This window comes from Acomys minous (genome assembly GCF_964271855.1).
Source record: "Acomys minous genome assembly, chromosome: 12".
Classification (NCBI taxonomy): Eukaryota; Metazoa; Chordata; class Mammalia; order Rodentia; family Muridae; genus Acomys; species Acomys minous.
This window is the reverse complement of record NC_140493.1, coordinates 19,178,316-19,301,342: the sequence shown is the minus strand read 5'-3', so window position 1 is coordinate 19,301,342 and position 123,027 is coordinate 19,178,316. Positions and strand designations below refer to the sequence as shown.

Here is a 123,027-nt window from a genome sequence, read left to right as displayed (position 1 = left end):
ATATACAAATGAGATACACAAAACTGCAATCTTCACTGAAAAAATTATTTATATGCCAAGAAAAACAAACTCAAATGGAATCCAAATAACACTGTCATTGTGACTTCCTCCATTTTTTAAAAAAAGATTTATTTAATGTATATGAATGTTCTATCAGTACGCCTATCTACTTGTCAGAAGAGGGCATCAGATCTCATTATAGATGGTTGTGAGCCATGTGGTTGCTGGGAATTGAACTCAGGACCTCTGGAAGAGCAGCCAGTGTTCTTAACTTCTCCAGCCCCCGACTTCCTCCATTTTTTAATGAAGTGGTTAACTCTGCTCCCTAGCTCAGTCTAGAAGGGTGCTGGTTTCTGGTTCCATCTCTCCGGTCCACCATTTGCTTGGCTCACAGAGTAGCCTGCCTGCTGCCACAGAGCTGCCCTTGGGAGAAGTTGCAGCTAGCGTGCCCTCAGGCTCTGGTGGAAGAGACCACAGTACAGCCTCTGTTGCTACCCTCTGCTGGCTTTGCTAAAAGCTTCTGAAACGCACCTGGCCTCAGTTCCCTGCTCTCTGGCTAGGGAACCACCTTTTATCCAGGGCTTCTCAGGCTGTAAGCCCAGATTCAAGCTCCATGTGCAACGCAGCCATATCTGCTCCCATGGAGCTGAAGGACCGCAGCGAACGGGTCAGATCTAGATGCAGTTGTTTTGGAAATAAGCAACAGTGGGTGAAGAGCTGATAGCGCTGTCTCCTCCAAAGTTGGCAACAAAGCAGTGATGACAGGCCTACCTGATGCTGAGATCATGGCCCAAAAACTCTTGGAGGTGGATTCTCACTACCTGTCTGTTTTCTAGCAGTGTTTTCACGGCATTACACAACCACACTGTAAGTTTTGACTCCTTTATATATAAGAACAGTACTGGTATTCTTTTGTTTGTTTGTTTTGGTTTTTTGAGACAGGGTTTCTCTATATACCCTTGGATGCCCTAGACTCACTTTGTTGACCAGGCTGTCCCTGAAACTCACAGGCTCCTGAGTGCTGGGATTAAAGGGGTGTACCACCACTCCTGGTAGGGTCAATTGTGATATAAAAGATACCTCAGAACTGAGAAACAGTTTTCCAAAGCAGCTCTGGGGCTCATGTATTACACCTTCAGAAAACCCCCAGCAAGCTGTGGCCACTCAAATAGCAAGGTTCCACACAACGTTCAAGACCTTACACCAAAGAGTGACACCTCTGGCTATAGACCTCGATCCTGCCACAGATTTACAAAGAACAGAAACATGGCTCTTATCCCATGATCTTCATACTTTGTTTCTAGAGTCTTTGTTTAAAATGAAGCCCAGGCTAGTACACAGAGCCAAAGCCTCTGTTGATCAACTGCGGCTCATGCCAGCCTAAACTGAAATGATAGCATACCATATGGAGCTTTACAGATGAAGGGCTGTCTCATGGTACACTCCTGTCTGGTGTTGGTGCTGAGATTAAAGTGGTCAAGAAACTTAGGGAACACTTCATGGCAATGCAATGTTTCCTTATTTCGAAGCGCTTAAACTGCAGAGGCATGAGTGGCTAGGACCAGTGCACTACCCAAATCTGCACAAAGTTTAAAATTCTCAAAAGTGATGGGCCATTTAAAGACTACAAGTCCACCAGGCATGGTTGCGCACAACTTTAATCCCAGCAGTCGGGAGGCAGAGGCAGGCAGATCGCTGTGAGTTCAAGGCCAGCCTGGTCTACAAAGTGAGTCCAGGACAGCCAAGGCTGTGCAGAGAAACCCTGTCTTGAAAACCCAAAAAACCAAAAACCAAAAACAAAAGAAGAAGAATGAAAGAAAAAGAGGCATGAGTGGAGGTGCTGGAGAAGGAGTTAGATCTGTGTTTGGAGCAACTGAAGAAGACATTAGAGAAACGGGGACCGAGGCCTCATCCACATCTGAAGCAAACAGTATTAGTGCACATTGCTAGAGCTAAGAGCGTATTTAAAAACACAAACAAACAAAATTCAACAGTCTCCATCTGAGGAGAGAAGCAGAGACCACAGCTTAGGGTTAAGGTAGTGCGAAGCCTTAACATAACTCTGAGAAAAGTCTGAAAGCATACAGAAAGCAAGGCATCCACCAGGCTCCATGTTATAAAGGGCCATACAGGAAGATGGACATGCCAGGACCAGAAGGGCAAGGAGCCAAAAACAGACACCTGACCACACCAAACCTGGAAGAACTGGGTCAGGAGCTAAATGAGCCAGAACCATTGGTGAAAGTGCTAAGAACAAATACATTCTTTTGTGTCCAAAACCCACAGCAAACGGAAGGAGATATGTCCAATGTCTATAGGAAGTAGGGGATTTCACAAGAAACATGGAGAGGATGGAGAACTGCTAAATATGGCTGTCTTCTCTGTTGAGAAAGACATTAAAAACATGTCTGTTACACTCTTCTCTTCCACCCAAGAAAGAAAATGGGGTATTTGAAGCATCTCTGGCCTTTAGCTAGAAACTCACTAGTATTCCTTTGCAGATGAGTGAATTGGCACCTAGGCCCTAGCTCTGACTAAAGACCAGACACTAGAAACCAGGACAGCTAAGAAAAATTAAATAAAATCAGAGAAGGGTTACAAAGCTTTGAGCGACTGCTGACTTTCACAGGCTTCAGGTACTTATCTTTATGGGCTCAGGAAAGAGACTAAGACCAATTGGTTGGCTAATTTACAAGCTACTGAACAACTGCTTTATAGGGGTCAGAACTATGGCAGGGGAAATGGCAGAAGAGAGCTCCTGCCCCTGCTCATAAGGCTTGCAAACTGCTTTCTTCCTTGAGCTCAGAAACTCAAAGACCTGCTCTGAGGGAGGCAAAAGTCTATGAGAGGCTGTTAGGCCCTTGGACGAAACAGAGGAGGTACCAACACTATTCTGAGAGGGGAGGGGCTAGAACCTCTAGGTTCTTTAAGTCAGTGTTCTGGCACAGAAGCATGCAAGTTTAACATCTCTCTAAGGAACAAATGTTCTTCATTTATGTGAGCTAAGAGCTTATTCTGAAATATAGGGGGCATCGGCTACCTTTCAACTACCACAGAGACTTGCATCTCTCTGTACAGGTATCCCAAGCAGTCCACACAGGGCGTCTTCCCTACTCCTCCTCCACCCTGTAGGAGCTACCTAACCACACATAGGCAACTCTAGGCCCGCCAGCCTGCACAGGCAGCAGTGGCATGCCAGGACTCAGCGGCTCTTCCCTTTACTGACCCTCTCCCAGCGTGAGCTTTGATTTCCTATTTTCCCATGAGCTTTTCCTTCATGCTGGCCCTCACACTGCACCCTCCTCCCCTCAGAACACATCCCTGCAGTCTCTGGACAAAGCCCCTAATAGCACACTGTCCTGCCATCAGTCCCAGCCCCGACCACACGCCATCCAGACTCCATGGGGCTCAGCAAGCCAGTCCAGTCTCATTATTCTGAATGCACTATTATAATAATGCATCATTTATAATCTGGAAATAACGGACCTCATGATAAAACACCATGCAAGGCTATGTCCCATTCTTAATAGACACAGCACTCTTCCATAATTCATACTATGCAAGGTCTAATGGCTGATGGGTAATTTGGAAGCAGTAAAGGCAATCTGTGGCACCGACTTGCTGGCTCTCAGAGTGTGTTCACGTCACCTCTGGTGCCAAAGAGCCTAAGTCATCGTGGACATCAAATGAGCTAGAAGGTGTTTCTGTCCTCGACAACCAGGTCACCATCCACATGACACCAAAATCTCTCTGCTCTAAATGAAATCCCATTTGCCGCAGGTTTCAGAGTGAAATTGGTCCCTGGCACAGTGGCCTTTGGGAATGGCCCTTCCGATGGAGCCAAGAAGAGAGAGGTTCCTGAGGGCTCCAAGGCATAAATAAAGGTTGATCCTGAACATACACAGCACCATGTATGAGGCCCTGCACAGACGGTCAACCCAGTGCCCAATCCCTTTATCTCCACTCTGTGAGAAGGGTTGAAAAGCTTCTACCACATTCTCCTTGCCACTATAATAGTCTGCCCAAGCATATAGACCAAGTGATTACTACTCAAACCCACTGAAACTGTGAGCCAAAACAAATGTTTCTCCTTAAGTGTCTTTGTTAGATATTTGGTCCACAGCAAGGACAAAAATGAGCACAAGTATCCATCTAGCAACCCACTCTTACATAACTACCTAAAACAGGTATTTGTATACCAATTTTCAAAGCAGTATTACTAAATCATGAAAATACCAAAGCACCAATTTCTGGATGAAATGGTAAGAAAAGAAGATGATAAATGCAGTGAGATTTGACTCAGCTGTAAGACACAAAGGAATTTTGATCTATGACACACAAGCATGTGATAAGACAACAAATACTTGAAAAAGACAGTTAAGACGGTAAGCCATTTTATGAGCATTTACCACAGGAAGGAAAACTGGGACAAACAAACCTGCCCCATCAGGCATGGTGGCGCATGCCTTTAATCCCAGCACTTGGGAGGCAGAGGCAGGTGGATCGCTGAGTTTGAGGTCAGCCTGGTCTACAATGTGAGTCCAGGACAACCAAAACGACACAGAGAAACCCTGTCTCAGGGAAAAAAATAAAAAACTTGACTGTGGAGGAATGCTAAGTGAATGTATCAACTGTCAATAAAGCGCTGTTTAGCTGGGCAGAAGGACAGGAAGTGGAAGGCATGACTTCCTGGAGGAGAGGAGAAAAGTTGGACAGTTGGAGAGAGAAGAGGTTTTTTGACGGTCGGAGGAGGACGGCCCAGGGGTCATAGTGGCCAAGTGTTTGGAATATATGTATGTTATAAGGTTTAGAGTAGTTTGTTTAGTTTACAAGTAGATAAGAATCAGTCAGACTCTGCCCAGCAAAGTGCTGGCAGCTTTAAAGTATGTTTCAGTCTCCCTGTGTCAGTTATTTGCTTTGTAGGCCAAACGGATACAAAATACTGTAACACTTGCCCCAGAAAACAATTCTGTCACTATTTAAAAAAAGAGACAAGGACATGCAGCACATTCCAAATATTCTGGGATTCAGTCTCCATAAAATAGAATGACTCATATTCTTTTTCTTTTAGTTTTTGAGACAGGGCTTCTCTGTGTAGCATTCGCTGTCCTAGAATCACTGTAGACCAGGCTGGCCTCAAACTCAGAGACCCACTTGCCTCTGCCTCCTGAAATGCTGGGATTAAAGGTGTGCGCCACCACCACCTGGTATGACTCATATTCTTAAACAAGGACGAATATAAAAAATTGCTCCCCTTTCTTCATCATTACCAGTTGAGGTATATGACTATTTAGCCTACCATGCTTTTACAGACTTCTGAAAACAAAACAAGAAAAAAGCCACGTGTGGTAGCACACATCTGTAATCCCAGCACCAGGAAGGCAAAGGTAGATCTCTAAGTTCAAAGCCAGCCTGGTCTACAGAGTGAGTTTCAGGACAGGCAGGGCTATGTAGAAGAGTACCTGCCTCAAAAACACAAAAAACCAGAAAAACAAAAAACCCTCTGAAAAGTGTGTAACAAAAGTTTAGTTATCAAAAAGAAAGTTATGTTATTAACTATTGTGAGTTTTCACGCTGTCATGTAAAAGGTCTCTTCAGTTTTTATCCTACCGGGACAAATGCTCCTTTATGGTATCACATTGTAACAATATTCCTTAAGCTAAAAACAACAAGAGCCTGGCCTGGTGGGCCACTCTTTTAATCTCAGCACTTGGGAGACAGATCCAGATGGATCTCTGTGAGTTGAAGGCCAGCCTGGTCTGCAAAGCGAGTCCAGGACAGCCAAGGCTACACAGAGAAACTTTGTCTCGAAAAACAAAAAAACCCAACAACAGAAAGAAATCGCTCCCACAGTCCATTCCAGAAAAAGAACAGGGAAACAAGCGAGCTGCTGAAGGAAGTGGCACCAACAGAAGCCTGCACCTACAGGACGACCTGCAGAAGGTGCCCTGACCAGGGCTCAGGCAGCTGACACAGACCTGGCTCAGCCTCTAGTCCGACTACGGTCCTTTTACTATGTATTATTTCACTTCCCTCCCACCATGGGGCTGCACCTTTCTCTGGTGCCCACAAAGGCCCACAGTGTCAGAAGTGGTAGGACATTTACTCACGGGAGTGGCCAGGGTAGCCCAAGCCTTGGTAAAGAGGGAAGAAAGGCTTTCATATTATAAACACGTGACATCACCAGCACAGAGCCAAGCAAATGCGTCCCACTCTGGCTCTGTCTTGCTAGTGTCAGTGGGGATGGGAGCTGGAGGATTACGCTGGATGCCACGCTGATGTGAGGACTCCCACCCTTCGTGTGAACTCTCAACCTTGTATGGCGTGCACAGGGAACCTCCTTCTTTCTTGTGTACTCTGTGTTTTTAGTTTCTTAGAAGGCAGTGGAGGGAACGGAATTGTTGCTTTGAGACCTCGCATCTGACTTTTGTCTTCAACATCAGAGCTTTATTTCTCCCATAGGATCTCCACAGAGGCCGACTAGAAAATGGCTCAGGTTAAGTAATGAAAGATCACTTTTTAAGATTTTTTTTAAAAAATTATGTATATGTGTGTGCATATGGTATGTGCACATGAATTCAGGTGCTCACAGAGGACAAAACCCAGAGGCACTGGATGCCAGTGGAGACCATGGTACAAGTGGTCATGTATTGCCTCACGTGAGTACTGGCAACTTATCTTGGGTTTTCATGAAGAGCAGTATGCACTGTTAACCAAGGCCATCTTTCCAGCCCCAATGATACAAGATTTAAACCCTCCTTAACTGGCAATTGATCTGTCACTTTACTTGCCAACAAATCAACATAAAACATAAATCAAGGAAAGACTTACAGATAAAATTCTACTTAACACCAAGTGCCCCCATACAATTGATGAAAAGAAACATCCTGTAGGTTATGCTTGCCCAGCTGTGATTTTTGGCACTGTAGTCAAAACATACCTGAAAGAAAAAGGTTAAATATTGCTAATAGAGCCGGGCGTGGTGGTGCACGCCTTTAATCCCAGCACTCGGGAGGCAGAGGCAGACCGGATCGCTGTGAGTTCAAGGCCAGCCTGGTCTACAAAGTAAGTCCAGGACAGCCAAGGCTACACAGAGAAACTGTCTCGAAAAACCAAAATAAATAAATATTACTAATAGTTAAATAATATTAGCAGGTTGTGTTATCTTATACAACACAATACACAACTAGCTTAATAGCTAGCATTCACACTTTAAATTCTAATAATTAGGCACTGAATCTATTTATTTGGTACTGTGGCAACAGGCCAGGCTAGGTGTAGCCTTCCTCCCATTCTTTGCCTGTTGCTTTCCCATGCCACCATGCTGAAACAGGCCATTATCTTTCACCAGTGACTTCCTGACTCCAGCCATCACTGCTGCCATCTCCAGATGGCTATGTCCCTGATCGGGCAAGTCAAGCTGTCACTGCAGGTACGACATACTAACAAGCAAGACTACGGCTGATAAACAGCACAAAGGTATCATGGGCTATACTACCTACATCTCCAAAGAGCAGGATGTTTTTCTGGCCTAGCAACTTCAAGGTTACCAGATAATTCCCTGAAACAAGCCCTCAACTTCATGGTCAAAGATAAATACAGGCAGACCTTCCTGAGAGTGCTGACAAGTGAATTCGTATCTGGAGCTATTTTGACAGCAAGTGGCCTCTCTGAAGGAGTAGCCCATTTCATCTTTTAGTTAGATTTTGCCAGAACCTATGAGACTTTGATGAAGATCACAAATTGAATGGAATCTGCTATCTTTAATGAATCTTTGACATCTCTGTTCAGGGTACCACAATGTACTGTTGGGGCTTTTTAGTATATACAGCACAGCTGAGGGCCTTCTGCCTGACACCAAGAACACAAGATCACATAGATGGTCATAGCCAGTGTCACTTCCCCTCTTCCTCACAATGGGGTGGATCCTGACATAGACTAAGGAGCTCAGATCTTATATAGGCAGAGTCTGAGAGTACACAGGCACTGTCAACTGTTAAAGTTTTTTTGTTTTAAAATAATGTCTCACTCTGTAACTCAGACCAATCTAAAACTTTCTATTTAGCTCAAACTATCCTAACTTGTGGCAGTCCCCTTGCCTCAGCTTCCCAGGTGCTAGATGATAAGACATAATTCACCATCCATTCTTAGAGAAAGACTTTCAAAAATGAGGTTTGTAAAGCCTTCTTCAAAGGCATGTGGTCCAACTTACTCTGTGGCATGGGGCAGGGCTTTTGTCCTGCTTTCAACCTTCAGGGAGCGGAAGAAAGTCCTATGAGTAGGTCCCTTCAACAGAACCAGGATCAGGAGAATAAGAGAATGTTCTACTGTTAAGGAGCACAGGTGAGAAATCCCAGTCTTGGTCCTGGTTAGGTGTTTGGGAAGGAGTCATGAAAGGGAGCCAATTGTAACCATGTTTCATCATTGGCACCCCTTTCTGGTATTAATTACTGGGGGAATAATGGTGTCATGGCCAGTCTTATATCAGGCAGACCTAGAATCCAGACATTTTCAGGATGTGTTATATTTACTTAAATCCAATGAATTATGTCTTTCTTTTGTATTTAAGTGCCATTTCTTCATGTACAGCTAAATAATATTTAGTCATATCCTATGCCAGGCATTCTGCTGCAAAACAATAGAACATGAAAAGAAGTGTCATCTAAGATTTTAGAACTTAAAAATTTTTATTTTTTATGTATTGAGTGTATTGCTCCAGCCCAATCTTTTCAGAACTTTAAACATTTGTGATAATGGAGAGATGGCTCAGCTGTTAACACCGCTGGGGTCAGAACACCCAGGTTTAGTTTGGTTCTCAGCAGACACAATCATCAAACTCCAGTTCCAGGGACTCTGACGCCCTCTTCTGGCCTCTATGGGCACCAGGCACACAGACATACATGCAGGCAAAACACCCATATGTAATGGAAGTTTTGGTTTCTTTGTAAACTCAGTTGTGATATGTAAACGTTTTTATTTTTATTTTTTGTTTTAATCCCAAGTGTGGGATTTCAGTTGGAGTTTCAGTTTGTCCATAGCTGTTAATTGTCCATGCAGGGCGTGGCTTTTGACAGCTGGTAAGGTCTTCCGCGCGTGGCATGGAGAGGGGCTTGGTCTAGGGCTCTGAGGATAGGACAGCTCAGAGAAAGCACGGCATGTAGCAGTTTGAAGAGACCAGAGACGGACGGTGTGGCAATTTGGAGCGGACATACGGAGAAACCCTGTCTCGGGGAAAAACAAAACAAAAACTAATAAAAGTCACTGTGGTAAACAACATGGTGTCACACACCAAAGAATCCCAGCACTCAGGAGGCAACGGCAGGAAGGTTTGGTAGTTCAAGGCCAGGTTGGTCTACTTAATGAGACAATAACTTAAAACAAAAACAAGCCGGTCGCGGTGGCGCACGCCTTTCATCCCAGCACTCGGGAGGCAGAGGAAGGTGGGTCGCTGTGAGTTCAAGGCCAGCCTGGTCTACAAAGTGAGTCCAGGACAGCCAAGGCTACACAGAGAAACCCTGTCTCGAAAAACAAAAACAAACAAACAATAACAACAACAACAAAAACAAACACCAAAAGCTGACCTCTTTCTACAGTTGGTCACTACTAAATAATCATGTATTAAGGACACTCGGACAGCCCTGCGGAGAAACTCAAGTGACAAAGAACTGGGCGCGGCGCTAGTCAGAGGCACCATTCAAGTGAAGTGCTGTTAACTTATCCCGGGGCCACAGAATGCCGAACGAATCGCCTCAGGTGGACCGACACCAACTACAGCCGAAAGGACGGTCTCGCCCAACTCGGCGAGGCCAGGGAGCGCAGTGGACGTCTACGGAGCGAGGGGTTACTCACGGGCGTGGGCGAGCAGTCAGCGAGGTCACTCAGAACCCGCGTGGACGAATCCGACGGTTGGCGAAGCGGGACGCTCCTCCTTCCAAGTTCGCCATGGGATTCCGGGCTCGCCAGGCGGCCGCTATATGGTTGCTAAGGACGTAGCGCAGGCGGTAGAAGAGGTTCATGATGTCCTGGTTGCTTACGTTCCCCCTGCCCACCCGAGGTTGAAGAGGCATCGCGCCGCGACCAGGCAGGACGTCCTGAGAGACACCGAGAGAATCCGCCACCGCCTCCGACTAACTGCCGACGGCGCGCCCCGGCAGCGCGTGGAAATAGGCTTCCCCCGACGCCCCGCCCACCACGCCCCGCCCACACCAAGAGCACCAGCCACTCTCCTTCCGCCTCCCCACACAGGACGCTCTGGCCCCGCCCCTAGGCCCCGCCCCCGACGTTGCCCGCGGGCTCCGGGTTCTGTAAGGCGCCTCACAGCCTCGGGCTGTGCGCCTGCGTGTGGCGCCTCAGCTTCCGGGGGACAGGAGCCTCAGCAGAAAGCAGGGTAGGGGTGGATGACCCTGAACTCCGCCCTCCACCCTGGATTGTGTTAGGCTAAAGCCTAACCCTGGATCTGTGGTATAAATTTGTTTGCTTTTTTGTTGCTGCTTTTGTAGAAAAAGTTGTTTTCAGCCGGGTAGTGGTGGCGCACGCCTTTAATCCCAGCACTCGGGAGGCAGAGGCAGGCGGATCTCTGGGAGTTCAAGGCCAGCCTAGTCTTACAGAGTGAGTCCAGGACAGCCAGGACTACAAGAGAAACTCTGTCTCGAAAAAAAAAAAAAAAAGAAAGAAAGAAAGAAAAGAAAAAGAGAAACCGTGTCTCCAAAAACAAACAAAAAAAAAAAAAAAAGAAAGAAAAGAAAAATTTGTTTACGGTTACTGGAGAGACCACTCAGTAATTAAGAGCGCTGGGTGCTTTTCCAGAGGTTCCCAGCAACCACAGAATGGCTCACAACTTCAGTTCCAGCGGACTTCACACCCTCTTCTGGCCTTTACAGGCACTGTACACTCGTGGGTACACGGCAAAGCACCTTCTTATAGAAAGTAAAAGTCCAGGGAGGGGGGAGGAGAGACGGGTGGGGGTCTTATGTGACCCAGTTTAGCATTGACCGCGTTTATGAAGCTGAAGATGAACTTGGCTTTCTGATCCTCCTGCCTCCACAACTCAAGTGCTGGCATGACAGGCATGTATCACTAGCCTTGATTTTTATTTTATTTTATTTTTTATTTTTTATTTTTTATTTTTTAGCTAGAAAAGTCTTTTAAGTGTTTAGATTAAAATTCCACCCTGGTAAGATGTGCTTTTAATTTGGAGACTCAATCCAAAGGCAGGCTCCCCCTGAGTTGCCCTCCTCTGACCCTGGACACACACAAAGAGAGGCTGGGGACCTGTGGCACACTCACTAGAGACCAGCCAACACTTCAACCACCTCTGATTTTTTTTTCTTTTTCTTTTCTTTCTTTTTTTGTTTTTTTGTTTTTGTTTGTTTTTTTGTTTTTGTGTCCCCCCCCCCTGTCCCCGTCCCCCCCCCCACACACACACAGGGTTTCTCTGTGTGGCCTTGCCTGTCCTGAATTCCCTTTGTAAGCCAGGCTGGCCTCAAACTCACAGCGATCCACCTGCCTCTGCCTCCTGGGTGCTGGAATTAAAGACGTGTGCCACCACGCCTGGCCACCCCTGATTTTTTTAAGTAAAAAATTGCATACATTTTGATCATGCTTGGCCCTCTCCCACCTCCTCCCAGATTCTCTTCAGTTCTTCAGCTTTATGTTTCTTCTCTTTCAAACAACCAACCAAAAGGCCTTTGCTTGGCGGCGCACGCCTTTAATCCCAGCACTTGGGAGGTGGAGGCAGGCGGATCGCTGTGAGTTCGAGGCCAGCCTGGTCTACAAATCAAGTCCAGGACAGCCAGGGCTACACAGAAACCCTGCCTCGAAAAAAAAAAAAATCAAAACTAACCCCCCCACAAAAAAACAAAACCCAAAACAGATAAGACAAAAAACCCCAAACCAACCAACCAACCAACCAAAAAAGAACTAAAGCAAAATGAAACAAAAAGTCCACAGAATACCATTGAGTTTTGTTTTCATATACCTAATAAGACACTAATCATGGGAGTCCGTGCATACGTAAGCGGTACTCTGCGAGTCCCGGTGAAAGAAAACTCAGGTCCTCTGGAAGAGCCGTGTGTGCATATGCTCTTACATGGTGAGCCATCTTTCCGGCACCTAGGGCTCCACCCTAACCTTACAGGACATCAGGAAAGGTAGAACTCCAGAGCACGTGCCTCTTTAACTAGGGTAAGTGTGGGACAGCTGGGGGATGGGTGTGGTGGAGAAACATGGCCTGAGGTGCTGTGGTAGAAGGAAAACAGGTATGAGAGGCGAGGTCAGCCGCCTGCTTCCCAGCTCTTCGGCTTGCAGCGCTTCCTTCTCTAGAGGCGCCGTTTGTCCCTAGAGACGCATTTTATTATCTCTTCACCATAGGTAGGGTTCCAACAATGACAAGGACAAAGGCAGGCTAGACATGACAGACAAGACAACATGACAACGACAGACCAAAGCTCCTCTGAAATCTAGCAGCCCAAACCAGTGACTTTAATTAGGGTGGTTTCCAGGGCCGCTGGTGATGGCGTCGGGGTGGACCGAACAATTCTGAGCAGCAATGAAGAAAAGCTCCCACCTCCGGCAATCTTTGACCGTTACTCTAGCCACGCGACCCACACAGGGCTTAATGGGCCTTGAGAAGTCGAGAGGTCTGGTAGGCCCACCCATGGGGTTGCAGAGTCCTCTGTCCCCTTCTCAAGTTACTGGGGAGCTAGCAGTGGCCAATGTCATGCCCGTGGGCAGAGTTTGACAGCACATGTAAAGGTTGAGTTTGGAGCCCATTTCCAGTGAAGTCCTCCAAAAGCCTATGGCACCACTTCAGAAACCAAAGACGCACTCAGCCTGTCCAGTGAGCCAGCCCTGAGGGGAAGTGGGGCAGCTGCAGGGGATGTGTAGGTGGAAGCCAGGGCTAGACTTTGTCCAACTGTCACTACAAGGCAAGCGGGAGTTTACCCAGACAGTCACAGGCTGATTCCCAGCCTCTGCCCCTTGCCTCTGGAAGGCACTGCTGGTGACTAGTGTTGAAAGTGAACATATGGTAGTGCATGCCTTTAATCTCAGCACTCAGGGAGGCAGGGGCAGGAGTATTGCAGTGAGTTCGAGGCCAGCCTGGTGGAGAGAGAGAGTCCAGGACAGCCAGGGCTATCCATAGAAACCCTGTCCAGAAAAACGAGAGAGAGAGAGAGAGAGAGAGAGAGAGAGAGAGAGAGAGAGAGAGAGAATATGTGAATTTGTGTACAGATCAGACATAACTGGGAATTTTGTGACTAGGCCAGAGTTTCTGTCTTTCAGAGTTTTGCAAATTCCCGGAAAAGCCATAGCTCTCGGGCAGCCAGTCAGGGTCAGCCTGGACACTTGGCCTGAGGAAGATAAGGTTGCTTAGCTACCAGTTTGAAGAGCCCTTTAACTCCTGACTAAAGTCATGTAGCCTCAAGAACACCTACCAGTTTGAACCAGTTTGAACCAGTTCAGAGAGTCCCTAGGCCTGGACCAGAGGCCAAACCAATTCCAGATGTACCTTTGCCTCTGATCTATGCCAATAGACAGAAGTAAAGATTGCCTAACCCACCTTGGAACGTCCCTTGATTACCTATAAAAAAATGCTCAACTTGGGGTCTTTTCCCATCTTGCTTTGTTTGCATGGGCGAGGACCCCAGTGCACTGGATCTCTGCAGAATAAAGGCTCTTTGCTTTTGCATATGACTTTGGACTCCTGGTGGTCTTTGGGGGATCTCTTGATCTGGGCATAACATTTGGGGGCTCATCCGGTACCCCCAAAACCCCAGATTCCCGACTCGTGGAGCCCTCAAATTGGCCAGTAAATGTCTCTATGTGTCTTAAATCCATGAAGTTGTCTGTGTAAAATTGTGGGGCCCATTTTATGAGCAGATTGACCGCTGACTGGGGACCTAGGAAGCCTTTTAGGAGGGGACAGAGTTCCCTGAGACCTGTAGGGATTAGGGGGATCCCCTCCTTTTCCCACCCCCCACACCCCCCAAGCTAGAGAGTCGTAGGTCTAGCAGGTCACTCCTGAAGCAACTTTCAGTTTTGCCTCGGTTGGACAGGAGTGTGTGTGTTGGTTGTATTTACTGTGTTTGTTGTTTACTTGGCTGACGAAATGGACACAGATGACTCCCCTAACCCATTCATACACAGATCTCCCCGATGATGAGGAACTAGAATGTATCCACTCTTAGCTGGGACTGGAGGGAGGCACGTAGGGCTTCCGCTCCCCGTCCCCCTCTTGGCTCTCCTTTCACCTTTCACAGGGGTGAGAGCAGGCCGCAGAGCTGTAGCTGGTTTCCGCCCTCCTGGCCTCAGCTCAGCCATCTCCTCAGGCATTGTCTGAGGCCGACAGCTGGAGGACATCTGCGGGAGCACCTGAGGGCTGAGCAGGCGCTCCAGCGGGCAGCCAGCAGCAAGAGGAGAAATGGTGCGAGGCACCTCCTCAAGACTGCACCGCTGACCACTACTGTCCCCCAGGCCCCCCCCCCCCAGGCCTGCCTCTTGCTGCATCACCTATGCAGTAGCTGCCCTGGAACCTCCGCCTTGCACCCAGTCTGGCTGAATCCGCTGGGCTTGCTGCAGCCTAGCTAGCTCGCTGCAGCTGCCCCTACTTTCTGTCGGAGTCTTACCTGTTATTGTCCCATTGTTGTGACACCTGGGGTAGGCTATGAGGTGGAGTGAGTGCCCCATGCACTTCCTGCTCCAGGTTCAGGTCCAATGCCTTTGCGCACTCAGGTGTCAGGCACCAGCTGGGCAGGGGCACATGGGCAGGGCCAGGTGTGGGGTCAGCTGGGGTGCAGCTGGCACACTTTCCACCTTGGGTAAAGGCAGGCTGGGAGAGGGTCCGCAGGGAATGGTGCTCACCCACAGTCGACAAGGCACTCCACCCCTAGTGCCTGCTGCCACACAGCATCCAGCTGCAGGCTCTTGAGTGCCACTTGTTTGTAACATCTATAAAACACAAACGTTTTTCAATTATCTCGTGGAGCACATGGTCTGCAGCTTGGCGTGTCAGACACCAGCCCATTATATAAACCAGGTTTATAAAAAGGTAAGATTTAAAACTATGCTTGAATAATGATGTATCAGAGCTCCAACTTCATTTGTTTGTAAACAAGAACTTTTCTTGCTGGCAGCCAAAATCTATGACATCAAAATAATGCACTTAAGCTGGCCACGGTAGCGCACACCTTTAATCCCAGCACTCGGGAGGCAGAGGCAGGTGGATCTCTGTGAGTTCAAGGCCAGCCTGGTCTACAAAGCGAGTCCAGGACAGCCAAGGCTACACAGGGAAACCCTGTCTTGAAAAACCAAAAGAGGGGCTGGAGAGATGGCTCAGAGGTTAAGAGCACTGCCTGTTCTTCCAAAGGTCCTGAGTTCAATCCCCAGCAACCACATGGTGGCTCACAATCATCTATAGTGAAATCTGGTGCCCTCTTCTGGCCTGCAGGTATATATGAAGGTGAAACACTGTATACTTAAATAAATATTTTAAAAATGCACTTGATATTTATTTTAGAAACACAGAATTGTTTACACTGATAAAATTTGGTTTTGACTTCTAAAAATTATGGTTATGATCTGTGACTTCACTCTTAAAAAAGGGACATACTTTATTTTGATATTACAAAAACAGGTTTTCCGGGCGGTGGTGGCGCACGCCTTTAATCCCAGCACTTGGGAGGCAGAGGCAGGCGGATGGCTGTGAGTTTGAGGCCAGCCTGGTCTACAAAGTGAGTCTAGGACAGCCAAGGCCACACAGAGAGACCTTGTCTCGAAAAACCAAAAAAAAAAAAACAAAAACAAAAACCAACAACAACAACAACAACAACAAAAAATAGGTTTAAAAAAAATGTTTAAATAGCCTGGCAGTGGTGGTGCATGTCTTTAATCCCAGCACTCCAGAGACAGAGGCAGGCAGATTGCTGTGAGTTCAAGGCCAGCCTGGTCTACAAAGCAAGTCTAGGACAGTCAAAGCTACACAGAGAGATCCTGTCTCAAGAAAAAAAAAAATCCTGTAACATTTTTTGCACGGGTGGTGAGTGCACGTGTATGTGTGTGTGTGTGTGGGTATACATGCATATAGTGGTTTACCTAGCCGGCTTGTTCCAAGGTTCTGCCATCTTTACAACCTGAGCACTGAGGCTATAGGCAGGCTCCTGTGCCGATCCAACCTTTATGTAGGTACTGGGAATCTGAACTCAGCTCTTTATGCTTGCAGAACAAACGCTTTATCCTCTGAGCCATCCTCTGAGGCCTCCAAATTCTGTACTTCAGTGCTTATACCATGCATTATCCTCAAACGCTAGAAATGAACCAGATATCCTTCAACTGGAAGACTGAATCCCAGTATTCAATTGGCAAACTTTCCATAAGGAACAAAACACTAGCAAACAAAACTACACGGATGACTCTCAAAAGAATAATGAGGAGGGCTGGAGAGATGGCTCAGAGGTTAGGAGCACTGGCTGCTCTTCCAGAGGTCCTGAGTTCAATTCCCAGCCACCACATGGTGGCTCACAACCATCTGTAATGTGATCTGATGCCTTTTCTGGCCTGCAGGAGTACATGCAGGCAGAACACTGTATGTAATTTTAAAAAAAAAAAAAAAAAAGGAAAAAGAAAATGTGGAAAGACGACCAATTTTCCTTTTCATGTGTATGTGGTATGCATGTGTATGCATGCTCACAGGAGCATGTATGCACACATGCAGATGGCTGTGTATATGTATACACAGTGCATGTGGAGACCCAAGGTTAACATTGGGAATCTTCAGCCAGGTGCTGGGAATCTTTAATCCCAGCGCTCAGGAGCTCCAGTGCTCACAATCACTCAGCCACGTCTCTAGCCCCAAAGGCTCCCTTTTGTATGGCCCCATTCCTATGACAGCCCAGTTGTATTCTGGAAACAGTAAGAATTACAAACCAGCACAAGCCAGGCGTGAAAGCTCCTGCGTGTGATCCCAGCACTCAGGAGGCTGAGGCAGGAGGACTGTTTGTGAGGTTGAGGCTAGCCTCGGCTACACAGATTGTATAAAAACAGTAGTGCTTTCCAGGAATGGAAGGTATAAAGAAGTTGCTAGTTAGTTCGAGGCCAGCCTGGTTTACAAAGTGAGTCCAGGACAGCCAAGGAGAAACCCTGTCTCGAAAAACTAAAAAAAAAAAAAAGTTGCTAGGAAGATAAACTTCTGTCTTGACTAGTGGAGGTAGTATCAAGGGGAGAGTTGTTCTCTGACTGGCTTCAGGGAGGAGGAGGAGGGGCCTTTGCTCTGAAACTGAGTACTCCTGCCTATGAGAAGTGACTTTTTTTTTTCTTTTTCAGACAGGGTCGCACTATGTATCTAGAATTCACCATGTAGATCAGGCTGGCCTCAAACTCAGACAAATGGCCTTGTCTCTGTGTAACCCGAGTTTGCTACTTTGTGGATTCCTTTTTCTTTTACCCTTCTCCATCTTCCGTCTTCCCTTTCAACCCCCTAATACTAGACAGGAGAAAAGCTGAAATACAGGAAAATATTAGACAGGAGGTGGCAAAGAAAGGTGGGGGGCGTTGTTATTGTTAAACTTACTACTGATTAGGAGTATTGAGTTCCTTGGGGTGAGTTTGATCTCCACAGGCAGACAGGGTATCTGTGGGGATCAGGGACTGGGGAAGGGGAAAGAGTGACAAGGGAACTCACACAGAATCTCAGGAATCAGACCCCGGAGACCAGGCTCAATGTGCAGATCTAACTTTATTGTGCAGTGTATAAGCCCTTTATATGACTGAAGGGCCAATCAGACCATACCATGCTAGTCTCAAGCACCAATAGCAGTCAGGCTTGGTGTAGCTATGAGGAAATGGGGGGAGGTGCAAGGTCATCTCAGGAGACTTCCGTAATCAAGGGGGTAGTCACTGCCCTAGCCTTGGATCCATTTTGAGACATCTCTAGTGTGCTAGGAGTCCCTAGTAGACTAACACTGTGTGCGGTGGATCAGGAGCCATTTTCTATGGGCCTCCAAAAGGCTATCTCAACACTCCCCACAGATACTAATTTCTTCTCCATTCTTTCCACATGACTACTACAACCAACTGCCTGCCACCGACAGCATCCAGCCACTAACCAGCCACACCTAGCAGGGCTCTAGCATTTATATACCCTCTGAAAAATTCCTAGGATTCCAAATGTACGCAATCGCAGAAACTATCTGTAGCTGACAAAACCACACCCACCCCTGCTAGAGCATGAAGCAAATCATAGTCACTTGCTGCAAGGCTGCCCATATCCCCACACCTGGGATTAAAAGGAAAACATTCCCATATTTGTGTTTTTTGTTTTGTTTTTCGAGACAGGGTTTCTTTGTGTAACCTTGGCTGTCCTGGACTCACTTTGTAGACCAGGCTGTCCTTGAACTCACAGCGATCCACCTGCCTCTGCCTTCCGAGTGCTGGAATTAAAGGCCTGCACCACCATGCCCAGCCTGTTTTTGTTTGTTTGTTTGTTTTGTTTTTGTTTTTAAAGACAGAGTTTCTGTGTAGTCTTGACTGTCCTAGACTCACTTTGTAGACCAGGCTGGCCTCGAACTCACAGCGATATGCCTGCCTTTGCCTCCTTAGTGCTGGGATTAAAGGTATGTGCCATCACATCCAGCAATATTTGTGTTTTTTAAATAAACCAAAATAGTCACTAAATCGTTGTCCTCCTGAGTTAAAATTGTGAACCACTAGGCCTGGCACTAAGTGTTATGGGCACCAGTGGCCACAGGCAAGGTGGCTCAGGATGCATTCTCTAAGGCAGCTGTTCCCAGGCCAACACCACAGTCTACCTCAAAGGAACCTTGGCTGTCACACCTGGGTCTGAAACCTTACTCTGTTGCATGGTAGCTTTTCTACTTTGGTCAAGCTGCCTCTCTGCCTCAGTTTCCTTGTCTGTAAAGGGTAACACTATCCAGTGCGTCAAGTTTCCATGAAAATTGAAGAAGTCAGATGTTAGAACAGTTTAGAACAGGACCTCACACAGAGTGAGAGAGATGGCTTCTCCGAGTGCTCCATTTTAGAGATGAGCAAAGCAAGGCTCAGGGAACTCAAGAGCTTTCTGCAGGGGTTCAGGTGACTGGGCTCACACAGCAGGTTCCATGCTTGGGTGCTGGGTTCAGTTACACTTGCCAGCAGACAGATTCCAGCTGCCTCCTAGAGGGTGCTCTCTAGGTGTCCTTCCTCACAGAGAGGGTGGGGGATGGGGTGGGGTAAGGAACAGACAGGATCCCCAGGACGGACTTCACCTCTGCCAATACCCTCTTTGGAAACACTCTCACGCACAAGTATCAGAGACTGCAGTGGCGCTGTTCTGACCTGAGTCTGGCACTTCACCCACATGCTTGAGGCTTGGGCCACATTGAGGATGGCCTGGTCTGGCCTACTCAGTGTTTTGCAGCTATCTCTCCCTGGCTCTGGTTTCATACTCATGCCAGGGCCCTTTGGCCTTTTCCTGCTAGAGGGAGGTGCGTGCAGGTGAAACTGAGATGTCACCGCCCACCCATTTATATGGGTACCCAGGGCCCAGACAGGTATCTGGGAAGGGTATCGAATTACCCTGTCTTGGAGACAGCTCAGGGTAAGGTCCTGTGCACGGGAGAGTGCTTGGCCTACGAAGAGATAGCGGTGGTACAGCAAGTAGCTCCAAGACCAGATACAACCCAGGAGCCTGCCTGGTGGGACTCTTAGCTTTTAGACACCCCAGTCACCCTGACTGATCTCCTCTCTCTGTAGTAATGAGGCTTGGGTATTTGCTAGGGTTAGGGTGCAGTCCAGCTTGACTGGAGGGTCGGGGAGGGAGCGCTTGGGATGCTTTGTAATTGGGGACAACAGTGCTGGACTGGGAACATCTACCAACATATTATCTGGAGACTTCCAAAAGCAACACACAGATGAGCAGAGACATTCTGTCCCCATGTGGGGATGATTTGGCACGTTCCCAAGAGTTCTATTTTGTTTGGGCTCTAGCACACAGTAGGTACTTGACAAATGCTTGGGAGTGGAGCAACCAGAACCCAGAGCCTCAGCTGGAAGCCCAAAGCCTTGAAGCCTTCCCTGGAGCAGTTCTCTCTAGGAGTGTCTCAAAGTGGAGCGATGAGCAGCCAAACAATACCAAGACCCCCCAAAAAACCCCAGCCTCTTGTTTTGGGCTCATATATATATATTTCTTCTCTCAGAGTCGGTCCCAGGATGTTTTTCAGCTGGCAAAAACCAAGCTCCACCCCCTGCACCCCCCCCCCCATGAAGTGGTTCATCCTCTAGTGGATAAACATCACCTGCTATCTCACAAGTTTGCTCCCCATCCCACACTTGGGATCAAAACAAAAACATATCTCTACACAATGGTGTCCACAGGCTCCTTTATAAATCTTCCTCATCCTCTACAGGCCTGCCCTAACTGCCTGAGACATGCATGGCCTGGCTCCACAGGCTCCTAGGGGCAGGTTAGGCCAAGTCAAGCAGAGATGGGTCTGCTTGGTAGCTAGCTCTATGGTCCATCTACAGAGACCTCTGAGGACTAGTGTTTGAGCTTGGCTGTAGCAGAGCCAGGCCCCAGCCCAGTCACTGGACCATGCTTACGTTACAGTGAAGAACAGGGCTTAGAAGGATGAGATGCCTCCTTGTTAGCTCCCATGGAGCTCCTGCCCAAGTGTGTTCTGGGGCTCGCTACATTCCACCTAGAGTCAGCTGAGGGACCGACCCTCAGGAGGGCCAATAGCTCTGGTCCTATGCAGGGCCTATGGAAGGGGACCTGGCATCCCAATCTGGGTGGTATGGAAAGGGCAGCCAAGGGTAGCAGAGGGTCCTGGACCCCAGCCTAGGTGGTCATAACCATGACAAGAACTTGTGGCGTTCCCTGGCACCGCCCCAAACCCAATCCTTCTGTGAAAACTGGAGCTACTGCGCTCCATGAGCTGCCTGTGTTAACCCTGACAGTAGAGTAGGAGGAGGCAGGAGGGTTGTAAGGAGTCCTTAAGCTTCCTTAGTTGAACAGGGGGTACTGAGAAAGGGCCTCGCAGGGTGGCGGGTCCTTACATTCCACTTCTAGGCCCCATGGAGGACAGCAAGAAATTGTTCCAGATCCAGGAAGAGGGATTTGACTAAGGTCTGCGCATGGAGCCTTGGGTGCACTGCTGAGACTAAGGTTCTAAAAGCTGACTACTTTTCTAGTAACTCAAGCCTGTTCTACAGCGGCAGGCCAGAGGAGTTCAAGATATGCCCCAACCTCCAGCTGGCCAACTGTTCAGAGATCTGCCTCTGCCTTCCCCCACTTTGTCTCTGCTGTTTGGAACAAGTGGCGGCAGAAGCTGGTGTCTACCTGGGCCAACAGGTGGCCTCAACTACTGCTCAGAAGCCAGGAGAACAGAAGGCACCCATCACACACAGAGGCTGAGAAGACAAGATGCAGCCTCCGCTTCTGCTGAGCTCAACAGAGTGACCCCCTAGGGGGCCAGAGAGCAGCTTTCTAGTGCTTGGAGAGTACAGCACCAACAGCCCTCCCACCTACACTGGTCAGGGCTAGCAGGCCTGGCTTCATGCCCTCACTGATCCAAACAGGAGGCAAGAAGGTCCTTGGAGGTCTTCTGTGCACCTGGCCCAGCTGGGACCTGCACTGCCCATGTTACTCCCAGAGATCAGCTCCTTGCGGAAACACAGCACTGGCACCCGAGGGTCAATGCACAGTAGGTGCAAACAGGTATAGGGAAAACTATGCGGAAGAATGGCTGCTGGTCTTGCTCTGTTAGGTTAGAGGAGAGAGGGTGGCACCAGGGACACCCTCCACAGGGACGTAGAAAGACCCTCAAGTCCCAAGCCTTTGGTGGCAGGAGCACTGAGACATGGCTCTGAGAAGGGAACCGGATCTTGCCTGGTTCCAAAGCTGGAGCACCCCAGGAGACTGGTCTATTGGCCGTGTGAACAGAAGGGTGGACGCAAAGGCAAAGGGGCTGTCAAATGCACAAGATCAACTGTTTATTGATTTTTGTTCTTGTTCTAAAATACTATACATTTAAAGGATCTCTAAACATTAAGGACTTGACAGCTTTTTGTTAATCTGTAGCTTAGGAACAAGGATTTCCGCTGGTAAGTTGACACACAGCCACAGGGAAACGGCACTCATGGCAAACACTGAAGAAAAACAAATTGCTGATGTGCACCATTGCACGCTGTCCAAGCTAACAAATAAAGCCCTCTCTTGCCCATCCCTGGGACTCAGACAGTCTCACCGCACCTGAGGACAAGGGTACTTGGAGGGACTTGTGGGAGGGGTGTGTGGAACCCCTCTGACTCTCCAGTGAGTGACAGGGACTTTGAGGCCTGTGACTACTGCAAGGACGTAGGAGCTTTTCCAGTGCTCTGCCATGGAACTGGAGTCCTGGCCAGTGAGACTCAGCCTTCTCAGCAGCTCCACTCAGAGGCCAGAGCCACAGCTTAGCCGGGAGGAGGATGTTAGCCAGCCATGCCTGTGCCTCAGTGCCATGGGCTTCGAGCAGTTGACAAGACCTGCTGTCAGAAGCCCTCAGCTCTCATTCAACAGTGGGTGAACTCTATAGAATCTCTGAATATCAAATAGTATATACAGATATACATCAAGACATGGTGGCCTAATGTAAAGCATCTTCATCTACAGATGCAGCTGCTTTGAAAAGTTAACCTTCTTACTTTTAACTTTCCAAATCACTAATAAAATTGTTAATCTGCAAAAACTGAAGCATCAGAGTGAAAATAACTTCTAAACAAGGTGATGCTGGGTGATGCTGCCCGGGGTTACCTGCAGCTGGCACTGCCATGGGACTCCTGCTGCAACAGCCCACATCTGGACACAGCACAGAGAAATGGAGACAGCTTACACGGAGAACACCTCAGATCAATCTACACCATAATTTAACTGACTGGAAGAGCATATAAAAAGTATAACTGTACATTGCCTTTAAATTAAAACCTCAAACGCTTTACTCAGAAGATGGCGTTTAAGTCTGTTCATTGAACTTGCAGGTAGGGACCCATCAGAGAAAATAATCAGTGGAACAAGACCCAGTGTGATCCGTCATTGATGTGGGAGAGGCGAGGGCAAGAGGGTGCAGATCCATGATAGAGAGCTGGTGGGTGGGGAGGGACCTGGCTCTCACTGTCGGACCATGTCTTCCTGTGCCTAGATCTGCCCAGATGTGCTTGGAAAGGGGTCAAGCCCCTAATGGAATCACCAGCTCATCTGCCTTCAAAGCACACCAGGAAGCCAAGCACAACAGAACCATTATCTTTTGCAGGTGGAGTGGATGCCTACACAGCTGCTGGGGGCGCTGGAGGTGTCACTGCCCAGGCCAAGGCTAACGGAGCTCCTGAACTGCCCACTTCTGTCTCTCCGCCAGCCTGCCCATGGCCTGTCACTGGATAGCCTCGACATAGTTGGCTGGGTATAGGCCAACCTGGCCGTTGTCCAAGCGTCCCTTGCACCAACCCTGTTCATCTTCGTCCTCTATCTTGGTCAGCTCATCCCCTGCAAGACAAAAACGGGGTGGTCTTAGTGACAGGGTGGGCAACACTGACCACAGAAAGTCATCTGTGTATCCAAATCCTATGTGGATGTGAAGCATGCTTCTAGAAGGATCCACAGAAGGTCTCCAGGGCAGAGGGATAGGCCTCCTCCTGATGGTGAGGCAAGACCCTGGATATTTTACTTTGTGTTCAAAGTTTCTGTCACAAAGGCCACTCTCGGAATGACCCTGGGGCAAGCAGCAGTCCAGGTCATAACAGCACTAGGCTCAGCCTGCCTTGCTTAGCAATATGGCCCCCATGTTTTCATCTCAGTATTGGCTCCAGGTGTCTTTGAGGCTCACTCCTGCTGCTGTTCGAGGTTTTGTTTCCTGTACTACTGCTGGCCTGGCAGAGACCTGAGCAAACAGGGTCTGCTTCCAGGACACTTCCCTCTGCAGACAAAGAGACCCCAAGTGCTAACACATGAGGTGCCCAGGATGTAGAGAGCCTGAGTGTGCTGCGCTATGGTGACACAGGAGCTCCCTTTGTAGGCAGTAAGGTAAAGGGCTCACATGGAGACACAGGGTGGGGCTAGAAAGATTAGCACAGCAAAGTCTGCAGCACCGAAGAGGACAAACAAGACTAGTAGGCGACATGAGAGAGCCAAGCTACAAAGCTAAGAGGAGGCACGGAGTTCTGGACCGCTGAAGGCATTCTGCCTAGCCCCCAATTCCTTTGAAGGACACACAGTCACTAGTGTTCTTCCTTAAAATCTTGCTTCAAGTGACAGGTAAATTGTAAGCACGGTTTCTTGCAAGAAGCTTCTGCCTAGGAGAGCAGAGACAAGGAGCAAACAATGAGGTGACCCAGAAAGACTGCAGCTATCCTTCGGTGGCTGTGACAGTTAACCCTCTGTCTCTCTCTGCAGTGACAAATTGAGTAAACTTGAGATCACAGAGATCTTATATGCTACATAGATAACAGCACACGAATGCCTGTAAAGTCCGAGGGAATACCATCAGCTAACAGCTAGCAGGCAGCAAGGGTCACTGGCCAACAAAGCCCAGGTCAGAGGTGGACAGACACAGCTTTCAACTGGTCCTCACACGAACAGCACACTACCATCTCCCTGGCTGGGACAACAGGACACGCAAAGATCAGGTAGGGGAAAGGTACTGTAGTGAAAACCCACACATGAAACTAGCAGAAACTTTATAAGACTTTGAGAACAAGAGATAAGTCCGCTCAGCAGGCTGCACGCCTCCGTTCCCAGTGGGGTATTTGGGGAGGTAACCTACCAGCCTTGAAGCTTAGCTCATCATGTTCCTGGCCCTCGTAGTCATAGAGGGCCCGAACTCGCACTTCCGTTCCTGAGGTAGTGTCCTCGTCAAATGGGTTAGAGTCCCCGTTGGCATCCGTGCAGGAGAAAGGGTTGTTACACTCATCATCAGACCAGTCAGTAGGGTAATTCTGAGTCTTCTCATAGCTGCTGACACTGCAACAGAGGACAACATGAGGCTCTTAGCATGGGACTGATAAAGAATGCGACAGCCCCACCCTGAGTTCCTGCCCCAACAGGCAGGTGCAGCCAGGCCCCTCAGCGCCTTCAAGCCATCCACACTCATCGTGAGCCCTCAAGGGAAGCTGGGGGGCTGCAAACACCCCCGGATAATGCCTGCATGTAGACCTTGACCCTCTTCAGCATGTTCCCCAGCTTAGACTGCCTGCCTGTTTTCCTGTAGTGCTGTTGCTCAGGCCTTAAAGGGTTAACAAAGGACAGGAAAAGCAAGCAAAGAGTGTTAGCTGTGCCCTCCCAGAGAGGTATAAAGGCCTGACAGTGTCCCAGCAGGCCTGGAATGCAGAGGGCAGGTGCCCAGGTCCTGCAGGACCCATGCCCTGCTGAAGTGCTGTGGGCTGAGACCCCAAGAGATCCCTGGAGAGAGAGAGAGGAGACCAAGAGAGCGAGGTGGAAGCCAGAGGGAAGTGTGTGTTCACCAACTTTTTGGCCTTAATGTCCTCCTTCTCACTGACGGTGCTGCCCGTGTCGTCCTCGTCCTCGAAGGGGTTGTAGCTGGACTGTAACTGCGTGGGCTGGGCGGGGTTGCTCGGGACACTAAGGTTGCTAAGGGGAGAAAGAGAGCTTTCAGGGATCACAGCTTGGGGCCCACTGAGGGCCTGGTGATTGACTCCAGCTGCAGAAGACAGTGACCGTATCTCTAGAGCTACAGCAGCTCCTCATCTGACAGGAGGAGGAGGGGGAGGAGGAAGAGGAGGAGGAGGCTTGAGGATCATTTTAGTCGGAAATGTGGCTATATATCATGTGTCAATACACCTGATCATCTCCACGTTAATTGTCCACCACGGGTGCACATTACTTCCTGGCTCAGGGTTTCCCCAGTCTCCAAGCTCCTCGTTCCCACATAAGGCTTAGCCAGTAGGAAGGACTGGCAGTGCAGCTCCTCTGGGAAGCAGCAGCAAAGAAAGGACTGGATCCATGGAGCAGGGGCCTCCCAGCTCTCCAGTCCCCTGCTAACTATCAAATAGGCCAACGGCCAGCTCCCTGGTCCTGGAGCTTTCACAATCAGAACTAAAGCTTGCTGCACAGAAAAGTCTTCTTAGCTGGGTGTGGTGGCGCATGTCTTTAATCCCAGCACTCGGGAGGCAGAGGTAACCGGATGGCGTGAGTTCGAGGACAGCCCGGTCTACAAAGCGAGTTCAGGACAGCCAAGGGTACACAGAGAAACTCTGTCTTGAAAAAGGAAAAGTCCTCTGGTGCTCTGGATCAAATCATTTTTCTAAGTTGCCAATGCCTCTTAGCCCAGTGTTAACCAGAGAGACGCTGGGCACTAGGAGCGGAGGAAAGACTACAGGGTGTAGACACCATCAGAGCCACCACAAGAAGAACGTATACAAAGGCCAGCAGTTCTCAACCTGTGGACTGCCAACCCCTTTGGAGAGTGTAGAACGATCCTTTCTAAGACCATTGGAAAGCATAGATATTTACATTATAAATCATAAAAATAGCAAAATTACAGTTATGAAGTAGAAACAGAAATTATTTTATGGGGGGGCTGGAGAGATGGCTTAGAGGTTAAGAGCACTGACTGCTCTTCCAAAGGTCCCGAGTTCAATTCCCAGTAACCACATGGTGGCTCACAACCATCTATAATGAGATATCATGTCCTCCTCTGGCATGCAGGTGTACACGCAGGCAGAACACTGTATATATATACAAATAAATCTTTTTAAAAATACAGTAACTTTATGGTTGGAGGTCACTCAGCATGAGGAAATGTATTAAAGGGTGGCAGCATTAGGAAGGCTGAACCACTGCCCTAGGCTGATGCTCTGTGCTCCCGCAGCTACAAGTGCCACCCACATCAGTGGCCAGGGCTTTGGGCAGCAGCACTCTTAAAACTGAGGAGCTACTACCTCAAAGCCAAGCAGGTGAGGGTGGGAAACGCATCAGATGCCAGAGTGACCCTGCCTGGTTGTTGGTGTGCAGAGGTGTGTTTGACACCAGCTAGAGCCTCTGCCCTCCTGCGCTCCCTGCTCCAGCTGGCTTCTGAGGGACTTGGTGCTGGACACTAAACTGGTACAGCCTCTGGCCAGCCTCTAGTCCACAGGATCTCCTGAGTCCCAGCTCTTCCCGTCCACCCACAGGCCTGAGCACCCCGGGAGGACAGCTTGGTTCTGAGGTTGGGCACTCAAGACAGAGCTCTCTGTAGAGCCTCCAAGCACAGTAGCTGAGCAGGATCAGCCATATGTGACTGGGGAGCCCGGGAGGGTAGAGGGCTTAGTGCCTAGGTCATTAAGCATGTCACTGGAACCTAAGCTAAGGTGACCATTACTTAAGCGTGGCACAGAAGCCTCTTAGCCAAGGCCTACAGCACATTCTTTCCAGAAGGTTCTAATGAGCATAGTTGGTACTCCTATCTGCAAGCCTTTTTATAGACAATAAAGTCAAGAGATTTCTTTCTTTTTTTTCATTTTTGGTTTTTTAAGACAGGGTTTCTTGTTATCTTGCTCGTCCTGGACTCACTTTGTAGACCAGGTTGGCCTTGAACTCACAGCAATCCACCTGCCTCTGCCTCCCAAATGCCGGGAAGGTCAAGAGATTTCTGTCTAGAGGTCAAGGGGGTGCTCTGTGCAGAGTGCTAGGGCTGAACTGGGGCCTTTATTTGCCCAGCAAATGAGCTGTTTGCTTAGTTACACCCCAAGCCTAGTGAGAAATAACTAACATTAAGAAAGGTGGGAGGTATCTGACCATCACCCACTGTCCTGTACTTGCTGGCACCTGCACAAGAAAACCATCATGTCTCTATATGCTGTGCCTACCTAGGGCTGAGCCATGAGGATGAAAGCAAGCAGCTAACACCGGCACCTCCCGTACAGGACAGCACCATGTGCAAAAGGCTCTTTTCTCTGGATCTTTCAGAACTACAGCACAAGCAGAAAAAGAATCCAGAGATGGGCTCCACCCAGAACTCAGAGAGTCCATAACATTTGGGACTCATCCGAGTGCCAAGCTAGTGGCATCCGAGGACCAGCAGACATCTTCATTCCTGACAAAATAAGTCAGTTCTGAACTGAAGCTACAACAGGAGCTCACCTGCCAGGCTTGTTCTGTCCAGACTGGTCACCTGTCTGGTTGATTCCTGTTAGGGTGACACCATCAGCAGCCTTCTTCTTCTCTCTCCGGCTGAGAGTTCGATTCAGATCTGCAGACCACTCCTGAGCAATGGGCCACGGGAAGGAAATGAAAGGTTCATTTCTGGGGAACCACAGTGGTCCAAAATACCTGCTCAGCTACCCACCCCATGCAAATCCCAGCAAACCTCAAGCTGCCTTTTGGGCCTAAAGGATATGGCCCAGCATAAAACAGCAGACTTTCTAGGACATGATGGCGACAGCAGAACCAGGTTTGAGGACTGGGGATGGAGTTCAGTGGAAGAGTGTCTGCCTAGTATACATAAGGTCATGGGTTCTATCCCCAGCAACACACACAGCACACACCCATCCCAGAAACACTGAACCACAGCTCATGAGAACCTTCTAAGCCCATTCCCTGTTCACCATGGCTTTTCAGCTCTATCTCCTATGCCAACTCTGGTGGTCTTGGGCCCCTCAAGTAGACAGAAGCCAGCCCTGGAGGGAGCCTGGGTGAGGCATTTAGTCCCTGAGACTAAGGAGCCTTTCCACTTATGATCGAAACCCTAGGTCGCACCATTAACAACTATCTGAAGGGACCTAGCACGTCTGCCACATAGGAAACTGAACCCAGCACTGAAAATAAAAACAGAACCTAGGTAGTAGCAAAGGAGGCTGTCGTGCAGACACTGAAGGCGGAGGTCTCCAAAGGGCGCTCTCTCCCTGATACATCTTGCCACTCCCCCTCACCCCCTGACACACACACCCAGGGTTTCTCTTGTAGACCAGGCTGCCCTTGAACTCACAGAGATCTGTCTGCCTCTGCCTCCTGAGTGTTGGGATTAAAGGTGAGCGCCACCACGCCCGGCTCATCATGCTACTTTTAATCAGTGACATGCTGGCAGCTAACAGAGGAGAGCAGAGCATTTCACCGACTGTTGAAGCATACGGTTGGAAAGGGGCTAGGCCTTCATTCTCCAGAAAAATCCCGTGTATTCCTGAACTTAATCAGTTCTCCTTGGCTCCCAGCTCCATTATCAAACAAATGCAGTTAGGACTGTGAGGTGACTGATCAGGTAAAGGCACTCGCCCTGAAAGGGAGACACCGAGTTCAAGCCCCAGAAGCTACAAGATGGGAGGAGAGCACCAGCTCCACCAAGCTGGCTTAGGGCTTACACTCTCTCCACACCCCCCACACCCCAATTAAATGTAAATGCAATGTGCCTTGGTGCACAGCTTTGTTTTCTCCTTACAAAACATCAGGCTCATGAAGTCATCTTAGATACAGTAAACCTAGCTTTCAATTTATCAGAAGAGGAAATACAGTGGCCAAGAGAAACAGGTCCATACGGAGTGGATCACAGTCTTGGGCCACAGACCTCAACCAAGTCACCTTGTCTATTACTGACTGTCCCAATGGAAGTAAGTGGGCTAAGTACTCAGTTGGACCCTCAGGCTCCCCACGTGGCCTCTAACAAGGCAGCTCTTGGGGACTGATGGGAGTAGCACCAGGAATGCTGGAAGGAAAGGCTATGTCTGTCTGCCATAGGACTGGGCCTCTACAGACAGGGGACGCAGTGGACTGACTACACGCAGTAGGAAGCTTGGCAATCCATGAGTTAATCATAAAACAGAAACTTACTTCATCCTTGTGGCATGAAAAATGAAAACAACGTCATTAGAGAAAGTCAGACACAACCCAGCAACAACTATCAGTGTGAACACAAGGAATACGGGATAGCTGGTTCCCAGCCAGTGTCCTATAGAGAGGGGAGCCCACAGACTCTGGTCAGGGTCTCCCCGAGGAAGACTCTAATCAGCCCAATCTTTTCCACTGTTGCCCTCTTTGGTATAGCAGGCACTCTGAGGGAAGCAGGAGTGTCGTGCACACGGTGTCCTGTGCCACTCTAGAGCAACAAGCAGACTGGAAGCTGAGTATGAGCTATCTAAGATACCTCTCAGCATCCTTCTTCCCAGTGTGCTGGCCAGTGGAAGGGGGACTGCTTAGGGCCACTCCCATTAGCAAATGTTTCCTAGGTCCTCCCACTGCTCTGCAGCCTCCTGGTGGGTGGATGCAGGGGATGCTCAGCTCATTTGGAGAAATCATCAATTTCCAGAAAGAGAAGTATGGGGTGAGGACTGGTGGGCTAGCCAGGGCTGAGGAACTTGTGGGGAGCCCAGGGGAACGTGATAACCCAGCACAGATCAGGTTATACGCTGCAATAACCCTGGCTTCCTATTCGTATTTGAACATGGAAAAACTAAGCCACATAAGGGACTTGTTTGCTCAAATCTCAAAGCTGCTAAGGGGTGAAAACAGATGCAGCCCAAGCTCTGGCTACTATCAGCCAGAGAAGCTGAGGACGCATGCTGGAGGCACCTGCAGGGTTGGGGCTCATACCACACCCAGTGAATGAGGAAGAGAGAATGCCTTCCTTCCGGGAACACTACCTCCTGCACTGCTGTCAGGGAGCTTTGGCGGGCCTGGTGATCAAACTCTAGCCTAAGATCCAGAGGCCCTTGAATTTATAATATAAAGGCACTTTACAGCTCAGGCCCACAAAATGGGAGAAAAGGAAAACTAGGCAAACTCATTTTGAGCCAAGATTTACTAGATTTACAGCCTAAGGCAGGAAAAAGCCCTGGGGGGGGGGGGGGAAACAGCTTATTGATGCTGGCTGGCCCCACCTGTGGCCCAACATAAGGCCTGGGGACAGAATGGGCACTTTACTTCCTGAGCACTCTGTATGGTGGGATAGACACATTTTTGGTCTGGGATAAGAAGGGAGCATCAATGATAAAGTGATGGTATCTGAAGGGCTTTAGATACAGTGCCTGGGACACGAGAGACACCACTCCTGTCAGACTACTGCACACAAAGCAGAGTGAGAGCAACATTCAAAGCTCAACTAGAGGGTCCCAGGCCTCTTCCCAGGTGAGTAGTTATAGGCACACAACCTCCTTACCTCAAACTGTGGCCAGTTCATGGCCATGCCTGGCCCATGGTTGGCTCGGAACCACCTCAGGTCCTCTACCGCATCAGCTGCTTTGATGCTCTGCTCCAGCTCTCGATAAATGGTTTTGTAGCTAAATCGGAGACAGAAAGACAGCTCTACCAAAGGCAGTGGCCAGCCGCCATTCCTCGCAAGCACAACAGAACCTGTAGCTTATATGAATCTGTTTCCCAGACGTAGATGAGGAACACCATTCCCTGACCATCACATGTTCAGATGCAGACACCATCCTTGAGAACCTGGCACCCATCAAACCAAGCGGCTCCCTGAGACTCGCCCTGTATCAGATGATGGTTTGCTGTGGGTGCAGCTTCATGTTGAGGAAGAAGCCACTTGAGGGGAGTGTCAGAGTGCCCATCCTCCATTTCTTTCAGGAGAGCTGGAGGACTCCCTGCCCATGTGAAAGGTACTGTGGGAGAAGGGCAGAACTACAAGACCCAGCCCAGCCTCCTGGGGCCAACAGCACGGGCCTCGGCTTTGCTTATTATCTATAGAGGCGGTTCTTTACTTTTTCTGAGCCTGAGCTTCCTTCTCTGCTGAGAGCAGACAATACCTAATCTGTCTAAGAATTGAATTGTGTTATACAAATACAATCACTGAGGGCCTAACCTGGGGATATGACCTTTGAAGCAAACGATCTTTCAGAGGTGAACAACTTAAAACAAGTTCAATAAAGTGGTCCCAGTGAATGTGGGCTGCTGTCCTTAGAGAGGAGGAGAAATCTGCACTAGATACCTAGGGAAAGATGGCCAGAGGACTGGAGAGAAGTGCTCAGATGTCCAGGAGGCTGAGGACTCTGGCAGGTGCTGCAAGCTGGGAGAGGCAGGAAAGACCTGCCTGGAGCCTCCAGGAGGAGTGTGGCCACACCTTGGTTTGTGACTTCCATCTTCTAGAACTGAGTGATGCACTTCCCCCGTTGTCTGACACCCAGTTTCACTTACAGCAGCCTTAGGAGCAACTGTGCCATGTACCCCCATCACCACCCCAGGTGCTTGGAACATAGAGACAAGCTGTGTTGATTCTGGCCTTTACCACACGCCAAGTACAAACAGTGGATGGTGCCTCACACAGAGGAGCAGGACACTGTCCTCCCAACCCTGCCCCTGCCCCCCAACAGCTGTGCAGCAGCTCAATCATCAGCAGGATGGGGACAGTGCTGCTTACTTTCCAGGCCATCATAGAGATGGGATGAATGACAGCAGAGCAGCTGTGCAAGAAAAATCTTTCCATCTTTTCAGAAGGGACAAAGGGGACGCCATTTCTACTGACAACAAGCTTTGACCTGACCTTCATCTCTGAACAGTTCTGCCAGACCAGGGAAGGAAGTGGATTTCTCTCTGTCCCCAGACATCTGGGTCCCTCCTGATACAGACACACTGGGTCACAAGTCTAACTGTTGCTTCTCACCATTTCCTAGAACCTATAGCCACCATAATGTCAATGGTCAAGCTGGCAGCAGAGATGAGAAGGCCTCATAAAGGCTTCTACAAGGGACAGCCCTGGGGGCAGAGGACATGAGGCCTGGGCAGTGCTGCTTCATCTGGATGGATTTCCAGAATGCTGGGTCTGGCAGGTCCTGGCTGTGGCAGCAGAACAGACAGTGTCAGGCCCATAAGAGCTGGCAGCAGCAAGGTCAAGATGGCTACCTGCTCCAGCCCACATGGCTGTGCTGTATGCTGGCTCTGCAAACAGGCCTGTGGGCATCGGGACTGTGGTGTGAAAAGTACTCTTGGTGGCTGTTCTCCCCTCTCCCAGCAAGGTGGCTGTGCATCATCTGAGTCTATTACTACCAGCCCCCTGTGGCTCACACTGATGGGTTCTGCTCAGGGGAACTTACCTAGCCACATTGGACAGGTCCAGGTGCTTCTGAACCTCTAGCAGAACCTCCCGGAAGAAGCGCAGGCGCTTTTCTTCAAACTGCTGGCACTGCTCAAACACCTGCTCCATGTTCTCCATGTACTGGGGTGTGGTCTGGTCAAGCTCCTTCAGGGCTTTCTCATACTTGTCCTTGGTCTATGTTAAAGTTGACACAGACGGAGGTTTGTTTCTGTTCCACCTCTGCTTATCCCACATGCCCTGCTGCTTCTCCCTCCCCCAGGTGTATGTAGGTGAGAGGTGGTCACCTCAGTACTCAGGTGGCTCTAACTTCATTACAAAGCTCACGTCTGATTGGATTGTTAGAAGGCAGGGTCTAATTTGAGGGAGCAAGTCTCAGAGATCATGTCTCTGATACATGTGCCTTGCCTGTGGGTCTTTCCTGCCTGTGCTGTCTGCGCTGCTATTAGCTAAGTAGCCCTCACTACCTCATGCTCCCACTGTCACGGCACTCTAACTTGAAGGTCCAGGCAGCCCTGCCTCAAGTCTCTGAAACTGAACCAAGACAAAATGCGCCTCTTTCACATTGTTTCTCTATTTTTCACAGTAACAAGAACCAACTACTTGAGTAGCCAGGTGCTGCTGACTGACGCTTTCCAGGGTGAAGCAAAAGACATCAGAAGACCTGACCACCTATTTTTTTTTAAACAAAGTTCTATATTACGAGGCTCTGAGAGCTGAAGACAGACCTATGGGCCTGCATGAAAGCACAATTACTCTACACACTCATGTAGGGATTCCTTCACTGCCGCTGTTGCCTTGGTGGCCTGCTGCTACCCACTGCCTCCCAACCCTGGGATGGGATACCTTCCCCAAGCTTTGGGGACCCCTCTGCATCCCCCCTCTCTTCCCGCTCCTCCCCAGTCCTTTGGCCCAGAGTGCCTAACACTATTACCACTCCTAAGAGCTACTTGGCTTGCTGTCAGACCTTCTTCCCACCTCAGGGCATTCAGCCCCTCCTTCCCACCCTGGGGCTGTGGGGATGGGAAGGGAAAATGGCACGATTCCAGTCAGCGGCTCAGCAGGCGCTGTCCATGGTTACTATTGCTATGGTGACTGTACCTGCTGAAGCAGAGAGCTGTCCATGATGAGGACAACCTTTCCTACTTTAGCCTACTGCTTTCACAATGGACACACTGTAAACTTTATTACCCCTCAAGGCAGAAAGCTGGCCTGACCTCTGCCTGAGACAGTTTCAGCAGCTCCCCAGCCCCCCCATAACTGCCATCTCCAGCCCTCTTAGTAGGATTCATCCCAGATTATGCTAATTTGGGATGAGAAGTCTGGACAAAACCCCACCAATCCCTGAGCTTCCCTCAACTCAGGCTTGAAATCCCACCAATCCATACTCTGAAATCCCTGCCCCCTAAAAATCCTACATAAAGGCCCAGTTCTCGGTTGTCTCCTCTGGGAGCAGAGGCAGCCACTCCTGCATTCATTCCTCTCTCCTGAATTTACTGCCTGGTGTGACTCTTTCATTGGAACAAGAGGAAGAGGAGGAGGAGGAAGAAGAGGAGTAGGGGAGAAGAAAAAGAAACAAGAAGGAACAGAGCTCAGGCTCCAAGCCTCCTCAGTTCCTCAGGATTTAGAGGTAACTGCTCCCTGGGAGCTGCATCACCTCTGTTGAGGAGGCCTCTCCTCCCAGAGCTGTGAGGTTCCTGGGCTCCTGTGCCTCAGGGTTCTCTTGGGACACTGTTCCACCTCAGGGCTGGGATAACTTTGCAGCTCGCAGAGTTGTTGACACTCTTCCACCTGAGTACTGGAAGGCAAGCCACACCACCCGCACAGCACACACAGTACTCAAAGCACTGGAACAATTTCTCTGTCTTCTCACACTGGGGCACCAAATCTATTCCATCTACCCAGGACTGAGGCTTAGAGACCCCTTTCTGTATATTCTAAGGAGACACCTTCTGGAAGCCTTTCCAGACCTACTAGGACAGTTTCCATCTACATTCTAGGCCCCAGTCCTGTTTTTAACCTCTCTCTTGGCATCTGGTTCCTTGCTCTCTTCTGAACACAGAGATGGCCAAGCTGGGTCCTCTTTGAGGAAAGTAAAGGTCACTTAAGAAACAATAGTTCAACAGACACTCTGCCTACATCCCACCATCTTTAGCACTATCCTGTGCCCCAACATAGAAGCACTGTGTGGGAGCCCTGGATCACAGTCTCCCAGCTCTGAGAAGCAGGAGTCTCAATTACAAAGCCTCCCAGGAGCCTTTGAGTATCACAGATGCTCTTCTTACTGGCCTCTCCAACTTTCAGCTTGATTATACTGAAGCCATGTCCTGCCCCCAGCAACCAAGGACCAAGCAGGGTCAACACTATTCAGAAAACCCATGGAAAAGATGTAGAAAGCCCCAAGGGCCCCTCAGAAGGATTCTGTAAATCTCCTCTGACGGACACTGCAAGACACATTTTCTGTCCAGCCAGGAAGAAACAGTCTGTGAGCAACAGCTGGTTGCTCCTCTCTAGCATTCTAGGGCTAAGCAGGCTCTAAGATCACTAGCAGGCCACCCAGGGAGGATAAGTTCCAAAAGGGAAGCCACCACTACAAGTGTCTGCCTCCCTGACACATATTTCAGGTCAGACCTCATCCTCTGGGTCTCTTCTGTAGAAGCACCGGACGGACCGATGGACGGACAGACAGACAGACACACACACATACACACCCATGGATGTTCTTTATCTTCCTTCTAAGCACCTTCCTGGCAGCAGATTCCTGTGGTCCTAGCAGTGGCTTTAAGCATTTTCCAGGCATGTTTCTTGAGCTCAAGTGCCCACTCCTATCTAGCATGGAGGCCGGGATCCCTCATCTGAGGAGTTCCAAAGCTTCCCAGTTCTGACCTCGGCTGGGTCAAGGGCTACTTGAGGCACACCCTATGAAGATGGTCGTCCCCTTGCTAGGTGTGGAGGTGAAAAATGGCAGTGCAGAGTGCAGGCTCTGGCTCAGAATCCCTGCCCTCACATTACAGAGCAGCGTGTTACTTATCCTCACGGGCCCTGGCTCCTTATTCACACAGCAGGAACGCCACTACAGAGTTCTAAGGGATTTCACTGCCTTATCTGAGGCCTGACAACGGTGTCAAATAGGTGCCAATCAGCTCAGCACTTGCACCTGCCAGTCTCAAATCCTGTTGGCAGCTGGCACACTGTGACCTCACTCCATCTGCTCTAGCAGACTCAGGCTGCCCAGACCAGAGGAAGGGAGGGGGCCCTGGCATCATTCACAGAGCAGTGGCGAAGGGGAGCTAAGAAGCCCAGCCCCCAGGAACTAGGATTTAATCTGTGTGACTCTGGGACTGCCCTGTTCCAGTGGAGCATTCCAGACCCACTGAGGTAGGCCACCTCTCAGCAGAAGCACAAGGGCTCCCAGGACACTAGCCTCGTGCTACACAGGTGAACTAGTACTAGTGACACTGACACTCAACACGGCAAAGCAATTGCGTGTTTACCTTGAGAACATCCTGCTTGCATTTTTCTATCTTGTCTTGCAGTTTCTTCAGCTGCTCAGGGTTGAGAGATGGATCTGCTTTGCTGTTGGCTTCCCGAGAGATGGCCAGCTTCTCCTCTTTGCAGGCTGTATGGTGTGCTTTCTTTGCTGCTTCCACCTATAGCAGAGTAAATTGTGAGTGTGGCATTGCTATAAGCTCAGACCCTCAGAGACTATACTGGCTGGGGAGCTGCATGTGCTGCCAGAGGAGAGGGGAAGGCTGGAACAAATACCTCATCTCTATAGTGAATGGTAGGAAAAAAAAACAAAAACAAAAACAAACCCTGAGACTGCTTGGAGTGAAAGGAAGAGGTGTGGATATCCAAGAGTGTCAGAACAGGCCACACATGGAAGCTCCAACAGCCCTTGCCTGGCGTGGTGGTCACGCCTGTAATGCCAGCAGTCCGGGAGGCAGAGGCAGGTGGATCTCTGTGAGTTCCAGGCTGGTCTGATCTACAAAGTGAGTCTAGGCCAGCCAGTTGGATCCTGTCAAAAGTAAGACCTAGGGGTTGCGAGGAAGAGTCCTCATAACACGAGTAAAAGGCTTAAGGTGGACTGGCAGAGATTAGGTCACAATTTCCAAGGACTTCTTTTGTTTTGTTTTTTTTTTTTGTTTTTTGTTTTTTGAGACAGAGTTTTTCTGTGCAGCCTTGGGTGTCCTGGACTAACTTTGTAGACCAGGCTGATTCTGCCTCCTGAGTGCTGGGATTAAAGGTGTGCGCCACCACACCCGGCTCCAAGGACTTCTTTTAACAAAGAGTCATGACACATTGTTCATACTGGTCTCAAAGTCATGAGCTTACATTAGGGGTTCTCAACTTTCCTTAGTCACAGAGATGGCCTACTCTCTACCAACTATGTTCTATTGTGGCTCAGGCCACAATACAGGAAATACAGGAAGGGAGCCTTGTCAATGGAGCGGCCACCAGGAACGAAGCAAAGCAGGGTCAGCAAAAAAGCTGAGGGAGGGAGGCACCTCTTTCAGCTTCTTGGCCCAGGGCTTCTGGGCCTTTCTGAAGCCATCTTCTGCTTCTTTGGTCTCCTTAAAGCCTCCCATCATCTGCTTGTGAAAGGCTTCCTTCTGCCAGTTCTTGATCTTCTCAAAGTCCTCATTCATCAGCGACGCCTTCACTTCCAGGTGCAGCTCGCTCACTCTCTCTGCTTCAGTCATGACAGCCATCCAGGCCTTTTCCACAGTTCCATACTGTGGTCCTGGCACAGGAGAAGCAGCATGTTAACTTAGCCTCTGCCAGCAGCAGGATTTCCTGTCACTCCCAACAGCTGCCCACCAGGGAGCAGCCAGGGCTACAGACAATTCCTTTTCTAAAGCCTTTGAGCTTCTGTGTGTGTACATGCAGACCTGTGCATGTGGGTGCATGTACCTGTGTGCATGTGAGTAATGTATGTATGTGAGAGCATGTACACCTGATGGGCATGCTTTATATACACGTGTGTGAGTGAATATACATGTGATGTGCATACACATTTTATGTGGAGGCTGAGGCTCATGTTAACCCTCCATAATCACCTCTCCTTGTGTTTTTGAGAAGGGTCACATGGAACATGGAGCTCATGGATTCAGCTGAACTGGCTGGCCAGCAGCTGTCCAGGGGCCTCTAGTCTGTTTCACAGATTACAGGTTTATAGTGCTGTGCTTGGCTTTTTGAGCTACCATGTGCTGGTAACAAATCCAGGTCCTCTGATCTTTCAGAGCTACCAATGCTTTTAACCACTGAGCCGTCTCTCTAGTCTTGGGCCTGACTTTTAGGAAGTAAGGGATTGGGGATCAGGCCCTCTGTTTGCATGGCAAGTGCTTACCCACCCAGGCCTGCTCCCTCTGAGGTCTTTAAAACAACCCTTCCTGCATTCTGGAGATCTCAACTTGTTTAAATGTGGCCAGACAAGGGAGACTCCCTCAAGTGAGCTGCCTGCCTCTCAAGCAAGAACTCTCTTGCTCTAATGACAGTCCATGACTGGGAGTGGCCTCCCCCAAGATGCACTCACCTTTATTCACTTCCATGAGCAATGGGCCCAGAGGATAACAGTGTCAATGGAGACAGGACAGGGAACATTGTGGAGTCCCAGGGGATTAGGGAAGATTCAAAAAGTCAACTTTCCACCGACCCCAGGCCCCACTCATGAATCGGACTGGAGACTGTCGGTTGCTGGGCACCTCAGTGGTACAGCTGGGTTTAACCTGGTTCACCTTTGGCTTTGTTCTTGCCCTTCCTACCCAGACCCCTCATCCAAAGTGACAGTCCTGATTCAAAGAGTCTCCCTCCTGAGCCTTGGGGAACAAGAGCCAGAAGGGAATGAGATGACAATAGTGTCCCTAACCATCCAGAGATTTCTGTGTGGGCCTGTGCAGTCTCTCTCATCTCCTCCCTCTTCCAGCACACACTTGTTTTCTGTTGAGGAAACGGTCCTCTATCCTAAAAGTATTCTCAGGCCCTCAGCAGCTGTCAGTCTCCTGTGGATGACAAGGGGGAGCTGCAACAGGAGATCAAGGATCTTTCCAACTGGCAGTTTGGTATCACCACAGCCTGTGCTAAATAGGTGACAGGCACCACGCAGCCCTCCCCCATAAAGACCCACAGCCCCAGGAACTGCAGGGTGCACTCCTAGCCCACTTGTGGGTAGTACATCAGTGAGTAACTGGCAGCCATGCCTAGGGTAACTTACCCTTCTCGACAAGCTGCCTCCAGCGGCGGGCCCACTCCGTGAGCTGCTGTGCATATGCCTTCTCGATGCGTGCCCGCTCGTGCAAACAGTTCATGAGGTCACCACACAGGCGGTGGCCATCATCGATCCGCTTCACTGTCCGTTTGTAGTTGCCAACCTGTGAGATAGGTTGTGCTGTGCGGTGAGGTGGGCACTCAGGGTGGCTATCCATCGGCTAGAGCCTCCAGCATGGCTAGCCTATTTGTTGCTGCTATATAAGCCAGTGGGGTCTCTCATATTCACCCTAGGCGTCATCCCATCTCCCCAGACTGATGGTTACCACATGTCACCAGACAAGACCCCTGTTTTATTACCATCAGGAATAAGTCAGCAAACTGGCACTTCTGTGCATACAACTCCAGGTCAGGTCCTGTGGCAGACACCAACTGGTAGGTCAGGGAAGGCGGAAGGGGAGGGGAGGGAGGGAGGGGGCCTGGCAGGTCTTCAGACAGATGAAGGAGCAGGGTAGGTTTCCCCGAGAGAGTGACATGTAACTAAATCCTCAAATGTTGGATTATTACTACTTCCCAATGATGCAGGACATGTATTTCCCACCAACTGAGTGCCTACTATGTGCAAGGCACCATGATAGGTGTTTTACACACTGCCTAATCCCTAAATGGCAGCAACTGTCTCCCACTTTACAGATGAGGAAACTGAGGCTTAGAGTAGCTGAGAACTGGCTGGGACTGCACAGTCACACTGGCTAGGCTAGAGCTTAATTAAGGCAGTTGTAAAATACTTGTGGCCTTGAACTTGCAGCGATCCACCTGCCTCTGCCTCCCTGAGTGCTGGGATTAAAGGCGTGCAGAAGGTCTTGATGAACTTGGAGCTCACGCACAGATTTAGCTATCTTAGCTGGCCACCAAACCCAGACATCCTTCTGTCTCCACCTCCAAGCACACAATTCCAGGCATGCGCCATCACACTCTGCTTTTTATGTGGGTGCTGCCGATCTGAACCTAGGTCACCATGCTTATACACTAGTACTTTACTGACTGAACTACCTCTTGAGCCTGTTTCACCCTTCAAGCTATGGCCTTGAAAGGGTACCAGTGCTAACAGGGAGGGCCCACAGAAAAAGACTGGTATGGACTCGCACTAGTTTCCTCCTACTGTCTTCACGCTCTTAAGCACTCTCTTAGGTTTTCTAACTGTCTTTATCCACTGACTCTCCAGCACACTGTTCAGCCTGGAAGCCCCTGAGGAAGGGGGGCCTGGGCCTGCTCTGTACAAGGGAACGGTGACCTGGCACTTCCGAGTCTCTCTTCTGCAGTGCTGAGCTGAGAGAGAAGGAGGGGCGCTGGAGATGACAGCATGCAGCTGCTGCGTGCAGACGCAAGAGGATCGAGAGATGGTGACTACAGCACTTAGAGGGAAAGGCTATCCCTAGGGCCAGAGCTCTAGGTAGGCTAAAGTCCTCCTCTGCAGGATCCAGAATCCTGCTGAAGAGCAAAGACCCCTAGCAGGCAGACAGCTTGGGAAGCCAGAGGCCCAGCATGACTTTGGCCTACTTACTAAAGGATAGAACTCTTGAACCCCACTGTTAATAGATACCTTCCACAGAGCCCCTGCAGCCCAGGCAAAGCCTGACTTTTGCCCTCAGCAAGGTTAGCAGTTCAGCAGCTGAGCTGGGACTTGGTACCTCAGCTTTTCCTCTTCCTTACCGCAAAAAGAAAATAACAAACAGTCTCTACAACACATACTTGTCCCTCTTCAAATAGGGCTTTGTGGTATCATTGACATTTACAAAAGGAGAAGAAAATAATAATAAAACACAACTCAGTATCACTGGGCTGTTGGCAAGAGGAACAGAGTCAACCTCACTGAATCTCAGTGGACACATGGAAACACACACATGCATGCATGCACGCATGTACACAGTGTTCATCTGTCCCAGTAGTGCTCAACCGGAGACCTGCTCACCTCTTCAATGGTCAAAGCCCAGAAGGAAAAATTTCGTAAAGGAAAGTGGGTCTGCTAGCAAGCCATAACAGTGCAGCCTGATGGCACACCGCAGCCGTGGCCACACAAGCAAGAACTCCTGAAACATGAAGGGCAACGTCCCAGGCTCCAAGTGCAGGAAGGCTGCCTCAGCAAGCAGACTTTTCAGGCTGTTAGTGGGCCTGGTGGTGGCAGAGAGATCTGAACTGGTACTGGGATTGCTCCTAGGGACAGGTAGCCATATAGTCAGGCACAGAGCAAAGGGGAGAAGGGAGATGACAGGTAACACGTTCCACCTCACATAAGCTACTCAAATGTAGCTGCAGACTCGGGGAGAGCCTGTGGCCTAGTGAGCATAGAGCTCACGTTCCCACCTGAGCGGCCTTGGTCCTGAGGTACTAGGGAAACTCCTACCCTGCCCTCCGCAGGGAGGGCCTTGGTTTCCCAAGGAACCCAAACAGACAGTACATCCTGAGATCCCAGAGAGGCTCAGCTGTCACAGGCTGATCCCCAAAGGAGAGAAGGAGTGGATGTTCTCTGGCATGCAGTGGTCGGGATCTGTGCCACAGACCACCCTGTTGTCCTCTGGTGAGGCAATGGCCACCACCGTCTCTGCTACAGACAGGTTCACTTCTTGCACGCTAGGTCTGGGTAGACCAGGCAACAAAAGCTCCATAATGCACAAAGCATCAATGGCTTCCAGCATGTAGCCCAGTGTCTCTGTCTAGTCTTTGTCCTCTAGGCCTCCCACAGCACGCTTGCAGTGAAAACATGAGCAGTGAAAGCAGAGCAACCAGAAGAGCATGCAGGCCAGTGCACCTGCACGAGTTAAGGCGGCATTCTTTAAAGAGCATTCACAGGCTAACGCTACACCTGCTATCCCCCCAAACCTGAAGACATCTGCTCAGAAACGGACATCCTGAACAATGCAGACCATAAACACTGTCTCCTAACTGTTGTGTTGAAACCAACAGGGGGTGCTGGAGAGATAGCTCAGCTGTCAGGAGCTCTTTCCAGAAGACCAAGTTCCTCTCCAGCTCCCATATCAGGTGGCTCACAACTGACTGTAACTCCAGCTCCCGGAGCCCTTTAGCTTCAGTGGGTACCTTCACTAAAGTACATACAACTACCTAGCTACCCACCAACACACACACACACACACACACACACACACACACACACACACACACACACACACTTTTTTAAACTGCAAGGGACTTAAATTTAAAATCTTCTACTAAGTCCTAAGCGCCACAATGCGAAAGACTGCTGTAAGGGTAGATGGGAAAAGGAACACAACACCACAATGGAGCTCTCAGGGAACTCTTTACACCCAGAGAGCAGCAAACCCCAGAGTGAGGGGGAAATCTCAAGCACAGGGTAGAGCAGGGCAAAGGCTCTTACTGGATAAAGTAGTAGAAAACAGACTTCTGTCAACAACCAGCAGAGACTGAAGTTACCAGGCGCCAGTAGGCCTGCTCCTCTGGCCCACCCGCAGTCTGGGTACAGGCCATACCTTCACACCCCAAGCAGATAGGAAGCATGAGATGTGCAGCACAGTAACGAACAGAAGGCAGACGTGTGGGGCACAAGAGACTCGTCACAACTAGAAACTTTAAATAAATCACAAATGCCTGTGCATGAAGCAAGAATAAAAAGCTTCAGAAACATGACAACAAAATCTGTACCACTGGGGGGCTGGAGAGATGGCTCCGAGGTTAAGAGCACTGTCTGTTCTTCCAAATGTCCTGAGTTCAATTCCCAGCAACTACATGGTGGCTCACAACCATCTGTAATGAGATCTGGTGCCCTCTTCTGGCCTGTGGGCAGAATACTGTATAAATAATAAACAATTTTTAAAAATCTGCACCACTGGGAGGGAGAGGCAAACAGGCACGAACGGGAAGTAGAGAGGTGCAGAATGGGCCCTGCACTGCCCAGACCATAGTACCTTGCCTGAGGAATGGCTCAGCCAGTCTTCCCCAGGGATGCCTCCCTGACTGCATGCACCCTGTCGAGACCACCGGCCAGTACTCGCATCACCTGCACCCCTTGGCTGCTGGAACTGATTTTGCCAACATGGTTCCAGACAAATGGTCCAGCTGGGGGTCACACTTGCCCTTGTAAACATGGTGCCCATAGCCACAGTTTCTATGCGTCACCTTGGGCACATTGGCCTTGGCCCTTAACTGTACTGGACTCTCTTAGCAGTAAGTGCCACACATCCTGTCACTGTGCATTACATCACAATAATGTTTATGTTTTGTCAGGCAGGAAGTGACTGCCCCACTGTGACACCCCATCTCATGCACTCTTAGCAAGTGGGATATTAGTGTTTCCGTCTCACTCAAGAAGTCACTCAAGACCATACAGACAGAACGAGACAAAGCCCACATGCCATGGCTCCCTTGGGTCAATCGAGGGTGAAGAGATGCAGAGCAGGGCCAGGCTCCACTTCTGTTCCCACTGTATCCCAATGGCGCTTCATCCCAGGAACTGCAAACCTGCATGTTCCTAAGGCAACTTGCCAAGGGTAACCTTGATTTTACCTCATATCTGCCCCCTCTCATGCCTAGAAGAGGAAGGCATCTGTGCCAAGTTGCTCAGCAGAAGGCTGGCAATGTCCCTCCAGGCAATTACCTGCTGTGGAACTCAAATGTCTGACTCAACACTGATAATGCCTAGAAGCTGCAGCACCTTCTCTGCTGGCTTAGAAGACACAAGGAGTGACTGTGGGAAAGCCAACAGAGTGACAGGTCTTTGTGGGCGGTGCTTAATCATAGCTCTGCAGGTGGTGACAAGATGGACTAAAAGGCCTTTGGATATTGTGCTCAAGCCCCTAGGCTCTCTTGGCCCTCTTCCTTTCACTATGTCCCACTAGAAGAGCAGCCCAGCTCTGGCTCCGCCCCAAAGCATGTGATGTGGACAGGCCTCCTCTCTGCATTTCTGACTCTCAAGGTGAGGACAGAGCACCTATGTGCCAGGCCAGGCTGCCTCCTGCCAGCTATACTCTCATAAGTTGCATGACAGGATCTAAGTTCTTTTCTGGCTGTTTCTTCATCTTGTCCATCCCGGGAAGGAGGGAGAAGCAGCTTGGGTGACTCCTTTCATGGCTCTGGAATCTTGAAATGAGCTGTGTCTGCCTCCACTACTTGCCAGCCAGCTCCAAATAGCCAGTCAGGCATTCCTAATTCTCAGTATCTCATGTGCTGGCAACTCCTTCTTGCCACCTACAAATATCTAGTGAACATCTGCTGGGTGCCAGGACTATGTAAGGCGGAGTGGTGTCATGGTGAATAAGTCATCACTATTTTAGCCTGATAGGACTTTATGATGAATAACATACTCTGGAAAAGAATGTATCTCAGATGGTCAGAGCTGGCCTGGAGACATGAGGTAAGAGTGAAGGACCACAGGCTTCTGGAAGGCATGGCACAGGAGGTCACGGCCCACACAGCATAAGCAATACATAGCACCACTCTGATATCTGTCCTGCAGCTCAAGCCACCCTTGTTACCGTATGTGGACATCTGCTGTATACAAAACAGTGTCAGTACTCTCTACTCTCCATGCTCACAGACTGGGCACCCCATAATGTCATCTCAGAGCCCACACTGGCTGGTAGTTAGATCTGGATTCTCACTCCACATGGAAACAAGAGGTCCGAGGAGTTACTAGGATACTTCCTATTATGGATACTAAAGCGGTCTGGAGTCCTTTATTCTCAAAGTTCTCAACCCACAATGGGATGGGCCCTCCCCCATGAATCATCAATTAAGAAAATGCTATCCTAAAGGGAGAAATGGGGTACAAACACTACATCCTAAACAATTTGTTTTGTTTAGAGATGAGTTAAAGCAGGAAAAAGGGTACTTCAGGACCATGCAAACTGAAGGAAGCAATTGCGCACAGTCACTGCACCCTGTCAGAGGGAGGCCACTAGAGGCCGTGATGTCTCATCAGCAAGAGCATTCCCTTTATTTAGCATCCTCAGAAGAGAATTATGGGCTCTGGTGTGTGATATAAAGATAGGGCGGTGTTCCTGTTGTAATACAGCTTGCAAAGCTAAAACACGGAAGTCAAGGGAAGTCGTAATTTTTGTCTTTATGAAAGCAGCAGGTGATCTAGGAATAAGCTGAGTGTAGTGAACACTGTCAGTATACAGGTTAATAGGCTAGGCTGTGGGGAGCTCTCCCCGGAGTGGCCTTCCAAATGTTAGCCTCTTGGGTAGCCGTACAGTATCACATAAGCCACTGCGCATGGGGACTGGGAGCAGCGAATGTTAGAGCCAGTCTAGGTACAGGCTTTTATTGAATAACAGGAGAAAATCTCTTTATAGTGATTTATCTTAAAAGCTGAATGGGCTTCCACGGAGGATAATTATCCAGCCTTCCCGGAAAACCAAAGATATCAGCTTGAAACAAAAAATGACTACTGTAAATTTACAGCTCTTAAGTCATATATTATCCAATTTCTTTTAGCTTTTTTCTGAATGAAAAAACAGGAGCGTTCCAGGGACTGAGGCCTGGCTCGGTATGTCTCAGATGTGCTTGTTCTTCTCATTCCAGAGCGTGTTGCAGTTTCTCTTCACATAAAGGCCACTGCCCCATGCAAACAGGTTCCCCTGTTTTCCACTGAATTTTTATGGGCCGGGGAAGTGAAACAAAGGCCCCTCTAATTAGACGTCAGGGCTAGTTCAAAAGCCCCTGCGAAGACAATGGCAGTACATGTCGAGTCCCTATTTTCTGGATCCAGGCACCCAGAGGCCATTCTTTTGTTGTCCAATGGTCACTTATTGAAATATTTTCTCGTTGCTTAACTAGCTGGGCAGTCCACTGCACCACTGTTGATATCATCTATGATGTCATGAGGGCGGTGGCCATCCACATTGCAGCCCACAGACTGTGCAATACCCAGGATCTCCTTAATAGTTCCAGAAAGCTCTCTGGCTAAAGATTGGTGCCACATCTGCCTGGCAATGTTGACAATCTCATCAAAAGTGATGTTTCCACTATGCTTAATGTTGTTCTGCTTTTTTCTGTCTCTTGGTGGCTCCTTGAGGGCTTTGATGATCAAGGCAGAGGCAGAGGGCACTGCCTCAATCTGGGCCTGTCTGTTCTGGATGCGCAGTTTCACTAATCCTCAGACCTTTTCCAGTCACCAGGGGCCTTGGCAATGTCCTCACCTACCTTTTTTGAAGACAGGCCTAAAGGACCAAGCTTGGGGGCCAAGGCGGATGTGGCACTAATCTCGCCTCCAGTGCACCTCAGGTACATGACTTTGATCTCGTTGGGTCAAACTTGGGCAGCATGGTGGAGGCAGCTGGTGCCAGATGACTGGATGACTGGGATGACTGAAGAAAGTTACACTGTAGCCTCCTCCAAGCCGAAAGCCAAAAAGCCAGAGGCCACTCTTTATCGGACCTAGCACCACTCTGCAGCTCTGCTATCACAGGAGCAAGTTGCTGTAGTATGTTAGATGCCTCAGCAGGCTGCACTTTGCATTCCAAGGAACTTTGTACTTGAGCCAGAAATTTAGTAAAAGGCTACATTGGTCCTCGTCTTAAATCTTTTGAAATTTGCTGTGTCCCCTCAAGAGGGCAAAACCTTCCAAGTTCTTAGGGCACACAGACTAACTTGGTCAAAACACTGAGGGGTCCAGGAGCCTGCTGAGCAGGTAATGAGAACGCTCCTTCCCCTGTGACATTCACACTCAACACTACACCTGATTTCGACTTCTCTCAGCCTCAAGTCCACATTGAGCATAATAATGTGCTGTCCAAATAAACTCCTGAGGGCTCATGTACTCATGCCAGCTGTTTATAACCCTCTATGTGTTTAAATTCATGTGTATGGATTTTAATAACTGCATTGCATATGGAGAATGACACCTGTCATCTTGACAAGCAATCTGTAACTGCTGGATGGCTCAAGGTCCTGCGGACACCATGTGTAAGGTCTCTGTGGGGTACAGTTTAATTTCACTGGAAAAGCAGAGACTATGAGTTGCTCATTTGGCCAGCAATCACCATGACTAGGATGAAGACATGAAATAGGATCTAAATGTAGCGGCAGCTGAGATTCTTCACTTTAAAAAAAGATTTATTATTTATTACATATACAGTGCTCTGCCTGCTTGTACCCCTGCAGGCCAGAAGAGGGCAACAGATTACACTATAGATGATTGTGAGCCACCATGTGGTTGCTGGGAATTGAACTCAGGACTTCTGGAATAAGAGACAGTTCTCTTAACCTCTGAGCCACCTCTCCAGCCCAATTCTTCACTTTCTAAGGCACAGTGCTCAAGCAATGGATCCAAGGAAGCATATAAGGGAGACAGTACCAAGAGGCCTATTTTTGTGACAAGAATGTCTATCAGCGCCATCTTAACTTTCTCCCTGTTCTTTTTTCTTTTTCACTGACCTTATCTTTATCTGCTACTAGGAAAGTCTGCAGGTTTTAACTATTTTCTACTCCCGTCCCTAATGTAGGGACCTGATTTACAGCAATCATAATATGATAAAAATAGATTCAGACAAGAAAGCAAAGTCCTAACTTTCCCTCTATGCATTATTCAAAGCTCTTGGCCTTAGTGCAAGATCAAAAACCCCTCTACAGAAAACAAAGGATTTACCTGTAGGAACTCGTACCAAAACTTCTCTACCTCAAGCATTTGTACTTCTTCTATTTAGCAGGCACTCTACCACCTGCATTTAAGTCACTCTTTGACCAGACAAAGAGTGCACCCAGTTTTTTTTTAAACCAAGAGGTCCCTTTACCCTATGTTCTTACGTCTCCCACATTTGGGTGTCAAATTGCCATTGTACCAGGGCATCCCCCAACAAGACAGCAATAACCATGAGTCAGTAAAAGGTTTGGAGAAAACAGTTTCTGGGAAAGCCTAGTGACTGTGACTGGTTAACACATTATCTCAGACTGGATAATGAGTTCATAGCACCAGGTCTCTATTTGGAAGAAGCACATTAAAGAAGAAGTGAAAAGTGCAGACTCATCTGCAGGCCAGCTACTGGCTACTCATGCTACTTCCAAATTCAATGTTCTGACTTTCTGGGGCATGGTATGCCGTGCTTATTTAGCAGTACGGTATGCCAAGTAGGCCGGCCGCCAGACATGCCTATAGCCCAATCTTAGGGAGGCGTTTCTTAATTGAGGTCCCCTCACTGCAGATGATTTTAGCTTATATATAGTTGATATAAAAGTAGCCAGCATGGGCTGGAGAAATGGCTCAGCAGTTAAGGGCACTGACTGCTCTTCCAGAGGACCCAGGTTCAAATCCCAACACCCCCATGGCAGCTCATCATTGTCTATAACTTCAAGATCTAACATTCTCACATAGACATGCATACAGCCCTACTCCAATGCACATAAAATAAAGGTAAATTAAAAAAAACATTTTAAAAAAATAGCTAGCCCATCTGTGAAGAGGAGCAGGCCATTCCTCAACTCCCACAGTGCTAGAAGAGGCGTGAGGAGGGCACAAGCCAGCAGGAGGGGTCGGCTGATCCCTCGCTGCAGTCCACACAACTTTGGTGACATTAATAACTGACTATTTTACCCCAAGCCCACAGTATCTTAGCGAGGCCGGGAGGGGTACAGAACAGTCTTTCTTCCCAAGACTCCTTGTCACAAATACAATATTATACACACGCTTTCAGGGGGGCCTCTGATAAGGCATGGGGACTCCATCTCAGCAACTCCGGGTGACACACGACACTGTTATTCTGATCCTTCAACAGGGATGAGTCCTCTGCCTCCTCTGTTCCTATCATCTTCTACTCCTCTTTGGGTTTTAACTCTGTGACACTTGTGCTGGAAGAACACAACAGGAAACAGACCGTGGACACTTCCATGTCCGCGTCTAGCTTCTCCCTGAACTTCTTGTATTCCAGTGTGCCTCCACCTTGGAGCAGAGATCTAGGGGCACCTTGGCGCGTGTTCCCCTGAACCACTGGCTTGCATCACACCTCACTGGGCTCCCCATCTGCATGGGATGATGCCCCCTCCTTACCCACAGGGCCCTTACAAGGCTGGAGCTCATGCCCGGGTCAACTGTGCTGCTCCTGCTTTGCACACAGGCTGCCTGTCCAACATGACTCCCTGCAGCACCAGGGACCTCCTCACTCCTGCCCCAGCCCACCCCACAATGGCTGCTGCCATCTTGTTTCTGGAACTGGTCTTCAAAGGAAAAGAAAGAAAAAATGGAGTTCACTGCTCAGCAAAGGAAATGACACAGAATTCACTGTCCAGTACAGAGAAGGAAATGAAGTTCATTGCTCAGTAAAGGTATCCTTTGCTCTTCAATTGTTTAAAAGTGAAAACACCCAAGAACTTTAGATCCTCTTAAAGAGCAGCCAGTGCTCTTAATTGCTGAGCCATCTCTCCAGCCCACTCCTAAACTCTTAAATCGTAGGATCCTAATTCCAAAAGCAGAGTACATGAAGTAATAGAGAAGAGGGATGTGTTTTGTTTTTGTTTTGTTTTGTTTTTGGAGACAGGGTCTCTCTGTGTAGCCTCGGCTGTCCTGGACTCTCTTTGTAGACCAGGCTGGCCTCGAACTCACAGCAATCCGCCTACCTCTGCCTCCCGAGTGCTGGGATTAAAGGCGCGCGCCACCTCGCCCGGCTTGTTTTGGTTTTTTTAAGGGATGTGTTTTTAAAAACCTACTTAAATTTTTTTACATTTATTATTTATTTAGTGGGGAGATTGTGTGCATGTATGCGTGCGTGCATGTATGTCTACACTTATGCCCACAGAAGTGTGTGTGTGTGTGTGTGTGTGTGTGTGTGTGTGTGTGTGTGTGTGTCTACACTTGTGCCCACAGGAGCATTAGATTCCTGGAGCTAGAATTACAGATGGTTCTGGGTTACCCAACATGGGCGCTGGTAACTGAATCTGAGTCCTTTAGAAGGGCAGCCTGGGCTCTGAACTACTGAGCTTCAGTCCCAATACACCTACACTTAGCTGAGCTTCTCCACAGGCTGCTGGCAGAGTTTGCTGCACGCCATGTCCTCAGTGCATGCGGTGTGCAGTGTACAATGGAGTAAGGCAGGACCCTCAGGGCCCCATAGCCATCTGTACCCATAACATGGACCAACTCTGCAAGCCTGCTCCCACGGCCCCTCCTCAAACTCCAGGCTCCCACACAGAGGTGTGAGCCCTTCATCTTCTGCAAACAGCCTAGAAAATGGCGAGGCCCTGAGCCACAGCTGCTGCTACCAGTTGGGATGGTGGGACCCTTTTCCTGGTATTACATACTCACTGAAGACCAGCAGCTCTTAGGAGAACCCACAAGCACTCCAGTGTAGGAGGGACCTGTGACCCTAGGGATCCAAGTCAAGAGCTATGTGGAAACAAGTCAGCCTGGCACAAATAGGCCAGTGTCCTGGGATGAAATCACTGGACTGGAGAGTGGGTTTAGGGTTGGGGACTAGTCCCTCCAGGGACTCAATCTCCCAGACCCTTTACTCTAGCCCTGGTGGTAATTCACTCTCACCCTGGTATCCATGTCCAAGCCTGGTTTACAGTTCTTACTACCTGCTCTCTTCAGGCTGTGTCTGGCCACCCAGGTCCCTTCCTGCCCTGCCAGCCCAAACCAATACTTGTCCTCAAAGTCCCATGGAGCCAAGCTGCTATGAGGAGTCCATACCAAAGACCACTCCTGCTCTCACATTCTGCAGTTCCTTGTGAGTGTGCCCCCAACAGCTTAGTCAAGTGACTGAAATCTAAAGAGGATGAGCTTCATGACCAAGGCACCAAAGGCTGCCCCGGCCCCCAGGGGACTAGCTGGTATTCAGAACCATGTCTTGACAGCAACACAATGGAATCTATGTACTTCATCTGCCTTCCCCATCTGTGTGTGCGCAATGAGGACTAGCTATAATGCAGAGACACTAAGGAGGCCCTGGCCCTACCCTTGAAGAGCTCTGTGTCCCTAGAGATCCAGGTATTGCTGGCACCAACATTGAGTTCCAGAAGGCCACAAATAGGGCGGGCACACAGGCCCTGTATCCCAGTGGCCACACCCTAGCCCTGCCAAATTCTACTCTCAAGGTTGGCAATTTAAGCCACTTGGAGCTTGTTTTCCCATCCATTTAAGTAGAGAGCACACCAGGGAGGCAGCTGTAAGCTCTAAAAGTAGGTTTGAGCAGTCACTCATGATTTCTAAATGTTCTGTGAGAGTCTCACATGGCTGCAGGAAAGTACAGAGATCATAAACATAGTTTGTGTACATGACTGATGGGTTGTCGGAGTACACACAACCAGATGCAGGACACAAAAGGCATAGACACAGCTTCAATGGGTGCTTTTGTGACACTAGTGTGGCCATAGCTTCTCTGGGGTTTGGCAAGAGGCCCGCCTGCCCGCACTCCTGTTCCTGCAAGGACAGAGGGCAAGTGCCTTGCTCCAGATGATGTCTCAGTCACAGCTCTAAGGCAGATTCCTACAGTTCTGCTCTAACCCTTCCAACATACCCTGCTGCTGAGCAGCAGGCAACATGTCTGTCCCTGTCCCTGTGACCCTTGCTGCCTTAACTGTTTCCAGGGCAGAGGTGTCTTTCGTCATCCAGACTCCTGTTCGAGCCTCCAGCTTCACAAGAACACTGCTGCCAGCCAGTCTGGGAAGAACGTACCAGCTCTTTCCCTTCCACTCACTCTGCACTTTTGGAGCAGCTCCTTAAGCTCCCAGACTTGTTCTCTACATGCCCCGCCATATCCGCACAGGACTCCACACACAGTGTCTGCTTGGTAATACAGATCCCAGTCTACTTTGTTCTGGGGCCAGGATCTTGCTGCACTGTTCAGCCTGGTCTCCCACTCCTGGGCTGAGGCAACCCTCTGGCCTCAGCCTTCCCAGTGCTAGGAACATGGGCATGCTGCATCTGGCTAAGTAGGTACCTTTAATAGAGTAAGGTATTTAGCTAAAATTCAATCAGAGCCTTCTCACTTGGAGTACAGGAGAGAACGTGCTAGTAGTCTGAACTCTCTGCTACCTTTTAAAACTGGGGCATTGGTGATCACTGGTTTCCATTAGCCTACTGTTTTCAGACATGCTAGCCCCAGCAAACAGCAGCACTGCACACTCCCCTTTTCCTTCCCTGGAGCCTCCTGTGTCAGGAAGGGGCCCACACAGTGCTGAAGACCACACCCCACCTCATCTGGCAGCCTCTCTTGGGGCCAAGATGTATCAGCCCCCTTTTACAGATAAACACTCTGAAGCTCAGGTCTAGTGGGCAACATGCCCACGGTCAGACAGCTAGTGACAGCACAGCTGCAGTCAGAGCTGACACGCCACCCAGCTACAAGCCCAGTCCTCCTCACCCTGTCCCATGCAGCCCAGAGTGGAAAGTTAGTTCCAGGGGTTTTTTCATGGAGATAAAATATGGTCTCGAGGTTACTTTTGCAGCTGGAGTTGAAACTCACCCCTGCCCAGGGCGCATGAGGTGCAGAATTCCACCCCTAGTGGTGCTATCACCACCAAGAAAAAGAATACAGTTGGATTTTCTTTAGTGGACAGGAAAAAAGTGGGTTGAAGGAGAATAACTTCTGAAAACAAAACCAGTCACATGATATTTCATCAGGAAGGGAGTTCCCAGGACACAAACTGCAAGCAGACGCCCTATCAAGATCCAGGCCCTTCATGTCGCCCTCTGTCCTCTTGCCTGCACTATGAGAATAATATCATGTCACGGTCACCGTGTATAAAAGCTGCCTGTGAGACTGAGCAGGGTCATTACTGTGAGTTGTTGTCTGTCATACAAGACTAGACACCCAAGAACATTGGAGCGCAAACTATCAAGGCCTTCCAAACACCGTTTGGCTTGTGGAAGATCAGACTTTGCAAGCAAGTAAGCTTCCTCCTCCACTGAGGGCTAGCGCTTTCCTGCACTCCCTAAAAACCAATGCCCTATCTCCACCACCACCCATTTGATGGTGATTGCCCACTGACTTTGAGTTATGTTCCTCTCCTCCTGACTCTACCACAACCACAGTGGTATGCTGGACACCAGGCAGCCGCGCATTTGCATTCATCTGAGGGGAGGCATTACCTCCCAGAAGCTGTCGCTGGATACTTCCACTCCCACAGCATCGTCGTAGGTGACAGACATTTCTGCAGAGAATGAGGGGGTGGCAGCAGACACTCCGGTTCAGGGGTCAGATCCTCAAAACCTGCAGACAGATCTATGAAAGAAAAACAGAGATAGTTGTAGTTTTCACATTCCAGGACAAAAGGAATGGCATCTCTATTGAATATATGGCACCAGCCTCAGCACGTTGGTCTCTGCTACCCTGCATCAGGACAGCCTCTCTTCCCTGACCTGCTATTCAGAGTGTCCATCCACTCCTGAGGTTCCCAAGTACTCCGGTATCACCAGTGTACAGGACACCACAGCAGCTCCTGAGAGGCAGCCATAGGCAAATGCAGACGAGGTGCTTTACTCACACTGCATGAAGTTGGTGTGCTGGCTATTCTTGGTGGTCAACCTGACCACATCTGGACCTAACTGAAAGCCAAGGGGCTGGGTGCACCTGGGAGGGACTTTCTTTCTTTCTCCTCCTTCCTTCCTTCCTCTTTTTTCTGAGACAGGGTTTCTCTGCGTAGCTGACTGTCCTGGAACTTGCTCTGTAGACCAGGCTGGCCTGGAACTAAGAGATCTGCCTGTCTCTGCTTCTTGAGTGCTAGGATTAAGGTCTGCACCACCAAACCCAGCAAGATTATTTTCTTAATTAAATTGTTTGAAATGGGAAGACCCACCTTTAACCTAGGCCACATTTTCTGGGAAAGGCTACATAAATGGAAGAAGGAAGCTGCTGCTCTTTGTCTGCTTGTCCATTGCTCTTGCTGGCAAGTGTACTCCCTCACTGGCAACAGAGCCTACTTCTTTGGGATTCCAGTATATACTAGAGACCAGCTAAGACATGCAGCCTTGTGGACCCAACAACTACTGGATTCTTGGACTTTCTGTAAGGAGAGATTATTGTTGGGCTAGCCAGCTGGACCACAGCCTATAAGATATTCTAATAAATTCCATATGTATACATACATACATACATATATATATATTTTATCCTATCCCTCTAGAGAACCCTGACTAATATAGTTAGCAATGACAAATAAGAGTTACTTGACACATATTTGACACACCACAAGTGTCCATCCAGCAAGCTGCCCAAAGACAGCAGAAAACACTAGGGACTGGACTAGGTTTTTGTTACTGTTTCTGGGACAAGCATTTTCTCTGAGGCTGTCAGCTTCCCTTACTCAGGAAGGGGCCTGGTGGCCACTTGCTACCAAAAGCTTTATGTACTCTTCCTGCATGTACTTAGCCAGTCCTGACTGATGAGACTATGAGGCAGTAGCCATCACATGCCTCACTAGAGGCGGGAAAGAAAGGGGGATGAGTCTGTCTAGCTCGGGAGCAGGGCTTTAAACAAAGGTTCACGTTCTGTGGAATGCTGGCAGGCACCCTCAGCGATGCCGGTGGGTCTTTACCCTCCTGGGGGACTGTGCAGTGGCTCACTGTGGATCTGCCTGGGAACTGTCTTCTCATCCCTTCACGCTGTCATAGCCTTAATCTTCTAAATAAATAAATAATCTTTTAAAGAGATTTTGTTTTTGGCCAGGCAGTTGTGGTACACACCTTTAATCCCAGCACTTAGGAGGCAGAGGCAGGTGGATCTCAAACTGTGAGTTAAGGACAGCCTGGTCTACATAGTAAGTTCCCGGATGGCCAGGGCTACACAGAGAAACTTTGTCTCAAAAACAAAAAAAAATTTTTTCACTTTTACTTGAAAGAGAGAGGGTGGGGAAGGGAGAGGGAGAGAACGTGCAGGCAAGCGTGCTGCACTCCCATCCTCTGGCCCCACAGGTTCTTAGTCAATGTATTCTCACGCATTGTATTCTCTTGCTGTCGTTGGCGCTTTCCTTTTCAGGAAGTCTTCCCTTTTGCTGCTGTCCTTCACCTTTGTTCCTCTTGCATCTGTCATGCTAGTTTTTCAGTTTTACTTTTCTTATCCAGAAATGGTACATAGATGTGATGAGACACCTGAGTTGGGTCTAACTTCTTTCCATGTTGAGGTCAAATTATTCCAAAAACATTAGCTGGGGTTTTCTCCCTGATTCTTTGTCTGTCCTGGCTACGCTATCTTCACTGCTGTACCTGAGTCTGGCAGGAGGTCCTGTCCATTTCTAGCACAGATAGCCACAGCCCCATGTATCTCCAAACACAACCTTTCAACTTGTTTCTTTAGTTTCACCAAACAGCAAGGTCTGCTGACCAGGCCCTCACCAAACCTGATGCACTGCGACCCTGACCCATGCCACCCGCTCTGCTTGCCCGGCTTTCCCCAGCTTCTCAGCAGTGGTCTGCATAGTTCCCTTGTATAACCCAGTAAGAGATTACTAGGCCAGGCCTTTAATATTTTTAGTACTGTAAGTAGAATGTCTAGGGTTTTTTTCTATTTTAGCTGATAATTGTCAATAAATAGAAAATGATTGACCTACCTACCTTCCTCTTTCTTTGAGATAGGTTCTCACTATACAGTCCTGGCTGGCCTGAAACTTGTTATGTAGACAGGCTAACCTTGAAATCCCAGACATCTGCCCATCTCTGGATAAAAGCGTGTGCCACCAGACCGAGCAGAAAAGGGTTTTCTATACTCATAGATGCAGCCACTTTGCACTTACTAGCTCTAGACAGTATCTACACATCTGCTTGGACTGTGTCCCTACATCATCGTCACCAACCTCACAGGCACAGTTTTTCTTCTCCTCTCTAAGGCTTTCATTTCTCTTGCCTTAGTACACCAGAGGGGTCTGCCAAAGATAAAGCTCTCAACATTCACCACTGGGAGAATACTGGGTTAGCAGGTGCCAGGTCTTAGGCTCAGCCCCAGCACAAAATGGAAAGTATTTGTCATCATGTCTGGCTTCAGATTTCATTCCTTTTCTAGCTCCTGAGAGTGAAAGCTTACTACTTATTTCTGCAGCCTTTCTCCTTTTCTAAAACACAGAGAAAACAAGAGAGCAAGAGTCCACCTCCCACATGACATAGGGAAAGCTGGCAGGGGTTCACAGGCAGATGGCTCAAGGACACGGGCAACAGGGCTTCAAGTCTATAAGGTGGTCAAAATGGCATCTCTGGGAATCTGTAATTGGTGATGTCACTTAAATGACAAAGCTGGCTCAGGCTTCAGGATCACACAGGAGCATCCTGTAGCACCTTTCATAGGCCAGATTTAATCAGCGCTGCACAATCAGCATGGCACGAGGACTCAGCACTATTCCTGGGTCCACAAGACTCGGCAGCCACAACTAGGCAGAGATGGCCAGGAGGGTAGTAGAAGCAAAGAGAGCCCGAAGCATCATGAGCCAACTTATAACTGGAAGGCCCATCATTGCCAACCACAGTTGGTGGCTCTCATCCATTCATCAAATAAGTACAATTCTAATTCTCAAGAACAGGCAGTGCCAGGGATACAAAAAGCCTTAATTCTCTTAAATAAAATTCAGAAATATAGCTGCATGTGGTACTGTGTGTCTAACCCCCCCCCACAAGCTTTTCAGGAAACCAAAGCAGATCTCTCTCTCTCTCTCTCTCTCTCTCTCTCTCTCTCATCTCTCTCTCTCCCTCTCTTTTGGTTTTTTGAGACAGGGTTTCTCTGTGCAGCCTTGGCTGTCCTGGACTCACTTTTGTAGCCCAGGCTGGCCTTGAACTCAGAGATCTACCTGCCTCTGCCTCCTAAGTGATGAGATTAAAGGCGTGCGCCACCACACCTGGCTGCAGAAGGATTTCCTGGATCTAGAGGTTCAGGGTTAGCTTAGGCAACAGAGTAAGACCCAAAACATTAAATACTAAATAATTAGTAATATTAACTCTAGCCTGAACTAGAATGGGAAGCAAGTAAAGGACTAGAATGTTAAGTTTGGTTAAATGTAAAGGAACACAGAATAAATGTTTTTCCTTTCAATGCTGTAAATTAAATAAAACTGGTAATTATTGATAATCCTTGAACTAAAATCTAAGGATGTGGGCTGGAGCACAGGCTGTTCTTCAAGAGGACCTAGGTTTGACTCCCAGCACCCACATGGTGGCTCACAACTGTCTGTAATTCCAGATCCAGAGGATCCAACACCCTCTTCTGGCCTCTGAAGGCACCAGGCGTGCATGTGGTGCACAGATATATACATGTAAGAAAAACACCAATACATATAAAAAAGAAAAGAAACCTATTTATACAAGACAAACACACCTGGGGTGGTTTGAATTTGAATACCCTCCCCATAAACCACATGTGTGAACACTTGGTTCCTAGTTGGTCAAACTGTTTGGGAAGGAGTAGGTGTGGCCTTGTTGAAGAAAATGTGTCATGGGTGTTGGACTTTGAGGGTCAAAAGACCTCTTTGACTCCCAGCATTCTCTCTGTGCCTCTGGATGTTGATGATGATGATGATGATGTAAGCTCTCAGCCTGGCTTTAGCTTTAATCCTAATCCCCAGGAGGCAGAGGCAGGAGGATCTCTGAGTTTGACTCTGGCCTAGTCTACACAGTGAGTTCCAGGACAGCCAGGACCACATAGAGTGTAACTGAGGACATCTAGAGCTGCAGAGAAAGAGCTCTAAGGGAAGAGGAGAGGGCACGGACTATAACTACACTCCAAAGGGCTTCCAGAACAAAAGCTCTTCATGTCCAAACTCTGGCTCTCCCTTCTATCACACCCCTAATATGAAAGTCGTCCCCCCTAGGTGAGAACCAGCTACCAACAAGGATAGGTAGGTGGCACCCCAAAAGAGCCACACTCAGCCTCATAGTCAAATACCATCAAGGAAGGAACCAGGAGAGCTGCCTGATGATGTCACATAGGTGTCAGTCACTAAGCAATGGCTAAATTATGCTTCCAAAGAAGGCTCTTTTTCTGGAAACAGCCATATTTGTGTAAAGCTCTTTTTCTGGAAACAGCCATATTTGTGTAAAACACGGCAAGCCTGCTTTAGGCAGGTATGAGTCTTTTGTTCTACCTGGGAGTACATGGTAAGAACATGGAGCTGCCATGTTGGGTACGCCTCTTAGTACCAGCAGGTAGTCTATGCTGAACTTTAGGCAGGTTTCTTGTTCCCCAAAACCCCTACACATGTCTGCCACTATCTTCACTTTACAAGCAGGCAACCCAGTATCCAGGACTCAAACCACTGGTCTAGCACCTGCTGCAGGATACTGTATAATATCCCTCAACAGCTCTTGTGCTGAAGGTTTGCCTCTCAGCTGGTAGTTTCCAACCATCGAGAGGACTCTGATGACATCAGATTAGTCCCCCAAACTGCTTGACTATGTAAGGTTGAAAACATATAGCATCACTGGGAGGTGGGGCCACCTTGAAAGGAGGCGATTACTGGGAACATGCCTCAGCCCCTTTCTCTCTCTGCTTCTCGGAACCTACAGAGATGTGCAGCTTTGCTCTACCACACCCATCTGCTATGATGCTCTGCTTCATCAAGCACCAGGAACAATGGAGCCATGGCCATGGCCATAAACCATGAGCCAAAGCAAACATTCCCACCACATTGTTTTCCTAGATTTCTGTCACAGTGGCAGAAGAGGGAGGGGGAGAAAAGGAAAAGAAAAACAAACCCCTAACACAGTCCTGTGTATACCTCCTGCATGGCTACCCGTTCCCCAGACTCACTTGCTGCAGGCCTGGAGGCCACGCCTTCAGAAGCGAGGCTTTGGCTTGGGGACTTCCCTACTGACAGTGATCGCCAAAGCATGTGCCCTCATGATTCAGAGGCCCCCATCTGCAGGGCAGGATGTAACAGAACACCTCCTGCAGCATTAAAAGGTTCTGGTGGGCTTGGTGTGGCCGAGTGGTAAGAGTAGAGGCCTAGGTCCAGGGGTACACTGGGGATAAGAGTTACTAAAGAACTCTGAACATCACAAAAGGACAAGCCAGCCATCACTGATCTTTGTAAAGATGTGCTAGGCCTGGCACATGGTTTATGCAGCTCACATTGTCACATTGTTTGGTATGCAGAAAGTGACTGTTGACTTCTACAAAAGAAACTGAACTCTAATGCTTGAGCAGAATGTTCAGAGTTCTGAGAACTCCCCAGTGCTGCTGGTGAGGGCGAAGTCACTCCAATAATTCAGTGTTAAAGATGAAGCTAAAGATGAAAACACAGGGATCTCCCAGCACATCAGCCAAGAGGACACACATTAAGAGTCTTAATACAGGCAGGTGGTGGTGGTGGCGGCGGCGCATGCCTTTAATCCCAGCACTTGGGAGGCAGAGGCAGGCATATTGCTGTGAGTTCGAGGTCAGCCTGGTCTACAAAGCAAGTCCAGGACAGTCAAGGATACACAGAGAGACGCTGTCTTGAAAAACAAAAACAAAAACAAAAAGCAACAACAAAAAAAGAGTCTTAGTACAAGTTTAGGCAGGTGAGTGAGTGACTTGGTGGGTGCACAAGATTCCCAGCTAAGAGCTCCTCCTTCTGGACATCTCAGAGGGATGCAGAGCTTCTGCAGCTCCTTAGTGAGCTGCCCATCATGGGAGAGGCAGTGGACAGTGCCTCAGAGCTCCTCAGAAGCCTTAACATTCCAGTTACATAAGAGACAAGGACAGCACAGGCCATAAAGGAGGTTTTAGCTGCTTTTCTGTTTGCTGTGATATGACACGTGGCAAAACCAGCATGCGGTATGGAGGGTGTGTCCCAGCTCAGGTGTGATGGTCCAATCCATCGTACAGGGTCAACTGGTCACACTGTATCCAGAGCCAGAAAGCACAGAGCAAGGAATGCTGGTGCTCAGCAAGCTTCTCCTTTTTATTAACCCCGGGGCCCCCACCCACTGGATGTTGCTGCTGGCATTTAGGGTGGGCCTTCCTCTTTCAGCTAACCCTGGGTACACCCTCACAAACACACCTAGATGTACGTCTCCTCAGTGACTATAACCCAGTCAAGCTGACAATGACAATGCAACAAACATGTAACCTGAGAGCAAGAAAATCCTAATTTCAAAAGCCAGGCTGGAGGTCAATGCCTGTAATCCCAGCGCTTGGAGGGCTGAGGAAGCAAAAGGACTGCTAGGTTCAAGGCTGCAATATGTCCCAGGCCACCTAAGCAACACTATAGACCCTGTGTAAGGCCATCACACAGTGAGCCCTCCAAAGATGCTCACTAAACAATCCTGTTTTCAGAGGCACTCCTTAGGAACCCAGGAGCAAGAATGGGGACAAAAGTGTCTAGGTCCCTGCTTCCAGTGACTTTTGCTGCTGAACAATGGCAACACTTGTCCCAGAGCCAGACTTCCGCCAGCATGCAGAAGCTTAGAGGTTAAAAGAGGGGGTCAGTGCTGCGTGTGGCTCCAGCTGGAGGCTGGCACAACCTCTTCTTATCATTTCTGGCCTGATAACAAGTATCAGGGAAACAAAAGGTGTGCTACATAAGCTTCCCTTTAATCCCCTTAGTTCATTCCGAAAGGGAAACCAAGATGCCCTTCTTGAGGCCTATAGGCCACTGCAGAAAGCAAGATGGTTCAAGTACTGTGCTTGCCTGTCTCTCCTAAAGAAGAGCAGGAAGCCCTTCTCTTTCATCCTTGTCAAGCACTAGCCACAGGGGGGCAGCAGAGGTGCCCACCCGGCCTTCCAGGCTATCCTGCAGTCCCAAGGTTCACACAGGTTTCTTCCTTCCTTCCTTGTTTATTTTATTATTTTTTTTTTGGAGGGAGGGGTTCTGAGACAGGGTTTCTCTGTGTAACAGAGGCCCAGTCCTGGTCTCGCTTTGTGGAGCAGGCTGGTCTCAAAATCACAGAGATCCGCCTGTCTCTGCATCCTGAGCGCTGGGATTAAAGGAGTGCATCACCATGCTTGGCTCCTGGGCTTCTTTCTTACTCATTACCTGCACAGAGAAGTCTTCAGTCACTAGGAAATGACTGCAACTTCTAAGCCACTGTGCAGGCCTGGGGTGAGGGGCCGGCCAGCATGTCTTAAACAAGGGATACATTTACCCATTCATTGCACAAACACCTACCACGTACCAGGAACTGGCCCAAACTGGGGACAGAACAGTACCACTAAGCAGGACAAACTCAGTCCCTGCCCTCCCGGGTACCCTGCCATGCAGTTAAGTGACATGGCCACAGAGTGTTCTATACTCCAGGAGAGGAAACGTGGGTGTAGGAGAAGAAGTCTGGGGCAGAGACTTGCTGAGATCAAGCATGGCCTCTGAGGACTTAGAAAGATGGGAAGGAGGGGCAGGTGCTTCCCAGTAGAGTGACAGTGAGGTCAGCACCAAAAGCTCCAGACAGGACGGGTAGGGTTTCATCCGTGGCATGTACAGCAACTGGGGCTTTACCTCTGTGCTCTGCTTTTCAGAACCAAAGCCTCACAGTAAGACACGCTATTCAAAACCAAGCACGAGGCAGTTAGGAGCAGGTGTTACGCTTCCACGCCAGGTAGCTCATACCCCTGAACTCCAGCTCAGGGAATCCAGTGCATTTGGCCTCCTTAGGTACATGTACCACACACACGTAGCCTCCCTTCGCACCAATAATTAAAAATAAATCTTAAAAAGCAAAAACCAAGCGCATATGCATTTTGTATCTGTCCTTAGCTCTGCACTGTCCAAACCTCAATGTGAGAAGTTACCATCGACCCTGAGGTCTGTTTCAGCTGCAAGTTTACCCCACAGATAAGCTCAGCCAGGACAGCCAAGAGAAGGGGTTTGCTGTGGGACTATTGAAGAAGCAGATAACAAAACGAAAGCTAATTCAGTGCCCATCAAATGCTGACACTGGAGCTGGGAGAGGTGGCACGAGCCTGTGATTCTGGCACGGGGGGGGGGGGGGGGGGGGTTAAGAAGTAGGACTGACAAGTCCAGCTTTCCCGGCCATCAAGTTCCTGTCTGAAAAAAAGGAAAGAAAAGACGAGAAGAGATTTAAAATGGGAAGAGGAAATACTTCCAACATGGGACACCAGGCAGGCAGCACGAGGGAACACTGGCAACTCTGGCAGTGGCAACAAATGCCCCACCGGGAGGCAGCAGCTCTGATCTCTCAAAGCTCACTGATGCACACTCCTCACTCAGATCCATGTGCCCATGGCGGTGAAGGAGTATCTACCTACTGTTATCAGCTGCCTAAGCTATTTGAAATGTCAGCTAAAAGCACAGAATGCTTTTGGAATACAAAACAGGCCAAGACAAAACATTTGTCTCATAAACGGGTTGGTCCCACAGGACCACATTCCAGGTCACCCTCATAGCTTCAAGAGAGATTTTCCCATGCACTGCTAGGCTGGCCTCCCTCCCTTCTGCAAATGTGGAGAGATGACCGGCTCCTCTCCCCGTTTCCTTTTGGCATCATCACTGGCACTGACACCTCTGCCCTGCTTTTTTGTTGTCGGCTGTCTCCTAGTGATCCTCGCAACACCACAGTTCCACTTTAGTCTATCTCAAAGTCTGAGGCAGCCTAGTAACCACCCACATAACTATGTCAGCCCCCTCCAGCAGCCTCCACAGCTGGAGTTCTGCTCACTCCCCCACCCCGTTCCCTACAGCACACAACTCCAACCAGGCAGGTACTCCAATGACACTGGCACTGCCAGGTGCAGCCAGTCCACTCGTCCTGCCTGGACTGTGTCCTTCCTCCTGCACCACAGACCTGTGTGAGGCAGGCAGCGCCCTAGTACCTCCAACTTTTCATTTTGATTTTGATAACAGACTATAACTTGGGTTTTTTATTTTGGGTTTTTTTGTTTTGAGGCAGGGTCTCTCTATGAAGCCCTGGCTGTCCTGAAACTCACTGTGTAGACCAGGCTGGCCTCAACGGACAGAGCTCCATCTCCCTCTGCCTCCTGAGTGCTGGGAGTAAAGGCCTGTGCCACCACACCACAGATGGGAACTCTGAGAGGGCAAGGGTCTGCACCACTGCCCCTTTCAGCTCACTGCCCTGACGTTTCCTTGGGTACAGTCACTTTGTTACAACTCGTTAGAGGTTTTAACATGAGCTGAACTCAAGAGTCTGAGGGATGTTGACGCAAGGAGACGAGATCGGCAGACGGAAACTAGCGGGAGCCCTTCTGTGAGGAGGGGCAGCTCTGGTGGCTGGAATTCTTTTCTAACAGCCCTCCCATTTTATTACACGCTCTCCAAATCCTTCTACCGGCCGCTGGGCCATCTCCTCGGAGCTCATTCCAGGTGGCTTCAGCAGCTCAACAGAAACGGGGAGCTCGGGCCTGCTCACCGCAGCCATACAGGAAGCTCCAGGAAGCCCACAGACCCGCTGATGGCCTCTGCTGCCAGGTTCAGTGTGTGCCCCGGTCAGTCCCTTATAAGGAGGACAGGTGTCTTGCACCTCTCCAGCACTCAGGCCACCTTGCATATGCTGGCTGCTCAGGCCTGGGCTAACACATAGCTTTGCACCATTGATTAGGCAGAAACACGAGTTTCAACTCAGCTATCTGCCACAACCTATTTTGTTTCCAATGACTTCATCTGGAAAAGGGAACATTCCTTAAAGGAAGTGATAGAGATCAGCAAACAGAGTGACTTCTCTCTCTGGAATGCTGGGTAGAACACTCAACACTGACTGGGAAACTGTCTACCACAGCATGCTGGATTTTAAAGGCTGCTTCTCAAGGGGAGCTGCCTAAGGCTCAGGCCTCCATCTGGCCAGAGCACCTTCCAGTCTAAACAGTGAAGGCGGGAGCATAGTTTTTAATTCTCTGCTTCTAAGAGGCATCTCCCTGAAGACAAGAACTTGTAGTTGCCCTGGAAACTGCCACTTGGAAACCAAGTTGGCTAGAGGAGGATTTCAAGCCACTACGTGACACAGGCTAGCCCACCAAACTGCAGAGCAGGCTGCTAAGAGGCAGGCAATTTTAGAGGTCCATGAGGGCACAGAACCATTTTCCTAAAAATAAACTCTTAAAAACCCCAATTAAAGCTGGCAGTGGTGGTGCACACCTTTAATGCCAGCACTCAGGAGGTACAGGCAAGTAATCTCTGTGAGTTCAAGGCCAGCCTGATCTACAGAGGGAGTTCCAGGACAGCCAGGGCTACATAGAGAAATCATGTGTATCAAAAAAACAAAACCAAGCAAACAAACAGAACAAAAAACAATTAAGAAGAAAAGGGCAGGTGGGGCTGGTCTTCATTGGTTTCATTCAACATTCAAGGGCCTTCTTCTCCCTGGGGAGGTAGAGGGTGAGGGACTAAAGCCAACGAAGGTGGCTCTAGCCCTCCTCTTCCACACGGCCATGCTGCTGGCCCATGACAGCTCTAACCCCAAATGGCATTCCTTGGTCAGCATGAACACACCAATATGGGGCCCTCCATTCTCAGGACTTGGCCCTTTCAGCCCATCTATGGCTGAATCACAAACCCTTAGTCTGCCTTCCTCAACTATAAAATCAGCATTTCTCCCTGAGATGTTCTAACACACTATTGCGCTGTGCTCCTAGCCTTGACTCCACCAGGCCCTCACAGGTCATGTCACGCCAGGCAGCACCAAGAAGGGGACGGTCCGAGCTTGCACAGCTTCCCATTTCTATTACTTCACTAGGGCTTCAGCACTCCAGACTGTTGTCAGATCTCTCAGGCCCAGTTCAAAGGGCAAGCTCCTGAGTAATATAAGTGGAGGCAGGTTGTAATGACGGGAGAAAGGATCAGAATGCATCCGAGAGGAGGAAAAAGGCCTAAAATGGCTGGGTAGTGGTGCACACCTTTAATTCCAGCCTTCAGGAGGCAGAGGCAAGAAGATCTCTATTAGTTTGAGGCCAGCCTAGACTACAAAGCGAGTCCAGGACAGCCAGGGCTACTACAACAACAACAACAACAACAACAACAACAACAACATCATCATCATCACCTAAAATGCTGCTGTCTCTTGCAGCCCTTGGAAGATTTCACCCCGTGTACAGCCCTATGATTTGCTGTTTGTGTTATGCACTAAGGCTAAGAATATCGGAGAAGGTACAGGTAATAACCTATGACATCATAGATGAGTAAGAATGGATAGAAAAGGAAACAGAACAAGGCCGTATGAAAGCAAGAGCAGACAGACAAGCCTCCTTAGAGTCTGCTTGTTTGGGGAGCTGGAGGGATGATGGCTCAGCTGTCAAGAGCACCGGCTAGTATTGCAGGCGACCCAGGTTCAGATGACTCACATGATGACTCACAACTGTATCTAACCCCAATTCCAGGGAATCCAATGGCCTTCTGTGGCCTCCATGGGCACCTGCACACATGTGGTGACATACATATACATGTAAGCAAAACACTCAAACACTTTTGTAAATGTCTCCTCATGTCACTGTTCATAGCATACAGGAATCAGGCTGGTTTTGTTTCACATATGAACCACCTTTGGAACAGAGCTGCAAGAGCACCTCATCATATGCATATTTAAGGATTACCGTGCTCTCCATTCAGTGAGGTGTCCACACATGACTACATACATACACTCACATAGGTCAAAGGGAGTTATTCAGTGGGCTGAAAGGGATCGTCTCATCATATGCCTTGTCTCAAATGTCAAGTTTACATTTGTTTTGTGATGCAGTGTCTCACTGTGTACCTCAGGATGGCCTGGAATGCTCTTATATAACCCAGGCTGGTCCCAAACTCAACATCCTCCTGTCTCAGGCTGCCAAGTGCTGGGTCACAGGTGTGCACCACCATGCCCAGCAAGAACACTGATTTTTAAAGGAAAGTACACTTAGACATCCACAAATCCTCAAACAAACAAAGTAGTAAATCTCTTTCAACCCTAATATTTGGGGACTGATGAGGTGGCTCAGCAGTTAAGAGCACTGGCTACTCTGACAGAAGACCTGGGTTCAAATCTCAGCAATGGCATGCAGCTTATAATTGTAACTCCAGTTTGAGGGGGTCTGACGCACTCTTCTAGCCTCTCTGGGAACTGCACATACATGGTGTCCAATGTATATGAAAGTAAAACACCCATACACATAAAAATAATTTTAAATACCCAGCAAAACAAAAACAAACAAAACCACCATAATTTCTGATGAGTCCAAAGGACAAATGCAAAAATATTCTAAGATTTTATTTATGTGCCTGAGTGAATGTGTGCTACATGCATGTCAGTGTCCCCAGAGAACAGAAGAGGGAGTGCTCTTTGACTGCTGAGCCATCTCTCCAGCTTCCTCAAAAGTCAGTTTTTACAAAGTGATCTCAGGGTCAAAATGTGGAAGATTCATTAGAAACTTGCCCTCAAGCTTCTGTGGACTTTGGTCAAGTCTCGTACCTTTTTAGGGGCTCACTATTATTAATCAGCCAGGTGCAGTGGCTTATACCCCTTTAATTCCAGCACTCAGGAGGCAGAGGCAGGAGGATCTCTGAGTTCAAGGCCAACAGAGCCAGTTCCAGGATATCCAGGGCTACACAGAGAAACTCTGTCTTGAAACACCAAAAGGGAAAAAGAGGAAATAATTAATTCCTTAATGGCGTCAAAGAACATCTCACTAGAAAGGGATTATAGGAAAACCTGCACAGACCAGAGGTTAGAGTGTGTATTTGTAGTGATCTTCAAGGCTGCAAGTGCTTTCCTATTTACATCGGACCTGAGCATCACTTGCCTTATGTGTGTATCCTGACCAGAGCCCCAGTGGGTAGCTTGCCTCTTTTCCAGGATCTTGCTGTAAATCAATCCACAGTCTGTACTTCCCAAGGCCACTCATATCATGGTGCTGCTAACACAGGATCCCAGTCTCTGTACTGAGTCTTGGGTGGACTAATGCTAAAAACCAAAAGGCCAGTGCTAAAACTTACACATGCACCTTACACCTTGAGTAAAAAGCAGAATCAAGCTGGAGAGACGAGCTTTCCAGGTTCTGTGGGGTGCAATTCCTGCCCTTGCCGAATAACAGAGACAGCAGCAGTTAATAGTTACTGAGTATGAGTCCAAGTACTGGGGCACACCCACTCTCCAACAGCCTGGTAAGGCATTGAAAGATGAAGAAACAGAGGTGGTGTGTGGTTACGGCTCAGGTCACCCAGGAAGTGCAGCGGCAGAACTGAGTCTCAAAGCCAGGCTGCATTCTCCCAAGTGAAGCAGGAGCAGGTGTAAATCACTGAGTTTGACTCAGGCAGAGGAGGAGGGTTTGAAGGAGCTGGTGTGCCTGGCAGGGCTCCAGCTTAGTAAGACATCAACAGGGCTGTGTATATTGATTCTCTCCATTTCACTCATGAGGGCCGCACACTAGCAGGTCTTACAGTACACAGGAAAGAAAAAAAAACTAACTACTTAGATTACTAAACAAAAGTAGCGATCAAAATAGGTGAAGGGCAATTCTTTTATAATTAATGGTCTGTTGGTCCATCTACTAAGTCACCAGAACGCTTCACACCTGGAGTCTCTTGGGCATGCCCAGATCACCTGATACACCAGGAGGCCGCCTTGTTATCCTGCTTTTGTCCTTCAAAGAGGGTCACCTATGCATCAGAGGAATCATGTGTGTGAGAAGTCAAGTCAGTGATGCTGCATGAACTATAGTGTGAGGTTGTCTCTAAACAAAATGCAAGAGGAAAAAAAAACACTCATATTTGGGGATCCCAAGAACCAAGGGCCTGCTACTAGGCATGCAGCACCACACTTCCCAAGCCAAGCCTGGGCTCTCAGCCAGGAGACCTGGATATAAGGGCTCAAGGCAGAGGGCCTGACAGCCCTGAGCAAGCACAGCACCTTTCACAGAGCAGCCCTTCTTGGCAACATGTGCAAGGCTGCAGCAGCGGATCCTTGCCACTTGGAGAGATTGCCACTGCAGCTAGGGAAACACTGCTGCCTATCTCAGCAGGAGACTCAGCCTGAGAGAGCAGAAAGCCCACACCAAGTGTGTAAAAGCGCAAGCACACGGACCTAAGGAAATATTATAGAGCCTTAGTAACAGAAACCACGAGGAAACTCTACTCACACAGAACTGTTTAAAAATAAATGGGAACCAAAATACCAGCAAAAAGCTACTGTGACTCACACTGCCCTCAGTACTGAGAGGACAGCAGTTCCTTAACACACTTGTCTCCCAGGCTTTTTCCCCAGTGGAGAAACAAGACAGAGTAAAGAGAAGCCCTGAGGTCTAATTTTACCAGATGAGTAACATCTTACATGCGTAGAGTTAGGAGTACAGAGACGAGCATTCATGCAAAGCATCTCAACAAAGGAGAAATTCTACAGCAGAACCAGGGCTGGGTGTGTTACACCCACACAACTCAGCTGCACTTCTTTGGCCATGCATACACCACCGCCTTCATGCTCTCTAACTGCTTTTTTAAAAAAATATTTTATTTAATTTTACTTTTTATGTGCCCTAGTATGAGAGTGTCAGATCTTGGAGTTACAGACAGTTGTGAGCTACCATGTGGGTGCTGGGAATTGAACCCGGGTCCTTTGGAAGAGCAGGCAGTGCTCTTAACTCCTGAGCCATCTCTCCTGCCCTTCTCTAACTGCTCTTAATGACAGAAAGCCCTTGGAAGCTTCACACTATGGCCTGCCCGACTGCCCTTCCTAGTCAACTCTGACTCACCACCCTTCAAGGCTGGTATGAGGGTCACTCCATCCTCTACCATCCCTGTGAAGGTGGGATCATGCCGGCATGAAGAGCCCATCCCAAGACAAGACATCCCACTCAACCCACAGATCTAAGCAGCAGTCAGGTCCAGCCCCCTTAGAGACTAGTCACACAGGCATGGGGCTGGCTGGGCTCAGGCAGTCCTGTACTTCTTCAATCTTCCCAGCTCCCTCAAAGTGGGGCTACACCCACCCAGCAGATTCCTCCATTCACCTGCCCTCCTGAACCCATGCCAATGCAGAGAACAACTTCATTTTGCTAAATGCTCGCTTCACACCAACCCTACGAACCAATGGCATCTAAACTGAACAGAATTATTTTTGAAACCAGCCAAACTACTTGATGTAGCTCTGGGAAGATGTGGCTATCACCTCTGTGTCTGCATTAGAGCTCTAGTTTCTAAACTGTTTCCTGTCAGAGACCAGCAGGTGTAATCAGAGATTATCAGGCCTGACAATGGAAGGGAAGATGGTTCTGAAGCCCAGGAGGAAAGCCAAAAGCACATAGTCCTTGCTAAAGCCTCACCTTTGGAACCACCGTCAACAAAAGCTTGACCTTCCTTTGCCTGACTCTTACAGGAAAGGAAGGCATCACAGGACAGCTGCTGCTTTCTGCCCAGCAGGCTTCAGAGGACATCAGCGATGCTCCTTCTGCCAAACTGTGCTCTATGCCAAGGCTCACGCCAAGTAGAAAGTACACAGACACTAATGGCCCTGCTCTGCCAGGTCCTTCAGGCTTAGCTACCTACTCCTAACTCCTGTCACAGTTGGCATCACCTCTGAGCTATGCCTGCCTAGCTGCCGTGCAGCCTGTACCTAGAGCCCCGTGAAGAGAACAGCTGCCTCTGCCCTGCTTATCTGTGAAGGACCCAAACCACCAGGCACGCAGGAAATGGAACAAGGAGGGAGACAGAGGTATAGAGGGTGACAGGTTGTGAGATATCAGTTCAAGAAACAAAAATTTTAAAAAGTGGATTTGTGTAGTAATATCTTTGGCCCCTAGTGTTTTTTTTATCCTAATAGCACAAAGAAAACAAGCTGAGGACCAGGTGCCTAGGTCACTTTCAGAGGTAGGAGGAAGTTCAACATCAGAAGGTCTCAGGCCAGTTGTCAGCCACCAGCTCACTCACAGGATGTTACTAGTAAAAGTATGGAGCTCACAAGATGTAGTTCCCCAAAAGGCATTTCTCTTCTGTAACGAGAACAGGTCAGGATTGTGTCTAAGAGTGCTGCCTGTGCCTCTGGCTGGCAAGTGCCCCAGGACTGTAACATGGACTCTCAGCTGAGAACTTCCTGGACCTGAATGCCAGCTGATGATCCACAGGGTTAAACAGAGCTTTTTTTTTTTTAAAGGACAAAACAGACACATTTCCAAGTCTGATACTAACACAGAAATGCCAACAGCAATGTAAGAAAACACACAGAAGGAATCTAAAGATTGGAAAGAGAAATGGTTGAGGTGACCCAGCTGGGTAAGCAGACTACCTCCATGGATGCCCACAGCTCCTGAAGAGCCACTGCCATGAGGAAGAGGCTAGCGCGCTCTAGACAGTGCTTCATGAGAGGGACTAGGCCTAGAGCGGAGAGAGTCAGGAAGCCTGGACTCCAGGACTTTGCTGAGGCTTGCACAAGCTACCTAGGAACTCCTATGGAAGCCACTTTCCCACCAGCCTCAGGCTCCTCACTTCCTACTTGGGGAAATACCCCCGGCCCTGCCTGTCTCTCTCTATAAATCACTGTCTCTTGCAGAGAGGAACTCACCACTCTGTCGCTAAGTGTTGTCTCCTGAGTACTGTCTTCCTGGAGACTGCCTATGAGTGACTGAGCATTCCAGACCTTAGGTAAACTGCTAAAGGAAGCTACTTAGCACCAGAACAGTGGTGATTTTTTTGTTTCCACAGATGGAGATTTGACTCACGCAGGGAAATGCCTGTGAATGGGCTTCGTACCTATTGCCCAGCACTATCACTCATCAATCAGCCAGATGAGTAAAGGCTGAAACAAACGGGAAGCACAAGCTCACTTGAAACCCCACTTGCTCCTAACTACCGAGGGCTTGTCACTTTGCACCAAAAACTGCTCTGTTTTCTGCAAAGGAGATCACATCTCTAGGATGTGGGTCCATGTCATCTTCACTCCTGTGGCTCAGGCTTTGCTGCTTAAACACATATGACACTCCTATCCCCAGCCACCTCACATACCATCTCCTTAATGTCTACACCTTCTTTTGCTATGAAAATGGGAAAAGAGGTGGCCTTCAAGGCCAGCAAATAAGTGGGAAATAATACCACAGCTCTGCCCAAAGAAGGAACAAGTGCCCACAGTGGCATTGCCTGGACAGGGATCCACTCCACAACCAGGGCTGCCATCTCAGTCCTGGTGGGCGTCCCTTGGATCTGCAAAGCCCTGCCCACTTCTGCTGCCATGGACCAGAACACTGTATTTAATAATGGAAACCACAATTTGAGAAGTGCAAAGAAGACTGGAATTCTGTGTGTAGAAATGAGCAGGTCCCATGCACATCTGTCTAGCAGAGACAAAAGCTCACTGGTAGAATGACTGCCTTCCTAAGGCCCTAGCTTTAATCTCCAGAACCATGGGTGGGGGGACCAAGGAAGGAAATTATTTAGCAGGGGCTGGGGGTAGTAATAAGGCGTAACTATTGAAAATGGCCAGTTTCCAGAATAACGCTTCTAAAATACGACTTATGCATAATCTACCCATTTAAAATGGATGAAGTGATTTTTATGAAGTTCACTGAGTTGTGCCAGCATCACCAGTCATTTTTTAGAACATTTCTATTACACTAAACACATCTCACAGCCTTTATCAGTCACCTCTGTTCCCTCTATCCCCACCCCAACAATCATTGAATTAGTTCTTGTCTCAGGATTAGTCTCCCTTTACAGTTCATATTAAAGGAATCACACATGATGTGGTCTTGCTTCTTCCACTAAGCATGCCTGTGAAGTTCAGGGGTGTTTAGCATATTAGCATTTCATTCCATTTTAATGCTAATAACATTTCATTGTATGAACATACTCCAATTTGTGATTAACAACTTCTCTTGGTCTGTTATGAAAAGTTCTGCAATGTGTATCTGTGTACAGGTCTCTGTACAACCCTGAGTACACCTTCATTTCTCTAGCATTGACACCTAGGAACTGCTGGGTCGCACTGACAAATGGCTTCCCAACCTCAGGCTGTTTGACAAACAACTGCACCATTTTACCTTACCAGCAGCAGTGTAAAGAGCTGGAGCAGAGACAGAAGCAGACACACACATGGACACCCGCTAAGCAGGAGCTGTCCCAGCTACATGAGTAGAAAGCTGAGGCCAAGTCCTAACGCTGTCCTTTTTGCTGTGTCCACCACTGAGGAGGCCTCAACTGGCAGCTGTGGGGAGCAGGGTCTCCCAGACCAACCTGGCTCCAGGTTATCGATGTGTACAGGACTATACACCCAGTCACTACACAGGAACATGTTGAAAAAAGGGGAGATGGGGGTTGGTAAAAAAGGCCAACATTTTTATCACGTACAGTCCCTGAAAACTAGCACTGCTTACTAGTGAGACATAACCTAGACAGATGAAACACAATGAATTATGGGAGGAAGGAACAGGGCTTCCTTAAAACATGTCAATAACCTGTTGGGATGGAGTTATGGGAAACAGGCTTTATGAAAAAAAAATCTGGAAATATAGAACAAGACTGATAACAGTTACCAACCTCTGACTCTGTAGTCCCGCTCTGGGGAATATGCCCCAAGCAAATAAACGCAAAGGAAAAAATAGCCTGAACAAAATGTTCATCCCAGTAATATTTATAACAATAAAAGCTGGAGACAAGTCAAATACTCAAAAACTAAGGAAACAATGGTGAATTGACAGGACAGAGACACACAGTCACCATAATGGTCAGGCAGGAAAGTGGTTCACATTTCAAACTGGATATACACAGAACATCACAAACATCCACTCCTTGGGGGCAAGGGTTGTACATTTTTATCTGTGTCCTCAGTGCTTGCCATAAGGGACACACTAATATTAGCCAAGTAACTGAATCAAGAAACAACCAAGTCAACTTGGTGAGTGAGTAACAAGGGATGGGGGGGGGGGTGCAGAGGAAGATGTATGGAAGAAAGCTACAGCCTGGGTTCTAGAAAATGATTCAGAGTATGCCTTACAAGATGCACGTCTGAAAGAGAAAGAAGAAACAATATTCTTCCTTCACATGAGAAAATTGTCAGGGCATTGTGGCGCACGCCTTTAATCCCAGCACTTGAGAGGAAGAGACAGGCGGATCTCTGTGAGCTCGAGGCCAGCCTGGTCTACAAAGCAAGTCCAGGACAGCCAGGGCTACAGGAGAAACCCTATCTCGAAAAAACAAAAAGAAAAAAGAAAAAGCAAAGTGGATGCTTCAACAGGATGGGTCATGACTTTCCATAGAGAACCCATGCGCCTGTGGTTCAAAGAGCCTGTCAGTGTCTGTAAGAAGGTCCAAGTACCTCCTAGAGTGTCAGATACATACAACAGGCACTCATCCCTCAGACTCTGCAGGCACTGTCTTAAATCCTAAGTGTTTGCTCAGGGGCTCCTGTTGATAGTCGTGGAGCCTGCTTCTGTTACTGAAGAAAACAGGTTTCTTCTTTTAGATTAATTTTTACATTCATGAGAAGTCACCAGAAGTTCAAAGGGTTGTGATATGAAGTCTTTCATCAGACAGACCCTCCTCAGTGCCCAACATTGTGGCCCTGAACCTACCACATTCTCAGTAGTCCTGGGCTAGCCACTGTCACAGCTCCAGCCACAGGGCCCAGGAGGAGGACTGCGAGCCCCTGTGTCCAGCTCTTTCTCACCTGCCTAGAGAAAAGCTACCAATCCAACTGCTAGCCTCTTGCCCCATTCTGAGCAGCTTACTGGCAGCACTGGGGAACTGGCTCCCCGGGGGACAGTCCTCCCTGTGTGCTGTCAGCCAGCAGCTGGCCACTCCACAATGGCTGCAGACCTCTGTAGTTCACCTCCACTCTTCCTCCACCCACCTCCCTTCTCTCTCACTCTCATCCTCAGCCATCAGATGGGCTCCTGCTCTTCCCACTCCCCACTGCTACCTTCTCTGGCCAATCACAGGCCCTGTCTCCCACAGTCACTCTACCTGAGCAAATTCCTTCACTCCCACAAATCAAACTGCATTTAACCTGCTCTTGGGCTCTAATCCATACACCCGTCTGCCTTCTGGACACCTCCACTCAACCCTCTCGAATCACCGTAAACTACCTCTCAATCTGCTCCAGACAGTTCAAGTGTCAGGAAATGGTCCCAGCACTAGTCAGCTGCTTCCCACGCCCACGCCTTACTGACACTTCTGCACAAGGTGGGGGTGGGCTAGATGATTAGGGTTTCTACAGTTTTGATTTTCTCATTTAAGTTTGGAAAAGAATCCCGATCTAGAGGCACCAAACTCTCAATGCCATATTTTCTTAGCTTCCATGGGACATAATTGACTGCTGGGGGTTTTCTACGTCAAATTATAAGCATCCTCTACAAACAGCCTGGTGGCCATAGTCAACAAGAGCTTCTTTAGGCCTAAAGAACTGCTCCTTATTACTACCACATCCACATAGCTATGTGACAATGTGCAAAGAGGTCTGCCAAAGAACGACAAGGTGGTGTTAGCATCCCTTCACCAGCGGGCTGCAGAGACGGCTCAGAGGTTAAGAGCGCTTGTTGCTCTTGCAAAGAACCCAGGTTCAATTCCTAGGTAGCTTACAATCATAGGAAAACTCTAGCTGCAGGGGATCCAACATACAGTGAAGTGTGGGCCCAGGTACACCATGGAGCACATATACTCATACACATAAAATAATACTTTTGTTGTTGGTGGTTTCTGTTTGCTTTTCAAGACAGGGTTTCTCTTGTATTCTTTGAAAATAATCTTTAATTTTTATTTTATTATTTTATTTTATTTTATTTTGCAGAGCTCGATAGATGGCTCAGTGGTTAAGAGCACTTGCTGCTCTTCCAAAGGATCTCAGTTTGGTTTTTAATATCTGCATTGGGTGTCTCACAGCTACCCTTAACTCCATCTGTCCTTCAGGGGTGCTGGACATACTTAATGTACACATAAATAAAAATAAATCTTTTTGTTTGTTTGTTTTTGGTTTTTCGAGAGAGGGTTTCTTGGCTGTCTTGGACTCCCTTTGTAGACCAGGCTGGCCTCAAACTCGCAAAGATCTGCCTGACTCTGCCTCCTGAGTGCTGAGATTAAAGGCATGCACCACCACACCTGGCAAAAATAAATCTTTATATGAAGAATTCTTTCAGCTGAATGTGGTGGCACATTCCTTTAATCCCAGCACTCTGGATGCTGAGGCAAGCCTATCTCTGTGACTTCCAGGCCAGCCTGAACAAAGCAAGTTCCAGGACAGCCAAGGCTGAACACACAAGGATGCATCAGCTTAGCTCTGCCATGGCTTGCTTCCAGCTCACTTTAGTGTATCTTAACATCAGAATCAACAGTCTCCAACAACTAACAGATAGATGGCTACAGGTACACAGAAAGGCAAGTAACAAGCCAGCAGAGATCTGGGCTGGCAAGGGGGGTACTGGGGTTTCAAAGCGTTCTTTGTACCTCTCCTGTGGTTCCACTCCCCTCTGATCCAGCCTGAGAGGCACTGCCACAGCCCACCACCAAGCCACACCAAACACTCTCCTGGAGACTCTCCCAGTCAGAGGTGCCTGCCTGGTGAGCTCCCACTCAAGAGCTACACTTTCAACTCCCAGAAAAGTCACACAGATCCAGATAAGTCAAAAGGACTCTTCTGGCCAAAGTAGGAAAAAAATATAGAACAGGTCAGGAGGTTGTCCTTTGTTCAGGACAGAAAATGGGGACATTCACCAAGGGCTGGCATGAGGAGACAAGGGCCAGAGTTCTGTCTGATGGGAACGGATGCTGCTGAAGCAGGTTCCCAAGCATGGACACAGGGCATTATTAACAGCACATGAGTCAGAGTTCCAGGTCAGTCCCTCCAGCTCCTTGCAGCCCTCCACTTTGAGACCGCCCCCAGTAGCAGGGCTTCCTGTCACACAAAGGGCCTCTGTGGGCCTGTGTCCACAGAGGAGTGGATGCTTTTCCTGGGCACAAGCAGCGGTTTCAGAAGCTCTTCCTCATGGAAAAGTCTGACAAAGCAGATGCCTCTGGGAGCTGCAGCCCTGACTTGGAGGTGACTTGGATGCCTCTGGCTAGGTCTCACAGAAATGGCTTCCTCCAACACAGTGGAGAGCCTCTTCCAATGAAGAAAGGGCTGTGCAAAAGGGACACAGACAACATGCTCAAGGCAGGAGGAAATCTCACTGGGAAGACACAAACTGAAGGGGAGGGTGACCTATGGGAAGGAACCTGTGTGACAACAAAAGTGCACAGCACACAGTTGGACTGGCTTTCAAGCTTACTTGGTCAGGAGAGAATTTATTATTTACAGATAACAATGTTCACGGGTCTGGCACAGCCTGAGCCTTCAAGCCAGCACACTGCCCTATGTCTCATCTACCTACCGTGAATTAATGTTTAAAAGGTCAAAGCACACCTCCACAAGAGTGCTAGAAAATGCCTCAAAATCATGGCAATGCTACACCTTTCAGAAGTTGTATCCAGAAAGAAATGCTCAAATATTTCTCTAGCCACATACTTTTGAAGCTAAAAGAGCCACGCAAACCACAGGGATATTGGTTTTTAAGTGCTGTGTAGCCATTGTCTGCATTCAACTATGATGCCACTTTCTCAAGAACTTATTCTGCTCATACCAGCTGGAGCCCACAGCAACCCACCCCATAGAAGAGCACTGGGCCAGTTTGTGATCACAACACACTGGAAACCGGAGGAAGGAAGAAGGGACTGACACAGAGACAGAGACAGAGAGAGGGAGGAAGAGAAGAAGGGAGGAAGGAAAGATGGAGAGCTTTAACGTGATACTGATTTTAGTTAAAACAAAGCTAGTAGATTGGAACAACAGGAAACTCATTTATCAAGAAATAATGTGAAACCAGCATAAGCAAAGCATAAATTAGTAGCAAAATCCATTTTGCATGACAAAAGTGGGAAGAACAGGATTCTGAGTTCTGGCATCAGCAGAGATGGGTTTAAGGTTTAACTTCTAAGCTTCATTCCCATCTGTAAAATGGGGATAAACAAGGCTTTATTTCATTGAAAAAAGTATAAATTTAAATAACATTTTAAGCATGGCATGAATACCTGAATGTCTGAGGCACTCCACAAATACTGGTTTCCCATGCTCTCAACCTGCTTATCCTTAGCATAACTCCCATCAGCCCCTTTGGCCTGGCTCCCCCACAGGACAGATGTCACTTAGCAAGTAACGAATAAGCTCCATGCATCAAGCATCTGAAGAAGCTGCACCCACAGATCCTCTCGAAAGCTCATGCAGACTCTTGAGCCTGGCTGACTGGAGCACTGTGACTCTGGTACAGAACGACCCAGACCTTGGGCCCTTTAGTGGCCATCTCTCTTAAGAGATACTTTTGTGGGCTGGAGAGATGGCTCAGCGGTTAAGAGTTTAATTCCCAGCAACCACATGGTGGCTCACAACCACCTATAATGAGATCTGGTGCCCTCTTCTGATATCCAGGCATATATTGTAGCCAGGACAATATATGCATAGTAAATAAATAAATCTTAAAAAAAAAAAAGCTAGACCTTTGAGACATGCATAACACCCAGAAGCCCTGCAGAAAGGAACCCCTAAGGTTGTGGTCCAGGCAAATTCTCTCTGTGGGAGTACCCAGATGAGAGGAGCATCACTCTGGAGATAGCAGGGAAGGCACCCTCCAGGTGGAGAGCGCAGGGGTGGGATATGACGATGGACTGCTAAACGACAAAAGAAGGGCCACCAAGCAATAGAGCCTGGGCCTTCTTCACATCATGGGTGGATGGACTAGATCACGGAGAACGTTCCACTGGACAGAGTGGAGAACAGTCCCCAGCATCAGGACTCAGTCCACCATGGCACTCACCAGCTCTTCAGCACAGAACCGTGGCTGGTTCAAATGAGGGCTCAGCATCCACATGGTGACTTACAACCTCCTCTAACTTCAGCTCCAGGGGATCTGATGCCATCTCTTTGGCTCTGCTCTCACAAGGAACACACATGATGCACATACATACACACATACATACATGCAGGCATTAATATGTGTGTGTTTGGGGGGGGGCGGGTAGAAGATACCAAATCAATCAGTGGATGATCACTTGATAGCTTATTACGAGGTAGTCATGGAGAGGTCTTAAAAACGTAGGTGACAGGAGAGTATGTCCTTAGGACCAGATTCTGGCCCTGGCCCTGGCCCATCGTCCCCAAATGCTAAGAAAACCACCAAATCACTTATGTCACAGGGTCCCTTTGCCATGATGTTTTGTCTGTGGTGCTTGCTTGCTATGGAAGCCTGGCAACCTAAGCTCAATCTCTGGAACCCATGTAAAAGTGGAAGGAGAGCTGTCCTCTGACCTCCACATGTATGTCATGCACAGGTACATACAAGCAATAAAAATAAAATAAATTTAAAAAGCCACATGTGAGGCTGGAGAGTTGTCTAGTGGTTAGCACTTGCTACTCCTCAGAGGACCCAGGTTCAGTTCCAGCGCCTCTAAGGTGGCTTATAGCCTCCTGTAACTGGAGCTCCAGGGAATCTGGTGCCGTCTCCTTGCCTCTGCTCTCACAAGGCACACAGGACACACAAACATACACGTAGACATTCATATGCGTGTGGGAGGGGAGTTACTTCCAGAAGCCCAAAGAGGGTGTCAGCTCCCCATAGGTTGCTGCAAGCTACTTCCATGAGTAGGTGGAACCAAACTGAGGTCCTCTGGAAGAGCAGCAAGTTCTCTTCACTGCTTAGCATCTCTCCAGCTCCTGACCCTGAAGTCACAAAGACCCATGTGCCTCTGCTTCCCAAGTGCTGGGGTGAAAGGTGTAGGACACCATGCGCAGCAATCCCCTCAATTCTTTTTTAAGAGTTCTGCAGTAGCCAGGTGGTGGCGGTGGCGCACGCCTTTAATCTAAGCACTCGGGAGGCGGAGGCAGGTGGATCACTGTGAGTTGGAGGCCAGCCTGGTCTACAAAGCGAGTCCAGGACAGTCAAGGCTACAAAGAAAAATCCTGTCTCGAAAAACCAAACCAAAAGAGTTCTGCAGTAACTCAGTGGTAAAATTCTTGCCTGGCATGCCTGAGTTTATTCCCTAACATGTGAGTGTGCGCATGCGTGTGCACCCACACACAGACACCCTTTAATCACTACAAAAAGAATCCTTCAGATTCTTAGCTCACTCATTCTCTCATTCACAGCACTGACTTTTGTCTCTTCTGTTACTATCTGACCTACAACCATGCTTCTCTAAGCACACTTCTCTTTGCCTAGTACTAAAGCCTGAGGTACGAGAAGTTGCTTCAAAGTCTGAAAAGACTTAGACACTCTGAGCCTATCACTGGAACTGGGTCTGAAGAGGGGCTCTATACAAGCATAAAAGTACAGAGGGCCCAGACATCAGGAACATAAGTTCTCAGTGATTTCTGAGCCAGCAGAAACTCTGAGCTGTGCATCTGCAGCAAAACCAGCACGTAGGGCCCTCATACCCACCCTCTCATGTCTGTGACTCACATAGGACCAAGCGGGCAGAAGCCAGAACAGGGAGAATTGAATGGGTTGTCAAATTGTAGTACCAGCTGACTCCAGGAAGAGATGAACCAATTACATTATTAGGAAAAGTAAGCCAGATGAAATATTCTATGCAAAACACATACTAGGGGGCTGGAGAGATGGCTCAGCGATCAAGAGAACTGACTGTTGTTCTTCCAGAGATCCTGAGTTCAATTCTCAGCAATCACATGGTGGCTTATAACCACCTATAATGAGATCTGATGTCCTCTTCTGGTGTGCATGAAGACAGTGTACCTACATACATAAAATAAATAAATCTTTTTAAAAAACACATACTAAAACTACAACAGGGGCTGGAGACATGGTTCAAACATTAAAAGCACTGGCTGCTCTTGGACTCAGGTTCAATTACTAGCACTCACATGGCAGCTCACTCACAATCATCTCTACCTCTAATACCAGGGAATTCCATGGCCTCCTCTGGCCTCTGAGGACACTGAGCATGCATGTGGTGCATAGATAAACACTGGTGTAGGCAGGTAGGTAGATAGGCAGACAAACAGTAAGTTGAAAAAACCTTATGAAAATACAAGAGTAAGTCTAAAACACTGAGAAACAAGTCACTGAAGTGGTGGCAGAAGTTGCACTGAGAAGCAGCCTGCCTGGCCCACAGCCTCTCTCTTTAGGCCAAGGTGATGACATCAGGCTCACAATGTGGGAGCAATTTTTTCAGGAATACTAACAAAAGATGCCCACTACAATGGCAGGGAAGTCACAGCTCTGCCCTGCAGCATGAAAATATCACCCATGAGACTCAGTTCATTCGTGGCTTTATAGATTATAGTAGGTATACATTTATTAGATTCAATTTTAAGCATACACTCAATTTTAAGCACAAATAAGATACTTATTAAAGACACCCATTTTCTTGGAGTATATGCATTTCAGAAATGTTATTTGTCTTTATTATTTAATCATGGTCTTCCCAGGTCCAAAGAAAACCCCAGTTCCCCAAACTCTAAAGGCAGTCCAGCTATCCAGAAATGAGCTCCGTCTGCACTCTAGGAGGAGTTCAGGAACTTGTGAAGCCAGTTCCCCTCCACCAAAAGGAGTTATCCCCTCCCTCACCTAGGGCAGAAGGACCCGTGGTGCCTATCAAGTGTATGAAAGCTCACGCTGGGCCACATCACAAGCACCTGATCCACATCCCTCCTCCCCTCCTCCCCTCCCCTAAACCCCCTCCAGCTCAGAGGCTCCCCTCCCCCAGCTACTCCTTGATGTGCTCCGCCCCCTTTGCTCTCTTGCTCTCACTCCATGGCCTAATTCTGCTTCTCTCACTATGCTTTCTCCATTCTCTCTCACAGAGAGCCCTGACTCGGTGCCCTAAGCTCGACACATTCAGTCTACTTCTCTTTGCTCTGGACTCTTCCAGATGCTTCTGGCTGTTCTCGCTCTCATATCTACAATAAAAGTCCTATCTTAATCAGGCCTGTCGTCAGTTTATACAGACCTCACTGTGTAGCTCAAGCTGTTCTGGAACTCACTATGCAGACCAGGCTGGCCTGGACCCCCAGATATCCACCTAACTCTGCCTCTTGAGTGCTGGTATTAAAGGTATGCACACACACACACACAAAAAAAAAAAAAAAAAAAAAAAGAAAGAAAGAAAGAAAGAAAGAAAAAGGTGTGCACCCCTACACCCAGCCTATTTCAGAAAACTTTAAGGATTATATGCTGTTTTAGAAAATAAAAACATATGCTATCTATAAACCTCCCGCAGCGTACCAAGTAGGCTTTGGACAGTGGCAGGGAGCCATACTAAAGTGGATGGACAGTCATCCAATATTCTCAGCCAAACGTTGCTTATATCTGAGTTTCAGGAGGACTTGAACTCAGTTTTTAGAAAAGAACTTTGTAAAGGCTGTATGCTAGAGACTGAACTCAGGGCTGCACATGCTAAATATATAGGTCCATCCCAAGAGACTATGTTTAAGGATTCTGAAAAGCTGTGAGTAAATTCCATTTTATTAATTAAATCACCTTTCTTTCTTTACATTATAATTTTTAGAAGTCTCTCATGTTGCAAAACCTGTCTCAAGACTTAAAAGCTGTCAGTATTCCCATGCAGGAACTGAAACACACAAATACTAAGAAAAGGAGCTTGTGTTTGGGGTTTTCCTGTCATGTTTCCTCTTTCAAAGAAGAACGAAGTTCTTGTCTGTTTCTTTTACTAGATGTGATCTTCACAGGGCTGGCAGCCTCATCTACAGATAGCACATAATGGGGCTCACTTGGCTGGGTCCTAATTTAGGAGAGAGGCAGAGAAAACTACAAAATAGAGAACTCTTTATTTTTCAGAAAGTATCTCTCGGAGGCAGAGCTGTCGGTGCCCTTTGTATTGATAATAACCTCATTATACATTATACTCTTTATTAATCTACTTTATTCATTATGCATCTATGTCAAATTGTACTCAGCAAAAAGTGTTATTTAATAAAAGCTGAGTGTTTAGAAAGAAAGAAAGAAAGAAAGAAAGAAAGAAAGAAAGAAAGAAAGAAAGAAAATGAACTCTTGGGCCCAGGGCTACAGTTCAGAGAGAGAACATTCCGTCTTGCACTTGATTTGAGAGAAGAGAGGAACATCCAATGTATATAATGTTGAGAAAAGATGCCTACCATGCAAAAAAGTTTGAATCTAGAAGGCAGGAGCCTTGGCTTCTAGACTCGCCTAACAAGCCATGTGACCCTGACGGAAGCAATCACTGCATTTCTCAGTCTTGACTCCTTGTCAAGATCAGGGGCCTGGCCACAGCTGCTCCAAAAGCCCTCTAACTCTAAACGCCAAGTTCCCACCTTTGAAACTAAGCCACCAAATAACTTAGCACGTGGGTGAGCAAGAGTCAAATAAAGAGAGGGAACAATAAAGAAGGCTTATTCTGCCAGGCGGTGGTGGCGCACGCCTTTAATCCCAGCACTCGGGAGACAGAGGCAGGTGGATCGCTGTGAGTTCGAGGCCAGCTTGGTCTACATAGTCAGTCCAGGACAGCCACGGTTACTCAGAGAAACTCTGTCTCGAAAAGCCGGGGGTGGGGGGGGTGGGGGGGGTGGGGGTGGGAGGGCTTATTCTTACTTACCTGTGTGGCTCTCACCTGCAGGGAACGCTTCATCTTGACTTTATAAAACTGCTTTTTTTTTTAAACAACTGCAGCATTTAGAGACTATTCAGTAGAATTGTCTGTGATGAAGAAGGTTTGAGGAAAGAGCTATTCAAAGATATAAGAACAAAACTAAGACTGGAGACACTGAATAAGGTCTAAAGGACATGTGTTATACACTGTGGAAATTCTGTGACCCAAAAAACGCTAGACACATGGGCGAGTCACAGCAGGTGACAATCTAAGCAGAAAGCGTGTGGTGGCACAGCTGCACCAGCAGAGCGAGTACTTACAAGAACCACACCAGGTCACTGCCTGGTTCAATGTTCATGGCAATGGGTAATCCAGTAGGAATAAGTCACATAGGGAGGGTCCCTTAAGCAGCAAGGGCTGGGGGGGAGGGGTCCTTTTTAAGCTTTAAATTACAATTATAGTATTACAAAAATAAGGGAGGAGGGAATCCTAATTTTCCAGTTCTAGAATATGACTTTTGAGATAAGAAATAATTAAAAATGTATATAAGGATGCTCAGTTTTACAGAACACTTGATATCCAATGAGAACATGAAGTTTCTAGCGCTGGAGACGGGCACAGGGTCTAAGAAGAGAACTGAGGAAGAGCTGACTCAGGCCACAGGCGGGTGGAATGCTAATTTGAGGAGCACCCACCCCCTCTCCCAGCAATTACAGTTAACTGGAAAAGCTCATCTGCTGGCTGTTTTCTCTGTGTCTATAGATTAGCTCTGGCTTTTAAGAAAAGAAACAGCAAACATAATAAACACACCATGTGAAAGTAAGGAAATACCAGCCCTCTCACTAGTAACAAACAGTTAACCCAGGTAACTCAGTTAGCTAGGCCGCTAGAAAACAGCTCCATTAGAGGTGTGCAAGCTGGAGGAAGGCACGTGGAAGCAGCTCAAAGTGACCCACTGGGAGAGGAACCAGGTGCACGTGCTCCAAAGCCAGAGTCAAAGATTATAAAGCACAAGTCTTCATTTCTTGTTCGGGGCAAAATCTAGCACAGGAGAATCAAGCACTTGCTGTCATTTGCTCAGGGCATGAGGGACGAAACATTCCATGCTGGTTAATGTGGAACTGGCTGGACACTTCTGTCAAGAACCTCTCAAACAAGGTAGGCTTACTTACAAGGTGAAACTGCTGTTAATCACGCAGACCAAAAAAAAAAAGTACAAGAATTCTGCTTTCAGACAGGCCTACCTTAAAGCTCACCCAGTCCCTCTGTCAGACGCTGGCTGCCGCCGCTGCCAAACTTTGCAGATCTGCTCAGTACCTGCCTCCTTCCAGCCCTGCTGGTAGGTCTGACTCCCTCTCCCAGCACATTTCATCATTTCCTGTTGGCTGCTGAGATAAGGTCACTCCTCACACTGCTGCATTCACAGTGCAAGCTCCAGGTTCTGACTGAGCCTGGCTCCTGCCTGCCTGGGCCATCACAGAACAGCTCTCTTTTCAAAATGTGACCCCAGGAATCTCAGCATTCCCATGGGGGAAAAAAAACACCAGAGAAAGGAGGTCTGGCAACAAATGCATGCTGTTCTTCTCGAACCAAAATATGTGTCCACCAACATACATGACAGACTCGCCTTGTCTTTAGGACAGAAAGAAGGCATGCTTGGCGTCTGGGGGCAGGTGTACGCCCATGTTCCCAGGCTTGCTTCTGTGGGTGACCTGGTCTTAGTGCTCCCATATCTACTCTACTCCTATCCTGCCCTCTCCAACGCAGATACCCTTAGTGGAAGACAACGGGGAGCCTGGTGAAGAGACAGGACGAGGGACAGGTGTGGAGGAGCAACTGCCTCCTAAGAAGGAGGGGGCACAAATAAGCAAGGTGAACTCATTAAAAAGCAAAAGCCACCCCACTTCTACTCTAACAAAAAACTGAAAGTAAAAGAAAAAACAATGTTAAAATTTGGGGTACAGTGTGTAATCAGAATGCATAGCCATGGGGCCCTCTAGATAAAGGACAAGGGGGAAACCCCACCAAACTGGGTTGTTGGAACCCAGACAAGGAAGCAGAAAGGAACAGAAGGAGCAGGGAGCAGCATCTGAGTTTCTGGTTCTTTTGTTTTGTTTTTCTTTCAGTACTTGAAATAGAACCCGGGGCCTCACAAGGCCCTGTATCATTGCACTGCAGACACACCCAGGCCTGTTTTCTGGTTCTTGAACTAATTACATACATACTGTGCATGTGAAAAAATCTATACACACTTATGTCTGAACACGTTTTGTACACATATTTGCCAATAAAGTTGTCTCCTCTGGCCCACCCCCTCCCCCCAGACAGAGTTTCTCTGTATAGCCCTTGGCTGTCCTGGAACTCTGTAGACCAGGCTGGCCTCAAACTCACCATGATCCACCTGCCTCGCTCTGCCTCCCAAGTGCTGGGACTACACGTATGTGCCACTGTGCCTGGCTGCCAATAAAGATTCTTTAAGTTACATGCAAAATGGCTCAGCAGCTAAAGGTGCTTGCTACACAAGCCTGGCTACCTGAGCTCCAGCCAGAAAACTGGCCCCCAGGCTTCCCTCCCAGCGAGGGCCAACTCTTTCCACATGGCTAGCTACAATGCTATTCCTAAGTGGCAGTGGCTGGAAAATGGTCACTTTGGAGCAGTTTCTACCTTAAAATATGAGCCAAGAGGAAGAATGGAGTAAAATTAAATTATGTGGCTGATGAAATAATACATTGCAAGGGAAAATAACATTCAGTTATTTTCAGTGTTCCTGATGTACTCTTCACTTGGGCATGTCACTCAAGTCACCTAGTCTCACCCTGTACAAGTCAGTTAGGAGATTCTTTCTGAAATCTTGTACTGGAAGTCTCTTAATGGGAACATCAGAAAAGACCACATGGACAGGTAGCAGAAGGGGAAGTGGGGGGCCAAGAGTACCTGACAGGCCAGCCTCAACAGGCTTCACACTTCCTATAGATATGGGTTCCTGAACTCAGCAAGCCCAAGACACAAAGCCAGGTGGTTCAGCTAAGGCTGGTGGCAGAAGTCCTGCAAGAGCCCTCTCACCATAGGTCCTTACTCAATGGCATTCCAATCTCCAATTCTGCAGAAAGATCAAGCCAGCTGCCCACCCTCCAGAGGCCACCAGAACATAGTCATTCTAGAAAAGTAGGTCTCAACCTATGGGTTGTGACCCCTTTGACAAACTTCTATCCCCCAAAAATGTTCACATTACAATTCATAAAACTAGTAAGATCACAGTCATGAAGTAGCAATGGAAATAATTTCATGGTTTGGGGTCACCACAACACAAAGAACTATAAAGTGTAACAGCATTAGGGAGGTTGAGAACCACTGTTCTAGAAGGACTGGGACTCATGATCATCTTTGTCTTTCCTTCCTTTTGCTCTTTATCTTCCCTCCCTATCTGCTTTTCCTCCTCCTCTTCCTCCCTTCTTTCCCTTTACTGAGATATTGATCTGCACAGAACTGAGTGCATCACTTTGTGGCACTGACAAAACATTTCTCCAGCCTCCAAGTTCCCTGTGCAGCATTCCCTGGCTTGACAGATCAGCAAACACTGATCTATGGTTTTTTAAAAAGTAGTTTCTGTTGTTGAAACATAATCTAACCACACTGCCCAAGTTAGATGTGAACCTGGGACCCTCCTGCCTCAACACTGGTATCTGCCTTTCTGCAGACACAGAGAATGGAATCCTAATAGCATAAGTCTGAGAATGCAGAAGGCTCTTCCTGGGCTCCCGTGTGGCTTCTGCCATCCCAGGGGGATCACAACCCCAATAACACAACTTCTGCAGCACACTGCAGATGACACTGACCATGAACTGCGCCCAAAGTGCTGGGGTCAAGAACTAAACTCCCTAACATTTCAGCCTAAGCATATTTTATTGAGACTCAAGCTTTCCCCACCCACCCGCGAACCCCCGGCCCAAGACAGGGTTTCTCTGTGTAGTCCTAGCTGTCCTGGACTCGCTTTGTAGACCAGGCTGGCCTCGACCTGCCTCTTGCCTCCCCATGTGCTGGGATTACAAGTGTGCGCCACCACATCCAACTGAGACTCAAACCTTTAGGTAACTGGCTCTATTGTACACCAATGGTTCTGATGAACCAAATGGTCCACTTTCTAGCCAGTATCACTTAGCTTCTCCCCACTGTCACAGGAGTGCCTTACAGTGGCAGAATTCAGTTACAGGTTGGATGGCCAAGCAACAAACTGTGCTAATTTATGATTTGTTCTTGTCTTCAAATACCAAGTAAATATTCAATTTCAGAAACTTACTATAATACTAAGTAAAGCATCAGGGGGTGTTAGATCATTTGGAGAGAGGAGGATAGTGGTTAATCTCAAATCCTAATGTTAGTCTTTCCTATTTTTTAGGAACCAAGATGTAAATGAGTCATCTGGCTTTATTCCTTCTACATCTATGCCAAATTTCTAACAGCCTCTATCAGAAAACGCACCAGAACAAAGCTGAACTATCTTTGGCAAAGTTTAAAAAAAAAAAGGTAAAGTCTCTTACATAAGCGTCTTTGCTTTTCTGGCAGTTGTCCAATCATGAAGGAGGAGACGGAAGGAAAAAAAATAGAAAAAGGAATTGGCAACACCAAGCTAATAAAAGCTGAAGGCTCAACCAAGGAAAATTTCAAAGCACCAATTGTAATAGAATGTGCTGGCTTTTTCCCTCTCATATACAGCTTATAAAATCCCCAATGGTATCAAAAGAAGTGATACTTGGGTTTTGCATGTGTGTACACATATGTAGGGCAATCAGGAGCCATCTATTTGTTTGAGAACAGGTCTCTCACTGTGGCACTTTGGCTGTCTTGGAAATCACTATGTAGTCCAGGCTGGCCTTGAACTCACAGAGGTCCACCTGCCTCTGCCTCCAAGTGCTGGAATTACAGGCGTGTGCTACCATGTCTGACATCTACTTTTATTTTAAGACAGCATCTCTCACAGACCTGGAGCTTGCCTAGTAGGCTAGGCTAGAGCGTCAGTAAGCCCCAGAGATCCACCTTCTCCACCTCACCAGAAATGAGATTACAAGCATGTGCTACCACATCCATCTTTTTCACAAGGGTTCTGGGTTCTAGCTCAGGTTCTCAGCTTGCAAAGCAAGGACTCTGACAACTGAGCTATCTATCATCTTAGCCCAGCACCTGGATTTCCAACCCAATATCTCAGAGGCTAAGATGTCATTGCCTATGACCCTTGGAATACCTTAAGCATTCTCTGGGCAATATACTGAAGATGGAACATGATCCAAGAAGGAAGATTTAAAGTTCAAAAAACAAATGCTGAGCAAGAGTCAGTGAGTTCGGAGACACTTTCAGGACTAAAAGTAGTTGATGTTACATGAATGCTTTATTGATGTGATTTCACCCACTTACTTATATATTAACTTCATCATCTGTTACAGTTTGCCTATCAGGTTCCCCTGATCTCATGTGTAAGGACAGTCCTCACTGTGTCACTACTGAGGACTTGTAGAAACTTAAGAGGAAGCACGCCCTCAAAGGGAACTGTGGGACCTTGGTCTCTTCCTCCCTTTTGAATCCTAGCCACCAGTGTCTGCTCTACTACACTCCCACTATGACATGCAGCCTCAGCACAAGCTCAAAGGCAGCCAGCTGTACACTGACATCTCCACTCTTGTAAGGTAAAGCAGCCCTCTCCTCTTTACAGGCAGTTGTTACAGTGATTATCGGAGGTGCTTTCCTCAGTGGTACAGTCCACCACGGCAGGAAGGCATGAGGCAGCTAGTCACATTGCATACCCAGTCAGGAAGCAGAGAGAGCTGAATACTGAATGCTAGTGCTCGGCTCACTTTATCCTTTATTTAGTCTAGAACTCCAGCCACGGGATGGTGCCACCCACAGTTAAAGTCAATCTTCCCACCGTGGTCATCCAATCCAGACGCCCTCTCAAATACATGGCCAGAGGTCTGTCTTTTAGGTGACTCTGGGGCCTGCCAGGTTGGCTCTGTACTACCTGGCACAGTGGTGGAGGGCTAACGCCACCTGACACTGTATAGAAAGTTTCGAGCTCCATAGTTCACTATTCCTGTTCTTACCAGCTTCAAGTCTGGCAGGTAGATGGACAAACATCCAGAGGACCACATAGAGTGACAAGCACTGCATCTAGGGACCTATGCAGGGAGTCAAGCCAGGCCAGGGAATGAGGAAAAGAGGTGGACAACGCCCCAGAAAAGTGAACCCCTCGGCTGAATCACTTTTAGGAGCCACCTCCAAGGGAGAGCAGGCATCAGGCAGGAGCTCCTGGCTTTTATTAGCTTGTGTCTTTTGTTGAAGGCAAGAAAAACCGCCAACTTTATTCACCCAGTAAGGACACTAGAAAAGAAAAACAAAAACAAAAAGCGTGTTACCTCCCAATATTTCATCATTCTTTTTTGTTTGGGGTTTTTTTCAAGACAGAGTTTCTCTGTGCAGTCTTGACTGTCCTGGACTCGCTTTGTAGATCAGGCTGGCCTCGAACTCAGAGATCCACCTGCCTCTGCCTTCCTAGTGCTGGGATTACAGGCGTGCGGCACTATACCCGGCTCCAATATTTCATCTCTCAAGAGATCTTACTAATAAAGACACTTTCGACTGGAGAGTAGACAGGTAAGAGCACTTGCTGCCAAGCCTGCTGGCCTGAGTTCGAATCCCGGAATCCACATGATGGAAGGTGAGGCCTATTCCTGCAAGTTGTCCTCTGACATCACACATATGGAAACATACATATTAATAATATAAAATTACTTTTAAACCATGTCTGCATGTGAGACCACAAAAGAGAAAGCCTATGTTGAGGTACTATGATGATTTTTTTCTGAACACTTACATTTGTATTTTACAATGTCCATTTTCTGCTTTTAGAAAGGAGGAATAGTGGGCTTCCATTCTGAGTCCTCTAACTGGACAGACAACATTGAAGCCAAGTCAAAGGTCAACCTTGTTACTGTGCAGAGAGGCTAGAACCACTGCACTCAAAGCCCACAGGCCAACGCCCACTCACAATTTCAGAACATCCACAATGCCAGGTGACAAGTTGTCACCAAGCCTGCCATTCTGAAACCCCTGACCAGAGGGAGGCTCATCACCACAGCTAGCTCCCTGATTGTATTACACTTCACTGGGAAAGAACAAGGTCATTCCACACCATTTACTCCAAAAAGCCGAGTGTGAGATTTTATGACCCCTTCTGGAAGCATAAACCCCAGGGAAGGTTAAATCCTCAGCTATGCCCAAAGGCAGAGGCACCCTAGACTAGCATGGGACTTTACATGTGGCACTGACACAAGTAGGCGTGTGGTCACATCATCGCACAGTTCCCTACTCTCAAGAGCATGAAGGAATTCATGCAGAGAGGTAAGTATGAGACAGAGATTTTCATGAATGAATAAATCTTAATTTACTGGATAAACAGACTAATGAGACCTGGACTGGTATACTCAGAGTGGTCAGCTCTGACCATGGCCACAGTGTCTCTAGTCCCCAAAAGAAAAGTCTATGAAAATACCAAAGAAAGTAAGGACCTTGAAATGAAATTCATAACCACACACATGACCAACAGCTGCATGCGACTAGTAATTAATGAGGATGACATTAAGTAGCTTCCAAAGCCTGGACTCAGATCTGCAGGTACTGGTCAAGTGACAGCCCAGGTGCCCTGCAACTCCACTGCAGCCCCACCTGCCCAGCCTGTCCACAGTGCTCTGCTGCACACTGCTGCACGCTCCATTCTCACCGGTGTCAGAGGGTCACCTAGCTTACACTAAGCTGAAAACAGGAAAGAGAGTTGGTACCTCAAACTACTGCATGCCATCTAGTTTATAAAAAGCCCAGCACTAGGGAGGCAGAGGCTGGCGATCACTTTGAGTTCAAGGTCAGCCTGGTCTACAAAGTAAGTCGAGGACAGGCAAGGCTACACAGAGAAACTCTGTCTCAAAAAAAAAAGAAAAGAAAAGAAAAAAGCTGGCACTCAGGAGGCAGAGACAGGCAGATGGCTAGCCCAGTCTACAGAGTAACCCTGTCTCAAAAATAAAAAAACAAACAAACAAACAAACAAACCCAAAACCTTGTTTTAGTAGTATTTGTTTTGTTTTGGTTTTGTGAGGTTTTTTCTTTTGTATTTTTAGAGTCCCACTCTGTAGCTCTCCCTATGCTAGAACCCCTATGTGGAACTCATGGATAATCCCCCTGCCTCTGGAGATCTGGGGCCATAGGAGTGCACCTCCAAACAGCTTTAAGCTAGGGGAAGATGCTGTGACTGAACTGAGCCCTGGGAACCCTGCAGCCAGGGCCCTGCACGGGAGCCATGGAAGCACTCAAGCACTTCAGCTCTGCTCTTTCTGACTCACACCATGCTCAGGCTACTCGGCCTACCAGCTGCTCCAAGCCCGTAAGGAATTCAGCCGTGCTTTCAATTAAGAGGCCGCGAATGAGTTTCACACAAAGTATCTTCCCACATATCAAACAGGAAAATTCTAGAAATGGAAGCATGAACCTGGATTTTGAAGTGGTGAAGAGCATGTAAGGACTGAATTCACTCGGACTTACATTTAAGATGCTTTTTTCTCTCTTTCTTCTCTCACTCTATCTCAACTTTCTCTCTCTCTCTCTGAGGCACCCCTTCCTCTTCTCCTTCTCCCCCATGCTTTTCTAATAAACTCTGTATAACATAACAAATATAATAAAAAAGATGCTTTTTGTGGCCAAGGTCAAGACAGAGGTAAGCACCTTTAGCAGAACTGCTGACCACTGCTCTGGGACATAACTAAACAACATTACTGCTGTGGAGTCCCAAGCACATACACCAGCGAGCTGGTTTCTTCAACCATCACAAAGACCAGCCTCTTCTACTCCCCAGGTTCCAAGAAGATAAAATTGCTGTGTTGTTAGCTTTTCATCATGGACAACACCATGGACATCATCTGAGACATGTCAGATCCTATTTTCTCCCGCTAGGCTCTATTTCCTAAAGTTTCCAGAATCTCCCCAAACAGCACCACCAGCTGGGGCTAAACGTTCACCACTCCAAATCGTGTACCTATTTGCTTCTGGCTGGCCTCCACCTTGCCCTCTGTAGCAGTTTGAATGAGGTATGTCCTCCATAGGTGCTGGTGTTTGAACATTTAGCCCCCTGTTGTGAAAGATTCTTCAAGGAAGGAAGTATATCATTAGAAGCAGGCTTTGAGAGTTTAAAGACTCCTGCCATTTCCACTTTACGCTCTCGCTCTCTCTTGCTGGCTCGCTCTCCTCCCTCACCTCTGCTTTTTGTTTGAGGTTCGAGATGTGCGCTCTCAGCATCCATGCTCACCCGCGGCCTCTGCCCTGCCACTATGGACTCTAGCTCTCTGGAACAGTAAGCCAAAACTCTTTCTTCTCTAAGGTAACTTGGTCGTGGTGTTTTATCACAGCAACAAAAATGTCCCTTTACCTACTAATGGCTTCATCCAATGAATGACAGCCAGTTCCACCAAGGACGCAACACTCTTTCTCTTCTGCCCATAGCATCTTTGTGTCCGTTTCCAAGGTTGGCTTTCAACTGAAGTAGTCTTCTTGCCTCAGGCTCCCAAGTGCTAAGACCACAGATGGAGCCACCACACCAACTCATGAACGTCATGCTGGACCAACTCACCTATTAATTGGATGTGTTCTTATTTCTATCCCACCTACTTCCAAATGATAGAGGGCCGCCTGCCCATGCCATCGTCTCAGTAAGGAGGGCTCTTCTCTGAATGCTCCTCGCCCGTGCTATGTCTCCCACCTCCACACTAGTAGTAGAGTTCTTCCTGGTGAAGGCAGAGGGCAGCTGCTGGTAACAGCTTCTTTGTTCCAATGGAGATCATCCAATTGAGAGGTCATAAGCAACCGATATGAGTAGCTTCTTTTCCTTCCTTCTCCACCCACTGTTAATGCAAGTCAGCCATGTGGAACTAGCGTTTCTCCTTAGAGGACCTAGCCGACTTTTGAAAACACTGAGCCTGGGCCTAGGATGTGGACACCAGAGTGAGTAAACCCACTTCCGAGTACTGCAGATAAGCTACCGTCTACCTTATATGCTGAGCACATACTGCAAACAACTCTGCCTCAGAGTAACCTCCGTGAGAACCATAGAGCTGCGTAAAGAAGGCGTACAGCTGCAGTACTCATTGTGGTCTGGCCACTGAAGCAACCCAGTATCTGCTGACAGGAGAATAAACTGTGGACTGTACATGTGATGGGAAATTTTTGTCAACTTAACTTCACCAGCAGATACCCAGATATTTGATCAAATATTCTGAATGCTTCTATAAGAGATGAGATCAAGTTTTTTTAAAATAATTTTTTAAAAGATTTATTTATTTATTATGTATATAGTGCACATCAGATCTCATAGATGGCTGTGAGGCACCATGTGGTTGCTGGGAATTGAACTCAGGACCTCTGGAAGAGCAGTCAGTGCTCTTAACTTCTGAGCCATCTCTCTAGCCCTTAAAAATAATTTTTAAAATAATTTCTTTTTTAAAAATTTTATGGGGGCTGGAGAGATGGCTCAGTGGTTAAGGGCACTGTCTGTTCTTCCAAAGGACCAGAGTTCAATTCCCAGCACCCACATGGCAGCTCACAACTGGCTGTAACTTCAGTTCCAAGGGATCTGACACCCTCACAGCAATGCACATTTTTTTAAAAAATTATGTGCACTGGTGTTTTGCTTGCGTATGTCTGTGTGAGGGTGTCAGATCCCCTGGAACTGGAGTTACAGATGGTTGCGAACTGCCATGTGGGTGCTGGGAATTGAACCAGGGTCCTATGGAAGAACAGCCAGTACTCTTATCCTCTGAGCCATTTCTCCAGCTCCCTGAGACCAACATTTAATCAGCTGGTTTTAGATTGTCCCCTCTGATGTGGGTGCCCTCATCTAATTAGGTGAAGGTCTGAGTAGGACAAAAACTGTAAGGGAATGGCCACCTGCACACTTCAGGCAGGAACTGCATTACTGGCTCTCCTGGGCTACAGTGTGCATGGGGACTTGCCTTCAACAAAGCATGGGCACGTTTTTTATAAATCCCATGCATGCGTGTACACTCCCTCTCTCCTCTCCTCTTCTCTCTCTCTCTCTCTCTCTCTCTCTCTCTCTCTCTCAGCTGTGTCGATCTAGAACATTAATACAAAGGTATGCAAAAGACAATTGTGAGTCCTGCTTTTAAGGCACATAAAAACATTAACTATAGTAATTACAGGTATATAATTAAATATACAGTATTCTTTGGAGAGAAACAGAAAATCAAGGGCTGGAGAGATGGCTCAGGGGTTAAGAGCACTGACTGTTCCTCCAGAGGTCCTGAGTTCAAATCCCAGCAACCACATGGTGGCTCACAGCCATCTATAACGAGATCTGGTGCCTCTTCTGGCATGCAGGTGTACATGCAGGCAGAGCATTGTATATATAGTAATAAATAAATAAATCTTAAAAAAAAGAAAAGAAAAGAAAAAGAAAAAGAAAATCAAGAGAATGATGAAGGCCACGTTTATCCTTAGCAGGATACACCACCTTCCCTGAAGTTTACACAAGGTTTCCTTCTAAAGCTGGAAGGCTGGCTTCAAAGGTTAGCAATCCAGAAGCACAGGTACAGCTCAGTAAGTAGCAAGCATGCCTGCCTAGCTCACACAGGCCTCTTGGTCTATCCCCAGTGCCGCATACACCTGAAAGATAAAATAAATACATCTTGCACATCCATTTCTCTCCTTTCAGATGAAGTTTACGCTGTATTAAACAAAACATTCCTAAACTAGAGGTAGATGACAAAAATATCACAAGACAGACACAAGAAGAAAAGCCTGTTTAGCAAATGCAAAACCCAAAGCAGGGGAGTACTGAGACACTCTTACCCCCAGCTCCCCACTCCTTACCCAGCATGGCTTTCAGGCGATCTGACTGTCTGGTCTGTCTGTAGCCCTCTAAATCTTATTTTGAGAGCATCCACCCACTTGTGTGGAAGTCAGAAGACAACCTACTTTCAGGTTTCTTCATTCATTCATTTCTCACTGAATTTAGTTAGGGTGTTTACATGAGCAGAAGTGGTAGATCTTTGCTCCTGAGACCTTAAACTGAGACAGACATGTGAACTCACGGGAAGTGGAACCACTGAGTTTCATAGTGATGGCCACCAAGGCGTCTTCCTCTTTACGGCGGGTATGCTGTGAGAACCCGGAGAAAGACACCCACGGCTCTGCCACACCGAGCAGTCAGCCTGGTCTGAGCTGAGCCTGAGGCTTTATTATCATTACCACCTCCGCCTTCATCTTTTGCTTTATTTGACATGAGCATACAGTAACAAATGTAGTAACTTGTAACTAAGAAATCCAATGAAAGACACTGCAAATAGCTTTTGTTTATATGCAACAAAAAAAGGACACAGGAGCCACATCAGGTTAGTGGCTGAGCTAAGAGTCTACTTTGTTCTGCTGACAGCAAAGAAGGGTTCCTGGCTCCCAGGCAATGACATTCCTCTACCCTGAATCCACCCACCCATGTGGTGCAGAACTCAGGAAGGTTCTATGTGTGTACTGACAGTAAGTTCAGGAATGCAGTCTGGCCACATCTGTGGCATTCCTAAGGATGATATGCTACGCTTCTGGCCTGACAGTCTAGTGGACTCACCTAAGGGTGGTTAGCATCCTGGGCCCAGCCTGACTTAGTCTGTTACATCTCCCATGCTGTAGGGTGCTCTATGACATCCCCAAAGTAGCTCCATAGCCAGCGGCATCCTCTTCCCCCCAGCAAAGCATCTCAGCTGGGCTTTAGGGAATGTCCACCACTTTCACACAACAGACTCTCCCTCACTCCTTTTCAGGGTTCCTGCATCTGTGTGGCCACCATACCTAGTGTCTTCCAAAGATTGGCTTTATGCTCAGACTCGCTCAGATCACAAAAACCCTTTCCAGTTTACTGAAATAATTTCCAGAATACTTTCCAGTATTCTAGCAAAGTAGAATACAATCTTGACCAACGCCTCTGCACTAGAGCACAGACCACAGGCTCTACAAAGAACTGAAACACAAAAGCTTCCAACACCTCTGAAATGCTCTTGCCATTGCCCAGTGCCCAAGGACAGCAACCGGTGTTTACATCTTTACCCAAGAATTGACACTAGGTTAAACATAAAGACAGAAAACTAAACACAGACAGAAACCAATGGCCCTGTGAAGGAGAGATAAACATGTTTTTTGTTTAGATCACAAGTGGGGGATGAGTGAAAAAAAACTTGTGAGAGAACAGGTGATATTTATCCCCTTAGAAGTTGAACCACCATGTGGGGGAGATTGCTTGTTATCCAGCTGAAAAACACCCTTGAACAAATTCTGAGAGGAGGTATAAATGTGAGCCAAAAACAAGAGGCGGACCTTTGGAGACTTGGGATAGTTTGGCTGTTTATTGCTCCACTTCGAGATGCATCTAGAGAGAACTACTCGAGGGAAGGCTTTGGGGCTCCGGGCTCTGGCTGAGGTTCCAGGTTCTGGTTGCTCCAGGTTTCAGCACAATAAATCCTACTGATTACGCCAGGAGAATCGTTCCTCAGAAATCATGTCCTTATGGTTTCATTACTGTATCCTTTAACCTTTTCCTTATTGTTTAGGTTAGTCAGGTTATAAGTGAGGTATTCTCAGTTAATAAGTTCGTAATAAAATATATTTGCTAAGAAAATTGAGCCTACAGCCCTGGCCAAATGCCTCCTTCACTATGAACTCTGTGACCCTTCCTGCTGGGATACATGCATTCACTTAAGGCAGTGGTTCTCGATCTTCCTAACGAGGAGACCCTTTAATATTGTTCCTCACATCATGGTGACCACCCACTCTAAAATTATTTTTATTGTAATTTTGCTACTGTTACGAATCATAACATGTCATAAATATTTGTTTTCTGATGGTGCCCCCTGTGAAAGGGTTGTTTGACACCTCAAAGGCATCTAACTTAAGGCATCTGCTTAACACACTTCCATGAGGCATGGAACTTCCTATGAGCAGAATCCTCTTAGCCTATGGATTACATGGAACAAAAATATCTCCATGCTGTCCCTCAACCTCAGGCTTGGCAGAAGTTTGGCTAGTGTAAATTCCCACAGATCAATACATACATCCACAGTGGAGCTGGATGACGGCGCGGTATGTGAGAGCAGCTGTGCAAGCCTGAGGACTTGAGCTGGAATCCCAGCACTCAGATAAAAGCCAGGTGTACGTGTAACCCCGGCACTGACGGAGAAGGGAGGAGGCAACAGGAAGGTGGCTGGGGCTAGATGACCAGACAGTCTAGTAGAAAAAAGTAAGCTCTGGGATAAGGCAGGGGGGCTGGAGAGATGGCGCAGAGGTTAAGGGCACTGTCTGCTCTTCCAGGGGTCCTGAGTTCAATTCCCAGCAACCACATGGTGGCTCACAACCATCTACAATGTGATCTGGTGTCCTCTTCTGGTGTGCAGGTATACATGAGGGCATGTATAAATAATAAATAAAATTTTTTTAAAAAGGAATAAGGCAGAGAATAGAGCAGAACACGAACACACACACACACGCACGCACGCACGCACACGCACGCACACATCACACTCCACACACTGACCACACCATTTGAAGTGACCCACCTTACTGCCCCCTCCCTTGCTGACTACAGAACTGGTATCTCCTCTAGAGCCACTGGCTATTTGGCTTTACTCTCATCCACCAGTACACAATGCAAAGGGCACATCAAAGTCACCTTGCCTGAGCCTTGGTCCTGTGCCACACTCCACCCAGACTAACCCTCCCACCCTTCCACTACCAACACCAGCCACACACATCCTCAACTGTTCGGAATCGAAGGCTTTCCTTTCAAGGTCAACAATCCCTTGCCATATGGTCTCAGTCAAGCAACCTCTAGCTGGTCTCCCTTCTCTCCGAATTACTACAGAAAGTGAGCAGTAGACAAGGGGAAACACGAAAAAAGGAAGATTAGAAGCTCCCCTAGAGATTACAAAAGAGGGAAATGATGCTGCCAAAAAGGACCTGCCCAACAGAAGAAAAGGACCCAGGCTCAGTAAAGCAATGCTGCTATTGAAAGAGGCCACTATTCTGTGCACCATCCCCACTGGTTTGAAAGAAGTAGTAGTCACTCAACCAAAACAGCCACAATATGAGCCAAAGGCAACATTAATCTGGTCAAATGAAATTGAACACACCAAAATGACCTTTCCTTCCACCCGCTGGCTCCCACTCCATGCAACCTACTGCTAGAACAGTGTGCTTTCACACCTGGGCTGCCCACTCACACCATGTACGCACAGAGGCTTTCCAGGTCCCAACAGCCAGAGAACAAAGGACACGGAAACAGAAAACACTAAAACCCACGTGAGAACAGGATGGTCACATAAAGAAGTGACAGACCTCCGAGGGGGGGCACACTGGCCTGAAGAGTGAGAAGAACCAGGCAGGTACACTGCGGGGACCCTAAGAGGCAGAAGCCAGTTCCTAGGCATTTGTCTCTGCATCCCATCTCTTTCCTCGCCTATGCATCTAGGAGAACCTTCCTGAGGCTCAGGTCTAATGTCCCCCCATTCTTCTGCTCAGAAATCTCCAGATTCCCACAGCCTGGACAACTAAGACACAGACTGCCTGTGTGAGTTTTATAAACACAAATGCACAGCTCTATACATGTACAGAGGCTAAATTTCTCCCACAAAGGCCCTGACTAACCAATCTCTTCTTTATGGCCACCAAGGCTACCATACCCAATACTAATCCATAAGTATGGGGAGAGATGGAATCCTGAATCTGCACAGAGAGTAACCCAAGTTCAAATCTTCACTGTCATTAGACATGTAAGTTGAAAGATTTTTTTTTATGTGTTCATGTGTGCTTCTCTCCCACTTGTGTGCAGGTGTCCCTAGAGGCCAGAAGAAGGTGCTGGATCTTCCAGATCTGTAGTTATAGGTGATTATAAGCCTCCCCAGTGGGCACTAGGAACCAAACTTGGGTGCTCTGGAAGAGCAGTGAGGCTTGTTAACTGCTGAGCTGTGTGTGTCTCCAGCCCCTGGTCAGGTACTTACGGCCTCGCTTAGGCCCCTTCTATGTCTAATACCATCAGTGACCATGAATACCTGCAGTGGAATGGGAGCCCAGCACTCACGGCTGCCTACAGGCCGCTTGGTCCCAGATGAAGAATTCCATCTCAAGCCCCTAGACAACCCTCAATATAGTGGCATCACTGGCCACTCATTCACAAAAAACCCGAGAGCCCACTTCTTCAGGAGCAACCACTACCCTTCCAACGCCATCATGCTCAGACAGCGGTAGTCAAACCGTAAGTTCTCCAAGGATCTTATTTTAAATACCCATTTCCAAAGACAGGACAAGAAACTTTGGTGTGCCAGGGAGAGTGGAGGGCCCTGGGGTGCTTTTCTTTTCTTTCTTTCTCCCTCCGCCCCATTTATTTACTTGTTTGCTTGTGGTGTACAAATATAGAGATCAGAGGACACAACTCGTCGGAGGTCCTTCCCAAGCACTTTTCACTCGTGACCACTGCCAAATGCCCTCTCAAGTCAGAAAGCTCTCAAGGACAAGGCACTTGCTGAAGAGACACACTCAGACTGAACAGGCAAGCATGGCTGGAAGCAGATGTTGACAATGAAGTAAGTTTGAACTCACGTTCATACACCACAGCCTTCTATGCCCTCCACCCCTCCTGTGTCCCCTTCCTCCTCTACACATCCCTATACCCCTTAGCCTCCCTCAAACATGAGGCAGCCAAATGAGATTGGCCACCCTTGTCTCCTAGTAAATAAAAGATGATACTACATAGTGGACTGAAATAATCTGATTCAAAGGTCAGAACCCCAAAACCTGTAGGAGTAGGCCTCAGGTATGCAAGCCAGCCCTCAACCCCCAGCACCCTTAAATTACAGCCACACAAGAACCAACAAGCCATGCGGCTGCAGCTCTGCAGACCAGTGAAGGCAGCAACATTCCTAAGCCTCTCAGGACTAAAGCAGTGCGTTCCAGTGACAGCAGCCTTGACCCACTCTAATCAGCCATGCCCAGCACCCACATTCCAAAGCAACATTGCAAAAACTGAAATTCGTCTTTAAACTTACCATCAAAATTCCAATGGTAGACACATTTGGAAAAAGATGATAAAGTAGTAGGGTGGCTCAGAGGGTAGCGGTACCACAAATAGGAAGCTCTGACATGAGCTCAATCCCAACATCCCACAAGATGGCAGGAAAGAACCAACTCCCAACAGCTGTCCTTTGACTGCCGCAGGCAAACAAGGGCACATGTATTCCTGCACTCACACACATACATACACACAGAAAAATAGTAATAAGCTTGTGTTAGAAATACTAATTTTTAAATTGTTATAAGAGAGAAAAACAGGAATAAGCTTAAAAATCCATGATCTAAAAAAAGACAGCCCAGGAGCTGGGTGCGGTGGCTCACACCTGTAATCCCCGCACTCTGGAGGCAGAGGCCAGAGAAGTGTCACAAGTGTTGAGGCCTGCCTGGCCTAGAGAGTGAGTTCCACACAGCCAGACCCCCATCTCAGTAACAGGAAAGAAGAAAAGAGGACAGAGGGAAGTGGGAGGAAGAAAGAGAAATAGAAAGAAGACAGTCAATATAATTCCCACCTAAAGACAAGAGCAACAAAACCAGCTCGACCCAGACACCCACTTCTCACCCGGTGAGACGGCTCCCAAGCATGCATTTGTGGATTCTTATGCCACTGCAGAGCTAAAAACTAGGTTCCATTTTTTAAAAGATGGATCGAACAGGCCCTCACTTTCCTCAGGAAATCCTCTGGGAAGTGGGGAGCATTGCACTACAAGACCACAAGATGGGCATCCCTGGCAGAAGAAGGTGAAGTGAGAGCAAGGACTGAAAGGACAGGAAGTCACTTCTTACCTGAAGGCAGAAATGCAGGAATGTGGGAAGAAATGAAGTAAGCAGGGGTCACTCTAAAGTCTGGGTTTTGATTGGGAGTGCTGCCAGGAGCTACTGAAAAACTGTAATGCCAACCACCTGCCCCTCTCCACTGCTGACAATGAAGAGGGGAATGCAGGAAGAGCAAACCAACCAGTCCTGCAGACTCTAACAGCCAAACACACTGCCCAAAGGCTTCTGGCATGCAGGCTCCTCCAAGCCTCAGTTTTCTTGTCATCTCTTCAGAGGGCCATAGGAGGTGGGCTAGGCACTGAGAGCAAAGGAGAGGTCCTGACACAGCAGATGGTGGCACTGGCAGGACCACAGTCACACCACATAGGCCCAAAGCAGACCAAACATCCTATCTCCTGGGAATGGCAAGCCTAGACTGCCCAGGCATCTCTGGGCCTGCGAATAAACACCACTACTTCCACAGTCGTCTAGCTGGCCAAGAACAGTCAGACCATGGAGGAGCCAGATTCCCTCAGCCAACAGGAGGCACTACCCACTGTTGGGTCCCTCCCACGCAAAGTAGCCTCCACACAGCCACATCCCCTGCCTAGGTGCCATCCTACCTACCCAGGCACAGGAGGCTGATTGTACCCTCACTGTCCTGGCAGGCCTCCACAGTTACCTCTGGAATGGCCCAGCAGCCATGAAGCAGGACGCCCATAAAGCCCCTGTGTCCAGGGCTCCGTGTAATCCCCAGTAGGAAGAAAGGCCATGTACACCTGGCCAGCATCCCCCTGCCCCTTTATAACTTGCTGTATTATGACAGGGCCCTGCCATCAGGAGCTAAAGACACTCAGGAAAGAAAGACAGCAGGCAACACGAAACAGAGAATAATAAGCAGCAAAGAACAGGAAGAAAGCCAACAGCCCAGAAACAATAGTCCCAGACCACTAGAAAAATGTCCCTTAAAATTTGGGGAACATTTTAGTAAATGGAGCTGAAAGAACTAGGTGTCTGTAGGACGCACAGGGACCTTCTACATTTCTCCCACTATAAACAAAAGTGGCTCAAATGGATCACAGACCCAACCCAGACCTGTAGGACCAGCAAGAGACAGTTTGTGACCCTGAATTAAGCAAAGATTTTACACCTGAAACTTAGCCCAAAATGCACAAACCCGCAAACATCCACTACATCAAGTCCTAAGGCTTGCAGACAGGGCAATGGCTTCCTTCCTGGGGTGGGGGTGGGGGAGGAAGAAAGGATCAGTGGAGGGGCTGCACAACAGTAGAAGGAAGCTGCTAATGTGTGGAAATGGCAACAGTATAAGCACATGTCAAATTTTACCAAGCTGTACACTTACAAGGCATCACGGTACTGTCTGCTCATTATTATAACTCACTGTCTGAAATTTGGGGCAACAATGCCAGGTGTGGCACTCGAGAGGCAGAGGCAGATGGACTGCTGTGAGTTCAAGGCCAGCCTGGTCTACAAAGTGAGTCCAGGACAGCCAAGGCTACACAGAGAAACCCTGTCTCAAAAAACCAAACCAAACCAAAGCAAACAAACAAATGAAACTTGGGGCAACAGCAACATAACCTTTTATACTATCAAATTACAACACTCTTTAAAGGCCAGCTCCTGAGCCAGGCATGGTGCCTGTAATCCCAGCACTTGGGAGCTACAGCAGGAGGATCAGGAGTTCAAGGTCATCCTCAGCTATATAGCAAGTTCTAGGTGAGCCTAAACTAAGTGAGACCAATCTCAACAAAGAACACTACTTACACTATTGCCACTGCTTAAAGGGCACTTTTTCTTTCTTTCTTTTTTTAATTTTTTTTTTTCAAGACAGGGTCTCTCTGTGTAGCTTTGGCTGTCCTGAACCCACTTTGTAGACCAGTCTGGCCTTGAACTCAACGAGATCCGTCTGCCTCTGCCTCCCAGTGCTGGGATTACAGGTGGGCATCACCACACCCAGCTGTCTCTATTTATTCGAAACATTGGAATTACTGAGATTTTTTTTTTCTTGAAAGAGACACAAACATCATTGTTTAAAGACTATTTTACCAGCAATACAGCTGCCTCTGGGTGTTTAATTAATTAATTAAAAAAATATTTGGGTGACTGTGAGCAGCACTCTACTTACTGCCCAGACCACTGCTATGCCCTCTCCTTATACTGTATTCCAACTTTGATTTCAAGGAAAGGAAAGGAGGGGAGGAAGGAAGGAAGGAGGGAGAAAGGAAGAAAGGGATAAAACAAAACACTGATTTCCATCTTCTACAGAACCCTTCCAAGACATACTGAAGATCCCACTGTTGTTTTCACATTGGGGAGGGCTCACTTTCCAGGACCCCTGGGCAGAAACGCACAGCTCACACCTTGCACGGCTCAGAGCAAAGGTCATCTGGGTAATCGCTCTACCTTCAACCCATAGCTCCTCCTGGAAAGGCAGCATCAGAGATTGCCACAGGGACTGTAGGACAGGCTTCCCTCCCCTACAGAAGAGCTGAGCAGTGGTAAAATGCAAATATTTAAAGACCTCACAGCTGCTGATGCCAGCAGGATAACAGCTTGCAAACTTCCAGTCAGAATGACTGTTATATCAGGGCTGAGTCACCGTTGCTAACACTGTTTCCTTCCCTCCTTTGCAGAGGAGAGGAGATTTTAAAACAGCTTTCAGAATGTTACTATATCTAGTCACAACAAGAGAACAGCCCTGGAGAAAAGCCAGTGTGTACCCAAAGTCCCGCAGCCAAGAACCAAATAATACACCATCCACAAGGAATACATTCAGGTAAGAGAGAGGCCCCGCAGCCGGGCGGTGGTGGCGCACGCCTTTAATCCCAGCACTTGGGAGGCAGAGGCAGGTGGATCACTTTGAGTTTGAGGGCAGCCTGGTCTACAAAGAGAGTCCAGGGCAGCCAAGGCTGTTACACAGAGAAACCCTGTCTCAAAAAACCAAAACAAAACAAAATAAAAAAAGAAAAAGAAAGAAAGAAAGAGACCCTGCAAGTCTGTAAACAGCAAACAGTGTATCTGCATCAAGGGTTATGGCCCAGCACACAAGAGGACTAAATTGTGTCTCACACAGTCCCTCCCTCTGATATGACAATTACTGATTACAGAGAATACATCTGGTCCAGGGCAGAACTGACACAGTGCATGCTTGCTGGCATTTCTGACCCATCCTCAGGTCTGGCTTCCAAGTTCCACAACAGTACTCAGATCTCAAGCATGTGCCACACTTCCAGATAAAAGGTGTGGCACTTGGCCTAACCTGAGCATCTTCACCTGTCCTGAGGAGGAACATAACCAGGGAAAGAAAAGTAGGGGATCTGGCACATAAGCCTCAGCAAACACTAAACTGAAATGACTGTGACAACCACAATGAAATGAAAACCAGGTTAGGGACCAGTGTGACGGTGCAAACCTACAATCCCAGAACTCAGGAGGCAGAGACCTGACAACCACTTAAGTCCAAGGTGATCTCTTAGGGAGAAGAGGGAAAACAACCTTTAATGTCCATCCTGGGACTGTGGGGCTTGGACAGCACTGGGTTTTAGGAGAGGTTGAATCCCTCCCCAGATTGGCCGAAGCCTTGCCTGATCTTAGCTTGCAGGTAGGTAGATTTCTCCAGTCTGAACTTCAGGGGCTGGGAGGGGTGGCATGAACAGTGGGGGATGGGATCTCAAGGCAGGCAGCCCTGCTCTGTGCCACTCTCCATAGTGAGGAAGGGACCCACAGACCTGTGTCACCGGACAGCACTGTGATATGGTTAATGGCTTCTGCAAGTGACATTTCACAAAGCCTTAAGGGCACTGACTTAAACAAAAATACAGCTATCTTGAGAGGTGCATCACGTGATCCAGGAAGAGACTTCAACCCTCAAAGATTCATCCTTCACTGGACAAGAGGGGGCAAATCCAGAGAATGATGGGGACTGTTCAAAGACCACACAGCCTCTGACGGGCAGAAACTACTATGGAAGCTGCCGTGCTTATTTAAATACATAATGTTTTTTAATACATTTATTGAATGTCTATGATTTATATGCCACACACCAAACTCCCTCTCCTCCCCCCAATAAAATAAAATGAGCAGACAAAAAGTCTTGTCACAGAAGCTGTAGTGTATCACAGCAGTATGGCCTTTTGTCCACATGTTTACTTTCAAATGTTCATCGCTACGAGTCATGGGTCTGGTTGGAGGCCTACACTATCGTTACCAGATCCTCACTGAGACTTGTCGGATATCCTGTTGTTGCCGTGTGTCAAGGAGATTCTTAATCCGGTCCCTTCATGTGTTCCAGCAGGTCATACCTGAGGTAGATGTTGCGGTGAGGTTCACTCAGAGCCCTGGATCAGGGCCCACTCCCATGTCCTCATGGCAGGGCCAGCTCTCTCACTCCCGTGTCATCATGGCAGGGCCAGCTCCCCCGCTCTGTGTCCTCAGAGCAGGGCCCACTCTCCCACTCCCATGTAAATAATAATGTTTTTAAAATATGATTTTATGTGTTGGGCTACATAATTCAGCTATCATCACCCATATGCCACATACAGCCCACAGCCAAAGGTTGGATACATCTGACCAATCTCTAACTGCTGGGCACAGCCCTGGTTAGAACGACCAAACCCTTAGTAGTCACTTGGCCTCAGGTGACTCAGAACAACTACAGTACTGAGCTAGAACATGGGTCCCAAGAGTCAGGGAACTTTTTCACACCCGTGTGTTCCACTGTGGAATCACATAGTCAATGGTACATGAAGTGTGTGCAACAGTCATTCACCCAATCGTACAACAATACCATCAACATCACCACTAAAGAAGTGAAATAGAAACGGGAGAGGGAGCTTAGTTAAGAGAGCTTGCTGTTCTTGAAGAGGACCTGAGTTTGGCTTGCAGCATCCACACAGGGGAGTGTCCAACTGTCTCTTACTCCAGTTCCAGGAGGTCACGGGCTTCTTCTGGCCCCCTCAAGCACCTGCACAAATGCCTGGCACATAAACTCAAACAGGCACACACACATACACAGAATTACAAAAACACAGATAAGAAGTAGATCCCACAAGCAGCTGCACAAATGCCTTGCACATAAACTCAAACAGGCACGCACACATATACACAGAATTACAAATATACAGATAAGAAGTAGATCCCACAAGCAATAGCAGAGCCAAGGTGAAGCTAGCGCAATCTAGGAACAGAGGTTTTTTGTTTTTTGTTTTTGGTTTGTTTTGGTTATTTTTTGAGACAGGGTTTCTCGGTGTGGCCTTGGCTGTCCTGGACTTGCTTCACAGACCACGCAGTCCTCGAACGCCCATAGATTGCCTGCCTCTACCTCCTGAGTGTTGGGATTACAGACTTGCACTACCTCACCCGGCTGGAACAGAGCATCTGAATGAGGCGCCACACACTCCTACACTCTGAAGCATCCTGCTGTATCAAGACCCAAACTCAGAGGCAGCTATTACCTGCTCTCCTACAGAGCAAGCAAACCAAGACTCTCATAAGGACACCCCACCCCCACCCCCAGCAGCAGGAATGTGCAGAGGGGGTGGGAGTAAGATCTGTAGCCTTCGTATGCCCTGACAGGGCTGGAAATTTGCAAATTCCATGCCCAAAAGGGAATCCCTACAGTCCCCAGTAGGCTGAGTTTGTACTCCCTGCTACCAGTCACATGGCAAGTGACTGGTAGCATTCCAAGCTTTTGGAAGGCAGGGATATGAGAAGTCTCTTCACACTCATAAGAACGAGCATATGCTATTTTAAATTGTTTCTAAATGTCATGAACCTGGATGTTCCCAGCAGAAGACAGAGCAGCTCAGGTGGAAAACAGCAGCTCTGGAAATGAAGACAAGAAGTACTTGGGCAGGTGGACTAGGCTGGATGAGCTGTACAGAAAGCTGAGAACTAGCTTTCGGCTCCTGCCCCCACCAAGCAACGTCAGAGCCTTACTCAGAAGAGCAAAAAGAAATTCAGAAGGAAATAAAAGCTGCATTAATATAAAATATCACGGCTGGTAAGTGGGCTGAGCAGGTAAAGGCGCTTGCTGTCATCCCTGACTCCTGCAGACTGTCCTGTGACCTCCACATGTGAGCCCTGGCACACCTTTATCCACACACATAAATAAATACCAAAAAAAAAAGCTTTTAAAGACAAGATAAAAAGATAACATTTGTTGTTGTTGTTTTTAAATATTTATTTATGTTTACAGTGTTTTGCCTACATGTACACTTGCACACCTGAAGAGGGGACCAGATCTCACTAGAGATGGCTGTGAGCCATCATATGGTTGCTGGGAGCTGAACTCAGGACCTTTGGAAGAGCACACAGTGCTCTTAACCACTGAGATATCTCTCAGCATCCAAGAAAACTTTTTTTGTTTTGTTTTTTGAGACAGGGTTTCTCTTTGTAATAGCCTTGACTGTCCTGGACTCACTTTGTAGACCAGGCTGGCCTCGAACTCACAGCGATCCGCCTGCCTCTGCCTCCCAAGTGCTGGGATTAAAGGCATGTGCCACCACCGCCTGGCCAAGGTAACATTTGTTATAGCAACCATTTCACTTGGTCTTGGTCTTCTCAAAAGAACATGTATCAAAGCTGGGCATGATGGTGCATGCCTGTAATCCCAGTACTTGGGAGGCAGAGGCAGGTGGATCTCTGTGAGTTCGAGGCCAGCCTAGTCTACAAAGTAGTCCAGGACAGCCAGGGCTACACAGAGAAACCTTGTCTTGAAAAACCAAACAAACGAGGCAGGGCATGGTGGCGCATGCCTTTAATCCCAGCACTAGGAAGGCAGAGGCAGGCAGATCGCTGTGAGTTCGAGGCTAGCCTGGTCTACAAAGTGAGTCCAGGATGGCCAAGGCTACACAGAGAAATCCTGTCTCGAAAAACCAAAAAAGCAAAAACAAACAAAAAACACGTATCATAGACCCCTGCAACCTCATCATACATCATACCTTCATGAGGAAATCATACATTTTCCCATGACATGCGGTACTCAGGTGTACTCTTCTGGCCCTGTCTATAAGGCTCTGTTTCTGTGACAGACCTAATCTTTAGGCCCAGGTATAAGAAACATAAGCAACTTGACAGGACAGCAGGAGAAGCTAGCCCCAGTGCAGGCAGAGCCTGGGTTAGGAGCTACCGGAGGACTGCGCCAGCCTGTCCCATGCTGAGAGCTAGGGCGTCTAAGCAAGGATTTCTCAAGGAAATAAAATGGACTCTAGGGACGGCCGCAGGGAGTGCCACTGGGGCCTGGCACTGGCCTTATAGTTTGGCTGAAAAGCTCCTACCCAGCCCCTACCAGAGCCTTTGCCACACACAAGCAAAGTTCAGCCAGTTGCTAAGGCAACAGCGACTCAGACAAGTTTAGGCATCTGCAGAAACCAAGCCAAAGTACAATTTCTACACTTGTGATAAAAACACAGGCTGCCAAGCACACAGCCAAGCATTACTCTACATTTTGGTCTTATTGACAGAATAAACAGGGGTGGGGAAGAGAAGCAGGAAGCTCCCAGTGCCTAGCAGAGCCAAGAGTTAGGCTAACCCCAGAGTGCTGGCACCAAACACCTGCTTGTGCCAGGGAACAAACTGCCTCTTGTGCTCCTGTGCTGTCTGGGTCTGAGGTGCTTTCCTTTTACTTCTACCTCCACATGGAGTAAAGTCTTTTGCTTTGGCTCAGCTTTTCTTAGAAGAGGAACTAAGAATGAGAATTTTGCTCATGGTGAGGCTGGATAAAAGAAGAGGAAACAGCGTCTAGGGGAGGGGTGGATGTGGGGGAGACACAGCAACTGTGCAAGGTAAGAGCAGAGGTGGTCTAGCCTGGCCACGACCCCCATACCAGGAGCTCCCCTCCTATGCATCCATGAGTGTGTTCACACACCCCTTGTCCTTTGCCAACCTTGAGAAATGAGGAACCAGGAAAACAGGCCTCTGCTCAGTCTTCTATAGGACAGTAAAATATGAAAAAGTCAGTCAGCCAATAGGAAGAGACACAGTGGACTTTACCTAAGAATGAACAAACAAGCAAACAGTAACAACAGAAACAAAAATGAGCTATCTGACTCTGACAGAGTGCCTGTCTGTCGCTATGAAGAGAAGCTGAGGCACCTGTCAGAATGGCGCCCCAGTCATAGAGACAAAGTCTGAAGATCAGTGAGCCCCGGCTACCATGATCTCTGAAAGATTCCAATGCCACCGGCCTTGCACAACCCTCCCCAACTCACACACTGCAAATGTGGAAAAGCAAACCAGAACAAGCCCTGTCACTACTGTGGTTCCAAGAAGGCTAACAAGCTTCAGTCTTGGGGAAAGGACCACTCACTCACTCACCGGTAACAAGTAGGAGGAGCAGTAGGTTGGTTCCCCCCTCCCCCACTTCTCTGGTGCTGGAAACTGAACCCAGGGCCTGAGTATGCTGCGCTACAACCCAGCCCCCAGTAAGGGCTTGCTCCTATTCATGCAAGGAAAGCATCCTGTTCAAGGAGCCACTCAGAAGATGAGGAAGGGAATGTGACTCATTCAAGAAACCCTCCTGAGAGCTTATCTCTTGGACACTGACAAGTTCCAAAGACCAAAAGGCCTTACAGGCGGAATTCCCCAGGGTTCTCTTTCACCTAAAATACTAGAAAAGCCGACTGAAGAGGAATTCAAACAAGTGTCAAAACCTTCTAAGTGTTCACAGCTTTAAAGCCATTCCTGGAGATTTCTCCTTAGGAACTAATTAAACAGACTGGAAGGAAGGAAAGGAGAGAGGGAAGAAAGCTCAACTTATCAACTACAAATTCATCTCATTAGCAAAATGGTGGAAATAAGCTAAAACCCAGAGCACCAGGAATGTTTCAATCTCAGTCAACAAGATAACACTGGAAATTGGCTAAGGGGCTGGGAAGCTCACTTGGCAGAATGCTTGCCTTGCATACCTGAGGCCCTAGGGCTAATCAACACCCGAAAGGGAAGAAAAACTTCAACAGAAAAACTCAGTAAGGACATTTCAGTCAGACATGGTGACATGGGGGGCGGGGGGCAGTTTGCAAAGGGGGGGGGGGCTTCAAAAAGAACTTCAAGCCGGGCAGTGGTAGCACACACCTTCAATCCCAGCACTCATGAGGCAGAGGCAGGCAGATCTCAGTAAGTTCGAGGCCAGCCTGGTCTACAAAGTTAGTCCAGGACAGCCAAGGCTACACAGATAAACGCTGTCTGGAGAAAAAAGAAAGAAAGAAAAGAAAAGAAAGGGGGGGGGAGGAAGGAAGGGAGGAAAGGGAGGGAATGGAGGGAAGGGAAGGAGGAAGGAAGGAAGGGAGGGAGGAAGGAAGGAAGGAAGGAAGGCAGGCAGGCAGGCAGGCAGGCATAGGCTATTTAGAATCTAGATTCTAGATGGTTCAGCAGGTAACTCATGCCCAAGCCTAAAAACAAAAATTTGAGGCCCGAGTCCAAAAAAACAATTTCTACAAGTTGTCCTCTGATCTCCACATCGCACAGATGTGTGTGTGTGTGTGTGTGTGTGTGTGTGTGTGTGTGTGTGTTTACGCGTGCGCATGTGCCCACACTTACACAGGGATAAGGGAATATAATTTCTTAATATTAAGTCATATGGCACAAAATGGTAATTAGCACAAGCATTAAACCAAGTATCTGAGCCAGATCCTAAGCAGCAGGATCTGTAGTCTGAGGCCAACCTGGGCTACACAGTGATTCCCTGTGTCTACAGAACAAATCAAACAACCAGAACATCTCTCTGGTACCTACCCTAACAATCCCTCAGTTCTCCCTCGGCTGCCTCCTCAAGGTCACTTGAAAGATGAAGCAACAGGCCCAACAGGCCTCTGGAACTCTGAGAGCCCGGCTCCTCCACCCTCTGACCTCATCAGCTGGGAGAGAGGCATGTCGGAGACGACTCAGTCCCTGACCACTCCAGCCAGACTAGCTTGTGGCAGCTCCCTTCCTACCCTTATAAACTCCCTGGTTCTGGAAACTACAAATGTTCAGTGTCTCTTAACTGGGTTGGCTGTGAGCATACGTAGCTCCTACCTTTAAACAAAGATACATAATTTGCCCCATTTCTATGTTCCTCAGACACAGAGAGAGGAAAGGAAAATTTAAAGATCTTTTTCACAATTAACAAGTGATTCAGAATCTACTCAAGGTGACAAGATAAAGGGGCACTGGTATGGGCTCCAGGGCCAACTCACACAGCAACCCTCTGAAGGTAACTTCTCTGACCTTTGGGTTGATTACTCCTGGACAACTGGTTGGTTATAAGAACTCAATGAGCAGAAATGTGAAATGTCCATGATCTCTCAGAAAATCCAGAACACAACGTACCCCATGACCACTGGTTCCGCCACCAGCAATGCCAATCTTCCCATGGCACATGCCCAGGCTCCTTATCTGATCATATATTTGCTGGTACAGAGGTCATGAGTGCTTAATTAAAAACAACATCACATTCAAGCTAACTGGTACCTAGGCAAGCCGGCTTCAGCAAATCAGTGAGCTACAAAATCCACTAATAGCGGGCTTGGAGGTCTGCGTGGGCAGAGAGCCTGACCACAATTCATGATCTTGGCACACTCGGCTACAGACAACATAATTTGATATACTGAAGCACAAACATAGTCTGAAGTATGGACATGTTCACAAACTACAATTTGGTCATCATTTTAAAAATAATAAAATTTCATTTTCATTTAAGAGACAACTTAGAAAGCCAGCCATGGCTGATTCTAGACCGCAAGCCCTGTTGACTGCCCACCTCATGTGGGGTCTAGATTAGTGGCCTCTGGAAAGGCACTGGCCCTTCCAATTCTACCTTCTTCTCTTTCTTCTGAACCATGAACAAGGGAAGCAACCAATAAAGCTGTTCTGAAAACAAAATAAAAGCTATGGGAAAGTTCATGGTCAACTACAAATACATGCACAGCCAAGTTGTATCAATACACACTTACCCAATTATAAAGCCAAGTAAAACTTAAAATATTAATTCTGAAAGTCCTGCCTGGAACTTAATCAGAAAAAAAAAAAAACCCTAATTCTACAGTTAGAGCTATTTCTGCGGTGTATACATGTAACCCCCTGGATCCCTGCGCGCACAGCTTAATTCTTTATCTTCTCGAGTCCTTTTTCATCACCAAAGTCACATCCTCCATCACGTGTCCCTTTCCTCCTGTGAGCACTAGGTGCAGGCACAGCAACATTTCCTCACCACAGGGACAGGCAGGCATGACCATCACATTAAACTCAAGCACAGCATCATTAAGCCAGGAGGCAGGGCAGGGCTGCCCTCAAACACAGGCAGGATGCACTCATTCTTTTTTTTTTTTTTGGTTTTTCGAGACAGGGTCTCTCTGTGTAGCCTTGGCTGTCCTGGACCCGCTTTGTAGACCAGGCTGGCCTCGAACTCACAGCGATCCACCTGCCTCTGCCTCCCGAGTGCTGGGATTATAGGCGTGCGCCACCACGCCCGGCTGCACTCATTCTTTTGTTTACTTCAAGGCAGGATTTCTCTGTGTAGCCTTGCATGTCCTGGCTGGAACTCAATCTGTAGAGCAGGCTGGCCTCTCTTGAGTGCTGGGATTAATGGTGGATGCCCCCACATAGAGCTAGGATGCACAGATTCTTAGTCTTACCCCCACAAAGGGAGAGAAGCAAACAAATCCTCAGAGCGGTTCGAAGAGGACTTATGCCCTGCCAGGGTCACAAGATTCCACAAAGGGCTTGAGGCCTCACCCACACTGGTGACCACCATAGCATCCCTGTGACCCAGAGGCTCCACGGAAGGTCCTACAAGTACTCTGACTGAGAAAAGAGTAATACATCTGTGAATGACTTTTGAAAGAACTGCATAAAATAAATCCAGTGTGGGTATTTTAGGGTTTTGCTTAATTTACAAATTTGCCTAATTATCATGAGTGATACAAAATGACTAAGTCCTATGGACTGAGCTCTAGGTTCATGACTGCACAGCACCTACCACACTCCAGAGGAAGGGATCCACTCCAAATTCCCATACTCAAATCCTAGTGTTAATATTACGATATAAGGAGGTGAGGCCTCAGGAACCTAATTAGGTCATGGGGGTGAAGCCCCCACTAATAGGATTAGTGCCCTTCCTTAAGAAGAAACTTAGTCGAAAAACCAAAAGAAAAAGAAAAACCAGAAGAAGAAGAAGAAGAAGAAGAAGAAGAAGAAGAAGAAGAAGAAGAAGAAGAAGAAGAAGACGACGAAGAAGAAGAAACAACTCAGAAAGCTCCCTTAGCCTCCTTCCGCTGTGTAAGAGTACAACCAGACGCTGGATCTGTAAGCCAGAAGAGAGCACGGCACTACTGCACCATCACCTCAGGCTTCCAGACTCCAGAACTTTGGGGAGTAAGATTTCTGTTCTTTATAAGCAAATGCCGCCGGGCAGTGGTGGCACACGCCTTTAATCCCAGCACTCGGGAGGCAGAGGCAGGTGGATCGCTGTGAGTTCGAGGCCAGCCTGGTCTACAAAGTGAGTCCAGGACAGCCAAGGCTACACAGAGAAACCCTGTCTCAAACAAACAAAAACAAACAAACAAACAAAAAACAAAACAAAAGTATAAGCAAATGCCCAGAGCACTATGTTACTGCAGTTCAAAATAAGACACCTAGTCTAGGGCTGGAGAGGTGGCTCAGTGGTTAACAGGGGCTGCTCTTTCCAGAAGACCCTGATTCAATTCCCCACACCCGCATGGCAGCTCACAAGTGTGTGTAACTCCAGTTCCAGGACACCCTCACACAGTCATACATGCAGGTGAAACACCAATGTACATAAAATAGAAAGGAAATAAATAAATCTTTAAAAAAAATGGAGCTGAACCAATGATTGAGGCCAGCCCACGCTGGAATCCCCTTTCTTGCAAAAGTAAGCTACAGCTTCCTAGGAATGGCCAAAGGCAATCCTCAAGCCTTGGCAGACACTGGTCATCTTTGTGAAAAGGAATAAGCAGATGACATCTCTCCCATCCACATCCCTGACTTCTCAACTGACCTCTTACTCCTGCCAAGATCCTCTTGCTCAGACCCTGGAAAGCTCCCCACTGAATTCATTCTCCAGAGAGAAGTCTAGACCCCAGCCTGGGCCTACAGGAGCTCATATTCTGACAGTCTTCCCGCTCTCTACACTCAACAGCCCCTCTTGCTCAACACACACCACTTGCACCCACAGTATTTTTGGGGGTATGGGGGCTCAAGACAGGGTTTCTCTGGGTAGCCCTGGCTGTCCTCAAACTCAGAGAGATCCTCCTGCCTCCGCCTCCTGAGTGCTACGATTAAAGGCATGCACCACCACTGCCCAGCTGGTGCACACATTCTTGATGACTCTGGAGCTCACTTCTGGCAATGGCCACTTTCCTGGAGTTAAGTTCTGCAGCATGCTAAGAGCAGACAGACCTGGGCTGGAGAGATGGCTTAGAGGTTAAGAGCACTAGCTGCTCTTCCAGAGGTCCTGGGTTCAGTTGCTAGCAACCACATGGTGACTCACAACTGTCTGTAATGAGATCTGGTGCCCCCTACTGGTGTGTATTTGTACATGCAGACACATTATATACATAATAAATAAATAAATAAATCTTTTTTTTTTTAAAGCAGCCAGACCAGCCCCACTCTGTGTGCCTCTACATGTGGACCCACTCCTACCCAGTTCTGCCATGGTGAAACAGTTATTTCTAGACCCAGTTCTGTCCAGGCTGCTTCTATAGAGCAGGAGACCTTATTCTTGGAATCCTGGAGACTTAAGATCTCTACATAAACAGTAGCCAGAATGCTCTCCCTCTAATGCCTATTTTCCCTTCACCCACAGATGTCTTAGACAATTAAAATATATCCCAAATGCTCTCAGCCCAAGGAAAGATGTCAAGTAAAACCCCTATAATCTAAACTGTAAAAACATTAAGGCAGGAAGACAATGAGTTCAAGGTTTGCCAGGCTACATCCTCTCTTAAACAGTGCTATTGGGACTGGAAGGACGACCACTGTTCTCCCTTAGGACCCAGTTCAATTCCTAGCACCCACATGTCAACTCATAACTGTATGCAACTCCAGTTCCAGGGACATCGACATGCTCTTCTCACCTCCTTAGACACTAGTCAAACATGTGGTGCACATGTTTACATTCAAGCAAAACACTTACATATAAAATAAAATAAAGTATTAAAGCAAAACAAAACAAAAAACAAGGACTAATAAGATGGCTCAGCATGTCGGCCAAGCATGGTGGCACAAGCGTTTAATCCCAGCACTCAGTAGGCAGAGGCAGGTGGATCTCTGTGAGTTTGAGGCCAGCCCGGTCTACAAAGAGTTCCAGGATAGCCAAGGCTATTACACATTATTACATTTAGCAGGGCTGCATGACACTGCGCTGTCCTCTCCAGTATTTACAGAACCCACCATATATACAAATGTATAAATATACACATATTATATTTATATTTTTATTTTATGTGCGTATGCGCGTGCGCGCACTGCACGCATGCAGTACTCACAGAAGTCAGAAGAGGGCCTCAAACCCCCTGCAACGAGTTAGCAAGAGCTTTGTTAGGCACATGTTGTTGCTGGGCACTGAACCCTGTTTCTCTGGAAGAGCAGCCAGTACACTTAACCACTGAGGCATCTCTCCAGTCCAAGAACAGACACTTTTTCCATCTCATAACATCAGCTGCAGTTGGCTGCCTCCTGACAAGCATCAGAACGACATGGTAGGAGGACAGGGGCTGCTCCATACCAAGCACACTGGAGGAATACTCTATTCCATGTAGTACAATACATTCTAATCTGATAGCCAATACATCTGACCACCCTGTTTATTTTCATCAGAAATAAGCCAATGAGATGGTGTCTCAGTCAGTGTTCTATTGCTGTGAAGAGACACCGTTACCAAGGCAGCTCTTATGAAAGAAAGCATTTAATTGGGGGCAGGGGCTTGCTTATAGTGTCAGAGGCTTAGTCCATTATCTTCAAACAGGACACACGGCGGCGGGCAGCATGGAGGCCGAGTCGGGCAGCATGGCGGGCAGGCATTACTGCTGGAGAAGTAGCTGAGACCTACATCCTGATCCACAAGCAAAGGCTCACAATGGCCCTGGCACTTGTGAAACCCACTCCCAGTGACACACTCCTCCAACAAGGCCACACCTACTCTAACAACGCCTCCTGAGCCTTCTCAAATAGTGCCACTCCCTGATGACTAAGTATTCGGATATATGAGCCAATGGGGGACATTTTAATTCGAACCACCAGATGGTTGGCATGTAAAAGCATTTGCTGTCCCATGTACATGTATTTACACATGTATACAAAGTAATGAAAAAAATTTAGGAAAAAGTCAAGTGTGATGGTGCACATCTTTAATTTCTGCACTTGGGAGGCAGAGGCAGTGGCTGCGAGTTCGAGGCCAGCCTGGTCTACAAAACGAGTCCAGGACAGCCAAGGCTACACAGAGAAACCCAGTCTCAAAAAAAAATTAAGGAAAAAAAAAAAGCCATCTAACCTGTGTACTTTTTAAGTCCTTTAAGTCCTTTTTAAGTCCTTGTCCTTTATGAAACACTTGCTCTTTATACAGCTGAAATCCATAAAGCATTAGAAACCTGGCAGGTCACAAGAAGCCACTGTTGGACAGCCATGGTCACTGTAGTCATCTGAACGGCACCCTTAGACTGGTATGCTTGAACGCTTGTGGAACTGCTTAGGAAGAGTTAGATGTGGCCTTATAGGAAGAGGTGTGCCACTGGGAGAGCGCTTTGAGGTTTCAGAAGCCCATGCCATTCCCAGTGTGTGTGCATCCCCTCTCTCCCTCTCTCTCTCTCCCCCCACATCTCTCTCTCCCTCCCTCCTTCCCTCCCTCTCTCCCTCTCTTTGCTGCCTACTTTCTGATCATGATGTGCGCTCTCAGCCAATCCCGCCACCATGCATGCCTTTGCTGTGCCACCATGCATGCCTTTGCTGTGCCACCATGCATGCCTTTGCTGTGCCACCATGCATGCCTTTGCTGTGCCACCATGCATGCCTTTGCTGTGCCACCATGCATGCCTTTGCTGTGCCACCATGCATGCCTTTGCTGTGCCACCATGGACTCTGACCCTTTCATTCATAAGTTGCCTTGGTCATGGTGTTTTATCACAGCAATAGGAAAGTAACTACAACAGTCACCAACACAATTCCTATCCAGTCCCAAACTACCCGGGATTCTGGTGCAGGGAGCATCTCATCGATGAGGACACACTTGAATAGGTCAACTCCACAATTTGGGATTTTTCTCTGTTTCCAGACAAGGTCTTGCTGTGAGGCCCTGGCTGGCCTGGAACTCACTATGTAGACCAGGCTGGCCTCCAGCTCATAGAGATCCACATGTCTCTGCCTCCTGAGTGCTGGGATTAAAAGTGTGCCAGCAGGTCTGACTCAACTTATAATTTGTACTTAAAATTTATTTACTTCACAGCTTTCTCAAGTGCTAAGCAACTGAGAAGTAGTTTAAACATACTCTCTAATCAATAAATATTAAATGAGTCTTGCCAAAACACTCAAACCTTATAAATGTTCCCCTCTGAAAAGGGTTGCAAAAAAACAGAAACAAGGGAACCAGAGATAGCTCACCAGTAAGAGCACAAGGTTAGACATGACAGCTCACAGTGGTCTGTAACTCTAGTCCCTGGAGATCCAACACACACATGGTATACAGACACACATGTAGGCAGAATACCCATTAACATAAAATAAAAAATAAAAAAAGGTTAAAAAACATTTTATATATATATATATATATATATGTATAGTTTCAGTCAAGACAGAAAGGTGTTTAAGGACTCAAGTTCCAAAGGAAAAATAATCCTTTAGTAGACAAACAAAACTTCTTCTACAAGAGACATTCCAGGATCTTTACGATGCCAACACCTCTTCATAACCACCACCAAGGAAGCAGAATCTAGTGGAAAAACTCCATGCTGGCATCCCCGAGCCCAGGTTCTGGACCCAGGATGGACACCTGGCCATCATGTCATTCAAATGTTTGAGTACAAAGTAACGAGGAGAAAATACTTCGGAATGTGTGCCCTCCATATATGTAAGTCACTATTATTATTAGCTCCACAATGACAAGGAAAATAGGATTACAGATTCTTTGAGGCGAGAGGCAGGCAGCTTAGGAAGGCTGCACTCACCACCCTAACCACAGCAAGAGCGAGACAGCTTAGGGCTGGAGTGTGTCAGTCCTCACCCTGGATGCTGGCCCCAAGTTGTTCACATGTGTGCTTCCTTTCCTGAGGTAGAGGTAGGGGTGTCTCACAGCTGTTCTCAACATTTCAAAGGTTAAGAATTCCTAAGCCTCCCTTACAAATATGAAACCAGAGGCACTGAGACCTGCGCATCCTAGCCTCAGAGTTGGTGGAGGGAAGGCTAGAGCCCAGGGCCCCTCGTGCCCCTGCATCTCCCACTCTCTCATCTGGGACGCGAGGACTACTACATCGAGGCCAGATGTACTGACTCAAGCCTGAAATGCCGGCACTTGAAGGGCTGAGGCAGGAAAACTGCTTTGATTCTGAGGCCAAGGACAGCCACACAGTGAGCTCCAGCAAGGTTCCTTCCTAAGGTGTCTGCTGTGGACTCTGGGCGCTGAGTGAGCACTCTGCCCACTGCTGTACTTCCTTCTCTGTCTAGTGCAGTGCCTCAACTCCGTGCCTAGATCAAGAAATGTGTGGATATTCTTGACTGAAATGCTTTAAATGAGCTCGAGCTTAGTGGATCTAGCCCGCCTCACAGGGAGCACATGGAGCTCCATCCTCAGCAGTGAGAGGGTGTACAGAGGAGGGGTGGGGGGAGGGGGCTGGCAGGATGGCTCAGAAGGTAAAGGTGCCCACCATCAAGCCTCATAACCAGAGTTCAAGGCCAGAACCCAGAGGGTGAAAGAAGAAAACTGATGAGAACTGACTCCTACAGTGGCCCTCTGACCACCACACCTTTACACTCTGGCACATGCACACACCCATTAAAATAACTGTTATAAAGCATATTATCTTTTTAAAAATAAAAGGTTTGGGGCTGGAGAGGTGGCTCAGCGGTTAAAAGCACTGACTGGTCTTCCAAAGGACCCAGATTCGATTCCCAGCACCCACATGGCAGCTCGCAACTGTCTGTAGCTCTAAGATCTGACACACTCACACAAACATACATGCAGGCAAAACACCAATGTGCATATAATAAAAATAAATATATTATTTTAAATAAATAAAAATAAAAGGTTTTATTTTTTAAATGAAAATTTAAAATCTGGACAGAAGCCAAGCAGTGCTAGCTCATGCCAGGCGTGGTGGCACATGCCTTTAATCCCAATACTTGGGAGGCAAAGGCAGGTGGATTGCTCTGAGTTCCAGCCAGCCTGGTCTACAAAGTGAGTCCAGGACACTCAAGGTGACACAGAGAAACCCTGCCTCAAACAAACAAAGTCTGGTTGTGCAGAATATTTGGAGAACTGTCCTTTGCTGAGATAGGGTCTTGCTAGAGTCCAAAGCTGGCCTTTGGCCTCAAACTGGAGATTTCCCTGCCTCAGCCTCCCAAAGGGTAGGATTACAGGCAAGGGCTCAGTAGAAAAACTATTATGTATGTACAAGTGTGCAAGTGCACACCAGAGGTTGGTATCAGGTATCACCCTTGATCACTGTTCACTTTACATTTCGTAAGATTTCTTAATTTTATGTGTACGAATGTTTGCCTGCACTTATGTATGTGCGCCATGTACATCCCTTGGGTCCTGATAGGATTCCCTGGGACTGGAGTTATAGGCGGGAATCTAACCCAGGTCCTCTGTGAGGGTAACAAATGTTCCTAGCCAATGAACCACTTCCCAGACCCCACCTTGTTTTTTGCTGGGGTTCCTTATGTTTGGCATCAGGCGCTTTACTGAGCCATCTCCCAGCCCCAGGGGACCTATTCTTTAAGATGGTCTCTAGCCAGCAGACAGTACAACCATCTGAATACTAAAACTCGGAAAAAGTGCCCAAACAGCCATCCCAAAGATGGCCAAGCACCACTGAGAGGCGTCAGGGACATGGTCAGGCCCTTTTAGACCAAGCTCTCTGGTTGGCTTTCAGGTGTGAGGAGGCACAGAGGACTCTGCCCCTAGTATGCAAATCGCCTAGGTATCTAAGCCCTGCCTCCCTCTGCTGCCTTCAGGTATGCAGCTGTGGTTCCAAACAACTGGAAAAAAACTGAGCAGGCACTACAGCTCATGTGAACACGGTTATTAGCTACATAATCCAAAGGGTGGCCTCCAGGAAGCCAAGTACAATGGGACAGTAGATAAGGCAGGCCAGAGTCAGCTGGAAGGTTTCAGGTGAGGCTGCCCAGGCAGCACTTGCTTAACAAGGTGCCACAGCTTGTAATTTTACTACTATTATTTGATATTCCATAACATCCTGCAAAGATTGAGTGATGACCCCTTTCAGAAGCAGGAAGCCTAAGAATCAGGCCTGAACCAGTCGGCAGGCACGATCAGGTCGGAGAAAAGGATACAAAGATGAAGGGTGGCCAGGTTTGCTCTTACACGCCTTGAGTCTCAGCACTCAGGAGGCAGGGGCAGGCAGATCTCTGTGAGTTCCAAGCCAGCCTGGTCTACATACAAAACAAGCAAACAAACCCACCATACACACACACACACACACACACACACACACACACACACAACTAAGAGCAAAATGCCCCTGTGCTCTCCAGCCCACCCTTCCTCCAGAAATACTCTGCTGACAGAAATCTGTACTGCCACTCTGAGCTGAGGAAATCCGATCCCACCTCTCTCTACTGGGCAGCATAAAAAGTCAGATCTGTTTCTTAAGTGCACACACTTTTAATTAGTTATTATGTTGAAAAGTAACAAGCTCTAGCTCCCAAAACAGCATGAACTACAATACCATTTCTATTCCAGTGAGCTGTTATTCTTTCAAAATCCTGCAGAGAAAACAGATCTAATCGCTTATCTGCTTCTCTGTGCTCAGTTACTTTCCCAAATAATAAATACCCATTTGCCTAATGAGTATTTCTTTAAAGCCTCCAGACTACAGGGAAAAGAAACAGCACAGAAGTTTTTCACGCAGTGGCCCCATGGCTCAAGTAAAGGTGTTCCAGGTAAGTCAAGGGAATTCTCATCCTCTGTGCTTCTGTGAAAAAGGTGATTCCGGAACCCCCTGCGTCGGAAAAGAGGGGCAAACACAGAACACAGCCCACCTGGCTGCTCCCTTTGCCAGGAGCCAAAGAACAGAACTTAAGCAAACTGAAAAACCTGCGACGGGGAGGAAGGTGTGAGCTCACGTCCACAAGTCAGGATTAAACAGATTTACATCAGAACAGAGCAGGAGTGTTTTGTTTTGTTTTGTTTTTTTGCTAAATCGCGTAATGAGTAGCCCTGGAGACTGTCAGCAACCGACTCCCCTTCATCACAAAACCTCAGGACGGCTGCGGTCAAGGAAAGACGACGAGAGCCAGAAATGGTGTGCACACCCCGGACCAAAGCCATCCTCCCTTGAGTACTCAACAGGAACGCAGCATCCCTGGGGCGTGTCTACTTTTAGGTCTAACCTCTAAGGCCGTGAACTTCCCAGCCAGTTCCCCTGACCCACTCCTGAAAAATAAAAGCCGCCCTTCTCAGAGGGGGTACCCCCTGCAAGCCTAGGGTGTTTGGGAAGAGAAGAGCGCGGCTCCACAGCCTCAGGGAGGAGAGAGGGAGTTGACCCTTGGGATCCAGTGAGTCTAGAAAACTATCAAAGTCAAAAGGACAGCACCCAGCCTTTCCTGTCTCGCCACATACCCCTAGGTCATGTTCGCCGGGCAGGCTTGGCTCTCACCACCGCGGACACCGAGCGTGGGAAGGACGGAAATGGAAGGCAGTCCGCAAAGTGCCCCGTTGAGTGCGTCCCCGTGGGGTCCCGCCCGCTCCGGCCGCCCCTCCGGCCTCCCCGGCTCCGCCCGCCGGCGCGTGGCCCCTCGCGCGCGGACTAGAAGTTTCGAGCGGCGCGGCCCCGCGCGCTCGGCCCCGGCGCGGCCTGACATGGGTAGGCGCGGACACAGACCCGCGTCCCAACCGTCGCGGCGTACCCCTCACCTCGGCCGCTGCTCGCCTCGGTTCCCGCCCGCTGCGTACGCCGCCCCGGCCGGGCTGCGACTCCGACCCCTTCCCGTTCCGCTCCGGCCGCACTCCCCGGCCCTGCCCAAGACCCGCCGCGGCTGCTTCTGCCGCCAGCCGAGACCGAGCCGCCCCCGCCGCGCCCGCTGTGGTCGTCCTATTGGTTGCCGGGATGCGGGCCCCGCCCTTCGGCCGCTTCGGCGCTCTGGATTGGACAAACCAGAGCGGAGGCGGCACGCCCCCTCCAGTGCGCTCAAGGGAACTACCCTGGGCGAACATTAGCGGCCTTCCCTGTCAGTCAAACGAGGAGCGCCTGCTTTAGCCGCTGAGAGGCCAGCACCGGTCACTCCCCGGGAGCCGCCCAGAGGCCGGGGTCTGTAGGACTTCCTAAGGCGGACTTCAGTTCTGTGGCTTTCCTAGCAGCACCCAAGAGCGTTGCTGTGCCTGATTAAGAATTCAGATGAGGTGAACTTTCAGAAAGTTTCCTCGGATCTGGAGAGATAGCTGCTTTTCCAGATGACCGAGATTCCATTCCAAGCACCCACATGGCGGCCTCACCACGGTCTGTTACTCCAGTTTAGTGGGGATGGGGGGTGGGGGGTGGCGAGGGAGATCCGACGCCCTCTTCTGGCCTTTGTGAGAACCAGGCACGCACGTGGTGCAGACATACATGCAAGCAAACACTCATACACAGAATTCTTTTTTTGTTTAAAAAGTTTCCTCAAAAAAAAAAAAAAAGTTTCCTCCAAACCAGGTGGTGGTAGCTCACGCCTTTAATCCCAGCAGAGGCAGGTGGATCTCTGCGAGTTCGAGGCCAGCCTGGTCTACAAAGAGAGTCCAGGACAGCCAGGACTACACAGAGAAACCCTGTCTCAAAAAGCAAAAATAAATAAATAAATAAATAATAAAAATAATAAAAGTTTCCTCCAAACTTTTATTTGGTGGTGAACCCATTTAATCCCAACACTCAGGAGGCAGAGGCAGGAGGACCTCTGCATTCGTGGCCACCAAAGTCTACATAGTATGTTCCAGACTAGCCAAGACTACATAGTGAGCCCAGTCTTAAACACACAGACACATATACACATACACACACACACACACACACACACACACACACATACACACGAAGTAGGAGAAATGATAAAGAGGCAGCCTGTCTAATAACTTGCTGAGCCTCACCTCACGCAGTCTCAACCAGGACAACAGTAAGAGATGCCCGGGCAAGGGTCTGAGAAACTGACAGCAGGCAACCTTCTGGGGCCTGGGTGGAGTAAAGAGTAAATGCTGGTAAGTAGTGATTGTAATCCCAGCACGCAAGAGGCTGAGAGTTCCAGGCCAGCCTGGGCAAGACCCTAATTGGAAGAAAGCAAAAGAGTAAATGGCCCAGTAGTAACCCCAGTCAATGGGTTATAT

At 48.1% G+C, this 123,027-nt stretch overlaps 1 protein-coding gene, 1 long non-coding RNA gene and 1 pseudogene across 5 annotated transcripts; all 3 read right to left on the bottom strand.

Annotated features, from left to right (window-relative positions):
• Positions 1 to 8,954: 8,954 nt before the first annotated feature.
• Positions 8,955 to 10,179, bottom strand: LOC311578547. Its single transcript, XR_014772884.1, has 2 exons — positions 9,850 to 10,179; positions 8,955 to 9,221 (listed from the first exon to the last, which is right to left on the bottom strand). It is a non-coding gene; the product is annotated as an uncharacterized lncRNA (long non-coding RNA).
• An 11,775-nt stretch (positions 10,180 to 21,954) lies between these two features.
• On the bottom strand, positions 21,955 to 121,748 carry PACSIN2 (protein kinase C and casein kinase substrate in neurons 2). 3 transcript variants are annotated; one of them, XM_084748380.1, is made up of 11 exons: positions 121,591 to 121,748; positions 53,248 to 53,380; positions 39,199 to 39,355; positions 37,493 to 37,728; positions 36,479 to 36,634; positions 32,986 to 33,161; positions 31,101 to 31,221; positions 28,097 to 28,218; positions 25,484 to 25,606; positions 24,783 to 24,979; positions 21,955 to 23,506 (listed from the first exon to the last, which is right to left on the bottom strand). In XM_084748380.1, exons 2-11 carry the CDS (start codon positions 53,305 to 53,307, stop codon positions 23,394 to 23,396), a joined length of 1,461 nt encoding a protein of 486 aa, XP_084604506.1. In that variant the 5' UTR covers positions 53,308 to 53,380; positions 121,591 to 121,748; the 3' UTR covers positions 21,955 to 23,393. The 3 variants fall into 3 exon arrangements, with proteins under 3 accessions (XP_084604506.1, XP_084604507.1, XP_084604508.1); XM_084748381.1 differs by lacking the exon at positions 121,591 to 121,748 and adding an exon at positions 121,297 to 121,427; XM_084748382.1 differs by lacking the exon at positions 25,484 to 25,606.
• Positions 45,547 to 53,239, bottom strand: LOC311578531 (large ribosomal subunit protein uL11-like; annotated as a pseudogene). The gene is made up of 2 exons (XR_014783679.1): positions 52,076 to 53,239; positions 45,547 to 50,115 (listed from the first exon to the last, which is right to left on the bottom strand). The product of XR_014783679.1 is annotated as a large ribosomal subunit protein uL11-like (transcript).
• Positions 121,749 to 123,027: the final 1,279 nt, after the last annotated feature.

Coding starts and splice junctions, on each gene's coding strand:
- PACSIN2 (XM_084748380.1), bottom strand. CDS start 53,307: ATGTCTGTCACCTACGACGATGCTGTGGGAGTGGAAGTATCCAGCGAC. Junction 37,729..39,198: donor GAGGCAGCTTGTCGAGAAGG/GTAAGTTACCCT, acceptor CTCCTGTGCCAG/GACCACAGTATGGAACTGTG. Junction 23,507..24,782: donor TGAGCTAAGCTTCAAGGCTG/GTAGGTTACCTC, acceptor TTTGTCTTGCAG/GGGATGAGCTGACCAAGATA.